Below are 144,179 nucleotides of genomic sequence, written 5' to 3'. Positions count from 1 at the left end.
CGCAAAGAGCAGGCCGAGTTCAGCAAACAAGATCAGATTCGGAACCTGGTGGCTGATATCCGTAATGGGCCACTCCATGTGTTCGGCGACCACGCAAAATGTGCGGGTTACTTTTGCAGTGGTCCAAAAGAAGGGGAAGTCAATCACGTCCCAGAGCTCAGGAAATGCGGACTTTTCAATGAAATCCTTGTAGCGATGAGTCGTTTGGCAAACAATGGTAGCAGCTTGATCCTTGACGTTAACAATAATGCTGCAGAACATTTCAATTCTCTCGTTGCAAAGTTTTCTGGCGGTAAAAGAATAAACTTTTCCCAGAGGGGATCATTCGGAATGCGGGCTTCAGGAGCTGTCGTGTCTTTCAACTCTAAGCAGTACCATCGTGCTCTACATAAGGCAGTGTACAACACCAGCCCTGGGAAGTATGCAAAAATTATGCTGAAGCGTAAAGCAGCTGTTCGTGCTGCTTGCATAAGGCATCGGAGTTCTGGGGCTGCTCGCTGTAAGCGTTCACTTGAAGGTGCGCCTTGCAAGCGTGCTTCCAGCGACAACCACTATGGTTCCATAGTGGATGCTCCAGACATGAACCACGATGACTATGTTGAAGCTGCTGCGGCGTACAAGGATTCCCTTGTGCTCTCCCAACCAGATGCAGAGCAGCTCGAGGCTGATACTCGAGGTCAAGAAGGGAGAACTTTGTGGATGCAGGAGAGGCGAAAGCGACTCACCGCTTCTAATTTTGGCAAGGTATGCAAGATGCGAGATGCAACGAGCAGTGCAAGTACTGTTCGTTCCTTGCTCTATGGTCATTTTGACACTGAGGCTCTCCGATATGGTCGCGACACTGAGCCCATTGCAATTGCTAAGCTGCAGGATGAGTTAGGGGTGACTGTTTCACCATGCGGCCTTGTTGTTGATCAGGAGTTTGCATACCTTGCTGCAACACCTGATGGGCTTGTCGGTGATGACACTGTCGTGGAAGTGAAGTGCCCTTATTCGGCTCGGCCCCTTACCCCTGTGGAGGGAGTGCGGGCAAAAAAAATCACCTTTTGCACTATTGATAACTCTGGTAATATTTCGTTGAAGGAAAACCATGACTACCACTATCAGGTGCAGGGACAGCTCCACATCACTCGACGTCAGTTTTGTCTTTTTGTGGTATATTCTGGCGAGGAAATTTTTGTCCAGAAGATCGAGAGAAATGATGGCTTCTGGAGCAAAATGATTGGCCACCTTAAACTGTTCTACTCGCATAGCCTTCTACCGGAGTTGGTTGACCCTCGTCAGTCCCGTGGGCTGCAGCTCAGAGATAACAAGAAGAGTGACCATCAGGTTGCCTCGCTCTGTGATGCCGCCAAAACAACTTCCAATCAGGGCGATTCATCCAGGAAGAGACGGAAGACTGGTAAAGATAACTCACCTGCCGCTGTTCTGTAATTATGGCTAGACTGTGGATTTACGTGTCATTTAGTTTGTGCGGCTCCACCTTTGCCAAGTGTTTTAATGCATATTCATCCATTTTGCTTCATAATTTACTGAATGTTTTTCCATATACATGTCTTCGACTTTGGCTCAGGCTGCATATCTTCACGTTTGTGTTTCATATTTAAGTTACCTTTTTCCATTTTTACTGTGCATATCTGTGCATATTTTTCAATTTTCCTAAATATTTATATTAATATATTTCTATGTATAAATCCACAGACTAGTCGTGCGATGCTTGTCATATTTTAAACATGGCGTAAGAGTGTGAAATCTGAATCCAGCCATCAGCACGTGAGGATCTAAGTATGAGAATGGTGCACAATCTCCCAACCGTAGAACCGTCTTCCCCGGCATTGTTGAAACACGTCCACACGTTGATGCTATATGTGTGAGGCCATCATGGTATTCTACCTTGGCTTGAGTGTATGAAGATATAGCAAAGCTGTCCCCAAACCGTCGTTCTTCCCAGGCATGGTTGAAACACGTCCACACGTTGATGCTACATGTGTGAGGCCATCATGGTATTCTGCCTTGGCTTGAGTTTATGAAGATATAGCAAAGCTGTCCCCAAACCGTCGTTCTTCCCAGGCATGGTTGAAACACGTCCACACGTTGATGCTATATGTGTGAGGCCATCACGGTATTCTACCTTTGCTTGAGTGTATGAAAATTGTGGAAAGAAACATGAATGGTATTCCTAGCACTTTTGAAGCTCCACCAGCCTGTTCAGATGTCGACATCCTGAGTATGAATCCATTTTGATATTTTGACAAGGTCGGTAAGTATCATTGTGCATTTGCCACAAGATTTCGCGGCACGCTACCCAAACCCGGATTTATTTGTCATGAGCATTCTGCATGTATTCCTAAGAATCCTTCGCTGTAGTGGGACGATCATATGTTTAAACACTAAAAACAACAAATTATTTATCGAGCGGTCAAAAGCTTCCTTTTATGAACTGTATATGCACCGCGGAAAGGATGGAAATTCGCCTGCGATCTCTGACGGTGAAAATGAAATCATAGTTCGATTGCCGCGGAAATAAACACTTTCTTTTATTTTTGAATCGGATAGTCCGCAATTGATGCAAACTACACTATGATAAACAGTCGCGTCCGAAATATCGAATATTCAGACAAACAATTCAACACGTCAGCCTGAACAGACTGGAAGACAGGTTGCTTTATCTTGGAATTATGAAATTTTTATCGTGGTTGAGGAAGGCCCGGCTAGCATTAAACCCCATAAAAAAGTAACAACAATACAGTGAAGGAAGTAACAAATCGATACCTGCCGTCTGCACGCACACTGTATCACGAAATTGGCCAAATCCGGCGGCCATTTACTCAAAATCGCCGCCAAAATTTTGGCACGATTTTCGGGTATGTTATGGAGCTATCCTTCCCGAGAACACAGAAAGAAAATTGGAATGGACAAATGGGACTGGCCATCGGGCCCGCTGCGAGCCTGGGGAACACTTAGAGCAGAGGTGGGTTTGGATAGGGCCTCAGTATAGAAATATTGGTGTATGGGCAGGGCACGGGCCTAAAAATCCGGCCCATGCAGTGCTCTACCCCTTCTCAAGAGGCAACTACAGTGCCAAAATGCGCATGACCTGTGCATACGTGCACTGTTTGGTTTGTTTGATAGCTGAAGAAACTCGGGACGGGGGACAAGACAGCCGTTTCTATAGAAAAGCGCTATCACGCATTTTGTTTTCCCAAATGTTCGCGTAAGCCAGACGGACACTTGGTAGTTCGACGAAATGGGCACTTGGACCGTATGACGTGCAACCCATTATTTGAGGGTGAAATCCATACCCGACCCCTAAATCCTCTGACAAGACCCGCCACCCGCGCTCTACCAGAAAATGAAATCCACACCCAACCGGACCCGACCAGCAGGGGCTGCGGCGCCTTTGTTTACTTATTATTTGGTATGATCTTTTCTCTTCGTTGTTGTTGCTGTAGCCGTTGCTTGTTCGTGGCCGACCCGCCAGCAGTGCTTGTGCCAAAAACGCTGCCCGCAACAGTCTCGCTACCCGCGCGGGTGTCAATAATATCACCCGCAACCGACCCGCTACCCGCGGGAAACTCCAAACCGGGATCCGCACCGCAGGATAGAGCGTGTCGTGCAGAACCCTGCCTGCACTACGCCTGAAAACTCCGCACTTCGGCTTTCCTCTTGATCAGCGTCTCACTCTGCTTCACGGAGAGAGCGGTGTCGTGTGTACGCGGTTGCTCCTCTCTGGCTTTGTTGAAGGACGCTCCTTCTGCTGTTCAAACGCGCCCACCACGCCTGTGGGCCCCAACGTGTGTGAGTGCATGTGTGTGGAATTTTGAGTAGCAAGCCGTAGCCATCTGGCTGACATCTCCTAACCCCTATGTAGAAGAAGAACCGAGACCCGACACAAACATTCAGCTGTCGAGTCTCATGAAGTCTGTTGACGTACATGCCGCACCATGTGTTGTCGAATCCGAACCTGGCACGGGCACGTGCGAAAAACGTAAAGCCCGGCCCGACAAGGCCCGCGCAATGCTCTAAAGGGGAGTGCGAAACCCTATCGAAATTTGCTAGCAGTCCTGTGCGAGCGCACCGGCCTTGAGTTCTACTATGAAATAATGGGAGCGCTTTCACGACACCAATCGACAGCAACGAACGTCATGGTTCAACAGCGTAAGTGTCACTGGCAAGAAAAGCAGGGATGTTTTGCAACGGGATGTTGCAGTGTCATATGACCGTCGACAACCCCGCGTCCTTTCTGGATACTGCTGCCTCTGACAAAAATCGCTATTCAGCTCAACTGGAGTCCTCCGATACTCTCAGGGACACGTGATCCTGTGACACCACGAAAACTGAAAACTACGATTACTATATCACGAATAGACACCTCCACGGACAGTCTCTGCGTATCGGGTGAAAAGCTTTAGCCCGCTGCTACCGATCAGAGCAATCTTCATCCACGAGAAAGCGAGGTGGTAGCGGCGGTACGCGACAGTCACACGGCATGTTCGAGAAATGCCAGTAAAACGTAAACAGCAAACGCGAGACAACGAAATCCACCGCGCAAAAGCAAATCGGGGAAAGGAGAAAATCTAAAAATAAAGGAAACACAACCCAGCTCATAGGTCTCCGCCTGTCACGTGGGCTTGTCGTGTCCTCCAATCAGAGACGCGATGGACTTCTTACAAAGTCGGAGGAGTGAGGGCCCTCCTCACTCCTCCGACTTGTGGCGCCATCTATCGCAGAAAAAAGTTCATTTTTGAGTTGAGACGTATGTGATATGTCCTCTTAACAGATGTATCTCGCTTATTTCAAAGAAAGAATAAGTGTTTGTAGTTTTTCTACCTCTCCTCCTTCTCTCTCTTACACACGTTCTCTCTCTGGCTTTCCTTTTCTATTTTTATTTCCTGCGGGCTCACAGCCTTACGTAAACGCATACTGCAGAGGTGTAGATGTATAAGGGCCAACGCTCGAACAGGGATGAGTGTTAATTGCGTTCCTAATAAGCGTATTAGATTAGCAAATGTGTCGTCTGCTTTGGGAAGGAAGGTTCAACGATTTTATATGTTTATGGAGGACGCAAAGTACGAACTCTCCTGCAAGTAACCGAGCTGGAAACCTTGGATAAATTACTTTCGCTACGTGAGCGGTGAGCCCCGTCATGCATAACCCTTTGTGTCCTACTTCACCCTGCCGGCATTCTTAGTCGTAGATTTTAAACTTGTTTCAAGCTCCCTGATCAACGACTACCTGCCATTAGGCTGGAGTCCGGAGCCGTGTTCATCTTGTTGGTCCGAGCTTTTTTTTGTGAAACTGACAAACATTTACTACTAGCGCCGCCGGCATCTTGAAAGTACAAAATGAAAGAAGTTTGTCGGCAGTGCTTTTATTACATTTTCAAAAGAAAACTCTCCTTTTCGAATAAGCTCAATCAATCAATCAATCAATCAATCATCAGCGCTTTCTGTTTTGGCTTTCCTGTAAGTGTCGCTGAAACATACTTCCGATACGGTTACGCAAGCTCGATTCCACCTTTCTACGTAATTCTTTCGACATTATCCCAGGATGAAACGACACGCGCCCTGCCTTCAAGCACCGGGCCGTACATGAACAAAAGAGGAATAAATATTGCACAACGACATGAGAAACATTTTACTAGGCACGGACAAAACGGCAGCGCGTCCGTTACAAGCAGCACCTACAGACACGAACAAGCGCCACGTGCGTTTTACGACTCTTTCCTAGACTTCCGCTTATTTATAGGCTCATCATCCGTGCGCGTTTTCATTGCCAGCGAAACGTGTTCTCCAATTTGTATTCACCCAAAAATGCGCGCGACACTAACATGGCCCACTGTAATGGCCTATTAACAGCGTCCTCCGAACCTCCCCTCACTGGTAGCAGATGCCGGCGTGTCTCCCACTTTTGTTGCACACTGACTCAATTGAAACGTCAACGCCACTGTGATGCTAATTTCCCCAGGAGAGACCGGATATCGGGAGTGACCGAGCATGCAGTGTTGTTCTTGAGATCCTCGCTTCATGCGTTATTTATGAAGTGCCGCGATAGAGGGCAGCATCGTGCGATGATGTGAAAAAGGAAGTAAAGGAACGGCGACAGTGTGGTCGCGCCATCTGAGAACGGGGTTGGAAACTGCGGGTCGACCGTTCGCGTCCTGCAGAACCGTAGTATAAAACGGAATTACTTTACAAAACACGCTCAATATTGTAAAACCAGAATTTCACTGCGCAACGTCCTTCTTTGTCAACCGTTATGCAGAACAATGTTCTTGTTTGCCTGAGTGCAGAGTTGTCATTTCCGATTTGAGGAGAGGCCGCGGCGTACAGAACAGAACAGAGCGGCGTATATAGAACTGCTGTCATAAATGCTAAGTGTTCCAAAGAGACGTGTGCCTCTCATTTTCATTGCATTCTGAACGATAGAAGTTGACGATGAAGAACCAGTCCAGCTGCCAGTCATAATGATATTGTTCTGACTTATTGAAAGTAGAAGGTGTATGCCCTTTCGTGACACTTATGTAGCTATGTTAATTGTTACAAAAGGCGTATGCCCCGCTCTTTCCTGAAATCAGAAGCGACAACTGTATCATTTGGCGCAGTGGACGTAGCAGAGCGTGTTATGCGATGAATCTTGAACTTTTGAAACTTCTGCTTCAGAGTAAGTCATTCGATATGGGCAATCATTTGCAAGCATTCAAAGTGCCATAATTTTAGTGCTTAGAGAGGTTATGACACCGCTGTGTGCGTGGTTCATTACGTCATTCACGCACTTTCACGCCATTCACGCCAGATTATCGAGCAAGAAGCAATTATTGTTCTCTGTGTCATATGGCCCGATATCACCGACGCCGATTATCATTTGAACCGAGATCAACGGCCCCATAAAGGAGCATTAAAGGAGCATGGAAATGATCGGAATAAAATATGACGGGAGAAGTAGAAATTATGATTCTGAGCCCTGTGATACATATTCGCACAAAAAGTTTGAGCGTAGCGCGCAATCCTGGAGCGCGAGGGAGCTTTGAATCTCGCGGCAGAAATGCCCCCTCACTCGGCTGTCAGCCGCTGACGTCATGTGACCGCGCCGTCTTTTTCTTTATTTTTTGCGATTTCTCCGGCGCGCGCTGGCAAGCCGACCGGGAAGCGTTGTTGCTCATCGGACGCCGTGCGAAGGACAAGTGATGAATTGAACACTCTTTAGGCGACACGTCTGCTCTTCTCGACGAAACGTTTTATGGAGTTGGAGGCTAAGTTCCTCGAGCTTCGATTTCGCCACACGAATGTACCGGAGGCTGGTAAGTGGTGCTGCTAAGTGTGAACGAACATTCGGATTGAAATATAGTGCTTCTTCTTGTTTACAAATGCATAGTCATGAAGACGCGGCGCAGTGACCAGTGTTTTCACTTGAAGATGTTGCCGACCATCATGACTTCTCCGTGTTGTGGTCAACACTATGGGCTCTGAACCGCATGGACACTGGCATCTCTGAGGCGAAAGAGCGGACCGATGAACGCATAGCTGTGTAACATTGCGCTTACCATATCTTAGTGATACCAGGAGCGTAACGTCTCCACAAACACTACAACATGAATACCAAAATAAAGTTAGTAAAGTTCATCTGCTAGCGATCTGTGGGAAACCCCAAAATACATGGTCAAATAATCATTTTCTTTTTTGAATGGTCATACGCAGAATACAACACTGGCACATGGAATAAATCTCCAACTGACAGGAACGTGTTTAGTCGTATCACATATATATATGCTGCACACACAGGCACAATACTGTTCACTAATGAACGACACCTCAGCACAATCGGAACAGAAATCACAACCGCGTACGATCCACCTCAACCCGGGCCGTCACTGCAACACAGAGGCCTGGCTACACCTTTTACACTGCCCGCAGTCTTGTTTTATGCAAAACTTACGAGACAAATCATGTAAGAACGCAAGTGAATGTCAAACGCAAATAAATAGCAACAGCGTCTCAGTCGGTAAGTTGCCACGATTCCTGAGCTAGCAGACGATTCTGGCGGGGAGCGGACGCTTCCGGCAGCCAATGAAGTGCTCGGACGCCTGACGTCACCACACGCCAGACTCGGCTTGGGGGAGACTGTCGCCGCGGAGCGCATTCTTCCAAACTAATTTTCTCAGGAAATTCGCGCTTTTCGAAGGAAATATTTTCCGTAACAGTTTATGAAGGTAGTATGTTCATATCAAGCGGTGAAAAAATATATGTTCCAAATGATTTCCATGCTCCTTTAAAGTGATATCTAACATGGCCAAAAACTGCTGTCATCTTGTAAAGCAGTATGTGAAAAGCATTCCCACAAAATATTTATTTTCAAAGTTGTTTCACCACGGTGCAATTCATTTGGAAAATCGCTGCCGCGGTGACAGGCCGGACCGCTCCAACTGCAGACCACACCCACTCTACTGTGACGTTGGTGGTAGAGAGCCCCTCCTTCGTTCGTAGGAAAACCCGTCTGCTACGAATATTGCGAGCTGTTTCTTGTTGACTTCTATTCTTTATATGATTTATATCACGTTTTCTAAAAAACACAAAAAACAAAGGATATATGCAGCCTCAGAAAATAAGATTACGATCACAAGAGTAATATATCCGTGGCGTCTGTGCAATTCTGTGCAATGCGTCGTCTGTGCGTTCACAGTAGCAGAAAGTAAGCGACGGCGGCGGTATTGTGGCGCCACCTGTTAGCCACTGAACCAACTGCGCGGTGAAAACGGTCGGACAGGCTGCACACTGTCGGGAAGCACGGGGTTTTCGCTGTACAAGCGCAGTTAATTTCCGGCTGCACCACTCGTTCTTCCCGTGGTGTCTGCGGTCCCAAAAATCATGGTTGTGTCGTGCACAGCCTTCAAACCCGGAGATCACGTAGCCGTATAGAACGCATGGCGTCTCCGAAGCGGTAGCAGACGCTGCGGACTGCGCGCTGTTGCTCACCTCGATCATGTGATCCCAGGTCAAATGAGGAGCGTCCATACCACTTGCGTCACATAGTGACGCGCGTGGCGGCGCTCATCACGTGCCTATCGTGAAGGCGAAGGGGGTGTTTCGCGCACGGGATGTTCGGAGAGCTATATTGCAGGCGTCCCAATTTCGCTACGGTTGCACTAATTGTGGGAAAACTGTTTTCGGCCGCCTAACCTTCCATACTGACCAAAAACAGAAACAAAGTTGTGGGCCTCTAGACTGCTCCTTTAACTTGTACTTAACGCTAAACTCTGCTTTACTAAAGAGATATATTGTCACTGAAACACTCATTATGTCACGAACTAACGTTTGTAAAAAGAATTGAGTGTTAACTTCAGGTTCTAGCAACCCTCAGCTCGGTTGAAAGTTAACATGCGTTGGTGAAACCGGGTCATAGTCAGCAGGATACAGACCTTGAACACACCTTGGCTGCGACATCCGAGAAGTGAGAACCTTGCCCATTCTATTGGTTCCGGTAAGCACTTGACCTCTCCCGCGGTCGACTACAGTGGCGGAGATATCTTCACTCTAAGAAAAATGAGCCATTTCAGTTATTTTGGGGACTAAATGTACTGCCACGAAAATTAGCCCCTGTCGGGAGTAAATGCATGGGACTAAATGAATGTCAGAGAGTTGGGTCTACATTTCACGCTCTGTCCTAACAGTCCTAGGCACATAATTCGTGTGCATGAATGAAAATACTTCGAAATAAACCGTCAACCGTGACATGCCGAGTGGTATAAAATCTTGCGACATGCATAGCGCACAATATGCAAAGAAAGAACCGAGCTATTTCATACTCGCCGTTCATCATCTCAAAATAAAGTTGTTGGTGTTCTGTGCGAATGGAAAATTGCTAAGTTAGCCAACTTGCATATCCTGATTCCATCAAATTCACGAAGAGCACATTCAGTATATACGTATAGACTGTTGCATTCAGGAGAGTATTTGCCAAGTTCATTGACCATTTGCAGTCCTGGGGGTAATTTTCGGAGTCTGGGGACTAAAATGGGAAGAAATTGCAATCAAGTGGACAAAAAGCTGCAATTACTCCACATTGTACTCCTTTTTTCCTTCTTCTTCTTCTTTGAGTGTGCCGTGATGTCATAGTTGGACTCTTCAAAGGGAACCTCACCAGATAACGCCCCGAAGGCCGACCATTCCACGGAACGGCACTGTTATCGCTCCTCAGCTGTGAAAAGTGAGAGGCGTATATACGCGTTTTTATGACAATTAACATAACCGCATACCTTGTCACAAAACGGTATACACAAATGACCGCGATTAACCACTAAAGAAGTGGGGAATTAGCGATGGCATGTCAGTTAGCCTACCTCAGCTATCAGTTATATTCTGTATGAAGTCATAGTCAGCCAAGGAAAGAGAGGGAGAGAGAGAGAAGAAAAAATGAAGTGAAGAGAAGAGTTGTGCAAAGGATTGATACATAATCTTGCCTCAGGCATTTAGTTCAGACACAATGATTTAGAATTTAGGATTTAGGCATTTCTCCCCCTTGAAATGTTCCGTAGGTAATTGATGAGCGTCATCGCTATACACTCTAAGAAAAAAGGGTGTGATCAGGTAGTAAGCTCTATAGTTACCACCTAGGTCAACATAGCGTCTGATAAAGGGTATAAAATGGTGGTAGACGCAATTATCATATATCTACAAAACTACTTGCTACAAAAAGGGGTACGCCCTCGGTCACCGAATCAGAAGCGGTAACCCTATCATTCGTTGGTACACTCTTAAAAATGAACTTCACCGCATAGCACGCTCCTAGCCTTTTTTTGTGACAATTATGAACAGCATAGGTTTCACAAAAAAAGGCGTACGCCTCCCGTTTTCAACAAACGAGGGGGCTTAATCACTTCCATCGTTCGCGAGCCAACGAGGGGCGGCGCTCTCGTTAACACGAACACGTGACACGTTTCACGTGACGCGTAACGCACTTTTTTCGTTAACGGGACAAAGGCGTAATCTCTTGCTCGCGCAACGACCGACGGTGTCGTCTGCCTAACGAATGTGTTCACGTGCTCACAGGCTCCATCGCCTACATGGCTCATGATCTAACGAGGCGCGAAGCACTCCGGAGCTCGAGCACGTGGTGTATGACGCGCTTCGTTAAAGTGACAGGGGCGTAATCTCTCGGTCCAGTTACGATCAAATTAGGTCGTTTGCCTAACGAGTGGGTCTACCCACTCGTTAGAACGTGAAACACCTTCATTTGGAGATTTATAGAAACGGAATTTCTGCAGCACGAACATGTATTGCTCCACGACTGTGTACAAAATGACATACTGCCCCTTTCATCGTATTTACACCAGTGGTTACAGGAGGGCTGTGAGATATTCTCAAGAAGATGCAGATGAAGACGAAAAAGAAGACGAAAAAGTGACAACGACAAGCCATAGACAAACCATGCGAGCTATCCAAACAAAATTAAACAACCTCATTGGTCGACAAGATTGCAGCCTCGTTGGCAGCTGTAGTTGGTTCAGGGCGGTGACATCACAACACGTAACGGCTCGTTACAAGCACGATAGCCTCAACGAAGACGCTAAACGAGAAGCAGAGATTGTGCCACAGCAGGGCGTCGATAAGTTTCTTCGTTTCGTTATTCGTAGCGACACGCTGACGTTGAAGCTGCCCAAGAAAGATGGCGAAGTGATTCTTCGCTTGGGCGATCACACAAGCAGCTAACTGTGCCCCATGGACGTGATGGCGTCAGGATGCCTTTCAACTGGACGAGACAGATTCTGTAAAGTTCTCCCGTCCGACAAGAAACGCCTTCCGCACCGATTATGAGGACTTGTGACCGTGTACTTCACTCCGTCTTGATAGCTACGGGTGTTGTGGTGAACAACAAAGGCGAAATGGATGCATATAGTAGTGTTCGAATTGTTCTCTTTAATACTACATTGCGGACATAGTGTTGATGTAGCAATGAAAGGAAGAGCAAAGGACTCTGTGGATTTTCTGAGGTCGATTGTCTTGAATAGTTTCATAACATTCTCTTGCTTCGCGCTGCTAACATGGAATTAAAAGAGTTCACTGACGTTCTGTTCAAGCACACTAGAAAACTGTTGCACTGCGAATTTATTTTATTTTAGGCGTCAGGATGCCTTTCAACTGGACCAGATAGATTTTGCAAAGTTGTTCCGTCCGGGAAGAAATGCTGTTCGCACTGTTTATAAAGCCTGACTGTAAGGCTGCGCGTTGTACTTCCATGCCTGAGGAAAAAGTCACATATAGTTAATGAAATAAGTGTACACGTTGAGGAGAACGGGCAGCCTCCTCCTCTTTCTTCTTTTGATACTTCTGATACCACTACGTCTTTCCTTTCTGGTCTCGGAGTCCCACGTGAACTAGAACTCAGCACACATTAGTTCTTGTATCATACTTAAGACCATTTTCACCCGACACCATCGTCAGGGTAGGAAAATGATTTACAATTTTTTGCGTATAGCTCGATGATTATCCTTACAGTGACGTACATGTTTGTTAATTATTTTCACACGACTAGCGAGCCATATATTGAGACGGGAAGAAAAAGAAGATGACGAACGAGCCTGGGAACGAACATTGGAACGCAATGAGCATGTATGACAGCACGAGAATGCGAGCTATCGAAACAAATGAAACAGTCCTATTTGTCAGAGAAGATGCAGCCTCCTGCCAGCCTGCTCTTCGCTCAGGGCGGTGACATCACAACAAGTGAGCGCTCGCAACGTGCAAAATAACCACAAAGAAGAAGCTTCACGAGGAGCCCAGATTGTGACCACGCAAAGCGTCGATAAAGTTCCCCGTCTCGTTAGCTTGAACGACTCGTTCAGCTGTCTCGTGCCGTTAAGTTGAACGTGTGAAACAACTAAGCCCCCAGGGCAGATAACGATATCATTCGAGATGATGGTTGGTTAGGAGCGTGCTATGCGGTGAAGTTCATTTTTAAGAGTGTAGCAGGTGCAACTTTGCAACCTTTTAGGCACAACATATGCGACAACTATCACCTCCTAAAAGGTGTAATTGCTCCACCTTTTTTTCTGAGAGTGTATTGCACCAAATGCTGGGAGCGCACATGCCAGATGACAAGTGACAAAACACGTGATACATAACAAACAGTATTTTAGTCGTTCATTTGTAAAATTTAGCGCGAAATATTGCCGGCATATAAATTTCCACACGATGCTGTCAACGAAAATGGCGTGCTTATTTCGACATCTTTCTTTCTTGCATTTGTTTCGTCGTGTACGTGTTCGCCCAGCATACGTTTGTGCAACTGTCCATTGCCTGTAGTGAGAAATCTAACTCCCCATTCATCATCTCAAAATGAAGTTTTTGCCTGAGAGCCTATTTCTTATAAATACATTCATCCAATTAATCGATCAATTTGCCTGAGGTACCACACATAGTTCCTGAGGGACTAGTATTGCACGATTCCTCTTAAATTAGGCATGGCCTGCAAACACGTTTCTGCCGGCACCGGCGGTCGAGTCACCAGCGTGTAATAAGTAAACAAATTACGAATTTATAGTTTTGAGTTAATAGTTATTTTATTGGCGAGTCAAATGAGAACACTAACGACATGTTGATTACGAGTAGTGGTTTAAAACCGTTTCAGCCAAATTCATTCTATTTTAAGTGAGCCTTATTTACCTTACCTCAATGACGCATCAGTCAACTAGAAAAAGTACAAAATAACGCTGCGCGGTTTGTTTGCTGTCGTTACGGGAGGGAAAGTGTTACAAGCATGAAGGCCATGTTGGGGTGGGACTTATTGCCAGGACGTATGGAAAGAACTTAAGATTAACATTTTATATTCTTTTTATCACGGTATGACTGGCTTGAACCCTTCTCGTTACCTCACTCAACCTAATTATGTGTCACTAAGAGTTGATCATTCTAAAAACGTCGGTGAATATGCTTGATACGGATGTTTTTAAAACTTGATACTTTCCAAGAACGATATCCGATTGGAATGACCTACTGTTCATGCAAACTGTGTTGATACGTTTTACTCATTGTTACTCTCTTGTGGTCATTAACTTGTAGCATCATTGTTGTGACGTGCTTGAGTAACATTAGTTTATATTGTCATGTCCCCCCCCCCCCTACTGCAATGCCTTCCTGGCGAATGTAGGTATCCGAATAAATAAATAATAAGAAAGAAGATTTTCAGGCACACTCTAAATCATGGGTTACAGCGCGTTGAAACTAATGGCTTCACAAAATCCCCTCTTGCAACAATGACCGGAATCAAAGGCACAAAATAATCGTACTCTTTACACGAAAGCTCCGCAACATGGGCGTTATCTGTCTTCGCCGATTTAGTAATACGTATACCACCACCACCATCTGTTGCTTATTGGGTCGCTCCCTAGTCGGGGCAGCAATGAAAGACGAAAACACGAGTGAAAGTAGGGTGAATACGCGATGACCATTGTTCAACGCCGATATCGCAAGGGAGGGACCAGATGTGGCTTAATCACCGCTTGATCTCCAGCCTCCCCCCCCATCAACACGTCCGTGGTCAGGAGCACGGTGCATGTACTTTAAGGAACACGTGCGTTGAACACAGGTTGTCTCGTATGCACTGTCTCGTATGTATTGTTCACACCAGCCACGCGCCGCGTGTCATAATTCATTGCGTGTGCAAGTGACAGTAAATGAGAGGTAATAGAGAAATTTTGTTTGTCGTCTTTAGTGTTTTCACTGTTAATGGTTTGTGCCTGCAGAGTAAAAAAGAAGAAGAAGAAACTTCACCACGTAGCACGGACCCAGCTGTCAAGCACGAGACAAAATTGTGTCGTTCTCTTTCTCTCTCTCTCTCTCTCGATGTGTTCAAAATGTGAGTCGTACGCCTTTTTTGGACAACTTGCAATTGTGACGATTACTCACACCTCGGTCTACCCTCAACTCAGAGGCGTTGGCTTCCTGTTATGTCTCCTATTACCGTGTACGCACACAAACGACATTCTCCACAATGCTGCAGTGGAAGATGCGAATAATGTCCATAGCTTTCTGCTTTCACGTGATCACGGGCGCTCAACGTCGTGTCTTCACGTTTACTGCTAACACTGGGGAACGTCATGCGACACAGCCACAAGATATTCCGTAGCAGACGACAGGAAAAGACGCTGACGTGTCTGCTAAGTGTCGTCTGCTAAATGCGCAATACGCCACTTCCGATATTCTAGCACTGTGCGAATGCTCAACATAACACGGGGCGGAACTTCGGCTCCGTGAGCAGTGTTTTCGCTTTTTCTTCCACTAGAATCTTCCATGAGGATGTCGCTCGTGTGAATACACGGATAAAGAGGTAGTGAAGTGGAAAAATTTCTCCTCGCGGAAAGAAATTACCTTGATAACCACACGAAAGGAACAGGGTTCATCCGTCGTTGCGTGGTTATGACTTATGCGCCAACTAAACCGCCATTTACGCTCTCCCGCTTCCCTCAGGCCACATTTGAGGCTCCCTAACAGTCTAACAGTAGGGCTGCCACATTTACTAATGACGAAAAAGGCGAGCGCGGGGAGGGTTGGGGGGGGGGGAAGGAAGAGGATGTCGCGCACTCCATTTTATTGGAATGTATGTTGTATGTAAATGTTTGTAAATTAGTCAACTCGTTTTTGGATAAATTTAACTTGTTGTCTAAAACTCAATATGGTTTTGTAAAGGGTAAAGGTACGATAACGCTACTAGAGGACATGTCAGATAAGATATACGAGGCGTTAGATAATAATCTTGTAACAACTGCCCTAGCTCTTGATTTGTCTAAAGCTTTTGATGTAATAAGTCATCATAATCTATTAAAAAAGATCGAGGCTATTGGGTTTAGAGGTCCGTTTCACAAGTGGTTTTGTTCCTACTTAGAAAACAGAACGCAAAGGGTTGCAATAAAGGGGACTTTGAGTAAACTTAGTCCCATTCTAGCCGGAGTACCACAGGGTTCGTGCCTTGCGCCGATTTTATTTAATATTTATGTCAATGATCTTTGGACAACCATAAAGGACGTACATGTTTTTCAGTATGCGGACGATACTTTATTACTAACATCTCACGCTTCCTACCCGCATGCTATACAATCTCTACAGTTCAATGCCTGCCTTGCAATGGACTGGTTTCGCAAAAACGCTATATTTGTAAATCCATTAAAATCAAAACTGATCTGCTTCCATAACCCTGTAAAAAGAGTGCCTTGTGACCTCCCAATCTATCTCCATACATCCGACTGCACCAACTGTAGTTGTGAACCTTTAGAGTACGTATCCTCTATGAAGCACTTGGGCATACACTTCGACTCCAATATGAAGTGGCACACCCATTTATCTTTCGTTGTAAAAAAATTACGTAGTGTGGCCTGCCTATTATATCATATCAAGTCTTACATTCCTTACTATGCAAAAAAAATTAATTTTATACTCACTTGGATACTCTCATTTACGATATGGAATCACACTTTTTTCTAATTGTTCCTTGGATTGGAAGAACAGAATAGACCGTATCTTGCGATCAGCTTTGAAGAGCTTGTCATATGGTGTGTTATCTGGAGACAGTCAGGAGTCTGTAAATCTATTTTAACTTCATCATATGCCAACTTTTCACAACTTATTTGTCCGCACTGTGATCTTAAAATATTATTGGACAGATATGTTTAGGGTTTGTCGGACAATGTATTATGCTTCTCGACGTCCTGAAACTTATATAATTCCAAGACTTTTTACAAATTATGGCAAGGGATTACGTTCCTATTATGTTCCCACTATATTTAATTTATTGCCGTCAGATGCTTTGAATTTAATGTCCATTTGTTCCGCTAAAAGTGCTCTTGATTCACTTCTCTGTTAATAGAGAAACCTTTGCTTGTTTAATTTTCTTTAGTTTTGAACTGCATGGAATATGTAATATTTGAATTGTATAATACTAATCTAGGAATATGTTTGGTTGATTGTATCTCATTACGGCCGAAGTCTCATTACGGCCGATGTCTCAGTACGGCCGAAAGTCTCAATACGGCCGATAATCCTTTAATCCCCAAGTGTCTCATTACGGCCAAAGTCTCAATACGGCCGAAGGCAGTCTCATTACGGCCGAAGATGTCTCATAACGGCCAAATGTCAAAATGTGTATTGTAACCTGCATTGATATGCAATGTCGCAGCCAGGTATGGATATATATTCAGCAGGGTATAAGCCATGCACTGTGCCCTTAGGGCCCTTATCATATTTATATACACATATTGCGAGACAAACGGTATGTTATCATACCACAGCACAATGCAACATATTGTGTAATGTGTACTCCCATAAGGTAGTGTAGGCTGTGAAGCAGGCTACTATGTGGAGTTAGCTACTTGTAGAGAGCTAGATGAATATTGGCTTTGTTGTGACGCTTTTGGAGCCATCCTACAGTCATTGGCCATGACAGAGCACCTATCTCAGTCGATGTCAGTTTATTTCCATTCGCCTTACAATGATACAATCCTTGCTTCTGGAATGAGTAAACCTGCAAGAAGCGATGAGCAACCATGAATAGGCTAGAATATTAAAAAACAACAACAAGCATTTGTCTCTACATGGCTCGTTTTAATGTGCACAAGCTGCACACGTGTTGATACGTGTCTGCTATTTCATACAAGGTTAACATAAATATTCATTTAGACAAAAGAATGACAAGCCTGAAGAATGACCATGATATGAATATAGGTTCAGTAGTTCATTCCCTTAATGGAAACATGTGAATATCAAATAGTAATACATTACAATTCATGAAATGATGCATGCATAACTTTCCATTTCTGGTTTCTTTTTTATAAAAGTAGTGCACGAATTAACATTCGTGCACTACTACAAAATTTCTCACTTCACAACAGAACCTTATGATGATCTTAACAGCTCACCTCTTCGCCAGGACTCCCTGGGCAGCAACATCCTATTAGCCATGTTGTTGTTTTTCTTTTTCGGAATCCTTCGTGCAGCCACATACCATGCCTGGAATGGAAAACCAGCTATAAATAACAATGTATTTGAATGACTTCCTCTTGAAGTATTTATTCTAATCAGATATGCTTTGTGCCTACTATGGTGCGCGAAGGCACATAAGTACAACATTTGCAGACGTTCGACGTAAGCAGTTCTTGGAGATCAATTCAAGTACGCCGACTTGCGCTTTTATTTTTGAAGAAATACGACGACAAATTTTAACAAATGAAATATGGCTCACAATGATTCGAGTAAATGCTGCTGTACGGTGATGCATTATCGGTATCTTATCGTCTTCGAATAAATTTGTTGTTCCTAAACGCGCAACCAACTAGAAACGGCGCAAACCTACGAACGGATACCGAGTTACATCTATTACAGGCACTTCAGCTGTTTTGATTAATTTAAATTACTCTTATGAGAATCCAACTATGTGTGGACAGCACACTACTAAGACAGGCAATCTACGAAAGCATTACTCACCAGAATTCCTGCTTGACTTGGTCTTGGTCAACACTGCGCGATATACGTTGGGGCTGTGGCGATTCATTCAACTCGATTTTTACCGGAACAACAGGCGCTGCTCGAAAGACAACGACGGAAAATAGAGAGCCGCTATAAAGTCCGCTAATTTGCACATTACAGCACTACAAAGCGATATATGAACACATCGTAAACAGCAACCACTCGCTCACACACACACAAGAAACGAGGTACCCAACGTTGCTAGACACCATCCGAACTCCGAAGTGAGAGTAGCAAAACAACAAGATATCAAAACACGAAAGGAAGAGTATTGATCTCCCCTCCTTCTATAGCATGCAAAACGTGATTTGCGCGAGATGACCATATATGTTCATGACGCGAGTAATTTTCACTTTTCACTGATCCAAAGGAGGTCACGTGGGATTGCTCGACGCTTGCGAAATCAACAATGAAAATGGCGAAACGAAACTTGTGAATCGTGCATTTGCTCTTCATGTTAGCTGCCAGAAAATCGCATCAAACTTATGGGACACTGGATTACAGGTATGTTGGCATCTTTTTCATTCCTGCATATCATTTCACATTACACTATACGTGAATACATGGTGTCATGTCATGGGTGTTATGTCTCACGATGCTGGGGAAGTAGTTGCATGGGGAAGTGTGCATGGTTCTAGACTTTTAATTTTTGATCGCGTAATCGAAATATCGGCACCTCTCGCATTGTGGCTTGCATGTGACCAACCAAGTGTTGTTCCCTTACTAGCGCTTCCTACAAACGACAAAACGAAACATGTGGGAATGTATATTTTTGATTACTCATATGTAACAAGAAAATGTATCGTTTTCAGGTTGCTGCCACTACTCCATGTGCCCGCAATTGTCTTGCGTGTATGATTACACTAACGGCGTCGCCCACCACGGCGGAAGTGTTTTGCGTACACGCGTTTCAGCATGAAGCCTGCAGGTAACATCTGATGTTTACCCTTCGGATATTCTGAATTTACATATTGTAGCTTAGAGGAATTCCGAATGCCCAGAGTGACACACACTTTTAACATTGTGACATCAGTGCAGTGGCATAAGCTCTAATGTAGTGCCCCACGAAAATGAACAAGGGGTAGTGGTTTATCCAGAATCCCAAGCACGAGAAGGGTGTTGGAAAAAATTGTTGGAATAGTTACGTCATTACAGCTTAACATATCATTACAGACGTATCTGAAGCTGAAATCGCAACGCAAAAAAGTTAGGGGGGGTCTGGATAAAGCACTGACGAGGGGGACTCCTCCACCCCATGTCAAGCCTCATAAAACACCTCCTGAAATAGTTTCCTGGCTATGCAGCTGCATTATTATGACGTAATTGTCATTGTTGTCCATAATTCTTGAATATGTTTCGAATATATGAAAAAAAAAGTCTGCTTCACAGCATATGTCTTATAGTCATCATCAAACAAGAGCATATGTCATTTTGTTCAGTGGCTTATGTACTTTTTTGTAAATTTCAGGTGGACGTAAATTGTAGAAGGCAGCTAGTGGGGGAGAAGATCATGGTCATAGGTCATGTGACTCCTGGAGCTCCCAGTGGGCTCCCTTGTGGAGTACTTTTCAGAACACACACACACACAGTTTGCTCACAGAACCAACGAGTAGGATGTTGCTGGAATACTGAGAGAAAATGGCGTAACACATACAAATATCGTGTGACACATATGACAATAAAAACATTTTTCACGAGGGATGCATGAAACACTGTCGCAATATTGTGTGCATGAACCATTGTGTGTGACACAAGCCGTGAGGGCACACCGCCTCGGACACATTTTGGGAAGCATAAAACACAGTATATACAGAGCTACTATGGTGGATGCTTCTTTTTTCTTTTTGGCCGTTATGAGACATCTTGGGCCGTAATGAGACTACCTTCGGCCGTATTGAGACTTTGGCCGTAACGAGACACTTGGGGATTAAAGGATTTTCGGCCGTAATGAGACTTTCGGCCGTAATGAGACTTCGGCCGTAATGAGACTCGGGCCGTAATGAGATGTTACCGTTTGGTTATACTGAACTTACTGTGCCTGTCACTTATCTGCCGGGTTCTGCCCACAAGCCCTTGAGGCTTAGGCAAACCTCTGTGTATCTTATGTTAAATAACGTTAAATAAATTCCTATTCCTATTCCTATGAATGAGTGTAATAGTATGCACTCGTGAGGATCGCTCATTATTAGGAATTAGGGAATGTGTTCGTTTTGCAACTTTGGACTTGATACAGTGTAATAGCACACGCAACGCAGCGGGCTTTGTCTATATGTGGCCCTTTGAATCAAAACATGTATGAAATGTCTTTTTAAACCAAAAAATGCTTGCTTGAGAATTTTTGGATCACAAACAAACTGGGCAGTAGGCGGAAAACCAGTAGTCGATGGGAGCCATCCCAAAGGCGAGACGAGCAGGAAGGCCCCTGATTGGCCGGCCAGATGCATAACGTCGCATTTTTATTGGTCCAGTCAATTTAATTTGCATTGTGCCCAGTGCTGTGTGAACCATCTAAAACTGTGGGTTCTACCGGGCGCTCTTGCTATTGGGTCCTGCCATGCCTCCCTCCATTTTTTGCTCCGTCTTGGATTGGATGAAGTGGATTGTTAGGGACCGTATCAAATTTTTGAGACTTGAATGCAGAGCACTGGGTACGGTGTGTTCTAATAATATATGAAAGCTTGTCTACAGTGTCTTAATGTAGATCTATACAGTGTGTTTCAGTTAAATCCCCGGGCTAAATAATTCGCGAATCAGTGCACCAATCGAAGAACTTTCTTTTTTTACAAGTGTCTGTCAATTACCACCTACAAGCTGCGCACCGCGTGAATGAGTGGTAGGCGCTCATTATTTCAATAAAAATTTTAATTAGTTTCGTGAAAGCACGTAACTGCTAAAGTAGCATGCCCAGCAATTCGGGACAAAACGTAAAGCAGGCTTCACCTAATACTGCTCCCATAGAAGCCATGTATTAGGAATAGAAAAGCGCGTGTAGCACGTTCCTTTGTTACCGCTTTGCATTCGTTCTCTAGTGGGACGTTCTCTGTGTCATAGCGAAACATATGGTGCAAGTTTCGTTAACGAATATTGGGGTCTTCGAGGTTCCATTTTGGTTCCAAATTTCTGACCTGTAAAGTAGGCTTCACCAGACGCACTGAAGCGCTGGTTGAAGCCCTCTACCTGGTCAGTTAGCGCAAATACTCCATGTACTTTGCAAGAAACGCGTGAGCAATTGAATGCTCTGTACGGCATCTCAAACACTCTGCAAGACAGATAAGTTCGCATAATTTGTTGCGCATGCAAACAAGAAAAAAAAAATCTCTTCCTCTCACGAGGCTCTTGCTTCGATGCACGGAGCTTGTGAGGAGGTCTTAGGCCAGTGGCGCGCGCAGGCAAAGAATATCGTGGTATGAGCGGTGGTAAACAAGCACAGAGGCTGATATTAGAGCAACTTTTGCGGTGCGCTCGCACATTCTGTGGTGCGATCGTACCGTTTCTTTTGTTGTGGGGTAGCAGAATTCGCTTGCGCGAATTCAACCTACCCTTGTTATTTAACCAACCAACAACAACAAGTTGATTCCTTTCGCATGGTAATAAGCAGGCATCATCTACCTACCGCCGCGGGATGCGCGTATTGAAAATCAAAGAGCGCGTGTAGTGTTGTTTTTGTTATGGTGATACTTGTAAATGCATATTTGTGGGTGAATATGGTCAGGTTCTTTTGGGGTCTGTCCTGCGTCGACTCCTTCTCAATGTGGCTTTCACCCCACAATTCAAGTGCATGATCAAGTGCTGGCACACAAGCCTCTGCTTAACGTGCGGTGTCGTTGTGAACTCTCAGCACATTCTTATGGAATGTGCACTCTACTGCCCGCAAAGAACATACTGTGTGATGAGGTAGCCCCTATCAACAAGAGACCACTCAATTTAGCTGCATTCATTGTCCCCATGAAGATCCTGTGCTCCATCCATCTCGGGTTCTTCACCTGGTCATGGACTTCCCGTCTTCCATTGAATGGACGCTCTCATTCTTTCTCATATTTTCATCCTTCCTTCATCAGCTTCATATAATGTTCCACGTGCAATGGGTTAGGGTACTAAACCACCGCGGTGAAACACCCCATCTCATCGTCATCATCTATTGTTGGTGTTGTCCTTTGAGGTTCCAAACTGTTCCGCTCGGTTTGTTGAGGGAGCTTCACTTGGGAGCCCCAAAGTGTGTGTGTGTGTTGGGGGGGGGGATTTTCTCTGCATACTTCCACATATACTTCGCGTGCTCAACATTCCGCTTGCATGGATTCCAAATAAGGAACAGATCCAATGCTCCTACAACCCGAAGTCCTGAATAGGCTGTGAAAAGAACAATGAAAATCAGGTGAGAAGATGGTGATTTTCAGAGGGCGATGGTAACATCCCCTTTCTTTTTTTTCTGCCAATAAATCCCCCCCCCCCCCCGCAACGAATATCTGTTTTCAAAGTCCCGAACGTACACACTCATCCTGGCCTCCTTTAATGTTTTCTATGATTAGTCCTTCAAGGAGCCATATTTGCGTATGAATGTCTTTATGTTTGCGCTACTTGGCTATGCGCGTTTCGGATCATTTTTCCTCGGTTTGGTTGGTAACATGTGTCATGGTAACTTCTATTTCTGTCATTTGTCAGCCATTGTACATTCTCCCGTCTAATTTTGTACAAGCCAGACATTCTGCTGCTGCACGAAAAAGAAAAGAAACGGAAGAAGCAAAGCTTTTCGACATAGTATGCGGAAGCAGAATTGGCACAAGCGGAAGACCAGCTGTCCAGCACCGGATCAGAATCCGTAAAAGTGAAGCACAATTCACTTTGTTGAGTATGAGGTCATCGTAGTGCAGCGCACAGTTCAAGCAATTCCAAACAGTTCTAGCAATTCGTCGAAACATTTATCTACATAGAGGTGACATCACGGGCTTTTACAGCACCCTGCTGTGTGTGATCAAGAAACTCCAAGAGCGTATACAACGTGTTGCGATAGAACCGTGTCACCTTTGGTTCACCAGTAAAATATCAATGAGAAAACATACAACGCCCTCGTACATTTATCGCTTATCGGTGCTTCAGAGAGATGTAAGAGGGAAGCAACGCTGCCTCTGAGACACCCAAAGCGCATAATATCTTCTCTTTTTATCTTCAGATTGATCGAACCACAGTTAAAGCACACGGGTATCAAGCAATGGAAGCTATGTGAGCACTTGCTGTACAACGCCTGCGGTCTGTTTATCAGCATCGTGATCATACCATGTAAAGGTTTATTTTAAGCTCTGTACAAAGAGCGGCTGGAACTTCCGAGCATATTGCATGATAAGCCAATCGCCCTGTTTCTTTGAAGCGGGTGGCATCACACTGCTAAGCTTGGATATGAGAATTTATTTATCGTATCGTTTTCGTAGAGTTCTTCCGATGTACAAAAACTCGCTATTAGCGAGGTTTAGCGAGAATTCTTCCGGTGTACTAAAACACACGATAACACGCGTTTTAGTGCATCGTACGCTATCGCCTTTGCATACGTAAGGGATAGTGTGGTGGTCCTGCGCAGCTCTCTAATGCGCGAAGCTCTGTTTTCCTCATGCGCAGAACCAACAACGCTATCCTTTACGTGCGCAAAGGAGATACCGTACGATGCACTAAAGCTCACTATCAGATAGTTTTAGTGCATCGTACGCTATCGCCTTTGCGTATGTAACTGATAGCGTTGTTGGTTCTGTGCACGCGTAAAACATAAAGCGATCTACAGAAGATACGCAGCCAGAGCCAAGAGACGACAAACCCGCAACAACTGCATGCTTACTAACAACTGACATAATTTCATGCAACAGAAAACAAGGAAAACACAAGCGGAAGTGATAGGAAAAACTGGCTTGTTAGTCACTATCTTCCTCTTCGGTGGTCTAACAGCGCCTGTCGTACAGGTAGCTAATCTCTTGTGGCGATAAGTCAATTGACCAACGAACAGGAAGGTAATGACTAAGAAGACAACTTTTCTTGTCACTTCTCTTTGGGTTTTACTCGTTTTCTGTTGTATTAAATTTGGTTAGTAAGCAGTTCTTGCGTGAAGTCTGTCGTCCCTTGTCTCTAGCTGCGTATCTTCTACAGCGATATGTTCCAGCAAAAGAGAGCTTCGCGCAGTGCGCATAACCACCACGCTATCCCTTTGCACTAAAACTAGCTGTTGGGGACTCCGGTAAATAAGGTACTTTTTACATTGACGTTTGAATGAATGATAACGAAAAGTAAAGTCAGCAAAAGGAAAAAAGAGCATATAGTGCTGTTTTTGACACCCGGAGAAGTTGGCTAATTCGATTACAAACAGCTGAAGATATATGTCTTCCACATAACACGAACAGCAATTTACCTGCCGAAGCGTGATGTAGAGTACGATCATGGCTTTTCGCTTTTATTTCTTTTTTTACGTGCGAGTGATCTGAAGCAGTCAGCACCGCATTATTGAGACTCCTCAGTTTGCACTTTGGTTTGATTAGGTAGGAAAACACAGAAATTTCAGTATGCAGAAGGCCACTAAGACAGAAAAGTACAAAAAGTTTCAACAAGAAATGCAGCGGCGGCTCAAGGGCTGTTGCTCAACACACATCGTAATATTTGCCTGAGCTTCCTTATGTCCTTCGAGGTGTCACTATGACACCTCGCCTGATTTGCGTCGAGCTCCGCGCGCAGTTCAGCGTACGTCATTAAACCTACGGATATGTGGTTCCATCAACCTGAAGATAAGAAGAAAAAAAACGAAATAAGAAAAACGATATTGTGCGATTTGGGGGCGTCAGAGGCAGCGTTGCTTCCCTCTTAGATGTCTCTGAAGTAGCGATAAGCGATAATTCTACCAGGGCGTTGTATGTTTTCTGATTGATATTTTACTGGTGAAGTAAAGATAACGTGGTTCGATCACAACACGTTGCATACACTCGTGGAGCTTCTTCATCGCATACAGCAGGATGCTGTAAAAGCGTCATGATGTTACCTTTATGTGCGGAAATGTTTAAACGAAAATTGCTGGAACTGTGCGCTGCAGTGCGATACTCAGCAAAGGGAATTAACGTTCATTTTTACGAGTTATGCTCCGCTGCTGGACAGTTAGTTGGTTTTCCGCTTGATGTGCAGCTTAGGACACCAGTTCACGGCACACCGGGGTGTTGCATTTCTCCAATGGAGCGACAGTCCAGCAACAAACCAGAGCGGACGCACACACACACTCAGAGAATAGCTGGTCACCCGTTTCTTATTCGATCTCCTCCTGATAGTTAGCAGAGCGCCGCTCCGATGAAGAAATACGTCAGCGCCGTGTTCCGTAAACGTTTATCCCAAGCTGTGCCAATAGACCCCCCCGCAGCGGCACGTCATACTAGGATATCATGAAACTGGGAAAGAGTGGATCTTTGGCAAAGCAAGCACACGTGGTTGTCGCCGTCGTTTAACGTCGTGGTTTTCGCGTTTTGGTGAGGTGAGGTCAGGGTAGTTCTGCCTCGCACATGAAGTTTTCCTTGGTATCTCCTTCTTGCAATGGCATCCATTATCGGAAACAACTCATGTGGTCGGCAGCTGCCAACCCACGTCGCTTTATTTTGCCAACGACGGTCGCGACATTTGGCAGTGTGACGTAGACTGTTCGCAAACAGCGGGTAGTCTATTGCGCACATTCTATGTACGAAATGCTCTGCTTCTTTCTTTTCTTTTGCGGGTAGCAGGAGAATTCCCACCTTGTACAAAGAGAGACGCGATGATAAACACTGGACGACAAAGGACACAAACAATTGCTCTTTTTTAAGTTCAGTGTTAGCGCCATGAAGCAAATGTAGCTATGAGCGGCGTACAGACGTGGACAGATGCAGAGAGGACAGCAGGAAGGATAGGGGGTTAGTATGCGTCTTCGGCAGATTTCAGCGAGAACTGTGCAGACATTCGTCTGGAAAGTCTGCCCGAAAAGCCAGAGAGAACCTCAGACTAGAGCCCTGCACCATCCGCGGATGGAAGCGGATATCCGCAAGATGCTTGCGGATTCGGATGAAAATTCAGAACTTTCTGCGGTGTGCAGATCGGATGCGGATGGCGCGAGGTCTGATGCGGATCGGATGCGGATACGAAGGCAGCGGTTCGGTAGCGGATCGGATGCGGATATACCGCGTGCTATAATTTTTCCACCAGCAATTTATTTGTATTGCGCTGCGACAGCGAGCGAATTCTCGGGTTCACCTTTGACCATGCACGGCCAAGACGGGAGAGAGGGCATTCTGGCGTCTCCAACCGCGCTAGCACCGACGAGGTAGCGTTCCACGCGTTACAGAAGGCTCTCCGTAACGCGTTTGTTGAAATGTTTACCTTTGCTTGACGTCGTGAGTCGTTCCGTGACAGCATGGAGGCATCCGAAATTATACCAACATATGCTTCCGGCGGTCTTTACGCGTCCTTCGAAACGTGGGAATTTTGCGGATCGGATGCGGATGGTGCGTTTTGGTCAGCGGATCGGATGCGGATGTAAACAGTTGTGTGTGCTGCGGATGCGGATCGGATGCGGTAACGGTTGCGCGGATGCGGGTCGGATGCGGATGCCAAAAAACTCATCCGCGCAAGGCTCTACCTCAGACAACACAGCCGGTGCCAGGACTCGAACCCGCGTCACCTCCCAGTCTCTGCGTGGAAATGAGTAATTCTAACCACTATGCCACGGTAGCTAGCACAGAAATATATATTGGGTAATGGGGCAAAATGAGACAGAAATTTGCAATTTAACGTGAAATTTTTATTTTTCGTGTTTTTCAAGAAAACTAGCCATAGACACATTCTCCGGGTTCTACAACTTCTGACCTGTAAATGGAGAACGAATGTAGCCGGTCTAATATAATTACAGAACAAGAAATTTAAAAAGCGCAGATTGTCTCATCTTGCCCCAACCCTCTGGGCAAGACGAGGCATCGCGTGGGGCAAGATGAGACACGCCGTGGTAATGAACTACACAAATTAGTTTTTGCAACTCATGCAGACAAAGTGAAGCCCGTAGACCCCTACACAACCCCCTGAGCCCACCATAACCACATATAATGTCCAATAAAACCGCACCCAACCCGGCGCTATTTTGCTTCACCGTCCTTTACAAACAGGGCACGGCCCGTCTGACGTGTCGCTGGTGACTCGCTTTTGTGTGCGCTTCTGCTTTGCTGGAAATATCCTAGGAAACAGGAAAATTTGCTGGAAAATACTACACAATATGCACAAAAGAAATCCCTGAGGAACAGGCATAAAGCCACCTAATAGTTGACTTATCAGTTTTTAAATCACATGAAATTGAAATTGCATTCAATTAAAATTACATTAAATTGTCGCGTCTTGCCCCGTGCATGTCATCGGACGCATTATTTTTTCTGTTCAACAGTGAATAACCAACAGTGCACATATTTTGTATATATCTAGAAGAATGAATTAAAAAAAACGGGATGGTGAACTTCCATTGACAGAAAAGGCTGCGAAACGCTGCCGCACTGATTACAACAAACGGACTACAGAAAATCGCGCCTTTTTGTCGGGTCTTTACATTCCAGTCAGAAGTAACCGATATTTTTCTCCTAAACGCATACACCAGTACGTACAATTCTCACGTGTAATAAACCGGACATGTAGAGCCGCACATGAGTAAAGTTTCAAGAGCATGCAGCAACGCGTCTCTGAGACAGGCGGCGTCGAGTAAAGAATGTCGCGTCTTGGCCCGTGTCTCATCTTGCCCCACCTTACCCTATATGTTACCAATCAAAGTGAGAAAAAACGATCCGCAACACGCGTAGTCAAGTAGCGCGAACAAAAAATCATCTATACGCAAATATCGCTGCATAAATCAGCTGTTTCAAGGACGAATCATAAAGAAGAAAGATGGCAGATTGTGTACTTTCGAAACGTTCGAATCCGATGTTCGTAACTGGGATGTTACCATTATCGTTTGAATATATTGCATTACTTGCGCATTAAGATTATTAGCGGTATTTGGAGCACACGAAGTTCATGCGGAATTGTGCAGAGGAACCAGCCAGATTGGGGCTCCCAAGTGAAGCTCCCTCAACAAGCCGAACTGGAAAGTTTGGAACCTCAAGGGACAACAACAACAACAATAAATGATGACGATGAGATGGGGTGTTTCACCGCGGCGGTGCGGTACCCTACCACATTGCACGTGAAACATTATATGAGGAGGATGAATGAAAATACGAGAAAGAATTAGAGCGACTGGAGCAATCCAGTGGACGACAGGAAGTCCATGAACAGGTGAAGAACCCGACGATGGAGCACAGGACCTTCACGGGGACAATGAGTGCTGCTAAATTAAGTGGTGTCTTGCTGATAGGGGCAAGCTCATCACACAGAATCCGCCTTTGCGGGCAGTAGAGTGCACGTTCCATAAGAATGTGCTCGGAGTTCACAACGACACCGCAGGTTGAGTAGAGGCTTGTGTTCCAGCATCTGATCATGCACTGGAATTGTGGGGTGAAAGCCACATTGAGGAGGAGTCGACGCAGGAGAGACCCCAAAGGAACCTGACAATATTCACCCGCAAATATGCATTTAGAAGCATCACTATAAGAAAAACAACGCACTCCACGCGCTCTTTGATTTTCAATACGCGCATCCCGTGGCGGTAGGTAGATGATGCATGCTTTACCAGGCGAAAGGAATCAACTTAGTGCTCTAATGTTGGCATCTGTTCTTGTTTACCACCGCTCATACCGCGATATTCCTTGCCTGCGCGCCACTGGCCTCAGACCTCCTCACAAGCTCCGTGCATCGAAGCAAGAGTCTCGTGACAGCAAGAGATTTTTTTTCTTGTTTGCATGCGCAACAAATTATGCGAACTGTCTTGCAGAGTGTTTGAGATGCCGTACAGAGCATTCAATTGCTCACGCGTTTCTTGCAAAGTACATGGAGTATTTGCGCTAACTGACCAGGTAGAGGGCTTCAACCAGCGCTTCAGTGCGTCTGGTGAAGCCTACTTTACAGGTCAGAAATTTGGAACCAAAATGGAACCTCGAAGACCCCAATATTCGTTAACGAAACTTGCACCATATGTTTCGCTATGACACAGACAACGTCCCACTAGAGAACGAATGCAAAGCGGTAAGAACGGAACGTGCTGCACGCGCTTTTCTATTCCTAATACATGGCTTCTATGGGAGCAGTATCAGGTGAAGCCTGCTTTACGTTTTTTCCCGAATTGCTGGGCATGGGGCGCCGTCGGAATTAAAATGGGTACTACCCCTTTTGAGACCTTTAGTGAACACCTTTTAGAGAAAATCTGCAACCGAAGCGGGTCCTTTGTTGCAGTAATTAATTGGTTTCGGCTTACATATTTTTGTCGCGGCTGGTCGCGGTGAAGCGCAAAACAACGCTCTTCCACTTCCTTATCCATCAATGAATTACGTCCTTATACCAGTGAATTACACCAATGAATAACGTCCTTTTGTGCTTCGCTGCGACCAGAAGCGACAAAAATATGTAAACCGAAACCAATTAATTACTGCAACAAATGACCGGCTTCGGTGGCAGATTTTTCTCTAAAAGGTGTCCAATGAAGGTCCCAGAAGGGGTAGTACCATTTTAATGCCGACGGCGCCCTGCTTTAGAAGTTACGTTTTTTCACGAAACTCATTTGAAGTTTTATTTAAATAATTAGCGCCTCCCATTTATTCACACGGTGCGCAGCTTGTAGGTGGTATCGGACAGATACTTGTTAAAAAGAAAGTTCTTGGAATGGTGCACCCGTTCACGAATTACGTAGCTCTGGGATTTAACTGATGAAACACCCGGTATATGGATTGCCCGTTTTTCTCCATTTTTGCCGACGATGACGCAAACGAAAAACTCAAGTCGTAACGTTTTTACTCCGACTTCGCCAATTTCCGGACATTTCATGTCCGTATTTCATCCGGACACCGAACGCAAGCCTTGAATTTCCGAACTGTTCGGATGAAGTCCGGACAGGTGGCAACCCAAGGTAAGAGTACTTGAAATGCCAGTATTCTTTGTTGCATGGAAAGCATTCAAGGCGGTCATTTCGATTTTGAGCGAGACATTTACGTTATCCTAGCTCAGGAAATATTTACACAGTCCATAGTTCAGCCCATTTGAGAAGTAAGTAGTGCACTTTATAAAGCGGAAACATGTGGTACAGAATGAAAGCCAAGTACGATTGCGGCAACGCTATGAAATACGCTGTGATACTCAGTGTTACCTATACACGCACTGGTATGAAGTGGGATTTTCCTCAGATTGGTAAATTGTTCCCGATAATGACCCTCGTGTGGAGCAGCTATGTGCTGTCCGAAGACGCGCTGAGCGTAAAGCTCGACGGACAGGAAATCTTTCTGGTGTACAGGAAGCAAGATGCTCGAGTAGGCTTGTACAGAAAGCACTCCGAGACCTTGACCGTCAACGGTGGCGGCACTTCTGTTGCTCCTTATCACCGTTTGAGAGCCCTGCTCGGATATGGAGAGTCGCAAGAAGTCGAGAACCCTCCAGTTAGGAACCCACTTGGAGCTCTTGCGCTCTTAACATCTACGTCTGAGAAAGAGGTGGCCAGAGAATTCTGCCGTGTCATTACGAAGGGAGCCAATGTGGCCAGCACCGACGAGTACCTGACCCATACAGCCCATGTGACATCTGTTCTCGAACATGCTAACCCATCAGCAGTCCCGGCCTTGGATATGGACTTCTCCATGGCATAACTTTCGTCGGCCATTTCAGCTTCATGCAAGAAGTTGTCTCCAGGCCCGGACGCCATTACATACAGGGTGATTCGAAAACTTAGCCCTACTTCCGTTTAGGCCCTGCTGAACATCTGCAATCACTCGTGGAGGCACGGACAGGTTCCTAGGCAGTGGAAAGTCGGCCAAGTGGTACCGTTGCTAAAACCAGGAAAACACCCATCCCAATTGGCATCATTCCGCCCGGTAACTTTGACCAGCTGCTTGGGGAAAGTTATGGAGAGAATGGTCTTGCGTAGAGTTGAGCGGTGGCTCGAAAGCCGTGCCTTCTTCCCTCAAGAGCAAGCTGGGTTTCGACGGCACCGCAGTTCGATAGGCTCGACGAGGAGGGAAGATCTCGGCCGCAGTATTTCTTGACGTTAAGAGAGCTTACGACACCGTCAGTCATCCATCAATCTTACATGCGTTATACAGCGCTGCGCTCTCACGTACAACGCTGCTTTCGATGGCTGATTTCCTCAGTCAATGATGTATTTTCGTCCGGACAAGACAAGGCGACACAGAGCAATTCCCCATCTCTCAGGGGGTAACACAAGGAAGCGTCCTAAGTCCGCTCCTCTTTAACGCCGTTATGGCGGGTATTGGAACCTGCATTCAGCGGAAAGTCAACTTTACCCTGTATGCCGATGACATCTGTATTTGGATTACAGCCACTTCCCATCAAGCACTCCGTCAGCGTCTTCAGCGCACGTTAGATGCCATTCGCCTCTATTTACTCCAGGAAGAAATGGAGATATCCGTAGAGAAAAGCGCACTTCTAGCCTTCAAGCGCAAAGACATGCATAGATGTAGCCTATATATTGGCGGAAGCTCACTGGAGCAGGTGACACATCACAAGTTTCTCGGCGTAACTCTATCATGGAATTTGTCGTGGAAGCGCCACATACACGTTCTTGAAAAGAAAGTCCAACGCTGGGTCAAAGTCATTCGTCTCTTCGCAGGTATGAGATGGGGGCGAGACGAGAAGGATCTCCTCATGCTGCACAATGGCCTGGTTCGTGGCACAGTAATGTACAGTCTTCCCGTCCTGCACGGACTTCCTCGCGCGAAGCCTTCTGGTATGTCTCGGGGTCCTGCGAGGCGCTGAAACCCGCCTAGTAGTGGCTGAGGCCAGGGACATCCCCATTGAGGTTCTCCGTACTCGGGAAACTGCACGCCACTATCAGCGTCTACGTGCCCATCATAAACGTCCCTCTCTGATTCGCAAGCTTCAGGCTAGACAGAACGCGACGGTCCATGCATGCTGTAACATCATTCAGACCTAATATCCCCAAATTCACAGTCGACCCGATAGCACCCAAAGTGCCTCCATGGACGTTGCCATCGCCGCTTGTCACTGTCTCCATACCCGGCCTCAAGAACAACAAAAAGAGTTATCCTGATGTTATCCTTAGACGGCGCAACCCTCTACGTTCTCGCACGGTACCTTACTCGGCACCCTCTTCACTACCTTCGCCACGTCGACGAAGAGTGCCCGGCCTCTGACTTCGGTCGTGCTCTCTTCGCCTCAAAGCGTCCGCCCCTGCAAAGTTCTCCCTACCCTTGCACGCCCCTGCGATGTGGACGCTTGCAAGACCCTATATCTGTGCAAATATCCCCGGCCTCCAGAGGAAGAACGATGTGCCTGTGACAGTAGCCCGCCAGCTCGCGCTCGAGCATCTCAGTTCGGCCTATCCGCTGAGGCGCGCCATCTATACTGATGGATCGGTAGCGAATGAGTCATCAGCAGCAGCCTACTACGTCTCGCAGGAAAACCGTGACCTCGCCCTCCGACTTCCCTACGCAGTGTGTAGCAGCATCGGTATCGCTACCTGCTCGTCACCCGCCTCACCCGCGCGGGTGATAATAAACGTTCATTCCAACTCCGTCCCTCTTGGCTGCCGGTTGTCTCCTTTTGCCTTCCTCAAGGCGTCCACAAACTTGGTGACCGGACAATGCTACCCATCGCCCATACTTCGCAGCCCCCCGATGCTGCGGCCTCCTCCATTGGCCGTGTCGGGCTCAAGCTGCCCGCCTTCTATCCGGCACATACCGACATCTGGTTCCAGATGGCCGACAGCCAGTTCGCCCTTGCTGGAATCACACACCAGTTAACGAAATTTCATCATGTCGTCGGTCTTCCACCTGAAGTCGCAGTTGAGGTACTCGACATCATTTCCACTCCTCCTGACAGCAACCTCTATGATGCCCTTCGCAAGGCCGTTTCCGACAGAATTATGGCTTCAGAGCGCGAGCGTCTCCGGCAGCTCTTGGCAGCTGAGGAGCTTGGTGACCGCCGGCCTTCTCAATTACTTCGGCATATGTACAGCCTACTTGGAACCCGTCGCGCAAACTTCGATCAGCCATTCCTCAAGGAGCTCTTCTTGAGTCGGTTGGCGACTTAAACTCGTATGGTACTCGCTGCTCTGCCGGACACGACTCTTGACGCACTTGCCGAAGTCGCCGATAAGGTGATCGAGGTCTCCCGCCCCACAATTGCCAGCGCATCTGCTTCACACCCCTTGGCTGCACCTTCGCCTTCCCCTTTTCTTACCACCGGAGCGCCCCCGACAATTTTCCAGCCAACGAAGAGACATCCGAACCCGACCCAGTCTCCCTTCTTCGCGAAGAAGTTCGGCAGCTTAGCGGTCTTATCCAGGGCCAGCTCACCTGCAGTGTTTCAGGTTCTCCCGGTCGCTTTCACCAGCCAAGGCGCTCCCCCCGACCACGCTATAGACGCTCTCCTTCCCGGGCTTTGCGCGCACCTTCCCCTTCCGGTATACGGCCACCCGATGCCCAAGACATACCCCTCCCTTACTGTTGGTATGACTTCAATTTCGGCACCTCCTCCCGCAAGTGTACCCCGCTCTGCGAATGGCCGGGAAACGCCACAGGGCGTCGTTAGCGGCGACTCGCGACTCCCGAGGCTGCTTCCCAAGTCGCCTTTTCTACATCATCGACAGGAAGTCCAAGACCAGACTGCAGGTCGACACCGGCGCCGCGGTGAGCGTCCTCCCAGCAACGGCGACGCAACGTCGTCAGAACCCAATTTGGCACCTCACTGCGGTTAACCACGACCTACTACTATACTAGAGACCTGGCCATCCGCAAAGCTCCCAGCACCGGGGTAGTAGTTCTGACAATCGCTGCTTGGCTATGGGATTTGGCGCTATCTCGCACCACGTGAGTTGCCGAAACCGCGGCAATACATAGTTGGCTGTGTTGACGACGACGAAGCAATAAGCGTTGCGCGTGCTCAGCAACAGCCTGTGTAGCACGAAAGACGGTGGCAAGAGTGACAGTGTCATTCCCTCACCCCAATAATGCTATGTGGCGCTTGCAGTGGCCACTACCGTAACTATCCCATGGCCCGGCTCTCTCATAGGCGATCGCCAGTTGTCCAGGTCTCTAGTATAGAGTAGGTCGTGCGGTTAACAACACCGGTATTCGAGTCTTTGGCCAGAAGTCGCTTACATTGGACCTCGGGCTCCATCGCCAATTCACATAGCTTTTCACCATCGCATCGGTGAATCAAGCAATTCTTGGGGCTGACTTTCTTGAGCATTTCACTCTCATGGTGGATGTTGCTCGCCGCCAGCTTGTGGGAGCCAAAAGAACGCAAGCTACCACAACGAATGCCGGAAGGAAACTGATTTATTTCGTGGCATGAGCCACCGATGGAAAGCGGGGGCGTGGCGCGAGCCTAGTCATCGTCGTCCACTACAGGGCCCCCCCCGCCAGACTCCGTGAGGAGCGATCGGCCCAGGAGACTCGCTTCTTCGGGGCGGTGGACGAGTCGGGGGCATGATGGGCCGGCAAAGGGGACGGTGCAAGGGCAGAGAGGGGAAATGAGGACAGCGGTGGTTCGGTGAAGGCGGGCTTCAGCCTGTCCACGCTTACAGAGTCCGGCTTCCCGTTGACGCTGATCTTGAAAAACTTGTCGGCTCGCTGTAAGACGGGGTGAGGGCCAGAATATGGCTGCTGAAGGGGCCTTCGAACGGCGTCCCGCCGGAGGAAGACGTGGGACGCCGTTGAAAGGAACTGCGGTACAAACGGCTGTCGGGATGGACTCGCACGGGTGGGAGTGGGCCGAACGTCGTGAAAAATACGCTGGAGGTTTTCTAGGTAGGAGCTGTGGCTGATGGTAGAGGGTTCGGAGTGGCAGAAGAAATCGGTTGGGAGCCGTAGCGCAGTACCGTAGACAAGCTCGGCAGAGCTACAACCGATGTCAGTCTTCAGGGTGGTACGAATGCCGAGCAGGACGACGGGAAGCAGTGATGCCCAGCGGGTCGGATTTTCGTGCGCCATGAGGGCGGCTTTCAGCTGTCGATGGAACCTTTCTACCAGGCCGTTTGATGAGGGATGGTATGATGTTGTGCGAATGCGTGTCGTTCCCAAAAGGTCCAGAAAGGCGGCGAAAAGTCTGGCCTCAAATTGAGGACCCCGGTCAGTGGTGACACGTGAGGGCACTCCAAACCGTACGACCCAGGTGGAGAAGAAGGCGTCTGCCACGGTGGGTGCTGTGGAATCAGGGATGGGTACGGCTTCCGGCCAGCGGGTAAAACGGTCGACGGCTGTCAAAATGTACCGGTGGCCGGAAGATGGCGGTAATGGGCCTACAAGGTCAAGGTGGACGTGATCGAAACGTGCGTCAGGGAGAGCAAAGCGGCCAAGCGGGGCGGACGTATGGCGGGAGATCTTGAAACGCTGGCAGGAGGAACAGGAACCAACCCAGGCGCGAATATCAGCGTTCATCTTGGGCCATATGAAGCGGGACCCAATAAGGCGTTGTGTGCCTCGTACTCCTGGGTGCGAGAGTCCGTGATGAAGGTCAAAAACTGACCGACGGTAAGGCTGAGGGACATAGGGCCTGGAAGGAACTGTGGTTGTGTCACAGCAAAGGCGGAGGTCTGAACCGGGAACGGGAAGGTCTTCAAGATGAAGGGAAGTGGACGATCGGCGTAAGGCTTCAAGGTCAGGATCGCTAAGCTGAGCACGCGCTAGAGCTTCAGGAGAGAGGGGTTCGACTGCAGCAATGCGGCTAAGGGCGTCGGCAGGGCAGTTCGCCAATGCGGAGACATGCTCAACGCGGGTAGTGAATTCTGCCAGGAAAGCTAAATGCCGAATCTCACGAGGGGAGTACTTGCTGCTGGCCGAGCGAAAAGCGTATGTCAAGGGCTTGTGATCGGTGAGTATGGTGAATTCTCTGCCGTCCAAAAAGTAGCGGAAATGCTTGACGGAGAGGTACGCAGCAAGGAGTTCTCGGCCAAAGGTGCTATAGCGGGCTTCCGTTGGCTTGAGTGCCTTGGAAAAGAACGCCAGAGGATGCCAAGTGTCACTGGACTTCTGCTGCAGCACTGCTCCGACTGCGGTAGAGGAGGCATCGACCATCAGAACGGTTGGTGCATTTGGGCTCGGGTGGTGCAACAGAGTGGCGGAAGAAAGGAGCGACTTGATAGCACTGAAGGCGTCGGAAGCGGCATCCGACCAAACCAGGGAATATGCGCGACTGGCAGGACCGGAGCCGGTGACATGTTGGTTGCTGCCTCGACGTGATGTTTCAGATTGGTGCAGGAGCTCTTCGAGCGGACGTAGAGTGTGGGCACAGTGGGGTAGAAACCGTCGGTAAAAATTAACGAGGCCTAAAAAACGGCGCAACTGGCGAACAGACTGGGGCTGTGGGAAGTTCACGATGGCAGCGACTTTTTGCGGGAGCGGTGCGATGCCCTCCGAGGACACGTGATGGCCAAGAAATTCCAGCGACTGCGCTCCGAATTCGCATTTCGCAATATTGATGACGATTCCATGGTCGGCAAGGCGAGAGAAGAGGAGCTGAAGATGTTCGAGGTGCTGTTGAAGGCTCTCGCTTGCGACAAGGATGTCATCAATATATGCAAAGACGAAGGGCAAGCCCCGAGTGACGGTGTCGATGAAACGCTGGAAAGTCTGTGCCGCATTCCGGAGCCCAAAAGGCATGCGAATGAATTCAAAGAGCCCAAATGGGGTGGTGATTGCAGTCTTCGGGATGTCACATGGCGCTACAGGGATTTGATGATAGGCTTTAGTTAGGTCGATTTTCGAGAACATCTTCATGCCGTGCAGGTTAGCGGTAAAATCTTGGAGCCTAGGTAATGGGTAGCGGTCGGGCTTGGTGACTAGGTTGAGGGCGCGGTAGTCTCCGCACGGCCTCCAGTCTCCCGTCTTTTTAGGCACCATGTGGAGTGCTGAAGACCAACTGGCGGAGGATGGACGGGCGATACCGATGTCCAACATGTGCTGGAACTCCGCTTTGGCTATCTTCAGTTTCTCGGGTGATAGCTGGCGAGAACGGGAGAAAACCGGTGGGCCCGTGGTTTCGATGAAGTGAACAACATCGTGCTTGACCGATTTCGTCCAGTCAGGAGGTTGTGTGAGTGTGGGGAACTGGTGCAGGAGCTCCGAGATTGGCAACGAAGTTGGTGGAAGGGAAGTTCCACTGACGCCAGCAGCAAGGTGGGGAGCGGCAGGGATTGCGTGGGCCGATAGCCTGGTCTGGGTATCGACCAGAAGGCGTCGTGAGACATCTACGGAGAGTGCGAAATGGTGCAAAAAGTCTGCTCCGAGTATAGCGTGAGAGACGGCGGCAACGCGAAACACCCAAGGAAACACTTTTCGCAGGCCAATATTAAGGTTGAGCAGCTTCTCATGGTAGACTGGTATGGCGCTGTTGTTCACAGCCATAAGGTGATAGATTGCGTTTCCGCGCCGGTCGCTCGATGAGGCAGGTAGAACGCTGACGGCAGCTCCAGTGTCCACGAGGAAACGAGTCTTGCTGGAGCGGTCCACAACAAAGAAAAGGCGACTTGTGGCGGGAGAAGGGAAAGCGGTGGTCGCCGTCATCGGTTCCCGGGGGCGTTTCCCGACCAACCACATGGATGCGTGCATCGCATGGCGGCCTGACCGAAGCGTTCGTGGTACCAGCAGGGTGGTGGGTTCTGGTTATCAGCTGGAGAAACGCTGCGGTGGGAGTAACGCCGTGGGGAACGACGGAATCTTCGGAATCTGCCAGAACGACTTGGGGAGCGGCTGCGGTTGCCACGGAACTGGAGTGCGGCGACTGTGTCGGAGAGGCGGTTAATGTCCGCGCGCATAGACGAAAGCTCCTCGGCGAATGTAGACGGGGCCGCTGAAACCGGTGGCTGGCAGCGGGGGTTGGGAAGGCGACAGGACTCGGAAACGGCTGCAATTGGAGTGCTCGGGCTTGCTACTTCCGTCACCTTGTCAGCCAGTTGTGCGAGCTGGGCCAGAGGTAAGGCAGTGGCCGTAGCGAGGACCATTTGCACTGAGGATGGGAGCCTCGACAGAAACAGTTCGCGAAGCAGATCGTCGTCAAGACAAGCAGCTCTGTCGGCCAATAGGACTTGCATGGCGCGGAGTAGCTGGGAGGGTCTTCGGTCCCCCAGTTCTTCGGAGTGCAAAAGCTGTTGGAGGCGCGTTCGCTCAGAAATGGCGGTGCGCTGGAGGATTGAGCTCTTCAGATGGTCGTAGGGATTCTGCGCCGGAGGGTTGGCAATGATGTCGGCGACAACCATGGCGATCACGGGGGGAAGGGAGGCGAGGAGATGACGGTACCTGGTTATCTGGGATGTTATACCAGCAAGCAGAAATTGTGCCTCGACTTGCTGGAACCAGATGAACGGGCTGCGAGACCAAAACGGTGGTAAGCGTATGCCGACATGAGCCACGCCCGGTTGAAGAGGGGTTGTAGCCGGGGTCTGTGGGGAAGGCTCGTCTCCAGAGTGCATTGTTGAAGGGCGAAGCTACGTTCGGGTCACCAGAATTGTGGGAGCCAAAAGAACGCAAGCTACCACAACGAATGCCGGAAGGAAACTGATTTATTTCGTGGCATGAGCCACCGATGGAAAGCGGGGGCGTGGCGCGAGCCTAGTCATCGTCGTCCACTACAAGCTCATCGATTCTTCCACCTCACTCGCGATCAATGAAATCAGCGCCAGCTCACACGTCGGGTTCGGGACCAAGCCGCTATCAGCCCTTCAGTCCCCGTACGCGGACATCCTAAAGGAATTTCCTTCCCTCACCCAGCCTTGCGATTGGTCCCGGCCCGTCAACCACGACGTTGTCACAAATGGTCAACCCGTCTCTACTCGGTACCGCCGCCTTGCACCAGAGAAGCTGACGATCGCCAAGGAAGAATTTCAGCCCATGATCGATATGGGAGTAGTTCGTCCATCATCCAGCAATTGGTCGTCCCCATTACATATGGTTCCCAAGAAAACCGGGGACTGGCGACCATGCGGGGACTATCGTGCACTAAACTTGATCACCGTCCCCGATCGATACCCGCTACCGAACATCCAAGACTTCGCCGTCAACTTGGAAGGAGGCACGTTTTCAAAAATTGATCTTACCAAAGCGTATCACCAGATCCCCATGCATCCGGATGACATTCACAAAACGGCGGTAACAACGCCTTTCGGCTTGTTTGAGTTTCTCCAGATGCCTTTCGGGCTTAAGAACGCTGCCCAGACCCTCCAGCGATTTATTGACACCGTCATTCGTGGCCTTCCTTTTGTATTTGCATACATGAACGATCTGCTCGTCGCCAGCGCATCTCCCGAGCAGCATCACATCCATCTCCGCCAGCTCTTTTCACGCCTCGAAGATCACGGCATTGTCATCAACACTCACAGAAATGCGAATTTGGCGTGGACTGTCTCGAATTCCTGGTCCATCATCTTGATCGACACGGCATCAGGCCGTTGCCCTCGAAAGTCAGGATCGTGCGAGATTTTCCCCAGCCTCAGACGTTCCGTCAGCTACGCCGATATCTTGGGCTGATAAACTTTTATCGGCGATTTATCCCCCATTGTGCAACAGTTTTGGCTCCGCTAGAGGCCCTCCTTTGCACCTCCCGTCACCCCAACAGCTCCTCTACTTTTCAATGGACAGAAGACACATAGCGATCTTTCAACGAATCCAAGGACGCTCTCGCCAATGCGGTGTTGCTGATTCATCCGCACCACGATGCACCCACTTCTCTCGCTGTCGACGCGTCAAGTACAGCGGTTGGTGCCGTTCTTCAGCAGTTCATCGACCGGGAATGGCAGCCATTCTTTTCCACCAATCTTACCGCAACTCAACAACGTTATAGTGTCTTCGGCCGAGAGCTGCAGGCCGCCTTCTCGGCCGTTAAGCACTTTCGCTACTTCCTGGAAGGACGACCTTTTACCCTGTATACTGACCACATGCCGCTCGTTTATGCCTTTCGTGCCGCCGGTCAGCAGCACTCGCTTCGTGAGATCCGCCATCTGGCGTTTCTCGCCGAGTTCCCGGTGACGTTGGAGCACTTCAGCGGCCAGCATAACATCCCTGCGGACGTCTTCAGCCGTGTGTCCGCCTTCCCGCCTCCCATGTTCTCCATGGACAGTCTTGCGGAAGCCCAGCAATCCGACGATGAGCTGAAGCTTTTCCGCCAGTCCAACACGTCATCACTACGTCTCAAGGACATCACCCTTCCTGGCAGTTCGTTGACCATTACCTGTGACGAGTCCACCGGCACTCTGCGACCCTACATTCCCAAGGCCCTTCGCCATCTCGCCTTCCGAGCCCTTCATGAGGTTGCCCACCCTGGAATCCATGCCACAAGGAAGTTAATTTCCGCCCTCTACGTGTGGCCCGGTATGTCCAAAGACATTCAGTTATGGGCTTCTCGGTGTATTCCGTGCCAGCGTGCCAAGATCACCCGTCACACACGTTCTCCACCGGCCTGTTTCCGGCTCCCCGATCGTCGCTTCCAGGTCATTCAAGTGGACCTGGTCGGCCCGCTTCCGCCATCGGCTGGTTTCAAATACCTTCTAACTGTCACCGACCGGTTCACCAGATGGCCTGAAGCAACGCCCATACCCGACATCCGCGCTGAGACCGTGGCTGCTGCCCTCCTGTCCACATGGTTCTCCCGTTACGGTGTTCCAGACGACATAGTCACTGACGGCGGGGCTCAGTTCGAGTCATCACTTTTCCTCGAGCTCTGTCGTCTGCTCGGCGCCAAGCGCTCCAGAACCACATCCTACCACCACTGTGCGAATGGGCTCGTGGAAAGGTTCCACCGCCAGCTGAAAACCTGATTTCGCGCCCTGCCGAATCCCAATAAATGGTCCCAGGCGCTCCCGCTCATCCTCTTGCACTTGAGAGCGTCCCTCAAGCCCGATCTTGGGTGCTCTTCGGCAGAGCTCGTTCTCGGCACCACGCTTCGTTTACCGGCAGACCTGATCGTCCAGCAATCCCCCACTCCTGCACCTTCGCACTACGCTTCCTTGCTCAGCGACGTTTTCAAGTCCCTCGCCGCAACGCCGCCTCGTTACCCTCACTCCCGCCCCACCCACGTGCCCTCTGCCTTGGCCACGTCCACCCACGTTTTTCTCCAGCTTCTTGCTCCTCGACGCTGCCTTCAGTCTCCGTACGCAGGTCCGTATCGTGTGATCACCCGCTCCGCTAAGACCTTCGTTATTGAAGTCGCGGGACAGCACCAGACCGTTTCCATTGACCGCTTGAAGCCGGCTATCGTGGACCCGCAGCCTGCCGCACCTCAAGCCCTCCTCGTCGACCCTGCCCTCTCTCCGGCGCCCGCGTCGGCCTTCCCGTCCCCAGCCAGGCACGTCACTTGGAGCCCTTCCCTCTCGTCTGCGCCGCTCCTGAAGAGGGGGGGGGGGCGCGTGTAGCAGCATCGGTATCGCTGCCTGCTCGTCACCCGCCGCACCCGCGCGGGTGATAATAAACGTTCATTCCAACTCCGTCCCTCTTGGCTGCCGGTTGTCTCCTTTTGCCTTCCTCAAGGTATCCACACAGTGTCCTCCACGGATGCGGAGCTGCTCGGACTGCTTGCCGCTCTGCGGCACATCGCTGAATCTGTTCCTGATGCGTGGGTCGTCCTCACAGACAGTAAGGCGTCTTTGGCGCTCCTGTCAACATACCACCCGAGCGTCGTGAGTGATCTGCGTACCATGGAGTCGCCACCAGACTGCGTACTTCAGGAGTACGCCCAACCCCCCTGGTCGGCCACCGTATCTGCCTTCAGTGGGTACCCGTGCATACAGGACTACACGGAAACACCTGCGCTGACGCGGCTGCGAGACGCGCCGCGCTTGATGCGGCCACGCCGGTGCCCCTACTGCCTATCCCGGTGTCTGCGTGTCGCCTGCTTATACGGCGTCTCTGCGGCGACGGCACCCGCCAGTTTGTTGTAGACGCTATCCGACCTAATGCGTTCCTGCAGTCCATCAACCCCTCACTGGAGTTTGTCATCGGCTGCCGCTGTACCCGCGAGGAGGAGTCCCTTCTACATCGTCTTCGGCTGAACGTTGCCCTCACCCGTTCACTCCTGTTCAAAATGGGCCACGTCTCATCTCCCACTTGACCCTGCTGCGCCGTAGAAGACGATATCTCTCATCAGCTCCTCCACTGTCAGCGTCACCACCATCATCGGGCCGTGCTCTGGCAACACCTCTCAGAGCTTGGGTGTACGGACGGACGGACAGACGTTTCTCTCGCAACACTCCTTGGTCCTGTGCAGCGAGCTAACCAGTGGAGAGTCACAGAAGCGGTGCTCCGCTTTCTGCGTGACACGGGCCTCCTGGGCTCCCTGTGAGCCGAGTGCATTTTTCAGTTTTTCTTGTTTTTATTTATTTATTTATTTTTTTGTTATTTCCTTTTCTCTTGTTTATATTTTCCTTTTTTTAAGGGAATAGCAAGCCGGCGTGCTGCATGGCTGACCTTTCCCCTTTCCTTTTTTCTTATTTTTTTCTGCCAATAAAATCCCCCCCCCCCCCCCTATCCATCAAGCGAAAGGACAAGTTCAGTGTTAACATAGCAAAGCTGTGTTCACGGCACTTCAAAGGGTCTGATTTTGTCCCAAACGTGTCAAGTGGAAGAAGGATCCTCAGTGAATTTGCGGTGCCATCAGTCTTCACATTCAAGAGGACCACCTAAGGAACACGTAGTGCTTCAAGAACATCAATATATTTCTGTCCAAGCTGTTGTCAACCCTATTTTAATTGTTATTCAGACACAGACAGCATGGAAGTTGTGATAGATGAACACAGCACACCAGCAAATTCTCAGGACTGCCAGTGTGATGATCTGCAAGAAGTGAAAGGAAGAATTATAAAGAAAGAAAAAGCAGTAAAAGGCTGGCTGTCCTGGAAGAAGTAGTTCAAAGTCTGAAGAATGGAGTCTACAGAGCAAGAGGAGAGACTGCACTCTGCAAGGACAGTTTCACAAAATTTGCGTTGTCATCAAGTGCCAGTATGTGCTCCACTGTCAGCTGCTCTGCGAAACAACGGAAACCATGCTGGGGCAGACGGAAACCACCCGCCATTCCCTGCCCCGATCTCGCGAGTTCACGTAATAAAAAAGCGACGTACAAACACACAAGCAAGTGATGTAGTGTAAAATATATATTTGGTATTTATTTAACATGTACGTGTGAGATGCGCACATAGCCCGCGAAATTAAGAAAGAAAAAAAAATTAGGAAAATGAACAAGTCAAATTTAGCGGAATGAAGTGGTCCACGGAAGGCAACGCTTTCCATGCTGTTGAATATTTCCACGCTCCGCGTTGACGAAGACGACGACGCCCAGTCCCCTCGCACGCGGTCTCATATTCTCTGTTCATTCCCTTTTTCTCTCTCCATCAGTAAATAGCTCATCACCTCTCATTGTCCTGTGTTGTCTTCAACAAATGGTGCCGTGACCAGGATTCATCGAATGGACCGGATCGAAAGGAAGACTGCAGTACATTGAGCGACAGACGACCGAAGCTGTTCACTGACATGGAGAAACCAAGACTGCTAATCAAGAGAAAGGTTCTGCGCGCACAAGTATCATCCGTGTTAAACGACATCGAACGGTGCATGAACGGCGATGAACAGGACCCGAACGAATTTGAAGAGCGACTCGAACGTCTTACAAGTCTTAACGCAATGCTAACCGAAGTTGACAGGCAGATCGAGCTTCTACTTACCGAAGATGAACTTGAAGACGAATATGAGCAGCAGCTGGAATACCAACATCGAGTTGAAACTATCACGTTCCAAACAAAGATATTCGGGAGGTCAGAAGCAACGGCTACAAGAACGCATAGAGCTTATTCCGCAGCTATGACCGTGCGACGGCAGCATATTTCCACACCGACTGCCGTGGTCGAACATCAAGAGGCACAAGTTACTCAGAGGCAAAAAACCAACGAATGATCCGGCTGTCACATCGATCGACACTAGTACAATACGACGTCCCTACTCCACCGGGAACAGCATCCACAGAGCCTACTGCAACCTGATCGAAGCACTGCATGTAAGTCAAACATCACAAGAAAATGTAAACGACTCGATGGATAATGGTGAGAATGTCAACACTGACATCACTAGTGAAAAGACAGTAGACCGCGAACAGTACCCCTCACCGGATGACGTCAAAGGATCGCAGAACCTCGAACCCAATAGTCCACCAAGGTATAAGGAATTACCGAACCAAACGAACACCGATGTTCTCGCCATAGCTACGACACGCCTGAGCATTCCACGGAACAAAAACACCGACATTCTAACATCGAAAGACACTGGCGAAGAGAACCCGCATGACGTGGCTAGACAACGTCCGGTCTTCCGATCGACTGCACGCTGGACGGCATCCACTAGCCACAGACTGTTTGGACTTCAACAGAACGTTGGAAAAGGATATCTGCATCAAGTATCAACTGGCATGACTTATTCGGCAAACGTATTTGCTGCATGTACACCGCCAAGAGAACTGCTGCGGGACCTCGACCGCCAAGGTATGGGACCTCGACCGCCTTCGAACGTCTGCTCAGTAGCGTCTGGCCCCGTTACGGACGAGAAAATATTGCAAAACCAAACTGCGCTGCACACGTCCAGACAGCCATCAACACTGGACGAAGACAGTTTTTACAGCACACACTTCCATCGTCAAGTAATGGTGTGCCTCATGCACTCCGTCGAGAACGCACGCCGAACGTCGAGGCATGCAGATAGATTTTCGGTAAACGACGAGCAAGTGACTTCTTGGACCAGGCATGCACGAAGTACTGATCACAGAGAAGAGATCACCTGATGTTGGGCACAGTCAGTCTACCCGTGAAGCGCCTATCTTACAGGACACTCCTTTCTCTGGAACACATCTTGTTAGACACTGTGAACGCAACACACAGCAACGCATCATGGTACATCTGGGTCATGCTTCTTCGCGGGCGGCAGCCTGTTGAATATTTCCACGCTCCGCGTTGACGAAGACGACGACGCCCAGTCCCCTCGCACGCGGTCTCATATTCTCTGTTCATGCCCTTCTTTTCTCTCCATCAGTAAATAGCTTATCACCTCTCATAACACCTGTCCTGTGTTGTCTTCAACAAAGGATGGCCGGTTTGTTGTGGTAACGCTCCCTCATTCAAGTCCGACACCGCTGCTACGTTTTGACCAACCGCTCGCCAGTTGCTCTGTACCTGTAAAAAAAAAAAAAGCCAGAAAATGACCAGGTGAATTCGCCATAAGTATCTCTACGTTCAATAAGCGACTTTTTCATTATATTTTATTTTTACTTATTTATTTATTAATTTACTGTTTCCACAATGTGGTGGAGCCGGAACAAAAAGCTACCAATGTATGTAGCTCTGCGGGGGCCCCGGACCCCTACAGTGCAGCGACAATCCTTATCATTCTCCATATCATTCTGTAAAATAATAATCTGAAATGTCCCTGATGATGTAACACTCAATTAATGTAATGTCAGTTTTTAATTTTATAGTGGGCTGAGATGAGTGAATGGCCTTTTGCATAAATGCTAAGAGCATTGAGTTCTGAAATAAATTTTCTTTTACTGCCGTTTTTACCTCCACAGAAAGCCTAAGGTACTGTGGGCTGGCCTAAACAAGAAAATGATTGCCAGAAGGAAGACAGATGTCTCAAGAGCAGTTAACCAGATGTGAAACCTTCATTATTTGGTGTACCAAGTTTGTTAAACTTTGTAATGTTTCAAGTTTTGTTGCAAGGAGCATTCTTGTTTCCTTGGGTAAGCTAAGCCATAAGTTCCTCCTCTGGTGGCGACGAATAAAAGTGTGCCCTGTGTTGGTATGCAATACCCAGTACTCAGGACAAGTGAAAATTTTGTCCAAAGCTCGTTGACTCTAAACTTACACTTCAAAATTTACTACAATTGAAGTGACTTAAAGGGAGACTTTGCAAGGATTTGAAAAAAAATTAGGTGAGCATCATACCGAGCACGAACCACGCCTCGATACCGAATACAACGTTCGCATTCATTTTGCGCGAGTAATTAATTTGTGAATGATGACAACTGCAAACCAAAACAGAAATGTGAAGACCAGAAAACAGAGCTCCATACTAGGGCGATTCGTCCGGAGGAGAATACCGTGACGTCACCCAGCATTGTTGTCTGCTTCAAAACCTGCATTCTCCCTTGCCGGATGATGTCAGCAGTGTGTTGCTTTCAGTGCCCTCTCGCTTAACAGAGGCAAAGTGCTCGCTTCGAAATAAATTCGTTTGAATAAAATCTGCGCAGTTCTGGAACCAGATATTTCGTACACACATTCCCGACATCCCAAACGTTACGGATATACCATAACCTTTGTGGTGATTTTGTTGCGGAATCCCACTTTAAGAATACATGTCTATGCAACAAATATGCATGTGCACACAGCAATTGATGCAATTTTATAGGTTGCCGCCATGTACTCTTTGCTTGAAAGATTTGTGGTGGCATGTCATGTTAGAGGGTTATGGCATTTTGATAGACATTTTTCATGGCTTCATGCACAAACTGTATTGCGCACTATACTCATATTCAACTTAAGAAGGGAAAGGAAATCTACTCCGTCAGCTCTCCAAATATGAGTGCGCCACGGATAGAAAGGCTGGACACAGTGAGGTCACGCTCCCTGCTTGCGCCAGATAATATAATCCATCATACTCACTCCGTTTCCGTATTGACTATTAAGACTGGCAACATGGCACTACGCTGCGGCAGGAAGTGCACACCCCCTACTGATGGCTCATGAAGACGCTGCAGTATTTCTCCTGGCACACTGTTGCTTTTCATTATCTCCAACAGCGTATGTAGTTGACAGACTAGATTCCTTTTCCTTCTTATGTTGAACACTACTGTATAGTGTTGAGAGAAAAAAATTTTTTCTACTTTTCTACGTGTCATTCTTGGTGAGATTAAGCCCTTAAATACATGTACCCGTCGGGCTCTGACATCAGAGGTCCGGTCACTGCTGTTGGTAGTCTGTAAGCATGTGACTTCTCTCACGCTTCCTCATTGGCAGAAACGTTTACCGTGATTCATTTGCGACTGGGACCTGTCCGAATAGCGAACATCTGTCAGGTACATGGTACCATGGTAGCTCTGCTCGTTGGCTTTTGTGTGAACTACCACCTTTTAAATTAGATTGTAGCAGTGAATATCAAAACTTCACAAGCTTCAGTATTCTTGATGCCATTTTTGTGTGTGTATTACTCCCTTTGCTGTAAAACTTGGAATACTGGATGACATCAGTGCAAATAAGTGCACTTGGAATTTTTCCGTGACAGCTTGAAATGAATTGTTACAGCTCATTTATAGTATATGTTTCTGTCTTTGTAGTTCAGTGCTGTTCTACATTGCTTCAAAACCAGCTTAGAGTGTAAAAATGAGAAATAAAAGTGCTATGCTGTTAAATAGGCGTCTGTGGCTGACTATAAGTGGGCTACCGAAGTGGAACCACCTGCAAGTGGTTCCACCAAGTGGGAAAGGTTTCATAAACCACTTGCAAGTGGTTTCTCCAAGTGGAACCACTTTCAAGTGGTTTTCCCTGAAGTGGATATTCCCAAAGTGGTTCTCCAAAGGGAGAAAGGTTTCATAAATCACTTGCAAGTGGTTCCACTTGCAGAAAATTTCCGCCTGCGAATCACACACAAAATCAACAGGTAACTTGGTACAAAGCATCATCGTTTAGCGTACCAGCTCGTACGGCGAGGAACACGGCATTCTCACAATTCCCTCACGAGGTGACACCTTAGACGAAGTTCGGTGTACTGGCAAGCCGCAGGAAAGTGATGGTGATCAAATTTAGAGAGAGAACGGTGTTTACGGTGTTTACAAAGAGAGCGGTGCTCGTGGTGCTTGTATGTACGGGCGACTCTCGATTTGGCTTTCAACGATTGCTCGCGATTGCGAAACCGGGAGGAAGTCAACAACCCAAGAAGAAGAAGGGCCAAAGCGAAAGGAAAGCTGGTTGTGTCGTTACTGGTTTGAGCGGACGATCAGACAGCAAACCAAAAAATCGATTTCTCTATAAATACAAGGTATTTGGCCAAACTATTTTGGAGGTACATTCAGAAGGCACCAACCTTTCTGCCTGTTTGCTTTTGTTGTGATCTGTGATTTTTCCCGGAGCTGCAGTGAGTGTTCACAGGATGGGCTCATACTGCATCGTTGTAGTGAGAAGTTGCGACGGAAATATAGTGGGCCTAGACGGGACGTGGGACCCAACGTGCCAGAAAAATGCTTACTCGCGCTCAAAGGATTTAGCCATCAAATCACTAGGTTGAACCGCTGTCCCTCGCCGTTGGTCATGAGTATAGAGGACCCCTTTCGACACGAATGCGCGACACACTCCGAATTTTGTGGAATCGAATTCAACCAGCACACGTGGAAGGTGTTGCATCACGACCACACCCGCTTAGTAGAGCCTGCTTCCTCAAATTTTGTCGCGACGCTGTGATACTCGTAACCTTACGTGTCGAAACACCAAGTAACTTGTCGTGTGCGTGCACAACTTGCAATACGATTTGCGCTCCCTTCTCCGCCACATGCACGTTCTAAACCTGGGTGACTTGTGGATCTTAGCTTCGAGTTCGGAAAAGATGGGTTCAATATTGGAGATCTCCATTTCCGCGATACCGCGCAGTTTTTCAACCTCTCCTTGTCTAACCTGGTGGTAACGCTCCTCGCCAGCAGCGGCGAGAGCGCGTTTTATTGTGCCCGTCAAATGTTTGGTGACCGTTTCCGTCGCCTCCTGAAGAAGGGCATTTATCCGTAAGTCTTCGTCGACAGTTTCGAAGCGTACATTTTGCCCGCGCTACCGTCAAAGGAATCTTTCAAAAGTTACCTGAACGACCAAGAGATCACGGACGAGGACTATCAGTACGCCCTTCACATTTTCGAGTTGTTTGAATGTAAGAACCTCGTCAGTTACACGCGTCTCTACGTCATGCTCGACGCCTGTCAGCTTTGCGGTGACGTGCTGTATTTCAGGAAGACTGCACTAGAGACGAATGGGATAGATATCCTACGTACCGTATCCCTCGCCAGTTACGCGTGGAGCAGCGCTCTGAAGCTCACAAAGGTGCAGCTCAAGCTCATGAGCGATCACGAGATGTACGAAACGATCGAGGAGGGAATCAGCTAAGGGGCATTTGTAACAGCTTCCATAGATACTGTCAGGCTAATCACGAGGGGTGCGACGATTGCTATCCCCAGCAAGAAAAAACTTTCATCCAGCGCCTCGATGTGAGCAGTTTGTACCCGTACGCGATGACTTTCCATCTCCTGACAGGTGGTCTTGAGTGGGTTGATCCTTCGAGGTGGAGCGAGATCAATTTTCTCAACATTCCTCACTTTCGGAAGTGGGTTACGTCTGCGTGGTAGACTTGTCGTATCCCAAAGAACTGCACGTGCTCACTAGGGATTTTCCCCTGGCACACAGGTGCGTGGATGAGAACAAGCTTTCACCCTACCAAAGACACTTGAAACACGAGTTTACGCTGAATGCCCTTCCCACGAAGAAACTCTTGTTGACGTGCTACGACAAAGAACGCTACGTCGTTCATTATGCATTGCTCGCTCTGTACGTGAGGTTGGGTATGAAAATAAAACGTGTTCACAGCATCCTCTCATTCCACCAAGACAATTTTTTGCGAACCTGCGTGCAGAGAAACGTCGCGTTGAGGAATGCCGCGACCACGAAATTCGAGCGACTTCTGTACGAAACCATGTCGAACAGTAAGTCCGGTAAATTGATACAAAATGTGAGATACATGAAAACGTATGCTATAGCCTATGACAGAGAGCGCGCTCCGAAAACCTAGCTCCGCCGACTGTCAGCATTTTCACATTCTGAGTGACAAATGAATCTCGTACGAGGTGAAACAGCGTCGCATCAAATGCACGCACCTCCTTTACGTGGGCTGTGCCATTGTAGAGATATCCAAAGTCCGAATGTACAGCTTCATCTACGAGTCGCTCTTTTCTCGCTTGACATGTCCAGTGCAGCTAATCCACAGGGCGTTTCGTTTTATCTGCAACAAATTTTCATAAAAAGGGGAGTTGCCTTAGGGCGGTTTTACTTTTGTCCTTGGATTACTTGATGGGGCTGCTACTAGGAAACCAATTTTTTGCTCTGTTAGCGAACTAATTAACAGAGATATTTTAATCAACTTTTTAATTGTTGACTTCAGGGAGCACATTGACCTAAGTATTTCAACTCGGCTGTCCGCTGGAAACGGAAAGTGATCGTCAAAAGAGCGACAGTGACGCCGATATCTCCGCCCTCACTTAACGTCACAGAAGAACGTCATACGCGATGTTGCCAGACGTTTATCGCGGTGTGTTTCACGATCTTTTTTTGTTTTCTTTTTTCTTTCCTTTCGTTCCTTCATGTGTTCGCAGTCGCTTGTGGTATCAGTCATTTCATCCTGCCGAACATGGCTCTTGCTCTTCCTCGCTACGATAGGTGCTGATATGTAGTGGTGATGCACAAAGCTCTTTGCAAGCAAAAAAGAAAAACAAAACAACGGTGGCGAAACGTTACGTTTTTCTGTGACTCTAACTGACGGCAGAGATATCGACGTCACCATCGCCGATCACTTTCTGTTTCCAGCTGACGGCCGATTACTTTACTACTTAATCAGTGGTTCAAGCCTCATGTGGTCATCAGGCTTTAATATTGCAATGTGCTCCCTAAAGTCAATAATTAAAAAGTTTATTGAAATATCTCTGTTAATTAGTCCAATAATTGAGCAAAATATTAGTTTCCTAGTAGCAGCCCAGTCGAATAAACCAATCAGACAAGTAGAACCGCCCTAAGGCAACTCCCCTTTTTACGATAATTTGTTCCAGATAAAAGGAAACACCCTGTATAGTGATATAGACAGTGTAATTTTTGCTCTCACGTGTGAAAGCCTAGAAGAGCTGATGAAAATTGAGGATGAGTTATATCTGTCCTATCCACCGGACCAATCGCTTTTCAATGACGAGCACGCGATCCAGATGGGATGCTTCAAAGATGAGACAGGAGGTTGTGTTATTCAAGAAGTCGTAGCCATTCAAGCCAAAATGTACAGCATTCCGTTGACTGGGACCCACAAACAGATCACAAGAGCGAAAGGAGTTAAGAAAGAAGTGGTGAGGAAACATATATTGCATGAAGTGCACCAAGGTTCTCTGTTCAATGAAAAGACAGTCTCTCAGAAGCAGGGCACCGTCCAGGATATAAGGCAAACGATGTACACCATTTCAAGACTCAAGAAGAGCTTGGTCCCCTACGACGACAAGGGCTCTCTCGTGGATGCCTTACGCTCCTTCCCTTACAGAAGCTGTGAATACGGAAAGCTTTGCAGGTGTTTTGACGCGTATCGCATTGTGGTGGTACTCTGCCTTTGTGCAGCATCGGAAAACCCGGAAGTGAGCCCGAGAACGTCGCCGGGGATCGAGTGGCCGAGGAACAAAGAGCGAATCCTTCGTGCACGCGCATATAATCGAGAATGCAAATGAAAAGTTCTGGTCCAGATATGCTCTCTCTCTCTCCCACAGACAGGAGAAGCACGAGTCATCGTGGCAGTGTGACAGCGGAATGGGTGTATAAAAAGACTGACTATTCCGTCATAGTGCTGGAGCCGCGGCCCGCACAATGATGACACTGTGGATTCCCGGTACCTTTTCTAGCACGCCTGATGTTCTCGTAATCTTCTGTTCGTGAGATCAGACACGTCAGGGAGGGTGCAGGCGTCTATAGACTAACTCAAGAAACGTCTTTGTATGTTTAGATTCAATAAAGATGTTTCCATGAGACAGAAAAACACAGAGTCTTGTCAAGTTATTCAGGCTGTTAAATGTATTGCATTTCGATAACCAAACGGTGTTTCAATAAATCAGTGACAAAGTTCACGATGTAGACTGCTTGCAAATGATGCTGCTTCCACAGTGCATGCTTAATATGAGCATTGGCAAGAGCACGAAGGTCCACGATGTCTGCAGAGATGTAGTTGAATTCGGTCTTGGTAGAGCTCACATATTCGCTCATCGGTCCCAAGGGTCCATCCAGCCGTTATACAGACGTTCTTGTGACGGGCGTAGATCCAACACACCATCTCCTGAAACGGTCCCGGAGAGACCTCTCCTATATTGCCAAAGCCTACCATGTCTATGACGTGGCGAAAAGCAGTGATGATGCACTCATTCCAGGGACACTCCTTGTTGAAACATTCATTCTCCACTTCTTCCCAAGAAGCGTGGATACGGGGACAAGTTTGTGAAGCGTGATAGCTGAGCATTTTCACGTATTGGTCAAAATGAGTACTCGAGGTCAGTGTGCGCTCATTTTCAAATAAACATGCGTAAAGAAATGAGGACTTAACTGAAACAGAGGAGCAATCCGTTGCCGCTAGGAGCACACACAGAGAAAGGAGAGGGCGAAACCAAAACTTGGCGCTGCAGGGAGCGTGGCGTGCCCACGAGGGGATGATCGCTGGCTACCGGCCGGCAGCGGCGGCACAGAGGGCGCTAGGAGCGCAAGCGTATCACTTGTAGAGCGACGCTCGCGTCAGTCAAGCGTTGGCTCTCGTGGAGAGATGTGCGGTTGTTCACTCCGCCGTCGCTGCGCCGTGTCAGTTGAGGCCTGGCTGTCAACGGAAGCGGACACTCCGTCGCCGCGGGGGAAAGGTGAGTTATTTGCCTTAGCGGTTTTTCCTGACGTTTGCGCATTTTTACCGCGCTGGTGTTAAGCCTTTTCCCCCTGCACGACTGGCCTTCTATAGCAGCGACTACCACACCGTTGAGTTTCATAGCATTGTACGTCTTAAGCCTTTTCTGCAGGCTGTCGCATGTTTAGCAGTGTTCATCGTTTACCCTGCTCTTACCATATTATGGTTGTCATCTTGTGTTAGCTGTTGTGCGGTGACGCTGCGGTTAGGCCTAATCGCTAGTCTTCTCCTTTTCTCCCAATGTGTTTTCTCCATGCTGTCGCATGTCTGGAATTGTTTAGCAGTGCCTTCCTAGTATTTTGTTACTGTTTTCATCTTGTGTTAGCCCTCGAGTTTTGTAGAGATATGCGGTGAGGCTGCGATTAGGGCTAAGTGCTCATCTTAAGCCTTTTCTCCGCGCTGTTGAATGTTTAGCATTTGCCGTAGCGGTTAGACCTTTTTCCAAATATTTCGTAAGCGCTCTCGCATGTTTAGACTAGTTTAGCAGTGTCTTTCTTGTTGCAATTTTTACCTACTGCTAGTATTTTGTTGTTCTCTGTCTTTCATGCATAGAGCCATGACGGTGGCGCCATCTGGTGTGATGCCTCGCAACTAGGTAGCCACTTGTCGTCAATCTCTGCAACTACCAGCCGTCAACAAGTGACATGGCAGTCGCTGGTCACTCGGCCGTTCCAGAGCGATTTCTTCGCCCCGGCATCATTGATTTTCAAATAAATTGTTTCTCTCCATTTTTTCTATCTATTTCTTCCTTTTTTATGACCACTAGTTGCCCACAACACACAGAGTGGTCTGGACACGAGTTAGATGCTCCCTAATTAGTTTGGTCACTCACTGGAGGGTGCTGATTACTGTGGCGTGTCCTAATTAGCTCTAGTTGCTAATTTAGTGCTGTCCGGACCACTGTGTGTTGTGGGCAGGTAGTGGTCAGTGCTTACTACCCTTGTCAGGCTCTGGAGTCGACGACTTGAGCAACGCCAAGCCAGCGGTCACCTGATGTGGCTCAAACAGTTCTTCAATTCTTTGAGGACAATGGTGATGAGTAGCAGCCTCTACGTGTTGCCGACGGTTTGCTAAGCGTAAATCGATTTGCAACCAAGTATATCTCCAAGCAGGCACTAAGTCGGGAACTTTTTCAATAAACACTTATCTTGGTTTTCTTATTTCCTTGGTATTCTATAATATGGACGATTAGCCTTATGGACGATTTTGGGGACGAAATCGGGTCGGGGACGAAATTGTCCATATTAACGAGGTACGACTACATGTTTACAGACATCTCTAAAGAACCCTGCAGAGTGGCCCCTTCACACCGGGATTCTTTCATTGTCCACATGTATTTTCAGAGGAGTGCAAGAGTAGTCATACAGACTGGTTCCCTCTAACGTTTCACACGGACTAGATTAGGACTACGTAGATACCAACTATAGGGCAGATCACTGCAGGTCAAAGATTAATATCCATGCTGGACGTCACCAATAAACGATCGAAGATTCGCAGAATGTTGCGTACGTGACAACGGCAAATCTACATGGCCACCTAATAACAGTGAAGTACCTCTGTCATCTTCAAAGAGGACCGAAGACATCTACCACTGCCTTGCGAAGTGCACAGGCCCCAACCAGGGGAATGAACGTGTAGTATATTTCTATTGTTGCGAAAAACTAACGTGACCTCTGACGTCGGGCCAATCGTTGGGCCTCGGTAGAGTAGCTTTTTGCTTTGTTTTATTTTGTCTCCCTGGGTGACGTAAAGCGACGCTGCCAAGGCGTTCTTTTTCCCTTTCCCCTCTGTTCTCTCCCCGCTTTGGCGGTTCTGGATTTTCGTTCGCATCCAGTGAAATAAATAAAACGCAGAAGCGTTGGCTCTTTCTGTTGCATAAGGTGCTTTATTTTTTGGGATTGGTATTTCCAAATCACACATATGCAGTCTTCTGTATCTGCGCCAAACATGAACTTGACATGAACATTGTTTTTGAAGTTCGAGTAATATGCCGAAGCAACTTCACATTCACTGTTAGCTCATGTGTCACGTGGAAGATTTCACAGTAGATCAGTAAATTCACTGCACAGGCACACACATTCACAAATCCAGCATGACAGGAAACATGTCCATGTCCCTTTGCTGCTAGTGTAGTGTCACATGTCAAGGCTGACCCGTCACAAAGGAACCTGTGCAGCTGCTAAGCAAAAAGATATGATGTTCCAACCTCTCAGAGTGGCATATCCATTCTATTGCGTCCATGCCGATGCTTTTCTGAAGCAGATATGAGTTGAACAGTACCTAGTTGATACCTGAGCAAGAAAGACCAGAACAGGGATCAGAAAACGTGAAAACTAAAAATTCTACCGGCCGAAATGTTGCGTATATGCCACAGGTGCGGTGCTATGCTATGCTACGCTAAGCGGCAGAATGGAATAGGAATTGACTTACCTGCTTATTTGGAATTACCTTACTTACTTACCTGCTTATTTGGAATTACCTTACTTACTTACCTGCTTACTTATTACCTTACCTTACTTACCTTAGTTACCTTACCTTATTACCTTACCTTAATTACCTTACCTTAATTACCTTACCTTATTACCTTACTTACCTGCTTATAAGGAATTGACTTATCGAGTGGAAAAACACAGTATTGATCCTTCTTGAATCGTTGTCGCGCCAAGCAAGCGAAGTAGACCTGCGCCTTCCACTTATCTATCACTGAATTTACTTGCAGAAGTATCCAAGAGGATTCGAGTTTTGCAGAGTCGGTATCGACGGGCACTAAAAGCCATCCAAAGCGGTACCGGCAAAGATGCTTTGCTGGCGTCCCTGCTGCACCATATTTCGAAACTTTACGGCGAGCTGCTCCGGCACCCCAGACAGGGCGGTGCCCGCTTTCCCGTGCCACGAAAAGGTTATAATTTCAAACTGACCAATGAGCGCTCGGATACCAGGGGAGCGGCTGCAGGAGCCAATGGGATGCTCTCGATAGAGAACTCGCGCTTCGACGTAAAAATTTTGACGTTTCATGTCGTTTGATGACGCGAAAGGCTCGCAGCGCCTCACTTTAGTCCGCAAAGGAACTCGCGAGTTTCATCCCCTTGCCCCAACACTGCTTCCTTTTTCTCTGCGAAGGGCTCGGCGAACCCCTGCTCGTACAACATTTAGCACTCCGGCTACACTGTGGATGCGACCATGCTGTACTGGAGTGCAGCGAGCGATCCACATCTGGTAATTGATCTCGACTACCAGAATAAGGAACTGTTTCCTATCGCCATGCGGGACGGGAGGCTGGAAGAGCAATTGAATGGCACTCCAGCGAATCCTGGGGACGCCGAATGGTACCTCAACTGTGTGCCACGACGTATTGGGCACAAGGCAGTGAGGAAACGCATGCTCTGCAGTCTTATTACAAGAAGATACGAATGCGAAAAAATAGGCGATGTCAAGTTGCCGGTGGTGAGTAAATCAAAGAGTGATATTAAACGGTAGGAGCAACTTATTTATTTACACGCGGTTTAATCGTATTGCCAACTGTAGGATGGGACAAGCGAAAGCTACCGTTTAATATCACTCTTACGACAAGCGCAGAACGTACACTGCGCCCACACAACTGGTGCAACGTTCCACGAAAAACGCTTCTCACGTTTGCTGCCTTACGTGAGACATGTCTTACAAACTCTGGGGTGAGGTCGTAGAAACGCCTTTCATGGCGTGTGCTGGGTTTCGGTCCAGCAGGTGCCTCCCTTGCTTATAGTCAGAATGCCCATCATGGATGTAGCTGTCTGTAAAGCCTTTAAAGGACACAATCGTAAGAAATTTAAAGAGTCCATCAGAGAGCACACTTTATTTATTTATTCCATTTACAGTAATTAACACAGGGTGTGTGAAAAAAGCAACGCATGGTGGCTTTGAAGGGCCCCATCCCAGGGTGTCTCAGTTAAATCTCCGGGCTAAATAATTCACGAACGGGTGCACCAATCGAAAAACTTTCTTTTTACAAGTGTGATTGGCATTCTTCCCAGCACCATTGTCATTAATAAAATATTTTCAAATCTGTAACAAACAGTATTATGGAAAGTAATAGTTCTGAGGCTGGGATGTACAAATGGACAAGCACAAGCCTCAGGGTGCCTGGGAACATGAACAGATGAAATTCGTACTTCGACGAATTGAAACAGTACTTCGACGACCGCCAATTTCAAAAAACAATATTGGTTGAGCATAAAGAAGGTTGAGCATACTCCGACCTTAGTGCACAGAATGGTGGTCACATTAGTATAAAATTTTAAAGTCGTTCTATTTGTTAACAATCTCTCCTTTCTTTAAAAACTGTGTCCAACGCATGCGGATATAGGATGAAACGCTTTGCAAGCATGTGCATAGAGGCGGCGTTTCTTTAAGTTGCTTCTTCGCCCATGTGGCTGCGGATGGCGTAAGGGGGATACGTGCGCCACTGAGCACTGTTTTAATCGAACGCTGCAGTTGGTTTTGTGTGAATTCAAGTATTGTTCCCTTTGGTTCTGTCTTTCTGATTTCAGGTGAGTGTTGTGAAATTAGTGCTTTCCTACTTTGATTCTGATTTTGATTAATAGTTATGGTGTGTTATAACTTATAAATTATAACACCCCATATAATTATATCGATCGGTATGATTCTGTCACCCTCACATTTCGATTGAAAATTTGTAGTGGGTGTAAGAAATGTCCAAGATAGAAATAATTATTGCTGTCTTTCGTTACAGATCCTGAGACATTAACATAGTACAAAATTAGCGTGTGTAAGACACGTTTATGATACGCCAGGAAGAATAATTATGGTTCGCTTTGATTTTGTTCTTCTGATATCAGTTGATATAATCATATTGATAGCAAAAAGAAACGTTTATGATATGCTATGATTTTGCTCGCTATGATTGTATGTAATTAATGCTCGCTATCACTTGTAGCAACATGTTGCTATACCTATCTGTGTGAATTGGGAAAAGATACTTGCATGTGTGAATTCAGTTCCATTACTATAATAAAAAATATCGAACGTACAACTGTGTATGTCTATTTTTTGTATGATGGTGCGCGTGGGAGGGGGTACGGAGGGAGAATCGGCCCGTATACGTGGGCGTCGCGGGAGTGATCTATATTGTGCAAGCGGCCACTGCTGAGGACCCGTTGCCGTGGGCGAAATCGCAATAAATCTATTACTGCGCTAACGCATACTACTCTTGCTGTCACATCACTGCCATCTATTCCGGGTCGCTCAGGGAACCGACGAAAAGGACCACATCTCCTGCCATAATCAAAAACATGAAAGGATGGTCCACCTTAAAGACCTTCGGTTCATCTCCGGCAATCGGCAAGCTGTCGGTCATCACCATGGACGTAGCCGCTGCTGCTTCAGTGCCTTCTTCGTTGACATCAACAAATGCCTTGTGCACGACGTCAGAGAACCTGACTCCACTCCGCTCCGTGATCCCTGTCAGGTCTGCCGAGCATTCGAACAGGTCTTTGACACCCAAGTCCATAAGTACCTTCTTGAGCTCCATTGTCTGCTCCACTTTGAACTTGGGTAAATACAAGTCCACATCTTCTTTCATTTTCATCACGCGTAGCGTGAACGATAGATTTTGGGGCGTTACGCGTTCTTGGAGGAATTTCAAGCCATCGATGTTGTCCGGCAGCAGAACGATCATGAAAGCCGCGTTTCCGCTGTACGGTAGTTGCAAAGCATTGGCCTTCAGTTCCTTGTTATATGCCATCTTGAAGCATCCATTCCGGAACATCATTTTCACCACCTTTGTAGTGGAAGACGTTGTGTGAAAATCCATTGATGTGGTATCGCATTCTTCGAAGCTTTTTCGCCAGGCACCTTTGAAGTACACGGCGTTCACGAGGATAAGCACGGTAGAGCAACTCACTGCACCTGGAAGCAGGAGGTCTTTAATCTTGCCGTTGGTGACCTGTTCAACCCAGGCATTGATCTCACGACGAACAGCGTCGTCACCAAAGTCCACAGACTCTATAGAAGTGGAGTAACAGTCCTTGAGGAAAGCGCAAAAATCATCCAACGGCTTTAAGCTCTCAAGAGCGTAGATGCGAGTGGCAATCTTTAGTGTGATATCGCGCGCATATCTCTGCAAGGATTTCAGAAGCTGCGAGAAAGCCTTGTGAGTGTCTTCTTGTATGTGCAGTGTAGCGGCGATCTGCTTGGCTGTGTCGCCTCGTGTTCCCGGTAGAATCATAGACAGTGCAGCTACGATACTGAAGGGTGAAAAAAAAACGTTGCGGCTTGGTTGCCGTTTGTAGATCTCCACAGCGACGTTCAGCATTGGTTGGGTGAGGTCCCCTTTCATCTCCATGCTGTGCAATCCGGGTGTCCAAGATGTCCTGCGAAAACAGTTTTACTATGTTTCCTTTCCAACAGCGAAACAATGTTTAACACGCTCATTGCATATGGATCTATAAACTATGTCCAAAGATATGACAAGACGGACGTCAGTCGTTTTATTCTCCTCATCGCGATGAAAAGTTTCATCGACCCTCTGGCAGCGCATTAAGGGATTTATGCCTTATTATGCCTTAAAATTACTAAATTTAAATTAATATACTAAATGAATAGTTGCAACATTGGGTCTGCATATCTTATACCTACGCTTCAGGAGTCGATTTTTGCAATTTGCAGGCTGTGCTTCTGAGTCAATTGTGTTGCAAGAATTCAGAGTTTTCCGTCGTTTAATCCTTGCAAGTGCATTAAGATATGAAATTCGAGGAAAATGCGGCGGCTCTGCAACGGTGTACAAAAAGATAAGAAGCTGCCTTGCAAAAACTCTCACTGTTGTGTACGTCGACGAATTTACCGATGCCTTTTCACTTTGGGGCGAACGCCAAGCAGACATAGGACGGCGAATTCATTCACGACCTTCATGGCCTTCAGCGACCTTAACCATAACATCATGGAGAATGATGTGAAGTTCAATGACGGGATGTGAGGTCACTTGATATGGAAGTTGAATGAAGGGCTGTGATCTGGATGTGATGTGAAGTTGAATGAAAGGCTACGCATTCCCAAGAATTAGGGACAGAACCTAAAGCGTGCTTCACCTACGGCACCCGTGTGTTGGGAGAAGCCTATCCCTACACAGCCGGTAGGCGCCGTGCATTTTGAACGCTTTTTCCTCAATAACTTACTTCCATAAATTGCAATGTTCTCTGGGGTTTCTGAATATGTTGTAAAATAAATATATTTACGCACTATAAACCGTCTACGAATAATTTCCTTCGTTAAACGGACGTAGACGTGAAATGCAAGTGCTCTATGGGAAAATGGGTGAAAACACACGAGCGCAGGGAACCGACAGTTATCTACCTAGAAGAAGATACTTCGGTAGAATGATGCAACTATGCATCCAGTATTTATATCCCGGTGAGCATTTTAATAAGCGGAAGCATTTACGAGTTAAGAGGCATGAAAGTTAATGACCTTGCATAATGACCTTGCGTAAAAACCCCGAGACTAGGGAACACGAAGGGACAGACACAAGACGAAGTCTCAAAAATGAGACTTCGTGTTGTGTCTATCCTTTCGTGTTCCCTAGTCTTCATCAGCTCGCTTGCTTCCTAGCCATTTTCTCATTTTTTAATGACCTTGCAAAGGCAAGTAAGAATTTGGGAATACGCGCCAGCTCAAGGAACCAACAGTTTTCTATCTAGAAACGAATACTTTGGTATAAAGATGCAATATACCTCTAGTATTTATATCCCGGAGAGCATTTTAATAAGTGGAAGTTAAGAGGAATGAAAATTGCTGGCCATGCGCACGACAAGTAAAAATTTGGGCAAACGCGCCAGCGCAAGACACGGACAGTTTTCTATCTACAAACGAATACATTGGTAAAATGATGCAACTATACCCCTAGTATTTATATCCCGGAGAGCATTTTGATAAGTGGAAGTTAAGAGGCATGAAAATTGCTGGCCGTGCGCACAAGTAAAAATTTAGGCAAACGCGCCAGCGCAAGGCACAGACAGTTTTCTATCTACAAACGAATATATTGGTAGAGTGATGCAACTATACCCCTAGTATTTATATCCCGGAGAGCATTTTGATAAGTGGAAGTTAAGAGGCATGAAAATTGCTGGCCTTGCGCACGACAAGTAAAAATTTGGGCAAACGCGCCAGCGCAAGACACCGACAGTTTTCTATCTACAAACGAATACATTGGTAGAATGATGCAACTATACCCCTAGTATTTATATCCCGGAGAGCATTTTGATAAGTGGAAGTTAAGAGGCATCAAAATTGCTGGCCGTGCGCACGACAAGTAAAAATTTAGGCAAACGCGCCAGCGCAAGGCACAGACAGTTTTCTATCTACAAACGAATACATTGGTAGAATGATGCAACTATACCCCTAGTATTTATATCCCGGAGAGCATTTTGATAAGTGGAAGTTAAGAGGCATGAAAATTGCTGGCCTTGCGCACGACAAGTAAAAATTTGGGCAAACGCGCCAGCGCAAGACACGGACAGTTTTCTATCTACAAACGAATACATTGGTAAAATGATGCAACTATACCCCTAGTATTTATATCCCGGAGAGCATTTTGATAAGTGGAAGTTAAGAGGCATCAAAATTGCTGGCCGTGCGCACGACAAGTAAAAATTTAGGCAAACGCGCCAGCGCAAGGCACAGACAGTTTTCTATCTACAAACGAATACATTGGTAGAATGATGCAACTATACCCCTAGTATTTATATCCCGGAGAGCATTTTGATAAGTGGAAGTTAAGAGGCATGAAAATTGCTGGCCTTGCGCACGACAAGTAAAAATTTGGGCAAACGCGCCAGCGCAAGACACCGACAGTTTTCTATCTACAAACGAATACATTGGTAGAATGATGCAACTATACCCCTAGTATTTATATCCCGGAGGGCATTTTGATAAGCGGAAGTTAAGAGGCATGAAAATTGTTGGCCTTGCGCACGACAAGTAAAAATTTGGGCAAACGCGCCAGCGCAAGACACGGACAGTTTTCTATCTACAAACGAATACATTGGTAAAATGATGCAACTACACCCCTAGTATTTATATCCCGGAGAGCATTTTGATAAGTGGAAGTCAAGAAGCATGAAAATTGCTGGCCTTGCGCACGACAAGTAAAAATTTGGGCAAACGCTCCAGCGCAAGACACCGACAGTTTTCTATCTACAAACGAATACATTGGTAGAATGATGCAAATATACCCCTAGTATTTATATAACGGAGAGCATTTTGATAAGTGAAAGTTAAGAGGCATGAAAATTGCTGGCCTTGCGCACGACAAGTAAAAATTTGGGCAAACGCGCCAGCACAAGACACCGACAGTTTTCTATCTACAAACGAATACATTGGTAGAATGATGCAACTATACCCCTAGTATTTATATCCCGGAGAGCATTTTAAGTGGATAAGTGGAAGTTAAGAAGCATCAAAATTGCTGGCCTTGCGCACGACAAGTAAAAATTTGGGCAAACGCTCCAGCGCAAGACACCGACAGTTTTCTATCTACAAACGAATACATTGGTAGAATGATGCAACTATACCCCTAGTATTTATATCCCGGAGAGCATTTTGATAAGTGGAAGTCAAGAAGCATGAAAATTGCTGGCCTTGCGCACGACAAGTAAAAATTTGGGCAAACGCTCCAGCGCAAGACACCGACAGTTTTCTATCTACAAACGATACTTTGGTAGAATGATGCAACTATACCCCTAGTATTTATATCCCGGAGAGCATTTTGATAAGTGGAAGTTAAGAGGCATGAAAATTGCTGGCCTTGCGCACGACAAGTAAAAATTTCGGAAAACGCGCCAGCGCAAGACACCGACAGTTTTCTATCTACAAACGAATACATTGGTAGAATGATGCAACTATACCCCTAGTATTTATATCCCGGAGAGCATTTTGATAAGTGGAAGTTAAGAGGCATGAAAATTGCTGGCCTTGCGCACGACAAGTAAAAATTTGGGCAAACGCGCCAGCGCAAGACACGGACAGTTTTCTATCTACAAACGAATACATTGGTAGAATGATGCAACTATGCCCCTAGTATTTATATAACGGAGAGCATTTTGAAAAGTGGAAGTTAAGAGGCATGAAAATTGCTGGCCTTGCGCACGACAAGTAAAAATTTGGGCAAACGCGCCAGCACAAGACACCGACAGTTTTCTATCTACAAACGAATACATTGGTAGAATGATGCAAATATGCCCCTAGTATTTATATAACGGAGAGCATTTTGATAAGTGGAAGTTAAGAGGCATGAAAATTGCTGGCCTTGCGCACGACAAGTAAAAATTTGGGCAAACGCGCCAGCACAAGACACCGACAGTTTTCTATCTACAAACGAATACATTGGTAGAATGATGCAACTATACCCCTAGTATTTATATCCCGGAGAGCATTTTGATAAGTGGAAGTTAAGAAGCATCAAAATTGCTGGCCTTGCGCACGACAAGTAAAAATTTGGGCAAACGCTCCAGCGCAAGACACCGACAGTTTTCTATCTACAAACGAATACATTGGTAGAATGATGCAACTGTACCCCTAGTATTTATATCCCGGAGAGCATTTTGATAAGTGGAAGTCAAGAAGCATGAAAATTGCTGGCCTTGCGCACGACAAGTAAAAATTTGGGCAAACGCTCCAGCGCAAGACACCGACAGTTTTCTATCTACAAACGATACTTTGGTAGAATGATGCAACTATACCCCTAGTATTTATATCCCGGAGAGCATTTTGATAAGTGGAAGTTAAGAGGCATGAAAATTGCTGGCCTTGCGCACGACAAGTAAAAATTTCGGAAAACGCGCCAGCGCAAGACACCGACAGTTTTCTATCTACAAACGAATACATTGGTAGAATGATGCAACTATACCCCTAGTATTTATATCCCGGAGAGCATTTTGATAAGTGGAAGTTAAGAGGCATGAAAATTGCTGGCCTTGCGCACGACAAGTAAAAATTTGGGCAAACGCGCCAGCGCAAGACACGGACAGTTTTCTATCTACAAACGAATACATTGGTAGAATGATGCAACTATGCCCCTAGTATTTATATAACGGAGAGCATTTTGAAAAGTGGAAGTTAAGAGGCATGAAAATTGCTGGCCTTGCGCACGACAAGTAAAAATTTGGGCAAACGCGCCAGCACAAGACACCGACAGTTTTCTATCTACAAACGAATACATTGGTAGAATGATGCAAATATGCCCCTAGTATTTATATAACGGAGAGCATTTTGATAAGTGGAAGTTAAGAGGCATGAAAATTGCTGGCCTTGCGCACGACAAGTAAAAATTTGGGCAAACGCGCCAGCACAAGACACCGACAGTTTTCTATCTACAAACGAATACATTGGTAGAATGATGCAACTATACCCCTAGTATTTATATCCCGGAGAGCATTTTGATAAGTGGAAGTTAAGAAGCATCAAAATTGCTGGCCTTGCGCACGACAAGTAAAAATTTGGGCAAACGCTCCAGCGCAAGACACCGACAGTTTTCTATCTACAAACGATACTTTGGTAGAATGATGCAACTATACCCCTAGTATTTATATCCCGGAGAGCATTTTGATAAGTGGAAGTTAAGAGGCATGAAAATTGCTGGCCTTGCGCACGACAAGTAAAAATTTCGGAAAACGCGCCAGCGCAAGACACCGACAGTTTTCTATCTACAAACGAATACATTGGTAGAATGATGCAACTATACCCCTAGTATTTATATCCCGGAGAGCATTTTGATAAGTGGAAGTTAAGAGGCATCAAAATTGCTGGCCGTGCGCACGACAAGTAAAAATTTAGGCAAACGCGCCAGCGCAAGGCACAGACAGTTTTCTATCTACAAACGAATACATTGGTAGAATGATGCAACTATACCCCTAGTATTTATATCCCGGAGAGCATTTTGATAAGTGGAAGTTAAGAGGCATGAAAATTGCTGGCCTTGCGCACGACAAGTAAAAATTTGGGCAAACGCGCCAGCGCAAGACACCGACAGTTTTCTATCTACAAACGAATACATTGGTAGAATGATGCAACTATACCCCTAGTATTTATATCCCGGAGGGCATTTTGATAAGCGGAAGTTAAGAGGCATGAAAATTGTTGGCCTTGCGCACGACAAGTAAAAATTTGGGCAAACGCGCCAGCGCAAGACACGGACAGTTTTCTATCTACAAACGAATACATTGGTAAAATGATGCAACTACACCCCTAGTATTTATATCCCGGAGAGCATTTTGATAAGTGGAAGTCAAGAAGCATGAAAATTGCTGGCCTTGCGCACGACAAGTAAAAATTTGGGCAAACGCTCCAGCGCAAGACACCGACAGTTTTCTATCTACAAACGAATACATTGGTAGAATGATGCAAATATACCCCTAGTATTTATATAACGGAGAGCATTTTGATAAGTGAAAGTTAAGAGGCATGAAAATTGCTGGCCTTGCGCACGACAAGTAAAAATTTGGGCAAACGCGCCAGCACAAGACACCGACAGTTTTCTATCTACAAACGAATACATTGGTAGAATGATGCAACTATACCCCTAGTATTTATATCCCGGAGAGCATTTTAAGTGGATAAGTGGAAGTTAAGAAGCATCAAAATTGCTGGCCTTGCGCACGACAAGTAAAAATTTGGGCAAACGCTCCAGCGCAAGACACCGACAGTTTTCTATCTACAAACGAATACATTGGTAGAATGATGCAACTATACCCCTAGTATTTATATCCCGGAGAGCATTTTGATAAGTGGAAGTCAAGAAGCATGAAAATTGCTGGCCTTGCGCACGACAAGTAAAAATTTGGGCAAACGCTCCAGCGCAAGACACCGACAGTTTTCTATCTACAAACGATACTTTGGTAGAATGATGCAACTATACCCCTAGTATTTATATCCCGGAGAGCATTTTGATAAGTGGAAGTTAAGAGGCATGAAAATTGCTGGCCTTGCGCACGACAAGTAAAAATTTCGGAAAACGCGCCAGCGCAAGACACCGACAGTTTTCTATCTACAAACGAATACATTGGTAGAATGATGCAACTATACCCCTAGTATTTATATCCCGGAGAGCATTTTGATAAGTGGAAGTTAAGAGGCATGAAAATTGCTGGCCTTGCGCACGACAAGTAAAAATTTGGGCAAACGCGCCAGCGCAAGACACGGACAGTTTTCTATCTACAAACGAATACATTGGTAGAATGATGCAACTATGCCCCTAGTATTTATATAACGGAGAGCATTTTGAAAAGTGGAAGTTAAGAGGCATGAAAATTGCTGGCCTTGCGCACGACAAGTAAAAATTTGGGCAAACGCGCCAGCACAAGACACCGACAGTTTTCTATCTACAAACGAATACATTGGTAGAATGATGCAAATATGCCCCTAGTATTTATATAACGGAGAGCATTTTGATAAGTGGAAGTTAAGAGGCATGAAAATTGCTGGCCTTGCGCACGACAAGTAAAAATTTGGGCAAACGCGCCAGCACAAGACACCGACAGTTTTCTATCTACAAACGAATACATTGGTAGAATGATGCAACTATACCCCTAGTATTTATATCCCGGAGAGCATTTTGATAAGTGGAAGTTAAGAAGCATCAAAATTGCTGGCCTTGCGCACGACAAGTAAAAATTTGGGCAAACGCTCCAGCGCAAGACACCGACAGTTTTCTATCTACAAACGAATACATTGGTAGAATGATGCAACTGTACCCCTAGTATTTATATCCCGGAGAGCATTTTGATAAGTGGAAGTCAAGAAGCATGAAAATTGCTGGCCTTGCGCACGACAAGTAAAAATTTGGGCAAACGCTCCAGCGCAAGACACCGACAGTTTTCTATCTACAAACGATACTTTGGTAGAATGATGCAACTATACCCCTAGTATTTATATCCCGGAGAGCATTTTGATAAGTGGAAGTTAAGAGGCATGAAAATTGCTGGCCTTGCGCACGACAAGTAAAAATTTCGGAAAACGCGCCAGCGCAAGACACCGACAGTTTTCTATCTACAAACGAATACATTGGTAGAATGATGCAACTATACCCCTAGTATTTATATCCCGGAGAGCATTTTGATAAGTGGAAGTTAAGAGGCATGAAAATTGCTGGCCTTGCGCACGACAAGTAAAAATTTGGGCAAACGCGCCAGCGCAAGACACGGACAGTTTTCTATCTACAAACGAATACATTGGTAGAATGATGCAACTATGCCCCTAGTATTTATATAACGGAGAGCATTTTGAAAAGTGGAAGTTAAGAGGCATGAAAATTGCTGGCCTTGCGCACGACAAGTAAAAATTTGGGCAAACGCGCCAGCACAAGACACCGACAGTTTTCTATCTACAAACGAATACATTGGTAGAATGATGCAAATATGCCCCTAGTATTTATATAACGGAGAGCATTTTGATAAGTGGAAGTTAAGAGGCATGAAAATTGCTGGCCTTGCGCACGACAAGTAAAAATTTGGGCAAACGCGCCAGCACAAGACACCGACAGTTTTCTATCTACAAACGAATACATTGGTAGAATGATGCAACTATACCCCTAGTATTTATATCCCGGAGAGCATTTTGATAAGTGGAAGTTAAGAAGCATCAAAATTGCTGGCCTTGCGCACGACAAGTAAAAATTTGGGCAAACGCTCCAGCGCAAGACACCGACAGTTTTCTATCTACAAACGATACTTTGGTAGAATGATGCAACTATACCCCTAGTATTTATATCCCGGAGAGCATTTTGATAAGTGGAAGTTAAGAGGCATGAAAATTGCTGGCCTTGCGCACGACAAGTAAAAATTTCGGAAAACGCGCCAGCGCAAGACACCGACAGTTTTCTATCTACAAACGAATACATTGGTAGAATGATGCAACTATACCCCTAGTATTTATATCCCGGAGAGCATTTTGATAAGTGGAAGTTAAGAGGCATGAAAATTGCTGGCCTTGCGCACGACAAGTAAAAATTTGGGCAAACGCGCCAGCGCAAGACACGGACAGTTTTCTATCTACAAACGAATACATTGGTAGAATGATGCAACTATGCCCCTAGTATTTATATAACGGAGAGCATTTTGAAAAGTGGAAGTTAAGAGGCATGAAAATTGCTGGCCTTGCGCACGACAAGTAAAAATTTGGGCAAACGCGCCAGCACAAGACACCGACAGTTTTCTATCTACAAACGAATACATTGGTAGAATGATGCAAATATGCCCCTAGTATTTATATAACGGAGAGCATTTTGATAAGTGGAAGTTAAGAGGCATGAAAATTGCTGGCCTTGCGCACGACAAGTAAAAATTTGGGCAAACGCGCCAGCACAAGACACCGACAGTTTTCTATCTACAAACGAATACATTGGTAGAATGATGCAACTATACCCCTAGTATTTATATCCCGGAGAGCATTTTGATAAGTGGAAGTTAAGAGGCATGAAAATTGCTGGCCTTGCGCACGACAAGTAAAAATTTAGGCAAACGCGCGAGCGCAAGGCACAGACAGTTTTCTATCTACAAACGAATACATTGGTAGAGTGACGCAACTGTACCCCTAGTATTTATATCCCGGAGAGCATTTTGATAAGTGGAAGTTAAGAGGCATGAAAATTGCTGGCCTTGCGCACGACAAGTAAAAATTTCAGAAAACGCGCCAGCGCAAGACACCGACAGTTTTCTATCTACAAACGAATACATTGGTAGAATGATGCAACTATACCCCTAGTATTTATATCCCGGAGAGCATTTTGATAAGCGGAAGTTAACAGGCATGAAAATTGCTGGCTTTGCGCACGACAAGTAAAAATTTGGGCAAACGCGCCAGCGCAAGACACAGACAGTTTTCTATCTACAAACGAATACATTGGTAGAGTGATGCAACTATACCCCTAGTATTTATATCCCGGAGAGCATTTTGATAAGCGGAAGTTAAGAGGCATGAAAATTGTTGGCCTTGCGCACGACAAGTAAAAAGTTGAGCATAGGCGCCAGCGCAAGGCACCGACAGTTTTCTATCTACAGACGAATACATTGGGCACTCTATCTACTTCCAGTGGGTTCCTGCCCACTGCGGCATCCGCGGCAATGAAGAGGCTGACGAGGCTGCAGCAGCTGCGTATCATTCCCGATCAAGCGTGCGGATTACCCTCCCCAAAGGCGACAGGCGAACCTTCCTAAATGATGTGGTGAGGCCTCTCGCACATGCGCAATGGTTTCGAGACGTTCCATCAAGAGTTCTGATGCGTGAAGTGGACCCTGACTTTGGCTTCACCATGCCTTCCCGTGTGCCTCGCCATTTTGCGTCGCTGATACACAGGCTTCGTCTTGGGGTTGCATTCACCCCCCATTTCAAGCATCTGATCGGCCGCTCTGACTCGATGCTCTGCTCTCGTTGTGCTGTTTTGGCGGACACCAAGCATGTGCTCCTCGACTGCCATCTATACACCTCCCAAAGAGCAGCTCTACAGTGTCGCCTGCAGTCGATCACGGCCGCACCACTCACATTGGCAACCATTCTCGGCCCTGGGTCTAACCAGACTGACCATCGTCAAGTTCTTGAGTATTTCAAGATTTTTCTGCGGGACACTGGTCTCCTGTCTACCCTATGATCTGCCTGCGTACCTGTGTGCTGTGTGTGTAGTATTTTTGTGTGCTGTGGTTTTGCCTACCGTTCTGATGTCATACTGACTCCAGTGACTATCCCTATTTAGCATCGTTCATCACCTCATCATCAGGACACATCACATCCTGCCCCATTGTGCCTTGGGGTAGTGGGCCGCACCTCAAGTGGCGAATTTCCCCATTCATTGTCATTAACTTATTTGTTGTTGTTGTTGGTAGAATGATGGTAGCGGCCGGTGGACAAAGACAAAGATGGCCACGCGCCTGGAGCACCTGCCTCAGTTCCACCGGCGCGGCCATGGAGATAGGCCACCGTCATCGCCTCTCCGTGGCATACCATCATTGCCGGTCGGGACTCATGTAGAGGAACAACACCTCCTCTACATTTGGTGACCCGAACAACGACCACCATGTTCGGCGTAATTCGGCTTCATACCATCCCAAATTTCACAACGACGGCTATTATGGCAGCAACGGGCAGCAATGACGGGCAGCAACATCCGCTCACCTGCTCAAGACAGCAGACGATGGCGCTAGGGCCCACCTATCGTGAGTCACCGAGCACGTCTCTCCGCCGGGGCTCGTAATCGGAGGCTACGCTCGCTTCTTCTGACCCGGCACTCTTCGGCTTCAACGCCCCGTACCGGTCGCGGTACGCCGTGGTCCCGCACTCTTCTTCAGGCCTCCACGTACTTCGCGATGGCACACCCCGGCATCACCAGCGACTGTTCAATGAGCAACACGCTCCACTACCGGTATCGGTACGTCGCTGTTCTTACGCCCTGACGCCGCACATGCGTCAGCTCGGCAACGCTTTCCGGAGGTCGCTCGCGGAAATGTCTCACGCTGCCCCCATCGCCCTGTTTCCACTTGACACGACGCAAGCTGATCACTGGCGCAGCAGCACGACGGCTCAGCGCACTAAATCGACCGTCCGCAACAACGTTCTACAACGAATGTCCACGATCGCTATCCTGCCGCGCCTGCTGCCGCGAACTCAAGCCGTACTTTCTCACTTCTCAAGCCTCACTTTCCCACGTCCATCAGTGCCGTCATCATGTTCAACCTTGCATGCTAACCACGGTCGCCCTCGCTGCCCTCCTCCAGTGAAGTCGCGGACATCATCTGCTTTATCACCGCTCCGCGTCTGAGGGGGGGAGTGATGTAGCGGCCGGTGGACAAAGACAAAGATGGCCACGCGCCTGGAGCACCTGCCTCAGTTCCACCGGCGCGGCCATGGAGATAGGCCACCGTCATCGCCTCTCCGTGGCATACCATCATTGCCGGTCGGGACTCATGTAGAGGAACAACACCTCCTCTACACAACTATACCCCTAGTATTTATATCCGGGAGAGCATTTTGATAAGCGGAAGTTAACAGGCATGGAAATTGCTGGCCTTGTGCACGACAAGTAAAAATTTCGGCAAACGCGCCAGCGCAAGACACAGACAGTTTTCTATCTACAAACGAATACATTGGTAGAGTGATGCAACTATACCCCGAGTATTTATATCCCGGTGAGCATTTTGATAAGCGGAAGTTAAGAGGCATGAAAATTGCTGGCCTTGCGCACGACAAGTAAAAATTTAGGCAAACGCGCGAGCGCAAGGCACAGACAGTTTTCTATCTACAAACGAATACATTGATAGAGTGACGCAACTATACCCCTAGTATTTACATCCCGGAGAGCATTTTGATAAGTGGAAGTTAAGAGGCATGAAAATTGCTGGCCTTGCGCACGACAAGTAAAAATTTGGGCAAACGCGCCAGCGCAAGACACGGACAGTTTTCTATCTACAAACGAATACATTGGTAGAATGATGCAACTATGCCCCTAGTATTTATATAACGGAGAGCATTTTGAAAAGTGGAAGTTAAGAGGCATGAAAATTGCTGGCCTTGCGCACGACAAGTAAAAATTTGGGCAAACGCGCCAGCACAAGACACCGACAGTTTTCTATCTACAAACGAATACATTGGTAGAATGATGCAAATATGCCCCTAGTATTTATATAACGGAGAGCATTTTGATAAGTGGAAGTTAAGAGGCATGAAAATTGCTGGCCTTGCGCACGACAAGTAAAAATTTGGGCAAACGCTCCAGCGCAAGACACCGACAGTTTTCTATCTACAAACGAATACATTGGTAGAATGATGCAACTATACCCCTAGTATTTATATCCCGGAGAGCATTTTGATAAGTGGAAGTCAAGAAGCATGAAAATTGCTGGCCTTGCGCACGACAAGTAAAAATTTGGGCAAACGCTCCAGCGCAAGACACCGACAGTTTTCTATCTACAAACGATACTTTGGTAGAATGATGCAACTATACCCCTAGTATTTATATCCCGGAGAGCATTTTGATAAGTGGAAGTTAAGAGGCATGAAAATTGCTGGCCTTGCGCACGACAAGTAAAAATTTCAGAAAACGCGCCAGCGCAAGACACCGACAGTTTTCTATCTACAAACGAATATATTGGTAGAATGATGCAACTATACCCCTAGTATTTATATCCCGGAGAGCATTTTGATAAGCGGAAGTTAACAGGCATGAAAATTGCTGGCTTTGCGCACGACAAGTAAAAATTTGGGCAAACGCGCCAGCGCAAGACACAGACAGTTTTCTATCTACAAACGAATACATTGGTAGAGTGATGCAACTATACCCCTAGTATTTATGTCCCGGAGAGCATTTTGATAAGCGGAAGTTAAGAGGCATGAAAATTGTTGGCCTTGCGCACGACAAGTAAAAAGTTGAGCATAGGCGCCAGCGCAAGGCACCGACAGTTTTCTATCTACAGACGAATACATTGGTAGAATGATGCAACTGTAGCGGCCGGTGGACAAAGACAAAGATGGCCACGCGCCTGGAGCACCTGCCTCAGTTCCACCGGCGCGGCCATGGAGATAGGCCACCGTCATCGCCTCTCCGTGGCATACCATCATTGCCGGTCGGGACTCATGTAGAGGAACAACACCTCCTCTACATTTGGTGACCCGAACAACGACCACCATGTTCGGCGTAATTCGGCTTCATACCATCCCAAATTTCACAACGACGGCTATTATGGCAGCAACGGGCAGCAATGACGGGCAGCAACATCCGCTCACCTGCTCAAGACAGCAGACGATGGCGCTAGGGCCCACCTATCGTGAGTCACCGAGCACGTCTCTCCGCCGGGGCTCGTAATCGGAGGCTACGCTCGCTTCTTCTGACCCGGCACTCTTCGGCTTCAACGCCCCGTACCGGTCGCGGTACGCCGTGGTCCCGCACTCTTCTTCAGGCCTCCACGTACTTCGCGATGGCACACCCCGGCATCACCAGCGACTGTTCAATGAGCAACACGCTCCACTACCGGTATCGGTACGTCGCTGTTCTTACGCCCTGACGCCGCACATGCGTCAGCTCGGCAACGCTTTCCGGAGGTCGCTCGCGGAAATGTCTCACGCTGCCCCCATCGCCCTGTTTCCACTTGACACGACGCAAGCTGATCACTGGCGCAGCAGCACGACGGCTCAGCGCACTAAATCGACCGTCCGCAACAACGTTCTACAACGAATGTCCACGATCGCTATCCTGCCGCGCCTGCTGCCGCGAACTCAAGCCGTACTTTCTCACTTCTCAAGCCTCACTTTCCCACGTCCATCAGTGCCGTCATCATGTTCAACCTTGCATGCTAACCACGGTCGCCCTCGCTGCCCTCCTCCAGTGAAGTCGCGGACATCATCTGCTTTATCACCGCTCCGCGTCTGAGGGGGGGAGTGATGTAGCGGCCGGTGGACAAAGACAAAGATGGCCACGCGCCTGGAGCACCTGCCTCAGTTCCACCGGCGCGGCCATGGAGATAGGCCACCGTCATCGCCTCTCCGTGGCATACCATCATTGCCGGTCGGGACTCATGTAGAGGAACAACACCTCCTCTACACAACTATACCCCTAGTATTTATATCCGGGAGAGCATTTTGATAAGCGGAAGTTAACAGGCATGGAAATTGCTGGCCTTGTGCACGACAAGTAAAAATTTCGGCAAACGCGCCAGCGCAAGACACAGACAGTTTTCTATCTACAAACGAATACATTGGTAGAGTGATGCAACTATACCCCGAGTATTTATATCCCGGTGAGCATTTTGATAAGCGGAAGTTAAGAGGCATGAAAATTGCTGGCCTTGCGCACGACAAGTAAAAATTTAGGCAAACGCGCGAGCGCAAGGCACAGACAGTTTTCTATCTACAAACGAATACATTGATAGAGTGACGCAACTATACCCCTAGTATTTATATCCCGGAGAGCATTTTGATAAGTGGAAGTTAAGAGGCATGAAAATTGCTGGCCTTGCGCACGACAAGTAAAAATTTGGGCAAACGCGCCAGCGCAAGACACGGACAGTTTTCTATCTACAAACGAATACATTGGTAGAATGATGCAACTATGCCCCTAGTATTTATATAACGGAGAGCATTTTGATAAGTGGAAGTTAAGAGGCATGAAAATTGCTGGCCTTGCGCACGACAAGTAAAAATTTGGGCAAACGCTCCAGCGCAAGACACCGACAGTTTTCTATCTACAAACGAATACATTGGTAGAATGATGCAACTATACCCCTAGTATTTATATCCCGGAGAGCATTTTGATAAGTGGAAGTCAAGAAGCATGAAAATTGCTGGCCTTGCGCACGACAAGTAAAAATTTGGGCAAACGCTCCAGCGCAAGACACCGACAGTTTTCTATCTACAAACGATACTTTGGTAGAATGATGCAACTATACCCCTAGTATTTATATCCCGGAGAGCATTTTGATAAGTGGAAGTTAAGAGGCATGAAAATTGCTGGCCTTGCGCACGACAAGTAAAAATTTCAGAAAACGCGCCAGCGCAAGACACCGACAGTTTTCTATCTACAAACGAATATATTGGTAGAATGATGCAACTATACCCCTAGTATTTATATCCCGGAGAGCATTTTGATAAGCGGAAGTTAACAGGCATGAAAATTGCTGGCTTTGCGCACGACAAGTAAAAATTTGGGCAAACGCGCCAGCGCAAGACACAGACAGTTTTCTATCTACAAACGAATACATTGGTAGAGTGATGCAACTATACCCCTAGTATTTATGTCCCGGAGAGCATTTTGATAAGCGGAAGTTAAGAGGCATGAAAATTGTTGGCCTTGCGCACGACAAGTAAAAAGTTGAGCATAGGCGCCAGCGCAAGGCACCGACAGTTTTCTATCTACAGACGAATACATTGGTAGAATGATGCAACTGTAGCGGCCGGTGGACAAAGACAAAGATGGCCACGCGCCTGGAGCACCTGCCTCAGTTCCACCGGCGCGGCCATGGAGATAGGCCACCGTCATCGCCTCTCCGTGGCATACCATCATTGCCGGTCGGGACTCATGTAGAGGAACAACACCTCCTCTACATTTGGTGACCCGAACAACGACCACCATGTTCGGCGTAATTCGGCTTCATACCATCCCAAATTTCACAACGACGGCTATTCTGGCAGCAACGGGCAGCAATGACGGGCAGCAACATCCGCTCACCTGCTCAAGACAGCAGACGATGGCGCTAGGGCCCACCTATCGTGAGTCACCGAGCACGTCTCTCCGCCGGGGCTAGTAATCGGAGGCTACGCTCGCTTCTTCTGACCCGGCACTCTTCGGCTTCAACGCCCCGTACCGGTCGCGGTACGCCGTGGTCCCGCACTCTTCTTCAGGCCTCCACGTACTTCGCGATGGCACACCCCGGCATCACCAGCGACTGTTCAATGAGCAACACGCTCCACTACCGGTATCGGTACGTCGCTGTTCTTACGCCCTGACGCCGCACATGCGTCAGCTCGGCAACGCTTTCCGGAGGTCGCTCGCGGAAATGTCTCACGCTGCCCCCATCGCCCTGCTTCCACTTGACACGACGCAAGCTAATCACTGGCGCAGCAGCACGACGGCACAGCGCACTAAATCGACCGTCCGCAACAACGTTCTACAACGAATGTCCACGATCGCTATCCTGCCGCGCCTGCTGCCGCGAACTCAAGCCGTACTTTCTCACTTCTCAAGCCTCTCTTTCCCACGTCCATCAGTGCCGTCATCATGTTCAACCTTGCATGCTAACCACGGTCGCCCTCGCTGCCCTCCTCCAGTGAAGTCGCGGACATCATCTGCTTTATCACCGCTCCGCGTCTGAGGGGGGGAGTGATGTAGCGGCCGGTGGACAAAGACAAAGATGGCCACGCGCCTGGAGCACCTGCCTCAGTTCCACCGGCGCGGCCATGGAGATAGGCCACCGTCATCGCCTCTCCGTGGCATACCATCATTGCCGGTCGGGACTCATGTAGAGGAACAACACCTCCTCTACACAACTATACCCCTAGTATTTATATCCGGGAGAGCATTTTGATAAGCGGAAGTTAACAGGCATGGAAATTGCTGGCCTTGTGCACGACAAGTAAAAATTTCGGCAAACGCGCCAGCGCAAGACACAGACAGTTTTCTATCTACAAACGAATACATTGGTAGAGTGATGCAACTATACCCCTAGTATTTATATCCCGGAGAGCATTTTGACAAGCGGAAGTTAAGAGGCATGAAAATTGTTGACCTTGCGCACGACAAGTAAAAATTTGGGCATGGGCGCCAGCGCAAGGCACCGACAGTTTTCTATCTACAGACGAATACATTGGTAGAATGATGCAACTATACCCCTAGTATTTATATCCCGGAGAGCATTTTGATAAGCGGAAGTTAAGAGGCATGAAAATTGCTGGCCTTGCGCACGACAAGTAAAAATTTAGGCAAACGCGCCAGCGCAAGGCACAGACAGTTTTCTATCTACAAACGAATACATTGGTAGAATGATGCAACTATACCCCGAGTATTTATATCCCGGTGAGCATTTTGATAAGCGGAAGTTAAGGGGCATGAAAATTGCTGGCCTTGCGCACGACAAGTAAAAATTTAGGCAAACGCGCGAGCGCAAGGCACAGACAGTTTTCTATCTACAAACGAATACATTGATAGAGTGACGCAACTATACCCCTAGTATTTATATCCCGGAGAGCATTTTGATAAGCGGAAGTTAAGAGGCATGAAAATTGCTGGCCTTACGCACGACAAGTAAAAATTTGGGCATAGGCGCCAGCGCAAGGCACCGACAGTTTTCTATCTACAAACGAATATATTGGTAGAGTGATGCAACTATACCCCTAGTATTTATATCCCGGAGGGCATTTTGATAAGCGGAAGTTAAGAGGCATGAAAATTGCTGGCTTTGCGCACGACAAGTAAAAATTTAGGCAAACGCGCGAGCGCAAGGCACAGACAGTTTCCTATCTACAAACGAATACATTGGTAGAGTGACGCAACTATACCCCAAGTATTTATATCCCGGAGAGCATTTTGATAAGGGGAAGTTGAGGCATGAAAATTGCTGGCCTTGCGCACGACAAGTAAAAATTTAGGCAAACGCGCCAGCGCAAGGCACAGACAGTTTTCTATCTACAAACGAATACATTGGTAGAAAGATGCAACTATACCCTGAGTATTTATATCCCGGTGAGCATTTTGATAAGCGGAAGTTAAGAGGCATGAAAATTGCTGGCTTTGCGCACGACAAGTAAAAATTTAGGCAAACGCGCGAGCGCAAGGCACAGACAGTTTCCTATCTACAAACGAATACATTGGTAGAGTGACGCAACTATACCCCAATTATTTATATCCCGGAGAGCATTTTGATAAGGGGAAGTTGAGGCATGAAAATTGCTGGCCTTGCGCACGACAAGTAAAAATTTGGGCATAGGCGCCAGCGCAAGGCACCGACAGTTTTCTATCTACAAACGAATATATTGGTAAAGTGATGCAACTATACCCCTAGTATTTATATCCCGGAGGGCATTTTGATAAGCGGAAGTTAAGAGGCATGAAAATTGTTGGCCTTGCGCACGACAAGTAAAAATTTGGGCATAGGCGCCAGCGCAAGGCACCGACAGTTTTCTATCTACAGACGAATACATTGGTAGAATGATGCAACTATACCCCTAGTATTTATATCCCGGAGAGCATTTTGATAAGCGGAAGTCAAGAGGCATGAAAATTGCTGGCCTTGCGCACGACAAGTAAAAATTTACGCAAACGCGCCAGCGCAAAGCACAGACAGTTTTCTATCTACAAACGAATATATTGGTAGAGTGATGCAACTATACCCCGAGTATTTATATCCCGGAGGGCATTTTGATAAGCGGAAGTTAAGAGGCATGAAAATTGCTGGCCTTGCGCACGACAAGTAAAAATTTGGGCATAGGCGCCAGCGCAAGGCACCGACAGTTTTCTATCTACAGACGAATACATTGGTAGAATGATGCAACTATACCCCTAGTATTTATATCCCGGAGAGCATTTTGATAAGCGGAAGTTAAGAGGCATGAAAATTGCTGGCCTTGCGCACGACAAGTAAAAATTTAGGCAAACGCGCCAGCGCAAGGCACAGACAGTTTTCTATCTACAAACGAATATATTGGTAGAGTGATGCAACTATACCCCGAGTATTTATATCCCAGAGGGCATTTTGATAAGCGGAAGTTAAGAGGCATGAAAATTGTTGGCCTTGCGCACGACAAGTAAAAATTTGGGCATAGGCGCCAGCGCAAGGCACCGACAGTTTTCTATCTACAGACGAATACATTGGTAGAATGATGCAACTATACCCCTAGTATTTATATCCCTGAGAGCATTTTGATAAGCGGAAGTTAAGAGGCATGAAAATTGCTGGCCTTGCGCACGACAAGTAAAAATTTAGGCAAACGCGCGAGCGCAAGGCACAGACAGTTTTCTATCTACAAACGAATACATTGGTAGAGTGACGCAACTATACCCCTAGTATTTATATCCCGGAGAGCATTTTGATAAGCGGAAGTTAAGAGGCATGAAAATTGCTGGCCTTGCGCACGACAAGTAAAAATTTGGGCAAACGCGCCAGCGCAAGGCACAGACAGTTTTCTATCTACAAACGAATATATTGGTAGAGTGATGCAACTATACCCCTAGTATTTATATCCCGGAGGGCATTTTGATCAGCGGAAGTTAAGAGGCATGAAAATTGCTGGCCTTGCGCACGACAAGTAAAAATTTGGGCAAACGCGGCAGCGCAAGACACCGACAGTTTTCTATCTACAAACGAATACATTGGTAGAATGATGCAACTATACCCCTAGTATTTATATCCCGGAGAGTATTTTGATAGGTGGAAGTTAAGAGGCATGAAAATTGCTGGCCTTGCGCACGACAAGTAAAAATTTGGGCAAACGCGCCAGCGCAAGACATCGACAGTTTTCTATCTACAAACGAATACATTGGTAGAATGATGCAACTATGCCCCTAGTATTTATATAACGGAGAGCATTTTGATAAGTGGAAGTTAAGAGGCATGAAAATTGCTGGCCTTGCGCACGACAAGTAAAAATTTGGGCAAACGCGCCAGCAAGAGACACCGAAAGTTTTCTATCTAGAAACGAATACATTGGTAGAATGATGCAACTATACCCCTAGTATTTATATCCCGGAGAGCATTTTGATAAGCGGAAGTTGAGAGGCATGAAAATTGCAGGCCTTGCGCACGACAAGTATAAATTTCGGAAAACGCGCCAGCGCAAGACACCGACAGTTTTCTATCTACAAACGAATACATTGGTAGAGTGATGCAACTATACCCCTAGTATTTATATCACGGAGAGCATTTTGATAAGCGGAAGTTAAGAGGCATGAAAATTGCTGGCCTTGCGCACGACAAGTAAAAATTTAGGCAAACGCGCCAGCGCAAGGCACAGACAGTTTTCTATCTACAAACGAATACATTGGTAGAGTGATGCAACTATACAACTAGTATTTATATCCCGGAGAGCATTTTGATAAGCGGAAATTAAGAGGCATGAAAATTCCTGGCCTTGCGCACGACAAGTAAAAATTTGGGCAAACGCGCCAGCGCAAGGCACCGACAGTTTTCTATCTACAAACGAATATATTGGTAAAGTGATGCAACTATACCCCTAGTATTTATATCCCGGAGGGCATTTTGATAAGCGGAAGTTAAGAGGCATGAAAATTGTTGGCCTTGCGCACGACAAGTAAAAATTTGGGCATAGGCGCCAGCGCAAGGCACCGACAGTTTTCTATCTACAGACGAATACATTGGTAGAATGATGCAACTATACCCCTAGTATTTATATCCCGGAGAGCATTTTGATAAGCGGAAGTTAAAAGGCATGAAAATTGCTGGCCTTGCGCACGACAAGTAAAAATTTACGCAAACGCGCCAGCGCAAGGCACAGACAGTTTTCTATCTACAAACGAATATATTGGTAGAGTGATGCAACTATACCCCGAGTATTTATATCCCGGAGGGCATTTTGATAAGCGGAAGTTAAGAGGCATGAAAATTGTTGGCCTTGCGCACGACAAGTAAAAATTTGGGCATAGGCGCCAGCGCAAGGCACCGACAGTTTTCTATCTACAGACGAATACATTGGTAGAATGATGCAACTATACCCCTAGTATTTATATCCCGGAGAGCATTTTGATAAGCGGAAGTTAAGAGGCATGAAAATTGCTGGCCTTGCGCACGACAAGTAAAAATTTAGGCAAACGCGCCAGCGCAAGGCACAGACAGTTTTCTATCTACAAACGAATATATTGGTAGAGTGATGCAACTATACCCCGAGTATTTATATCCCAGAGGGCATTTTGATAAGCGGAAGTTAAGAGGCATGAAAATTGTTGGCCTTGCGCACGACAAGTAAAAATTTGGGCATAGGCGCCAGCGCAAGGCACCGACAGTTTTCTATCTACAGACGAATACATTGGTAGAATGATGCAACTATACCCCTAGTATTTATATCCCTGAGAGCATTTTGATAAGCGGAAGTTAAGAGGCATGAAAATTGCTGGCCTTGCGCACGACAAGTAAAAATTTAGGCAAACGCGCGAGCGCAAGGCACAGACAGTTTTCTATCTACAAACGAATACATTGGTAGAGTGACGCAACTATACCCCTAGTATTTATATCCCGGAGAGCATTTTGATAAGCGGAAGTTAAGAGGCATGAAAATTGCTGGCCTTGCGCACGACAAGTAAAAATTTGGGCAAACGCGCCAGCGCAAGGCACAGACAGTTTTCTATCTACAAACGAATATATTGGTAGAGTGATGCAACTATACCCCTAGTATTTATATCTCGGAGAGTATTTTGATAGGTGGAAGTTAAGAGGCATGAAAATTGCTGGCCTTGCGCACGACAAGTAAAAATTTGGGCAAACGCGCCAACGCAAGACATCGACAGTTTTCTATCTACAAACGAATACATTGGTAGAATGATGCAACTATGCCCCTAGTATTTATATAACGGAGAGCATTTTGATAAGTGGAAGTTAAGAGGCATGAAAATTGCTGGCCTTGCGCACGACAAGTAAAAATTTGGGCAAACGCGCCAGCAAGAGACACCGAAAGTTTTCTATCTAGAAACGAATACATTGGTAGAATGATGCAACTATACCCCTAGTATTTATATCCCGGAGAGCATTTTGATAAGCGGAAGTTAAGAGGCATGAAAATTGCTGGCCTTGCGCACGACAAGTAAAAATTTCGGAAAACGCGCCAGCGCAAGACACCGACAGTTTTCTATCTACAAACGAATACATTGGTAGAGTGATGCAACTATACCCCTAGTATTTATATCCCGGAGAGCATTTTGATAAGCGGAAGTTAAGAGGCATGAAAATTGCTGGCCTTGCGCACGACAAGTAAAAATTTAGGCAAACGCGCCAGCGCAAGGCACAGACAGTTTTCTATCTACAAACGAATACATTGGTAGAGTGATGCAACTATACAACTAGTATTTATATCCCGGAGAGCATTTTGATAAGCGGAAATTAAGAGGCATGAAAATTGCTGGCCTTGCGCACGACAAGTAAAAATTTGGGCAAACGCGCCAGCGCAAGGCACAGACAGTTTTCTATCTACAAACGAATACATTGGTAGAGTGATGCAACTATAGCCCTAGTACTTATATCCCGGAGAGCATTTTGATAAGCGGAAGTTAAGAGGCATGAAAATTGTTGGCCTTGCGCACGACAAGTGAAAATTTGGGCATAGGCGCCAGCGCAAGGCACCGACAGTTTTCTATCTACAGACGAATACATTGGTAGAATGATGCAACTATACCCCTAGTATTTATATCCCGGAGAGCATTTTGATAAGCGGAAGTTAAGAGGCATGAAAATTGTTGGCCTTGCGCACGACAAGTGAAAATTTGGGCATAGGCGCCAGCGCAAGGCACCGACAGTTTTCTATCTACAGACGAATACATTGGTAGAATGATGCAACTATACCCCTAGTATTTATATCCCGGAGAGCATTTTGATAAGCGGAAGTTAAGAGGCATGAAAATTGCTGGCCTTGCGCACGACAAGTAAAAATTTAGGCAAACGCGCCAGCGCAAGGCACAGACAGTTTTCTATCTACAAACGAATACATTGGTAGAATGATGCAACTATACCCCTAGTATTTATATCCCGGAGAGCATTTTGATAAGCGGAAGTTAAGAGGCATGAAAATTGCTGGCCTTGCGCACGACAAGTAAAAATTTAGGCAAACGCGCCAGCGCAAGGCACAGACAGTTTTCTATCTACAAACGAATACATTGGTAGAATGATGCAAGTATACCCCGAGTATTTATATCCCGGTGAGCATTTTGATGAGCGGAAGTTAAGAGGCATGAAAATTGCTGGCCTTGCGCACGACAAGTAAAAATTTAGGCAAACGCGCGAGCGCAAGGCACAGACAGTTTTCTATCTACAAACGAATACATTGGTAGAGTGACGCAACTATACCCCTAGTATTTATATCCCGGAGAGCATTTTGATAAGCGGAAGTTAAGAGGCATGAAAATTGCTGGCCTTGCGCACGACAAGTAAAAATTTGGGCAAACGCCCTAGCGCAAGGGACCGACAGTTTGCTACCTACACACGAATACTTTGGTAGAATGATGCAACTATAGCCCTAATATTTATATCCCGGAGGGCATTTTGATAAGCGGAAGTTAAAAGGCATGAAAATTGCTGGCCTTGCGCACGACATGTAAAGATTTGAGCGAACTCGCCAGCGCAAGGGACCTACAGTTTTCTACCTACAACGATAACTTTGGTAGAATGATGCAATATACCTCTCGTATTTAAATCCTGGAAAGGATTTTGATAAGTGGAAGCGTTCATGAGTTAAAGGTACTATAAAGCAGTCGAGGTCGGACCGATGCAATCAGCATGACGTGGGAGTGCTAGATTCAAAGGTTCAGCACAACAAGTAATATGCGCACGAGTTTACTCTAAGTATTTTTAATTGGTAAATAAAAACGCAGTCAAGAATGTCGGGGCGACGCCTGGTGGGAAGAAGTCCTCAATTTGTCAAGCAACCCTGTAAACAAGGAGACCGATAAACAGATGGCTTTCCTGTTGGGATTTGCAAATACTAGCTTTTGAGAAAATGTAATTTGTGTGAAAGAACATAAACACAAGCCCAATCTTGCACTCTGTAGCTAAACGTCTATACCTGGGCCTTGTTTCAGCATCGTACGTCGCTCTGTTCGGCCCATAGTCGTGTACTTGAGACATTTTCGCCGCCGTACTTGCCGGAGTTGGCGTTTCGTCGGTCTGCTTCGCCACAGTGTTGCCAGTAGATTTAAATTTGCATTTTTTCGGGAGCTATAATGTCTATGCGAGAAATTTTTGCGGCATTTTACTCCGGAGGACGTACACAATCCAGGGCACACGAAACATGAGGTTCCACCTCGACTGCTTTATAGTACCTTTAAGAGATATGGAAGTTTCTGTCCTCACCCACAGCGCAAGTACGGGGAACCGACAGTTTTCTACCCAGTAAAGAATACTTTGGTAGAATGATGCAACTGTGTGCTAGTATTTACGGGATCACTCTGGTTTACACTTCGCAAAATAAACTTCGAGAATAAACTCCTCGAAACAAATCACGAAAAAATCCACGGTGTAAAGATAAAGCCGTAAATTTGACTGGTGGGGCATTAAACAGGGAGTTCGTTTACATAAGTACAGATAATTAAGAAATATGATAAGGGGGAGGAGAAAAATTTCATAGCAACTGACATACAAGCGTGGTGGTCTTGTGGGTGGAGTGAACGGGAGAGGGTGTTACAAAATACTGTAGGGTCGATAATAGTTGTAAGAGGTGATGGGAGGTTGTTCCATTCGATGGCAGTTGAACAAAAGAATGATCTGGATAATGCATTGGTATTACAATGAAAGCGTGTGACTTCATTAGTGTGGTCGATGCGAGGAAAAATGACACTCGAGCGGGTGATGGGTGATTGGTGCGGTGGCAAGGTGAAAAAGAACCTATATAAGAGGGCTAACCTGGCAAGACGGCGACGATGTTCGAGTGAGTCGAGATTAAGATGCGGATGCGAGATTTTAATGCGGTTACAGAGGTATTGAATTAGTAGTCACTGGAAATGAAACGGGCAGCCCGATTCTGGATGGCTTCTATGGCGTCGCAGAGATACTTTTGGGGAGGGTACCAACTAGGCGATGCATATTCCACCTTGCTTCGTACAAGAGCCGTGAAGGTTAGGAGCTTAAGATGGAGGGCGCCAACCTGAGGGCGCGTCTAACAAAGCGAGCGAGCGAGAAGCGTTAGTTATTATGTAGTTGATGTGCTCATTCCAAGTTAGGTTGGAGGAAAGGTGGATTTCAAGGTATTTGTAAGAATCTGCTAGGGTTAATGTGATATAACCAGGGAGTCCAACCGAAATGTTTAGTGGTCCGGTTCGGGTTTAGGTTCGGCGATAAAGGTTCGGTTCCGGTTCAGCTCCAGAAGGCAATTACAATGGTTCAAACCGGTTCTTTCCAAACGGTTCGGTTCCCGGACCGGTTCAGGGGCGACGGGTACGAATGAAGCACAACAGGCAGGTTAAAACAAGCTTCCGTGTGTACGTTGCGGCGCTTGAAGTGGGCAGGAAGGTGTCAGTGGTCGTTCAGGATTTTGAAAGAGTTTGTGCGACATGAAAGATTAAGATTAGTAGCGGTTACAAGAGAGGCATAGCCATGAATTACTGGTTTAGGTTGACTTTCCCTGCACGTAGCTCAGGTCGCGTGGGTTAACTCACACACCAGGTTGTTCGCAGAATCTCACCAGGAATAACAGTCAACCAACCATGCGACCTAAATCATTTATGTAATTGAAATTATTCGTTACCAGTCAGTCAGTCAATCAGTCCACTGGCGATTTTTAGATACTGTGTCAGTATGGTCGTTTTTGCTTCTTTTATTTTAAATCCACAAAGATCGCCAGCTTGGCATGTTCTTTTCATTGTGACCAGCATGAGTGTGACCGGTGCTTTGCTTTCTAGTACCCTAGGCACGCGGCAAACTTGATGAATTAAACGGAATGACAGTAACTTCACCACCTGACCAACCATCGTCCCGAATAACACCGTTTTTTCAACACTCCCCTGTTTTCAACAAGCCAGGAGAGAACGACGCCACGCAAGATAATGGTTGATGAGGAGGTGAACTTACCGGTATTCCGTTTCATTAACTTTGCAGTGTGGCTAGCGTATAAGGGGCTTATGTAGGGTTGCCACCTTTCGTAGCGAAAAATACCGGCTGAGGGAGAGGAGGTGGAATAGAGGGAAAGGAGGAAATGTTCGCGGGAATGGGAAAGTGGGTGAGGGGCGGAGAGTATACAGAGAGAGATAAAGAGGGAACCAGTGAACTCGCTCAAGACAACAATGATAATAATAATGAATAACTAAGAAAACGATTGTTGACTACGGAGTTGGGTCTGCGCTCCAGATTTATGCAAGCTGTAGTGGAATGTTCAAAGGAAAACCCTGTAAAAGCCCCTATGAAAGGTGTTGAGCCACAAATACCGGCAAAAGGCTGCCGGTATCATCTAACTACCGGCAACCGGCAGAGCGAGCAAATAACCAGCCGTGGCGGTATAATACCAGCCTGGTGGCAACCCTAGGCTTATGTAAGTTCACACACGCACACGTTGGGAATTATGCTGCAGTGTTGTACACAAGAATATGTGCTAGAGCTGAGCTCAGGTAGTTTGCTTTCGCAATTCATTACGTACAAAAGAACAGAAGAAGAACCACGAAGGAAAGAATATTTGAAAGACCAAAGGTCACACAGTCGACGACATACGTCGGTTAGTCCACGTAATCGGATTTATATACAGGATGCCTGCGAGGAGATACGGTAGAGATGATCTCGAACGGTAGAAATGATCTCGAAGACATAGCGCCGTCGAAGAATAACTGACAGGTTTCTGTTACAAACGGACTGGTCCTGAAATGCAGCAACTGCTTCTGACACAAACGTCATAGGAGAGTGTCAGTTTCCCATTGACCGTGCTGTGTACCAGCGATCATTTCTGCGGCTAGGGTGGACAACCTGTGCATAGCTGACTTTGATTAGCCGCTTCTTTGAAGATGCGCAATAAACCAAATAAAGAAAAAAATGGCGTTCCTTCACGAATTTTTTGCGGACGGTCTACCGAACGGATTTTTGTTCTGAAAACGGTTTTGGTATCTGGTGACCGAAGAGATCAGATGTTCTCATTGGAGCAACTTCGTAGCTTTTATAATTAAAAAGTTAATTATTGAAAGCTAATTAAGACATTGCCTTAGGAGTCTGTTAATGCATCCCTAGGGAGTGCCCTTCAGCATATGCTATATTGCAATTGATTTCATCTCGGAAAAAGTGATTGATATATTTTTAAAAAATCTGTTCACACTTAGCGTGGACACCCTGTATATATACAGTCGACCCCCGTTTATCCGGACTTCATTTATCCGGATCCCGCGGTATCCGGACAAAAGGCACGGGAACGGATTTTCCTCCATGTATTTTGTTCTCGTTTATCCGGACTTCAGCTTCCGGACTCGGACAAGAATTCCAGGGAACGAAAGTCGAAAATTCTTGTAATCCAGCTTCAGTTATCCGGACTACCGTGAGTAAGAGGAGACGCTGACCCCGCTTCGTCACCCTTTTCGCTGTTTTGGGGTTATTCCCGTCACACGTCAGGGACCTACATTCCTCCGTAGGGGAGACAACCGTGCACGATGGCCCCCTTTTCTGTTTGTGTGCGTTGGGTCACGTTGACCAGTCGAGTCATTTGGAAATATCTCGAGCAACTGTCCGGTTCTAGAGGGGAGAACTCCAACCCGAGGGCCTGCTGCTTACGGCCCGTTGGCCGACGAAGACATTCCCCTAGCTGAGCTGCGATCCCTGATGCAGAGGCTCACTGCGACTGCCGTAGATGATGCTGCGGTTTCTGACTACGTTGACGTTGATAAGGATGATGACGCGTGTGCAGCTATGACTGATGACGATGTGATCGCTGCTGTTGCCTCCGATGATGTGCAGCAAGACGGTGCCGATGACGCCAGTGAGAAACAAGGCCCCGACATTGACACTTTGCGACCGCACTGACATTCTTCGAGCAGCGCAAGAGCGTGGCTCAACTCTATGCACTTAGCAAAAGTTTGCAGGAATCGAGTCCCTACACTACTATGTAACAGCTGTCATTATCGAGATTTCTGTGTTTTAAACCTTGCTCTGTAGGACGTTTCTATTCGGTCGTTTCATTTATCCGGATGCTCCGGTATCCGGACGATTTCGCCGGGAACGGCACCGTCCGGATAAACGGGGGTCGACTGTATATATATATATACAGGGTGTTTCAAAAAACGTGTCATTCGGAGTTTATAAAAAAACGGGGTGACGGAAAAATACGGGGTAAAGGGCACTTGTGTGGCAACTGAATTTGCCATCTTGCAAAAATATTTTAATTTGATTTTAATTAACATAAATTGAATTTCTTTAATTGAACTCCAAAATTTCCCAAGTCAACCTAACGTTTTTTTTACAGAATTAGAGAGCCTGTAGCGAACTTCGTCAGATCCACCAGGAAATCCGCTCGATATTGCAAAGGGTACTGCCCAAAAAAAGTCCCGAAATTGAGGCTTCAGAGTTTCGGGTATTCAACAGCGCACCAAATCAGTCGGAAAAAAGCACGGAGGGCAGGACATGCTCCTGCCCCATGAAGCTAGAACAGTTTATCGCCGGACCGGCGTGCAGCACAAGACGCGCAGATAACAAGGCAGGTGACATTCCACCATACGTTGATAAGCGGCAAACAAAAATGATTCCGCCCCTTTTTTCCCACCCTGTGTTTTTTCGACCTTCTATCTTTCATGGGGGCAGGAGCATGTCCTCCTCTCCACGAATATTTGCGTCTCTGATTTGGTGCGCCGTTGAATACCCGAAACTTGGAAGCCTCAATTTCCGGACTTTTTTTGCCAGTTCCATTTGCAATATCGAGCGGATGTCTTGGTGGATCTGACTAAGTTCGCTACGGGCTCTCTAATTCTGTAAAAAAAAAACGTTAGGTTGACTTGGGAAATTTCGGAGTTCAATTTAAAAAAATCAATTTCCTTTAATTAAAATCAAATGAAAATATTTTTGCAAGGTGGTAAATTCAGTTGCCACACAAATGCAGTTTACCCCGTATTTTTCCGTCGTCCCATTTTTTTTATAAAGCCCAAATTACACGTTTTTTGAAACACCCTGTATATAATGAGGGGAAAAAAGCCATTAAGGAAACAAGTCATTTACTTGTTTCTTTAATTGCTTTTTTCCCCTCATTATAATTCACTGGCTTGCACTGTGGCATTGAGGAGTGCTCAGTCACCCTCCCAGGTGTATATCGCTCGCTGAGTGACCCCTGGTTTGCCAATTCCGAACGATGCGCAGCTACCCAGAGCCGACGAACCGCAAACACGGCGAAACACGTGTCCTCTGGTGCTGTCGCATCGTTCCATGAGTATATACAGGGTGTTTCAAAAAACGTGTCATTCGGACTTTATAAAAAAACGGGGCGACGGAAAAATACGTGGTAAACGGCATTTGTGTGGCAACTGAATTTGCCACCTTGAAAAAATATTTTCCTTTAAATTTTTGAAATTTGCCAAGTAAAGTTCACTTTTTTACCCCACCAATATGAAGAGCGTGCCGAATTCACTCAAATTCATGATAATTCACAGTGATATTCATGAGCTATCCCATCGGAAAAAATCGCCGAATATCATGCTTTTCGGAGCACCGGAGCGCGCGATGACTTTTTGAGCGTAATCGCTCTCAGTGCGACGAAAGGAGGTTCCGAAGCCAGCCCAGCGAGTGATAGTAGAAAAAATAACAGTTCCTAAAATTGGGAGAGGGAAGCATCCCAAGAAGCAAAATGTACTGAAAGTCGAGTGCAATAGGGGTGGACAGGTAGGTGGATGGCCTTGAACAGACTCGTGAAACTAAAGTACTCTGATAAGACGAATACAGACCACCCCTATTGCACTCGACTTTCAGTACATTGTGCTGCTTGGGATTATGCCAGCGAAAGTCGGACGTGATAAGCCGTGCCTGTTCTATCTCTTTCTGCGATGTCGGGGAGGGCTGGGTTTCCAACCTCCTTTCATCGGACTGACAAAGATTGCGCTGAAAAATTCATCGTGCGCTATTCTGTGAGACCTCCGTAGAGCATGATGTTCGGTTATTTTTTCCGATGGGATAGCTCCTGAATATTCCTGTCAATTATCATTAATTTGACTAAATTAGACACGCTCTTCACATTGGTGGGGTAAAAAAGTGACCTTTACTAGGCAAATTTCCGACTTAAGCTCGCAAAAATTTACATAATGAAACTTACGTTACACGACATGCACATGAGGAGGTGGCAAAAACCCAGTAAGAGCAAATGCCATTGGTCGCATGACTCTAGGTGGTGTAGTTTTGTTGTTATAATTCAATGACACGTTTTCTGGGACACCCTGTATATGTATATATTGGAACTTCAAGGATATATCGGAATTGGCAAACCAGGGATCGCTCAGCGAGCGATAGACACCTGGGAAAGTGACTGAGCACTCCTCAATGCCACAGTGCAAGCCAATGAATTGTAATGCAGGAAAAAAAGCCATTAAGAAAACAAATAAATGATACTAGACGTGTTTGAAATTCAAACTTACAGATTAATATGGCTTCTATGGCTGCACGCAGAGAAACAGATACTAATGGAACGATGCGGCAGCACCAGAGGACACGTGTTTCGCCGTGTTTGCGGCTCGGCGGCCCTGGGTAGCTGCGCATCGTTCCGAATTGCATTGAGGAGTGCTCAGTCACCCTCCCAGGTGTATATCGCTCGCTGACTGACCCCTGGTTTGCCAATTCGGAACGATGCGCAGCTACCCAGGGCCGACGAGCCGCAAACACGGCGAAACACGTGTCCTCTGGTGCTGCCGCATCGTTCCATTAGTATCTGTTTCTCTGCGTGCAGCCATAGAAGCAATATTAATCTGTAAGTTTGAATTTCAAACACGTTTAGTATCATTTATTTGTTTCTTTAATGGCTTTTTTTTTCCTGCATTATGTATATATATATATATATATATACTACTACTACCCAGCTACCCAGGGCCGACGAGCGGCAAACACGGCGAAACACGTGTCCTCTGGTGCTGCCGCATCGTTCCATGAGTATCTGTTTCTCTGCGTGCAGCCATAGAAGCCATATTAATCTGTAAGTTTGAATTCCAAACACGTCTAGTATCATTTATTTGTTTCTTTAATGGCTTTTTTTCCTGCATTACAATTCACTGGCTTGCACTGTGGCATTGAGGAGTGCTCAGTTACCCTCCCAGGTGTATATCGCTCGCTGAGTGACCCCTGGTTTGCCAATTCGGAACGATGCGCAGCTACCCAGGGCCGACGAGCCGCAAACACGGCGAAACACGTGTCCTCTGGTGCTGCCGCATCGTTCCATGAGTATCTATACATATATATATTATATATATAATTACGTAGCCGTCCGATCCAACTCCAACTTTTCAAGATATATATATATATATATATATATATATATCTTGAAAAGTTGGAGTTGGATCGGACGGCTACGTAATTATAGTTGAAATAAATGGGAGACAGAAGACGAAAGTAGGGGAAGTAACAAAAAAGGGGTTTATTAAAACTTAAAAATCATAAAAGTTAGGGAGGATGTCTACGTTACGGCGAAAGCTCCGCCTTCTTCGGGACGACAGAGCTAAATGTGGCCACGAGGCTGATAAGGGGCTTGAGAATGACGTGGTCGGTTGGGGGAAATTCCCGCCACCTGGCGGTTGTCAATTGGGGAAATTCCAGAGCGTTTTTGTGTCAGGTCCAGGAGTGGGGTCATCGTCCTTGTGGGTCAGTGGGGATTTTGATCTGGCTGAAACAAGAAAAGGCGACAGGGTCTTATCTAGGTTGTTAGACTTCTTATTGTTGACAGCATGCCAGGGTCCTCTTTAATGGCCGATCGGAATTTGTAAATTAGGTAAGATTCCCGTTGTTCCCGGGAGCGGTCGGAGGTAAAGTTCGACTGGAGAATAAAAACTGAGGCTTCGTTGATTGAATGTTCTGGTTGTTTGAAATGGCGTGAGACTGGAAGATTAGGTTTCTTGGTAACATCCGATCGGTGATTGTTGAATCTAATTCGGAAAGAAGTTTTTGTCTGACCCACGTATTGGGTCCGGCATGTGTTGCATTGGATTACATAGATAACGTTGCATGAGTTACAGTCTACGTCTGCGTTGATCTTGACGGTAAAGTTGGAATTCGTACTTCTGACCGTTTGTGCGGATCTGGCATCTCCTGCCATTACATGGATGACAGCCCGCCGGAGGGCTAGTGGGTTCGCCTACTTTAGAGCGGACCAAGCTATCTTGTAAGTTACGTGTACGTCTGTAAGCGACACGTGGTGGATTAGGAAATATGTTTTTCGAGCGTTCTGACTGGAGAAGGATACTGTGGTGGCGGCTAAGTATGTTGTTAATGTTTGGGATATTTCCGGCGAATGTTACAGTTAAGTTCACGGCATTACTTTCTGATTTGTTTTGTCTTTTCTCCAGTAAGCTTAGACGGTTTGCCTTGCGAGCTCTGTTGAGAGCATCTTGAACTAGATCGGGTGGATACTGACGACCGACAAAGGTTTGTTGCAGCTGTTCTAAATTTCTGTCCAGATCGTCGTCATTCGAGCAGATTCTCCTATACCGAAGGGCTTGACTATAGGGAATGGCCAGTTTCGTGTGGCGAGGATGACAACTATGGAATGACAAGTACTGCTGAGAGTCTGTGGGTTTACGGAACAGATCAGACGTTAAAACTCCATTGGTTAGCTTAATTTGAACATCAAGAAAGCTAACAATGACGGCAGAATAGGTGTGAGTGAAGTTAATAGAAGTATGGAACTCGCTGAAATCGCGTATAAGTTCCAATAGGCTGTCTTCCGAATGTGGCCAGATCATAAATATGTCATCAAGGTAGCGCTTGTATAAAGTGGGTTTGTCCTCACGCGTGCTCAAGAATGCTTCTTCTAGTGAACCCATGAATAGATTTGGATAGTTTGGTGCCATTTTAGTGCCCATAGCGGTGCCGTTGACTTGTAAACAGTGGCCATCGTTAAATTCAAAGTTGTTGTTCTTTAGGATCAGTTCTAGTAGAGTAGATACGACAGATGGATCACAAGAGGAATCAGAGTACTTTGAAAAAGCCGCCTCGGCTGCAGCTATGCCATCATCGTGGGGAATATTGGTATACAGGGAAGAAACATCTAACGTAACTAGGAGACTAGATGGGGGTGGCTGACATTGATTTAGTATTTGCAGGAAGTGATTGGTGTCCTTGATGTACGATGGTAGTCGCGGGGGTATGTCCTTAAGAAGATGATCTACGAAACTAGAGAGTTTTTCAGTGGCTGTCCCATTGCAGGAGACGATTGGACATCCGGGGTTCCCCGGTTTATGAATCTTTGGGAGCATGTAGAATCTACCTGGCTTTGAGTTACGGGGAAGAAGGTATTCATATACCGCCGAATCGATCTTCTTTGCGGCCTTTAATGCCTTTAGATGTTTTGTGATATCTGAAACAATCTGTTCCGTGGGATCAGTGTCTAAAGTTTTGTAAAACGTGGCACAAGCCAATTGTCGGAGTCCCTCATCGATATAGTCCTGCATATTCATTACGCCAATTGCACCACCTTTATCTGCCCTTTTGATTATTAGGTTTTTCGATTTTTTAAGATGCGACAGACTACTTTGCTCGGCTTGACTCAAATTTGGTTTGGTTTTGCGGGAAGAGGGATTATATGAAGTAATTATATCTTTTTGAACTGCTTTTATATATATATCAACAGCTTTTTCGCGATTGGGCTCTGGCGTAAATTCACACGGTGGCTTGAAAGGTTTGGGTGTTGTATCAGGCTTATCATGAAAATACTCTTTCAGACGCATACGTCGGGCAAAATTATCTAAATCGAGATGGAGTTGGTATTCGTCTACCTTGTTATTATTTGGGCAGAATGAAAGCCCACGGCTAAGAAGTGATAGTTCAGAATCGCTGAGGGGGTGGAACGACAAATTAACAACATTTTGAGGTGACGTATTGGTTGTGTTGTCATGAGCGTTAGGATTTTGATTGTCACAGTGTTCGGTTTCACCTTGGGAATCTAACGAGGGAGTAATTATGTTACTACTACCTGCGAGATTCGCGTTATATTTAGACATAAGGTCAGGATCTATCTGGTCCCTTGTCATTTTTTTACGTTTGGTGTTATTCACAGTTTCTTCCAAGATCCTAGTGAACTGTACCAATTCTGACTCATGCGCGTCCGTAAGGGTCACAGTATCGCGGATAGTTTTAGCTTGCTGAGATATTTCTGCAGTTGGCTATTAGAACTTCCAGTAATGCAGTAGAGGCGTTGCTAAGGGTTTCATTCCATTTCTTTTGAAGGGTGTGGTTCAGAGGGAAGGTTGGCTGGAGCTAAATCGCGAGTCCTTTAGGAATTTTGTTATGATCGCTATAGACTTGCAGTGCGGTACGGTGGGAATTGTAGCGTATATATTTGTCGTTTAATTGTCGGATTTTGAAAAATGCTTTTGTACTCGGGCATGGCTCAGTTGGATTAGAAAAGGTACGCTCACCGGCGGTTAGTCAGTCCTGTTTACGTGGGATCCACGACAATTGCTCACCGGACAATTGCTCACCGGACAGTTGCTCACCGGACAATTGCTTACTGGACAATTGCTCACCACAGAACCGCTGAAGCCGGACAATTGCTCACCGCCTCTTTCACCGCACCTATATGTAATTTTATTTCGCGGTTTTATGTGATGTGGTTTTATTTATCGTTTATGGTGCTCATAGACTTGACTTTTTATTTGTTAGCTGAACTTGGATGTACCTCGAAATAAAGTGATAGAAATCCCCATTTCAAAACAAACTACTGTAAATAAATGTTATCTGGCACAGTTGCGCGCGGGAAACTGCCAACAGCGAACTTAGACTAACCTGGACATAACGGTGCAAACACTGAACTTGGACAAACCTAATAATAAACTAACCACCGTACTGTTCAGTCGTCTCCGCCCTACTAAACCTAACGGGCGCTAAAATGTGGCTTTCGTTCGCTAAACCGACTTGGACAGATATAGAAAATTCGTTAATTTTAGTGGTTAAATAATGATGTGATTTTAAATCTTCCCCGTCTCGTGTCTTGGAAGATCCTGGTGACGCAGGCATGAGCGTACCGAGAGGGGGATAAGGTCACTTTCTAAAATTGCGCACTCTTTATTCGTAGGTCATGATTATTTTCTCAGAGTCATCATAATATGAACCTGTGAACACCCGCACAGTCCGCAGCGTCCGTCTCCAGGGAAGGAGGTGACGTGGTTGCACGCTTTGCCCCCTGGAAGCACCTTGCTGCCCCCCCCCCCTCCCTTGGGAAATAATCATCTAGGAACGCCCCATGCACGCAGGTCTTAACAACGATGCTTCAGGTGTGCCTTCAAGTGGACGACCTCTCGCCTCACCCTCTTCACTGGTGGATTCCTAGATCTATTTGAAGTAACTTACACAGATAAAAAAGAAGTTCAGCTAACATAAAAAAGTCAAGCGCCAGAAACGCGAAATAAAATCACAATATGAGTGTGGTGAAAGAGGCGGTGAGCAATTGTCCGGCCTCAGCAGTTTTTGGTGAGCAATTGTCCGGTGAGCAGTTGTCCGGTGAGCAGTTGTCCGGTGAGCAATTGTCCGGTGAGCAATTGTCCGCGCCCCGTTTACGTGCCCTCGATGTCCATTCGGAGTGTCTTCGTCGCAGCATGGCTGCCTCTTGTGGGGTGGGCCACACTGGATCCGGGATGACCGGGGCGTCAGCTCTGCGTGGTGGAAGTTGTCGAAGCAGGTGTGGGATCAGGTCCTGGAGGTGGCGGCTCATGGTGGCGGCTCATACAACACCCAAACCTTTCAAGCCACCGTGTGAATTTACGCCAGAGCCCAATCGCGAAAAAGCTGTTGATATATATATAAAAGCAGTTCAAAGATATAATTACTTCATATGATCCCTCTTCCCGCAAAACCAAACCAAATTTTAGTCAAGCCGTGCAAAGTAGTCTGTCGCATCTTAAAAAATCGAAAAACCTAATAATCAAAAGGGCAGATAAAGGTGGTGCAATTGTCGTAATGAATATGCAGGATTATATCGATGAGGGACTGCGACAATTGGCTTGTGCCACGTTTTACAAAACTTTAGACACTGATCCCACGGAACAGATTGTTTCAGATATCACAAAACATCTAAAGGCATTAAAGGCCGCAAAGAAGATCGATTCGGCGGTATATGAATACCTTCTTCCCCGTAACTCAAAGCCAGGTAGATTCTACATGCTCCCAAAGATTCATAAACCGGGGAACCCCGGACGTCCAATCGTCTCCTGCAATGGGACAGCCACTGAAAAACTCTCTAGTTTCGTAGATCATCTTCTTAAGGACATACCCCCGCGACTACCATCGTACATCAAGGACACCAATCACTTCCTGCAAATACTAAATCAATGTCAGCCACCCCCATCTAGTCTCCTAGTTACGTTAGATGTTTCTTCCCTGTATACCAATATTCCCCACGATGATGGCATAGCTGCAGCCGAGGCGGCTTTTTCAAAGTACTCTGATTCCTCTTGTGATCCATCTGTCGTATCTACTCTACTAGAACTGATCCTAAAGAACAACAACTTTGAATTTAACGATGGCCACTATTTACAAGTCAACGGCACCGCTATGGGCACTAAAATGGCACCAAACTATCCAAATCTATTCATGGGTTCACTAGAAGAAGCATTCTTGAGCACGCGTGAGAACAAACCCACTTTATACAAGCGCTACCTTGATGACATATTTATGATCTGGCCACATTCGGAAGACAGCCTATTGGAACTTATACGCGATTTCAGCGAGTTCCATACTTCTATTAACTTCACTCACACCTATTCTGCCGTCATTGTTAGCTTTCTTGATGTTCAAATTAAGCTAACCAATGGAGTTTTAACGTCTGATCTGTTCCGTAAACCCACAGACTCTCAGCAGTACTTGTCATTCCATAGTTGCCATCCTCGCCACACGAAACTGGCCATTCCCTATAGTCAAGCCCTTCGGTATAGGAGAATCTGCTCGAATGACGACGATCTGGACAGAAATTTAGAACAGCTGCAACAAACCTTTGTCGGTCGTCAGTATCCACCCGATCTAGTTCAAGATGCTCTCAACAGAGCTCGCAAGGCAAACCGTCTAAGCTTACTGGAGAAAAGACAAAACAAATCAGAAAGTAATGCCGTGAACTTAACTGTATATTCGCCGGAAATATCCCAAACATTAACAACATACTTAGCCGCCACCAAAGTATCCTTCTCCAGTCAGAACGCACGAAAAACATATTTCCTAATCCACCACGTGTCGCTTACAGACGTACACGTAACTTACAAGATAGCTTGGTCCGCTCTAAAGTAGGCGAACCCACTAGCCCTCCGGCGGGCTGTCATCCATGTAATGGCAGGAGATGCCAGATTTGCAAGTTAATGCAGACCGCACAAACGGTCAGAAGTACGAATTCCAACTTTACCGTCAAGATCAACGCAGACGTAGACTGTAACTCATGCAACGTTACCTATGTAATCCAATGCAACACATGCCGGGCCCAATACGTGGGTCAGACAAAAACTTCTTTCCGAATTAGATTCAACAGTCACCGATCGGATGTTACCAAGAAACCTAATCTTCCAGTCTCACGCCATTTCAAACAACCAGAACGTTCAGTCAACGAAGCCTCAGTTTTTATTCTCCAGTCGAACTTTACCTCCGACCGCTCCCGGGAACAACGGGAATCTTACCTAATTTACAAATTCCGATCGGCCATTAACGAGGACCCTGGCATGCTGTCAACAATAAGAAGTCTAACAACCTAGATAAGACCCTGTCGCCTTTTCTCGTTTCAGCCAGATCAAAATCCCCACTGACCAGAGTTGTACGCAACGCGTTACTAGTAATTGCGTTACTAGTAATCAACTACTTTTTTTCAGTAATTTTAACGTAATCAATTAATTTTGTGAGCAAGTAATTTTCCAAGTAATCTGATTACAATTTCCGGTAATCAATTAATGAGTAATCGATTACTTTTTTAACCTTCTGTCAACAATGGCAACCCTTTTCGGCAAGCCAATCTGTTCTTCTGTTCCACCACGAGTTTGACTTTACCAATGACGCAGAGGTCACTGTGACGCCCGTCTTTAGTCCACACGTGTTCCATGCACGCCACAGTAATATGATAATCCCTTATACCTAGGGTTGCCACCTTTCGTAGTGAAAAATACCGGCTGAGGGAGAGGAGGTGGAATAGAGGGAAAGGCTCGCGGAAAGGGAAGTGGGTGAGGGGTGGAAGAGCACGCACAGAAAACAGAGAGATAGCTCAAGATAATACGAGGAAACATATGTTCCTGTGTGTAATAATAATAATAATAATGAATAACTAAGGAAAGAACTGATGACTGCGGAGTTGGGGCTATGCTCCAGATTTATTCAAGCTGTAGTGGAATGTTGAAGGGAAAACCCCGCAAAAGCCTATATGAAAGGTCTTGAGTCACAAACACCGGCAAAAGGCTGCCGGTATCACCTTCCTACCAGCAACCGGCAGAGCGAGCAAATAACCGGCCGTGCCGGTATAATACCGGCCTGGTGGCAACCCTACTTATACCGCGACCTACTGTAGCAACAGTAAAATAGGTGACTGTATTGATTAATTGTGCCGGCTGAACAAAGTAGTAACAAAACGAAGCGGATGTTTCGACGCGGATGTTTCGATGTTGTTTTAAATGTGTACATAAATCTGTAATAAACCCGTGTATGCGTTTTGTATGTTGCTTTCAAATGTATTTGTGAATTTCACTTATCAGGTATGTTGGTGTCTCATATTAGAATTTGCAACAAGATCTGCATGGTTACATTCAATGCAGGCTTGTTGGCTTTGCTATGGTCCACAATTTAAAAGTAATGGGAAAAGTAACGCGTTACATTTTTTGTCGGTAACGTATTACATTTTCGATGAAGTAATTTGTAACGGTAAAGAATTACTTTTCGCGCAGTAGTAACTGTAACTGTAATCAATTACTTTTTTCGAGTAACGTATACAACTCTGCCACTGACCCACAAGGACGATGACCCCACTCCCGGACCTGACACAAAAACGCTCTGGAATTTCCCCAATTGACAACCACCAGGTGGCGGGAATTTCCCCCAACCGACCACGTCATTCTCAAGCCCCTTATCAGCCTCGTGGCCACATTTAGCTCTTTTGTACCAAAGAAGGCGGAGCTTCCGCCGTAACGTAGACATCCTCCCTAACTTTTGTGATTTTTAATAAACCCCTTTTTTGTTACTTCCCCGACTTTCGTCTTCTGTCTCCCATTTATTTCAACTATATATACAGGGTGTCCCAGAAAACGTGTCATTGAATTATAATAAAAAACTACACCACCTAGAGTCATGCGGTCAACGGTATTTGTTCTTACTGGGTTTTTGCCACCACCTCATGTGAATGTCGTGTAACGTATGTTTAATTATGTAATTTTTTGCGAGCTTAAGTCGGATATTTGCCTAGTAAAGGTCACTTTTTTACCCCACCAATGTGAAGAGCGTGTCTAATTTACTCAAATTAATGATAATTGACAGGGATATTCAGGAGCTATCCCATCGGAAAAAATAGCCGAACATCATGCTCTACGGAGGTCGCACAGAATAGCGCACGATGAATTTTTCAGCGCAATCTGTGTCAGTCCGACGAAAGGAGGTTGGAAACCCAGCCCACCACGGCATCGCCGAAAGAGGTAACGCAGGCATGGCTTATCACGTCCGACTTTCGCTGGGATAATGCTTTCCCTCTCCCAATTTTAGGAGCTGTTACTTTTTCTACTATCACTCTGTGGGCTGGCTTCGGAACCTTCTTTCGTCGGACTGCGAGCGATTGCGCTCAGAAAGACATCGCGCGTTATGGTCCGGTGCTCCGAAAAGCATGATATTCGGCTATTTTTTCCGATGGGATAGCTCGTGAATATCACTGTCAATTATCATGAATTGGAGTGAATTCGGCACGCTCTTCATATTGGTGGGGTAAAAAAGTGACCTTCCCTTGGCAAATTCCTGAGTTTACTTCGCAAATATTTGCATAATTAAACTTGGGGTACATGACATTAACTTTACAAGGTGGCAAAAACCTAATAAGAACAAATGCCGTTGACCGCATGATTCTAGGTGGCGCAGTTTTTTTATAATAATTCAATGACACGTTTTCTGGGACACCCTGTATATATATATATATATATATATATATATACAGGGTGTCCACGCTAAGTGTGAACAGATTTTTTAAAAATATATCAATCACTTTTTCCGAGATGAAATCAATTGCAATGTAGCATATGCTGAAGGGCACTCCCTAGGGGGGCATTAACAGACTCCTAAGGCAATGTCTTAATTAACTTTCAATAATTAACTTTTTAATTATTTACTTTATTATACACTTTACACTTATCATTACTTATACTTATTATTATTACTTAACTATACACTTTACACTTGCTGCGAAAGAAAAAGCAACGCCTTTTTCGTCAGGCTCGCATTCTGGGTAATCCCGTCCTGTGGAACAGCTACAGGTTGGTCGCTCAGAAATACAGACGTTTCTTACGTAATGCAAGGGAAAAGTTCTACAATATTGAACTCCCCAAGATTATGTCAAATAACCCTAGAAAGTTCTGGAAAATCATAAACCCACGTTCTAATTCACAACTCCAATTGGTTGACTCTGAGGGACACCCAGTGCCAGAAGGCGACTCTGCGGATGTATTTAACAACTTCTTCTCTTCCGTCTTCACGCGTGACTGCACTAGAACTGCGCCCACAGAACTCTCTACGCCCCCATATCCCACCATGGAGAGTATATCCGTCAGCCCGCATGGTATCGCTAAACTCATAGACTCTCTTAAGAATACCTCATCATGCGGTCTTGATAGTATAAATATCAAAGTCTTGAAACAGGCCAGCGACATATCCTCACTCTTCCTGTCATTTATCTTTCAGCAATCGTTAGAGACAGGTGACATTCCTCGTGACTGGAAGACAGGCAAAATCATTCCCATCTTTAAGACAGGCGACCCACACACTCCATCGAATTACAGACCAGTTTCACTAACAAGCGTCCCGTCGAAACTCATAGAGCATGTCGTCTACAAACACGCGATCCAGTTCTTGGAAAACAACCAGTTCTTCTTCCACAATCAGCACGGATTCCGAAAGGGTTTTTCCTGCGAAACCCAACTTGCATCGTTCACGCATCACATCAGCCTCGCTTTAGATAACAACACTGAATGCGATGCTATCTTTCTCGACCTATCAAAAGCCTTTGATAGGATATCACACTCATTGCTGTTTAAAAAATTATCAGCGCTCCACTTCCACCCACTTATACTTCAATGGATTAAGAACTTCTTAACAGTTCGCTCACAGACGGTATACGCTAACAACCACTACTCTTCATGTACGCATGTCACCTCTGGTGCAGGGTACGGTATTAGCACCTTTGTTGTTTCTAATATATATTAATGATCTCCCACAGTCAGTTTCATCGCACATTCGCCTATTTGCAGATGACTGCGTCGTCTATCGCACAGTCCATTCCACAGCTGACCATATAGCCTTACAGAGAGACTTGGATAAAATAGGCGAATGGTGCGAAACCTGGCAGATGTCGCTTAACCCCACAAAATGTAAACATGTGATGTTTTCACGAAAACAACGATCATGTCCCACTACATATATCATAAGTGGATCACCTGTAGAAACCGTTACTAACTACAAATACCTTGGAGTGCATTTCTCATCTGATCTAACATGGAACACACACATCTCGAACATTCTTTCTAATGCAAGTCGTAGTCTTGGGTATCTCCGGCGACACATTACTCACGCACCTCCACACCTCAAACGGCTGGCATATCTCACGTTTGTCCGCCCGAAGATCGAATATGCCAGTGCCATATGGGATCCCCATCAAACGTATCTTTCGAATAATATCGAAGCCTTGCAGAATCGGGCTGCCCGGTTCCTTTTCAAACAATATTCACCTTACACCAGCGTAACCTCACTCAAGGTCAGAGCTGAGCTCACCGACCTTAAAACACGTCGCATGATTCAACGGCTGTCATCATTTCACAAGTTCTATCACTCTCCCGCGCTCCGCAGTAGTTACATCCGCTCCCCTCCTTACCTTTCCTGCCGCGTTGACCATCAACATAAGGTACTACTAATACTAACTCGGTCACGTACAACATCATTCGAGGCATCCTTCTTTCAACGAACATCATCAGATTGGAATAGACTCCCACGGCATATTGCAGAACTCACTGATCATATCCAATTTACCAACGCATTAATCGCCGAGTTCACTTGACCATTGTCGCTCCACGTACACGCACATCATTGCTCTCTAACGTAGATATATTCTTTGCTTTTCACCTTGTTATGATCTTTTTCTGTCTGCTGTCTTTTTTTTGTGTGTGTTCTTTTTTCTTGTTTTTTAGTCTATGTTCATTGTTTGATGCACAGTGCCAGTGTGTTGCTCACTCCCTCATGTAATGGCCTAAAGGCCCCTTGATGAACCAATAAATAATAATAATAAATAATAATTATAAAAGCTACAAAGTTGCTCCAATGAGAACATCTCATCTCTTCGGTCACCAGATACCAAAGCAGTTTTCAGAACAAAAATCCGTTCGATAGATCTCCGCAAAAAATTCGTGAAGGAACGCCATTTTTTTATTTATTTTATTCATTGCGCATCTCTAGAGACGCGTCTTTCCTTCGCCCCCAATACGAGAGGATGAAAGAGCATACTATCGCCTCTTACGTCCTGGAAAAAGATTAAAAGAAAACAGAAAATGCAGCCCAAGATAAGGGCAGTCGCGATAGAGTCACCCGATAGATTTGTGTTTTTGTTTTGTTTCCGCAAGTTAAAGCTAATCTTCGACGCATAAGGCGGCACTGTGCTCTTTCACTCTCTCACACTGGGGGTAAAGGAAACTTAGGAAAGCATCTCTGAAGATGCGCAATAAACCATGAAAGAACTGATGTTCTGAGGCTGGAACAACATAGAAGGGACAAATACATACAAGGCCTCAATTGAGGCCTTGTATGTATTTGTCATCAATTGCCGCCTGCGTCGTTCCCGTCGTATGGATGTGTGTATGAGTGGGCAAAAATGTGAGAGTGAAAGGCGGTTCAGTGAGAGAGAGTGGCTGGTTTGTCCCTTCAGATGACGCACCCTGGAAGTCGCTGAGAAGGCGTGTTAGCTTAGCTCAATTGGTAGAGCCCTGGACCGGCAATCCAGAAGATGTGGGTTCGAGTCCTTCAGCTGGCTAACCTTTTCAGTGACTTTCATCTCTCAGCAATAAACCAAATAAAGAAAAAAAATGGCGTTCCTTCACGATTTTTTTGCGGACGATCTACCGAATGGATTTTTGTTCTGAAAACGGTTTTGGTATCTGGTGACCGAAGAGATCAGATGTTCTCATTGGAGCAACTTCGTAGCTTTTACAATTAAAAAGTTAATTATTGAAAGTTAATTAAGACATTGCCTTAGGAGTCTGTTAATGCCCCCCTAGGGAGTGCCCTTCAGCATATGCTATATTGCAATTGATTTCATCTCGGAAAAAGTGATTGATATATTTTTAAAAAATCTGTTCACACTTAGCGTGGACACCCTGTATATGTAAGCAAAAGGGAAGGGGACACAGCGAGCGAGAAATTAACGATGAAAGATGGAAGTCACTGAAAAGGTTAGCCAGCTGTATAGGACTCGAACCCACATCTTCTGGATTTGCAATCCAGAAGATGTGGGTTCGAGTCCTACAGCTGGCTAATCTTTTCAGTGACTTCCATCTTTCATCGTTAATTTCTTAGGCAATTTGAGGCTTTGTATGTATTTGTCCTTCTGTGTTGTTCCAGCCTCAGAACATCAGTTCTCTCATATTCAACATTTGCCCCTTGCGTCGATCCCGTAGTATGATTGTGTGTATAAGTGAGAAAAATGTAAGAGTGAAAGGGGAGGGATGAGTGAGAGAGTGGTTGGTTTGTCCCTTCCGTTGACGCACCCTTGGAAGTCACTGGGGAGGTGTGTTAGCTTAGCTCAAATGGTAGAGCCCTGGACCGGCAATCCAGAAGACGTGGGTTCGAGTCCTACAGCTGGCTAACCTTTTCAGTGACTTCCATCTTTCATCATACATTTCCTCATTCTCCGCATTCCTCATTCAAATAACGTTGAAGTAACCATGCGAAGAAACAATACAACAGTGAAGCTGGCTTCAGTATACTACAATATGTCACATGTAACAATATATAGTATACCTCAGTGTTTCCCAAACCGTGTGTCATGACCCCCATTGATGCCGCGTTAGCCCAAGCAGAGCCCAAGAGAAAGCAGATGAAGTGTGTGCAATATGCGACAAAACCAACGAAACTATCTAACAAGCTAACTTCCAATTATTAACACACATGCACAGACGGAGACAGGCATCAGCTGTTACACACACAGCCATCCCGAAAGCTATGCCCATCTTCGTTGATGCATCCACGAATCCACAGGAAGACTGCCGAAGCTCTCCCACTCGTATTAAGTACCTGTACATTGAACTGCAAACAATTTGGTGCACACTCCACAAAACGAGAAGAGGTGATTGCTGATTTCATGGGCGCGGCCATGCGAGCCGAGAAGGACAGTTCAACGTACAACAGAGAGACAATTTTAGCTGAGTTCGAAGGTGGCGCTAGTTCGGTGCAACAATTTCCAGAGTGAACCGACCTCGATCAGCTCAGACAGCGCTACACTTTTTCATTCTTTTTCTTTTTAGTATGATTTAATTTCCAATTTTAATTCCAATTCCAGCTCAACCGCTCAGCGCGCTGACACTAGTGCAACTTAGAGTCAATAAATAGCTGGAATAAAAACAGCGGTTCAATTTCACAGCGTGTAGCAAAGGAACGGAGAACTCTCGCTTCCCTAAGGAGAAGAGTACTTGAAGTATGTTCGTGTTTTATGATTCCTTTTTCCTCTCTCTACGTTCCAGAAACATACGGTTTCTGAGCCCAGACAATATAGTTGCGAGAGCAGTTGGCATACAGAAGTATATACAGATCCCGTACCGTGAAGACCACCACCCCAAAGGTGGTTGCCACGGTTTCGGTTTTGGCCCATTTGCATGTCAAAATTCAGGGATGGATATTTTAATACACTGCGTGTTTCAAAATTTTTAAACGTGTATGCTCCCATATCGGTATCTGGCTTTTGTTCAAGAGGTCCTAATTAAAGAGTTAATTAATGAATTTAATTAATTAGTCTTCCTTATTAGTCATTAGTCTTTCTTCTTAAAGATATGCGTCTGATCGTAGAACTCAACTGTGAAAATGACGTGCTCTCGTGGCTTTTTTTATAAAAAATTTGTCCCCCCAAGCTGAAACACACACACACAAAATAAACAGGAACGTGCCACAAAGGCATACTTCGTGGTCGTAGCCCTTTGTAATACAGAATTTTTTAAATAAAACAACTAGGACTACCTGTACATTAGTTTCATATTTGCGCGTATGATAGTGGATGAAAACCTTATCTGCAAGGTATTTTGACATTCTAATTTCCATAATTCACAAAGATGTAATTTTTTTTTATTAAGCCGTTTTTCTTTCTTTCGAGAAACAGAAGGAGCAGAATTGCTGGCAATCTTCTTCATGTTCATTATGAGATGAATCCTTCATATCTGCATGCTTCCAATTGTTATCCACAGAGGTAACATTGTTTGTAGTGCACCGTTTCAGGTTTTCCATTACGGAGATACCTCGCTCGCACTATTCTACTTCCCTTGTTATCCGTAGAGGCGTCGGAAGTCCTTCACGGCAAGGGGAGCGAGCCCTAACCTAACCTAACCCAACCCAACCTAACCTAATCTAACCTAACCTGGAGGAGAGCACTGCAGGACATGGGGTTAGAGATTGAGAAGTGCGGCATATACAAAAATAGGATCCACTAGCAATGACTCATCCAAGTGATCTGATGACGGTGGACATTGTAATGCAGATGGGGAAGGCCATCCCGCGTTCTTGGTTACCTTGAGGCGAAAAAACTCATACAAGAGCAGCAGAAACTGAAATGCTTGTTGATGGTTTCACTAATGGCGGTAAGACAAATTTATAGAAGTGAGCGAGCGATGGCGTGTTTCCTCATTTTTAAAAAAATTCATATTATCGTCAAAAGTACATTGATTTATTCGGCAAATGGTGTTTAGTGCTGCACTATACTCTCTGTCGATTATTCTAGCTATGGTTGTGGCGAAAACAGCCAGATAAGCTTCACGAGTCATCAAACGTACCAGCGAACTCCTCGCTGCAGGATAAGAGCTTCAACTGAAAGCTTCCCTGCATTCACCAAAAACAAGGCAGTGCGCTTTGCTGGACACCAAATCTGCATCTTTCTTGTACAATATAAGCAAGGCAGCTCCATGGCATGTCACTGCTCTCCGCGTAATAGGTATGCACATACAGTATCACGTAGATATAGTACCCATTCGGGTGAATTTCGTTTTTTACTCGTCTTCTACGTACTACTTTTTAAACCGGTGTTCATTTTCATTCTGCGGTAAAAGAGCTTAAATGAAATCTGTCTCGGATGAGACTTGCGGACGAAAGATGGGGTAGCGGAGCCCTCAGAGCGAGGGGGGTAGAGCCACCGTGAAAACTCCAGGAGAGGTGGACTGTCGCCCCTGCCCCCAAATTCCGTAGCCCCTGATTACCCCAATTTTCGACGATATTGAAACTAAACGGGAGCAGCTTTCCAAGCCAGGGTTCCGGAACGAACCGACAACAGTAAAAAACGATAAAGAAAAAAAAGAGAAGAAGTGAGATAGGAAGCAGCAAAAAAGGTATATTCGCTGGAACCGCAACGAGACGAAATGCCGGCCATCGGCATTTAGCAGCCTTTCTGAACCCTGATGTGGATTACAGGCCCAAACAATGACAAATGAGCAAGCAAGCATCCTCGCTGCTCACTTTTTGGCGTTTTACGTCGTTTGAAGTGCAAATTGTTACGCCCAACACTAGCGCCACATTCGCGTTCAAATTGCTCCTCTGCTGAAATGTCCTTCTCGGCTCGCATGGCCGCGCCCATGTAATCAGCAATCAGCTGTTCTCTTCTTCTGGAGTGCACACCAAACTGTTTACAGTTCAAGGTACAGGTACTTAATGCGAGTGAGAAACTCTCGGCAGTCTTCCTGTGGATTCGTGGGTGCATCAACGAAGATGGGCATAGCTTTCGGGATGGCTGTGTGTGCGACAGCTGATATCTTTCTTCGTCTGTGCATGTGTGCGTGTGTGTGCACTGACACATATACAATAATATAAATGGCCATAAATTCCTTCATGAATTGCACGCGTGTTAGCACACCAAGCGTCTGAAAAATAGCTGACGAAATCGGTAGAAGAAACATATGCTTTATTAGAGCTTGCAGTGATTATCCTTTTTATGCAGCACATCCGCAACACCATACGAACCATACGGCTCCGTCGTTACTCCATTTTCTCAGATAGCCTCGTTCCCAATAGTAGCCGAACGGCCGAACCGCTGAAGCGTTTTCCTTGTATTCATACGCGTAGTTATTTACGCCTATAACTTGATTAAATTAATGAATAATTGAGAGATGCATGCTTACAGAGGCAGAGACTTTTCATTTTCCCAGGGGGGGGGGGGGGGCAAGGGCGCACCGCGAAATAAGTACTGTGGCGGTGGGGGGTATGTTAATTAAGAAAAAAAAAAGAAAGGTAAGCCAGATGGATGTCGGTGTGTTATTCCAAAAAAAAGAGTGAAATGTGGTAGACAAAAAAGGCAAAGAAAAAAGAAAGCAAAAGAAAACAAAATGAGGCATTACGCCTTTGAAAACTGACTGCAAAAGGAACAAAATGCATTGAATCCTCGGTGTTTGACCCGAAATGCGCGGAATATTATGAATATGGTCAATGAAATGGAGCAGCGGGAGTTGAACCCGCTCCCAACGAATATGCGTTCCGAAGATTCTACTGTTACACCTCACTGGCAGCTGCAGATACCTTTTCGACTGCTTCGTTTCATTGATCTGATTGCTTTGGGCGAAATTCAGGCTGTGTGTTGTGTCTTTCTTTCTTGTCTTACTTTCTACTGTGATAATGAGTATGGTGGGTGGATACATATTTTACAAATTGCAAGATGCATTTTTGGGGTTGGTGCCTCTTCGCTCTTTTGACCCGGGCGCGCCGAGACCCAAAGGTTGGTGTCAGTCTCTTAGCGGGACTTCCCGGGGGAGGCGGCGCCCCCCCCCCCTAGTTCATGTTCCGGGGGGGCAAGCCCCCCCCCCCCCGCAGTCGGCGCCTATGCATGCTTAATACGACACAGAATTGCATAAAGACTCGTTATTCTGGAGTGTGACCCTTTTAAACACCGATTTTCTCACGTGAAACCATGCTTGACACTGCACTGCATAGACCTAATGTGATTTATTTTGACAGCGTGAATTTCAGAGGGATGGATTTTGAAGGGTGGATTTCCTAGAGTGGATTTCAAAAGTTTTATTATTAAGAGTGGGTAACAGGGTACACCCCCCATATTGTTACCCATTCGCGAGGAGAACCTATCATGCCGCCACCACGCGGCGTTTAGCGGAAACCGTCAACAGTATGGATCGGCGCGGGCAATTCGCATTGCATGCTTTACGTTCGGTGCGTTTCCTCTGCTTTGTGGCCTTTACCACCAACATAAGAATAGAAAATGAACACTCTGTGACATGTACGACACGATCAGTGTACATACGGGCTGCAATATTGTCGGCAGCAGGAAAAACGCGTGCTTCTGGCGTTACGAAATTGTAACATACATCTAGTAGCGTTTGTTTGTTATGGTTTGCTAGGAACTTTGCGTGCGTGAATGATGGTGACCATGGCTATTCCTCCTCTCAATGCATTCCTCGAAGCCTTTATAGTGCAGTAATTCTGTACATGAAATCTGAACGAATAATCAAAAGAACGCTCCGAGCCCAGTGAACGTTTCACGCTGTCGGAATTTCAACGCTTGTTGTCACTTTGTTGTTTACTTTCAGTGCTCCTTTCATTGCTCACTGTAATGGAGCACGTTCGGAACAGCAGGCGCTTCTGGCGACAGATCATGCTATCGATTGTAGTGCTCTGCGTATGTTATCCAGACGTCCGGGTTCCTCAGTGCCCCTCATTTAGTTAGCCGCCACTTGACTAGTGCTGGTGAAATATGCTGTGCACCTGTCCTGAATTATTCTTATCCCAAACAGGGCAGACTGATTACGATGTGTAACTGAACGCGAGGTGACATCACACGGCATTGTACACTTATATTTCCAAGACAAGCGGAGACAGGAATGTTTTGTTTTTTTATCCTTGTTGTTCCCAAAAGACAAAGACAAAAACAAAATCTCGCTTGGAACGAAATGAGGCGGTGTCTCCCTTCAAACGCAAACAGATGATTTTCTTTTCACAACTTCGCGATTTTAGTGTTTCGCTGTGCAGCACTTTTGGTCAACCTTCACACCTTATCAGCGTTCTAAGTAGCGCATTTCATCACATCTGCAATATGTGAGGCACTGACAGCGGTCTGTCATCCAAAAACACTGCGATACCCTCGTAAAAAAGCCTGCGGCTGCTTCGCCGGTTCGCGCCATATGCCGCATCCCCACTAATGGGATGGATGAATGGATACCGTGGCTTTTCCCTTTGAAGCGGGCGGTAGCTTGCGCCACCTAGCCTAGAATTGACACATTACTGAGATGAAATTGCTTCGGATGATCAGAATTAGTTCACACTGCCGGTGTTTGCATTGGAGACAACTACATTATTCCTATGCCACAAATCATTTAGTCGGTCCTCTGTACTTGAGGTTAACTTCGCCCCTATCGTTTCGGAAACCTAGTGCTTCCCATAAGGTCACATCGCCTGCGTCGGCTGAATACCTTTATAAATTGGAATGCCAGTATGACATGCTCTGCAGTCTCCTCTTCTTGCTCCGCCACCTACAGTTCGATCTCGAGGCGAATGGGCATTTCTTCTCGCGAATAGCCAGCGCGGTGCGAGCGCCTACATTACACGTTAAGAGCACGTGACTCGAGACAGAAGAGCACCTCGAAGCCCCACAAAAATCCTCCCGCGAGGGGCGCAGCGAACGACAGTGCATCCGCGCCATCCATGTAAAGACTCCAAAGAATCAGTCCGCTAGGCACACCAGTGATTCTAGTTCACCATGCAAATGGCTTCCGGTACAATGCAAAATTCTGTGCATCGGTGGCGTTTTTTTCTCCTCCTTGGATCATGGTCTTCTCTAGGAGACATATCAGCGACAAAGCATATCATTTTCGCGAAAATAATGATCGCGGAGCCAATGTTGAAGCTGTTTTGCAGACAGCCCCAATATTTTGTATATTCACAGAATAAAATTAAAGCAGTTTATGGAATTTGTATTGTCACGAAATCCTCGCTTCGCCGTTCCAAGCTGCACCTCGCACCTGGTAAACAGCAACATGAAAAGTCCTCATGTTTGATTGACCGGTTAAACCTCTTGTTTAGGCTCCTCCCCATAGCTAGACTCCATTTTAGTATACGGCTCTGCTCTGACCTTAATTGTTTGTAAACAGACCGAGGTCGTCTGGTTGCCAGGGGAAAGTTTGAGGTGTTGAGAGGTTCAGCCCCCTCCCCGCAATCGTACCTTTGGTAGTTCTTCTGATAGAAGGAAACGAAGGGGGTAATCCTCCTCCCCATACGAAATCCCCAAAGAACCCCGCCCGAAATAGTTTTCTGGCTACGTCATTGTGTACAGGGCAACCTGAATAATTTTTATTTTCAGCCACTTGGACTACAACAACTGGTGTGAGGGGCTTCGTTCGTTTCAGCGTCAACAGTACTGTGATCACTGTTCGCAGTTTGATTTTGTAGCAGTGTCATTTTAAGTATCAAATGTAAGTGATGACGACGATGCCAACACGCAAGCAGTCTCCTCTATCGGAGCCCCTTTACGTTACTTAGCCGTGACATCACATCTTTCGCAGGAGACAGCCAGAATGCCCCAAATAATCGAGGGATGCTCTTCACACTTAAACACATAATGCGACTGAATTACTTACTCAATGAGCCACAATGCGGAATATCAGCTTGTGGGAGGAGCAGAACCATGACGTACTAGATTATTAACGACCACGTCGTGCGTGCCTCTTCCCAGCGCCGCATTTTTCGAAGCTATCGGTGGCGCTTGCCATCGTCCCAGTTATTGCTTCCTCAACTTCTACAATACTTTGTACTTCAGCTTATCTTAGTATTTCTGTACAAGCGGTAGACGTTCCACAGATGTTTCATTCTGAGGTTGATTATCATCATCATTCTACGCGTTTTCATAGGAGCTATCGCTGTCGTCTGCTACGGTAGTCGTACCAGTGTTGCCACACCAGTCGGAGGAAAAGTATGGAGATCACTTGTTAAAAAGTATGGAGATTTCCGTAAAAATCTGTAGATTGCAGTAAAACATACAATTTGCTTAATTAACACCGTTTTTAGGCCACGATTTAGTGCGTTTCGTCGTCTGACATTTTGTATTTCGCTCTTCGAATCGAAACAAGGGAAATATGTGATTGCAAAAGTTATTGGGGAGCTGCGCAGGATGGATTGACTCTCCCGGGTTCAAATCCTGGTGCCGGCTGTACTGTTTGGGAAGAACCCAGCAACAAGCCGTCAGGCAAGTCACTCGGAATTAGCACACCACCACCACCTGATTGTCGGTGCTATGTTCGCTGCCAATGCGTCGGCGACTGCGTGAGATCTATTTGCTTCCAGTGGAGGCATCAAGAATAAGAAATGATCAAGTATCATCATCAGACAAATCAATACATAAGCGATCTAACCATGATGATTAGTAACTACATCGTGTTATTAAGTGCAAACAGCCTCAGAGCCACGAGTGATACAAAATAGCAAAGATTATACACTGACAGTCATATACCGACACACCACGAAGCAATGAAATTAAAAATTCATTGTTTTTTGTTTTTTCACCCCAGAGTGGAACATGGTGAATCGGGCTTCTCGTCACAACTTTTTTAACGATTGTCCTAAGATATGACAACATAGCATAAACGCAGGCTGGCTGGTGCATGAAATCCATGAAACGAGCCTGGGCATGGCAACGATATCTTCGTGTATGTTCGTGTATTTCATTCCAGATTTGTTTTCATCAAGGAGTCAAAAATCTGTAGATTTCAAAAATAATCTGCAGATCTGTAGATGTTTCCGGAAATCTGTAGATTTCCATACAAATCTGTAGATGTGGCAACACTGAGTCGTACATACGCTTCTGCGCGTTCAGAATTCAAATTTCCATCGTCCAATCGTGGCGTGCCGATGAGTAGCGCCCCTGGCGGATCGTGCGGACAGGCTCCTCATAGGGGTTGCCGATTGTTACATGGTCGTTATAATCTAGTAGGTCGTGAGCAGAACATACGGTGGGTGCGTTCATTTATTCTACCCGGGTAACCCCCGGGTTACGCACCACGTGACCTGTGGGTAGACTGTGGGTAGACGCTTCGTCAGTTTTACATTGCGTTGTTTGCGTTTTATTCCGAACAGCTGAAACAGACATTCCAGAGGCGAAAAAGCACTTGATGGGAGCCAGTTGGTTACAAGCATTCCAGAGCATTTTGCTCACAAGCCTAACGAAACTTTCCCTTTTTGCTGGCTAGGGCAACAAACCTTGGCAACAACACCAGAACAGATAAAAATAAATCCTGTCAGCAACACTGGTACGCACAGGGTAATTCGTAATATATGCAGAGAGATCACAGGTGTTCATAACTCAAGCAGGACGAGTATCCTGATGACCACACAGTAATTATGAAGGGTCAATTAAGGTCCATTTCTCACCAAATGTGCACGTTGTTATTAGCCGTTCGCATCTTTACAATGAGTGGCCATAATTGGTCCGCTGCGAGAAAATGACATTTTTAGTACACAGCTGATTCCTGTTGCTACTCACGCCGACATCATGGCCGGTCTCGCCGTGGTGAAAGCTTTTTCGCAGGACCCGCAACAGGGGATATCCTCGCTTCCTTGAGTTCCTGTTTAACCAAGACGGTCTAACTGCGTGTTACGATAAACGCATGAAGACGCACACTGCTGTCGCACATGCGCAGAGGAGCAGGAACGGAAGGAAGAACCAGTGTTGCCGAAGCAGCTAGCAGAAAACTCGCTAGAGAGGCCTCAAAAACTCGCCAGACGTCAGTAGGAGAACATGAGAAAAACCGGTCAGACTTTGGGACTCAGGTTCAGTGGCGACAAATCAGGAATCATGAGGTACAACACGAGAGAAGAGACACCGCTGTTTGTGCAGGACACGGAGGTACAAACTGTTTCGAAATACAAATACCTGAGGGTGTGGCTATCGGACGAAAAGAATTACCTAAAAGACCACGAAGAAGAGCTACACAAGAAAATAAGGAGGAACTCGTCGATCACGAAAAGCAAAGCCTTGTGGGTGCACAATAAATACGAAGTAACCAGAGGGGTGTGGAAGTCTGTAATGGTACCAGGTATCACGTTTGCAAACGCGGTACTGAGCATAAATGCCGGCATCATACAGTTGGAGTGTGTGGAGGCGGGGTAGTTGGTGTACATTCATCGTGATTAAGCAGCACAAAGACGCGGACGAAGAAGGAAGAGCAGTCGTCCTGTCTTCCTTCTTCGTCCGCGTCTTTGTGCTGCTTAATCACGATGAATCATACAGTTTATGGAATCTAGGCAGCGAGGGGTGGGGAGATTGGCACTTGGGGCGCACGGGATGACACCCAATGAGGGGGTGTTGGGAGACATGGGATGGGCGACTTTCGAGGGACGGGAAGCAAAAAGCAAACTTCGGTACGAGAACAGGGTTCGGAAACTGGGAGATAAAAGATGGGCCAGGAGGGTTTCGTCTTACATATATATACTTAAAGAACGTGGACACGCGGTGGAGGAAGTGCACAAGGAAGCTCGCGTCTGAATACCTTACGAAATCCAGGGACGAAAAGAAAATCATTAAAAATCAAGTTAAGGAATCTGAGACAGAAGTCTGGCGTTCACATATGGAGGGGAAGAGGGCGCTGGGATTGTACAGAGAGTGAAAGAAAGACATCGCCAAGGAGAGCTTTTTTTGATAATTCACAGGGGAGCGCGCTGCTGTTCGAGGCCAGAACCGGTATGATGAGGACTAAAACGCATCATGCAAAATTTCAACCCGACATCAGCACGCGATGCGACTTCTGTCAAGGAGAAGAGACCTCCGCGCACGTCATCCTAGAATGCAAGGGACTTCATCCGGGACCGAGGGAGGACACAGAGATGTGGAGAGCACTGGGCTTTGGGAATGAGGAGGGTGAGGTGGATTCCGAGGCAGTCGGAATAACGAAGGACAGGTTGAACTACTGGTGGAAGAGGAAGCTTATCAACGGTAGTCAGTGCTAAAATTGGGGTCACAAACGATTAGGCTTAGTCTTTTTTACACTTTCGTTTAACACTTATTTAGTAGTAGTAGGAGTAGTAGTATATATCCTATCCCTTTCGTGTCAGGGTGGGCTTTGGCACTTCGCCTTCACAGGAGTCGTGTCGTTGCCTCTGGGACAAAAAAAAATAAACGGAAAAACTCGAAAGATATGATTTTGTCCTCGTTCTTTTCTCTTCTTGTTTTCACATTTTCACTGCTTGCGCGCCTTGCGCCTTCTCCATTCCAGTAGGCGGGGCTTCGTGGATTCCACTTCCGCCATTTCCGCCCTGCTTCTGGCTCTGCGTCGTGCGTCATGGCGTGGTCCTGATGGGTGCTTTCCCGAGTATTGTTGGTATTGTGCTGGAGTTCGCTGTCAGTGTTGCTCTTGGGGTCGCCTTTGGCCTCTGTCGTGAGGTAGAGGGCATCGGCGATGTTGCAGTTCCTTTTGCCTCCGGGCAAGCTCTCACATAGTAGGACGACGTGGGTGATGTCCTCAGCAGGCGACCCGCATATTTTGCACGTTGTGTCCGTTTCCCCGAACAGGTCAAATTTCCTCCTTTGAGTCATCTGCGAGCCTATGCGGGCCTGGAAGAGTAAAGCACTCGCTTGGTCTCCTCTGTAGCAGTTTGCTATGCGGGGCTTCTTTTTAAATGTCCTGTACGTCTCGAGACTTGGTCGCTTTTCCATGTTTTTTCTCCATTTCTCCAAAGTTGTTTTGTCCACCTCTGTCTTGACTGTTTTTTCCCATTCTTTTACTGTTTTCGAGTGGTGTCTGTCTGTTCATTTGCTGTATGTTAAGTCTAGGATTGACATCTTTCGGATCCAACTTGTTTTGAACTTCTTGTATCTGAGGTACCTGTGTAGCCTTCCAGCATAGTTTTGTTGGGGCAAGAACCTGGGTCTCCCCAGATACTGCAACTTGGATCTGGCCTCTCTCTGGGTGAGGGTTGACCAGCCCATTTCTCCAGTTATAGCTGCGTTGGCCGAAATGCCATTGCCTCCGTTCACCACGTCCCCAGTTCGAGTTGGTGCTTTTCCACTGTTTTCCAGAATGTTTGGGTTAGTGCCAGTACATCACTTCCATAAGTGATGGCTGGCACAGCCATAGTTTTCCAGAGTAGTCGGCCTATGGTGTATCTATTAAAGCTCTGTCTTGCTGTGTTGCATATTAAGCCTTTTAGTTTACTTGATTTTCGTAGTAACTGCTCTTCGTGTTAGGTCAGGATGCTTTTTTCTTCCGAGATGTTTATGCCCAAGTATTTATAGTGGCTGGTTCTTGAAATTTCTTTCCCCTGGATGTGGTAAAGGGGATTGGGATTTTTGGCTGCACCGAACCCCATCCACGCCGATTTGTCCATGCTAAAAGACAGTGAGTCTTCTTCGGCTACTATTGTGCAGATTGTTAGGAAGTCCTGTAGGTGCACTTCAGATTCCGCTATATAGAGCACTATATCGTCGGCAAATGCAAGACCGGAGATTTTCGTGTACTATTCTCTTTCTCCTGTAGCTGTAATGGCTGGTGAATCGAAGCCCAGGTCCTTCTTTGTGTAGTCTCTCGAGCAAGTCATTCACGTATATGTTGAATAATGTTGGTGACAGCGGACAGCCCTGCTTCAAGCCTGCTGTCATCTTGACTGGTCTCGAAACAAGTTCTCCCAGCTCAAAAACTGCTTGATAGTCTTTGTAGAGGCTCTTTATCAGTGTTACTGTTTCTTCATTGAAGTAGCATTGCATTTTTCTCCAAAGCCTTTCTTGTGGGATGGAATCATAGGCTTTCTCCAGATCCAGGAACATGATATATAGTTCAGTTTTCTAGCTGTTTATATTCAATAGCCTGTGCCAGAATGAATATGTTATCGCTGGTTCTCCTGTTTGGTCGGAATCCATTCTGTGATTCGTGCAGCAGGTTCTCTTTTTCTATGCATGCTTGTATCCTTCTGTTTATAATTTGGACAAAGAGCTTGTAGGTGCTGCTGAGTAATGCTATTGGCCGATACGAATTCAAGAACTGGGGATCCTTTTCCTTTCCTTTGTATAGTAATTTAATCTTTGCCTTCTTCCAGCTATCCGGGATTGTCGTGGAATGTATGATTTTGTTGAAGCAGTCATTAAGAGTTTCCAATGATGTTTCCTTCAGAGATTTCAGAAATTCATTTGGGATTGCATCTGGACCTAGTGATTTCCCATTCTTGAGGTTCTTGATTGTTCTTCTCATTTCTGTCATTGTAATGGGTTCTGTGATGGCCAGATCTAAGAGTTTGTTGCTTTGTGGTTGAGGTTGTGGTAATTGTGGGGTGAGCCGGGTGTGTTGATCTTCGTAATACTGTGTCATATAACCTTTAATTTCCTGATTTGTCTTGATGCTCTTGGTGCCACCTTTTAATGTCGGTTTCCACTGGCTAGGTTCTGTTGTCATATGCTTGCAGTATTGTCAGAGCTATTCTTTGGGTAGGTGGCGCAACGTCACCGCCCGCTACAAAGGGAACAGCCACTATCCATCCATCCATCCAGAACTGATGTTCTGAACAGAGCCCTGAACCGGTAATCCAGAAGATGCGGGTTCGAGTCCTAAAGCTGGCTAACCTTTTCAGTGACTTTCATCTTTTGTCGCTAGGTGAATTTGTGGTGCATAACGTAAAACCCCGAGACTAGGGAACACGAAAGGACAGACACAACACGAAGTCTCAGTGACTTCGTGTTGTGTCTGTCCTTTCGTGTTCCCTAAGTCTCGGGGGTTTTACATTATGTATCATCATCACCAGCTCGGTTGCTTCCTAGCCATTTTTTCATGGTCAATTTGTGGTGTCGCTAGAAAAGGTCGCCAGACATAAAATTGCTGTGAACGTATTTTTAACAGCAAGCTTTTCTCTTACAATCCGTCAACATCGGTTTCTTGACATTATTTTCGAAGTTTCTGCTTGGAAGAATAGCATATACGCAGGCGAGCTGGTGGCAGATATTCATCGTAAGAAAGCTTGAGTAGGAGCGGAAAAAAACGGAACGGAATTCAAAATTTGAGTCCTGTGTGTCGTCCCTGTTTCTTCCGCTCAAGCTCAAGCTTTCTTACTACGATGGATTTCACTTGGCCTTCGGGAGAGGAAAATCAGTTGCGCTGCGCATGCGCCAGCAGTGATGTCACGTGTCGTTTTTTGATGCCGCTGCCCGCTGCCTTGCCGTCTGCTCGCTTCGCGTGCGCATGCGCTAGCAGACAGCGGTTTGCTCGAGGATGCGTTTTGTGGTGGTGGTGAAGCAAATTTGCTGAATATTCCGTTCAAGTTCCTCCCTAGACGCCCGTCGATGTTCACCAGGTTTCAGTAACGCCTGCAAGTTGCATGGTCGGTTGAATAGATGAGGGCGTCTGTACAAAATTGTTTCATGGGCCGCTATCTGTTACTACAGATATGCAACAAGTGCAAGTCATGTACACAACTTCCGAGTGAATTAAGAAGCACGAATGCAATTCTGAAGCTGGTAAGTACGTCTCATGCTCTGTTACACTATACACACATGCCATTCGCGCTCAATGCACTTATTTTGGAGGTGTTGCAGCAAATCATGCTGCTGCACAAAACGGGAGTCTGGTGCGTAATGTACGCCCATACTGTCGAGTTCAACGAATTCTGAAAGAAGGAAGTTCCAGCCTCAGAACATCAGTTATCTTCGACTGATTCGGGTGGCGTGTTCGGACTATCTAATTGTATCACTTGTTCTACGTCAACACAGAAGTCGTTAAATATGTAACAAATATCGTAGTTCCGACAGCTATCAGTAATATTTCGTTCTGCTTGCTTATTCCTATTATTTCGTACTTGTGTTTTTACTCAGAATTCCCATGCTGTATTCTTAACTGGGGACAACAAAGTAAAACACATGAGAATTGTGCTAATACTGAGATTTTATTATTACTGATTTCAGATCTTCATGCATGGAGAGAAGAAATGCAGAAGGCAGCCAAGAGCCATTTTACAAAAGGCACAGGAGCAAAAATATTGAAAGGTGGATGTTTAAAGCAGAGTTCGAGGTAACTCATTACTGTAACTAAGTTCCTTTTTTTGGTAACTTGTAACTTAACTCGGTACTTTTGCGCCGTGTTAACTTTCAGAGGAACCCGTTCCTTTTTCAAGTAACTTTGCGAAAGTAACTTAAGTTAGGTTCCAAGTTACTTTTCATTAGCTTTTCACTCAGTCCACATATTTTCTTGCTTTCTCTCCGATTCCTTCATGGCATTTTTTTCCATAAAACGTGATATTCAATCAATGACAGTATTTTATTCAGGAAGTAAGAACTGCTGCCATTGAAATGAAGCTGAACCATTGTGCGCCCACAGGGAGTAAGAGGCAGACCTCTACCAGAGAAACGTCATCATGACGTTGGTCGACAGACTGAAACCGAAACGAATCGGAAGGAGAGGGCTGGGTTCCACGAACGGGCACTTGTTCGCTGCCTCCCATTGAAAGTAGGACCGAAGGTCGCGTCCCTTTCAGGAACCATTGTAATCCCCTCAAGACCGGGGCTTTCGGGTGTGATTTTGTTCACCTCTAGCTTCGAGCGTATAGTTCAACTCTACGAAATTTGTGCCGCTGTGGAACACTATGAAGTCATTTGTTTACAAACTGGGAGAGGTCTATTGTTGGATATAACGAAAACAACCTAAGCGTGTTGCACTCCTCCGCAGGCAATTCAAGGTCTAACTCAACTGCTCACGCACGCTGCACCTGCGTAATGCTATTTTGTGTCCGAAGTAACTTGGAAGTAACTAGCTTTTTTTAGTAACTCTGTTACTGCGAGTTGCATTCCAGGCTGAAGAACTTCGTTATTAACTTAGTTACATTTTTCACACAGTAACCTAAATCGTAACGTGTTCTTTTTGATGGGTAACTTCTCAATCTATGGTTTAAACTGCTATTATATTTGTAACTGATCAGATGCTCTTACAGAGAAGAACCTCGAAGGAGAAAGGTCCATGAAATCACAAGGTTCCGTCATGCGTGGGGCAACCTGCATTGATGATTCGTCTGCAACGTCCCAGACTGGCAAGGTTGTAGGACATAACGGGACGTATGCTCCGGGGCCCCCCACCATCGCTCATAATCAGAGCAGAAAATTAAGGCATAACATTTATAACGTTTCAAAACTACCAAAGGTTCGCTAAGAAGTGGCATGCGGTTCAGAATTTGTATGACTACCACTGAACCGTGTGTACAGCCTGAGACAAAAGTTCATGGCACTGATGCTTTTCTTCATCGGAGCAGTCCCCTGCCAACTACCAGCAAGACATCGAATAAGAAACGTATGACTATCTCTCAGTATGTGTGTCCGCTCTTGTTTGATGCTAGGATGTCACTCCAATGGAGAAATGTGACACCATGGTGTTCCGTAAACTTTTGCCGCAAGCTGTACATTGTACAACCCCAACAGCTAACATACACTGCTCGGTAAGGTCAGAGTTCCAATTTGAGATTTTGCAGCCTCTCTCTTCCCAAAAACCTGCTTTGCAAAAGGGCTTAAGAAAGTCATTCGGGTGACCTCCGGGATACAAAGATAAGTGCAGGGCATGAAAAAACGTATAGTTCAACTTTGAACGCAGTAGTCAACATGAATAAGTTTTACCTCTGATCAATGATTGCCCATTCACGGCAATAACAAACTCATAAATTCACCACATGATCTAAACTTCCTTGGCCTGTTACAGCTGGTTTCTGTGCAGATCATCTTCAAGGTGCATATCCTGTGCCCTGCAAACAGAGGAGTGGTACATGAACTATCATTCAGTAAGCATTTGTGAGGAGATTGTTGAAAGAATCAGTCAGACAGGTGTGTTTCAGATGCTTCTTTTTTTTTTTTTCAGCTTTGAAATTTTAATTGTTCTTCCATGACAGTATACACTGATTACTGATAAGAGGACAGAGAGGGCAAGCCCTGTTGAACGGTCCAAGACACAGTCAATGCAAATGTCTACACAGTTTGAGGGGAACAGAAATACAAAGAACACATGTCAAGTATAAGAAACAAATAGCAAAGATATTGCACTAAGCAGAGACATGCAAATAATCAAAAAGTAATTGCATGTCACCCTACGTATCAGCAGAAAAGTCCTGTTCATTCACATTTTTGAAGGATGCAAGATTATTGTTGGAACGAACGCGTAGAGCTGTGTTTCTCAAACTGTGGGTCATGACCCCCCAAATGAGCCTTGACTGGTCATGAGCCTTTTCCTGGGGGTCATGGAGGGTCCAAGCAGACATGCGACGTGCCTTGCTTGCATAGCTTGATATGCCTTCAGTCACACAGACCAATGTATTGATTTGCTTGTATCAAGAGAACAAATACATCGTTCTCATTAAGATACATGATTAAATGAATCCTTGTTAGCAAACACCAATAAGTATTTTTGGTAGCTCTCTCTGTGGTTGATGTCTTTTAAATACATTACAATATAAATGTATCTGCGTCATTGGAAAAAAGTAAATTTTCGGAAGGTGGGATGAAGCTAAATGTGGGGGGTAACAGTAGGTTTGGCGCTACTCGAAGGGGTCACGTACTGGATAAGATTGAAAAACACAGGCATAGAGGGATGTCGTTCCAAATTTGACTACCCAAGGACGAAAGGAAGAATGGGCCAAAATTAGTGTGGTAAGTAGGAAACCAGAATTAATTGTGCTCATGCCTGAGAGAAGGGTGTGGTATAATTGTGCATGGCTAAGTGAAGTTGACTAGAAGGTGTGTAAAATAGCTGGTACATAACCTGAGCTACTCTGTACTTCACAAGTTGGTGTACATTGAGGATGAGGAAAAGGGGAAAAGCAAACGACACAGATTCATCAGGATCTAAGAAAAGAATAATCTGCAGTGCCCACTTCTGGGTCAGGAGAAGGGGTTGAAGGTATATGTGAGGCCATAAGGTGATACGTGAGTGGATAAGGGCGTAGCACACACAGTGATTTATCCAGACCCCCTCTACAACCCCCCACAAATGTTCAGCGACACCCCCTAACTTATTCACCAGTGCACCACCCTACAGGCGGTGCCCTTGCGATTTCAGCGTGTCACATGTCGGTAATGATATGTTAAACTGTAATGACGTAACTACAATAATTGCCCCCCCGCCCCCATTTTTTCCAACACCCGTCCGTGCTTGTGGATAAACAACACAGACCGTTAACAGCATCTGAGCTTAGCAAATGTGAAGGCACCAGACGTTCTCCTTTTAACAAAATGAATACGATGTTGCCACCAGATATTTTCATGGAGCACAATGCCCAGAAACCATACAGATGATACCCGAGTGAGTTCATGTGGCCCCAGCCTAAGAATATTGTTAGCGAGGTTAAGGGTTTTTTGGGATATCGTGAAAAGGGGTTATTGTTAAAACCGATTCATGGATACAAGCCTGGTAATACTCTCCTATCAGTTGAAGATGGCACAAGACATGAGTCATATTGATAAACTGTTTCTGATGTCTTGCAATTTGGAAAATGGTATGCTCGCTGAAAGATTCATTGTTTCAAGCCCAACCAGAGGCATAAAGCTCAATGCATGTTCAAAGCATTAATGGACTGTCATGTGTTGTCACATGACAATGCTGCATTCATGAGTAAATGATGTAGGTATGAAAGTCTTTAAACATGAATTCAACAGAAATACTCTGGCTGGGTGTACTTCCTGCTGCTGGGCACGCTCTTGGAATCTGGTTGCAAAGCTGCCTCTGAAAACTGCCCTGCTGCTATTGCTTTCTTCACACTGTTTGTGCATCAATATTTGTACAGCTTGGGACAAAAGTTTACGGAACACCAGGGTGTTCCATTTCTTCATTGGAACGACACCCTTGCAGCAAACACAAGGGGGCACACACACACTGATAGGTGCATAGAACAGCCAGTCACCCGTTTCTTGTTCAATATCTTCCTGCTAGCCAACAGAGGGCCGCTCCGATGAAGTGCAAGCCAATAGGCTCATTGATATGATGTCCAACTGGAATTTATGTTGTGTTGTGGAACAATGTATTGTTAACGATGAAAAAGACCAGTAAAAGTATTCAAAACTGGACCGGAACTGTGTTTTTGGCTCACTAAGGTTACTGAAGAGCTATGTTTCCTTGAGATGTGAAACAAAGCTTTATAAAATGAATCAACCAAGTTGTGTCATCTAACTGGTGTGTGCTGAGTAGATCTACAATATAGATTTGCAGTATCTTCAGGACTTTGGCCTGTCACAAATGCTAAATAAGTGCAATCAAGCATACACTGGAACTCAATTGCTGACACAAGGCACACGAACATCCAAACATTTGGGATTGTGCCAGCTATTTTCATGACCAGTATGATCTTCTGAATTCCCAGTAGCTGTTCGAACATCAGGTTCCAGAAATGTTGCTCTTATTTGCATTTCTGCGGTGGTTGGCTCTGACATGGCTGCACCCGTCGTAACTCCCTGCATCTTTGTTGAGACAAAGCAGAGTTGTTTGGCATTTTTTTCAGTGGTGTCATAGCAGGTTTAGCGCAGCATAGCCAACAGAGATGTAGCCACGGAGGTTAGGGGGTTTAACCCCCCCCCCCCCCCCGCAATCGTACATTTGGTGGTGCATTTGGGAGGGAAACGAGGGCAGAATCCTCCTTCTGCATGTAAAGTCCCCATAGAACCCCCCACACTTATAGCCAACACTAGCACAAGACAAGATAAAACCAACTGGAATAGACAGGGTGTACTGATGTGCATGAAAATTTTAAAAATAAACAAAAGAAGACAATTGAGCTGGTGTGATGGCAATATATTTTTCCTTTAATTAAATACTTATGCATTATGTATAGCCATAAAGAGTTTGCTAATGCTTGTTGGAAGGGTGTACATTTCCTTAGGTAAATCACTCACAAGAATACACAGAACGGCTTTGAGCTCACCAAGGCAATGCCAACTGATGTTAGTACTTTCATGGTAGAATGGCTGAGTGGCTCAGCCATTCTAATCAGATTATACTTTATTCAGTGTGTTTATGTCTCTCCAGTACTGAGTACTCTCCTTCAATGTAAAGAGACAACTGTCCCTGTGATTGCACCCCTGACTGATGGTACTGTTTTCTTAAGCTGCAACAGATGCTTTTTACCAAAACGTACTTAGTGCCAGTACACAGCTATCTCATGGAATGACCCACCTGTGGTGTCATGTGTAGAATCCATGCAAACTTCTGTTTTTGCATGCCTGTCATGAGAACTAGCAAGAAATCCTCAACAAGTCCTCCTCTTTGCAACAAGTCGGTATTTCCCCACTGAAAGCGAGTAGCATCATCTTTCTTGCCTTTTTGTGTGTGAGGGAAAACATTAAACTGCTTGTTTGGGCTCTGATAGAACTGACCAACAGCAAAACAGTGCTTTGATTGTCGTTGTCTTTCCTCTCACTGTAATGTATATTATAGTCCCTCATGGTGGTGTACAAGTACTGCCTTGTAGTGAGGTGAATTGAATCCTTTGCAATGTGCCATCCAGCACACCTTGAATACTGAGCTGCATAGAAAGCTGAGTGCTACAGAGTCACGTAGTTTCCCTAACATAAACAAATAGTTTCTTGAAGGTATATATATATATATACAAACAAAAAAATTACATTCCAGTACAACATCTTCCCAAAGTCACGTGCATAATAAGAAGTTTGGAAGACAAATGAGACCTTGCCAGATTGAAACGTTGTAGACACATCAGCAAGGCAGGTGTCCCCACGCCTGACGGAACCTTGCAATTTTATGGAACATTTTCTTTTGTGTGTCCTCTCTGTAAAAGCACATGATCAGTCACAAACATAATAACACTTTAAACCTCCACCTTTCAATCTTTGTGCCCCTGTGCCTTTAGTAAAATGACTCTTGGCTGCCTTCTGCATTTCTTCTCTCCATGCCTGAAAATATTAAATCAGCAAAAATAAACAATGTCCTCAGCTTTAATACAGTTGGCATGTGTTTTGTAATTTCATTGCTCCAGTTAAAAATGCAGCATGAGATTTCTGAGTAAAAACACAAGTACGAAATAATAGGAATAATTAAGCACAACTAAAGATTACTGATAATTGTCGGAACCACGATATTCCTTGCACATTTACCGGCTTCAGTGTTGAGATCAGTGTTCGAGGTAACTCGTTACTGTAACTAAGTTCCTTTTTTTAAGTAACTTGTAACTTAACTCGATACTTTTGCGCCGTGGTAACTTTCAGAGGAAGTCGTTCCTTTTTCAGGTAACTTTGCCAAAGTAACTTAAGTTAAGTTCCAAGTTACTTTTAACTCGCTTTTCACTCACGTCCACATATTTTCTCGCTTTCTCTCGGTTCCTTCATGGCTTTTTTTTTTCCATAAAACGTGATATTCAATCAATGGCAGTATTTTATTCAGGAAGTAAGAACCGCTGCCATTGAAATGAAGCTGAACCATTGTGCGCCCACAGGGAGTAAGATGCAAAGCGTTCGAATAGACCTCTACCAGAGAAACGTCATCGTGACATTGGTAGGCAGACTGAAACCGAAACAAACCGGAAGAAGAGGGCTGGGTTCCACGAACGGGCACTTGTTAGCTGCCTCCCATTGAAAGAAAAGCAGGACCGAGGGTCGCGTCCCTTTAAGGGACCATATCGCAATCCCCTCCATACCGTTACCTTCGGGCGCGACCTTCACCTCTAGCTTCGAGCGTAATTCAATTCAACCCTGTGGCGCTGTCGAACACTATGACGTCATTCGTTTTCAAACAGGGAGAGGTCTGTTGTTGGACATAAATGAAAACGATCTAAGCGTGTTGCACTCCTCCGCAGCCAACTCAAAGTCTAACTCAACTGCTCGCGCGTGCTGCACCTGCGTAATGCTATTTTGTGTCCTAGGTAACCTGGAAGTAACTCGTTTTTTTTTTCTAAGTAACTGCGAGTTACATTTCAGGCTGAAGAACTTCGTTATTAACTTAGTTACATTTTGCACACGGTAACTTAACTTGTAAGGAGTTCTTTTTGACGGGTAACTTCTCAATCTATGGTTGAGATATAGAACAGGTGATCCAATTAGATAATCCGAACACGCCACACAAACTCGGCAGAATGGATGTACATTGCACGCCAGACTGCCGGTTTATGCCCTGCATAATTTGTTGCAACACCTGCAAAATAAGTGCGTTGAACGCGAATGGTATGTGTGTATTAGTGAAACAGAGCATGAGACATATATACTTACCTGCACTCGCACGTCTTAATTCGCTTGGAAGTTGTGTACATTTACCTGGTGCTGCTGTTGCCTGGGCTAAGAGAGTGCAGCTGAAAAAAACTTGCATTTGTTGCGATCTGCACACAACGGCCCATGGAGCAATTTTGTTCAGACGCGCTCACCTTTTGAACCGAACATGCTACTCGCAGGTGTTACTGAAACGTTCCCTCACATGGTGAAGATCGACGGACGTCCAGCGAGGAGCTTGAACGGAATATTCACCAAAGCTGCTTCGCCTGGCTTCTCCACTACCACAAATCATGCCACAAATCCATTACTCAAGCAAACCCCTGTCTGCTGCGCATGCGAAGCGAGCAGACGCCAAGGCGGCGGCAAAGAGCGACACGTGGCGTCTCTGCTTTTCCTCTCCCGAAGGCCAAGTAATTTCCCCAGATTTCCCTAGACTCCATCGTTGCGGAGAGCCGCTCGTTCGTCGGCGATTTTGCCTCGGGCTGTGTCAACAAACACACCACTGACACGTTGTGCTAAAGAAACAAGGGAAAGGGTGCAGGCTAGCTGGTATAGATGGTATGATCCGTGTCTCTCGGTCTTCTTCATGGACGTTGTGCTAATGCATTCATATTTGCACACATGTATATTTTTGAGTTTGTGATGCATTTCGCTATGCCTATGTTATGCACCATTCCGCCCAATCTGCATGTCAGGAACAGCCGACTCTCATTTCTGATAAAAGGTGCCACAAAACTTAAATCGATATTAATTTCAGAAAATGCAGAAGTTACGATATACATTTAATTCGCACTGAAGATGACTCGGTGAAAAGGACACAGTTAGTATAATCACTGTGGAAAGCGGTGAATTCATGCATGGTAGGCGTACCCTTTTCAGAGAAAAGCACCTACAAAGCCGGTTATAAATCAAGGGCATATGAGGACGATGACATTTTGATCAAAGCCAAAAGATCGAGACAAATCATATGTATGATGTTTTTGACAAACCATATGTGGTACAGGTCACAAAGCCGTGTGTACGTTTTGAATGTTTCATTGAGGTGATTATACTGCAGAATAGTAAATTGACCTCACTCCAGGTATTTGGTCCTGTGCAAGGTTCTTGCTCGCAAACCTTCTGCACAATGTAACCATGTAACCTTTTTGCATTGCTGGAGAGGCCTCCCCGTGTGTGTAGGACTGTGCCGCTTTCTGTAACTACAATCTGGTCGCTAGGGGATAAAGCGGGCATGGCCATGCAACAACAATAAACCAATAAACCTCTACTCGACAAACGTCATCATGACGTTGGTAGACAGACCGAAACCAAAACAGATCGGAAGGGGAGAGCTGGGTTCCACGAATGGGCAGTTGTTCGCTGAAAGAAAAGTAGGACCGAAGGTCGCGTCCCTTTCAGAGACCATCGTAATCCCCTCAGGACCGTGGCTTTCGGACGCGACCTTGTTCGCCACTAGCTTTGAACGTAGTTGAACCAGGCGTCCACAGCTCCCCATAGAGCACATAGTTTGAGATAATTCAGGCAACACTGGACATACGACCAATGAAAATGCGTTGTGATGCCTAGCAGCCAACCAATCAGCAACCTCTCAGTTTGGCTCGGCTTTCGGCCGGCCCTGGCTGCCATTGACTTCTACTGGTTTTCATACCTGGCGCCCGTTATTCCAAGATAACTAAGACATTTTTGATAGGCGAAATACATATTTATTGATGCAACGTATAAACTCAAATGTTTGACTCATATATTGTTGTTGTATTGTTGACTGATTAGATGAGTCACAAAATTAGTGAGGCCATCTTCCTTATCTTTTAGCCTACCACTCCCTATATCCTTAATTTACTGATTTGCTCTATTTTCCCCAACCAAGTCAACAACTGAGGCCAGTTCTAAAACTCTGCCCCATTGCTTCTGCACTTGAGTGTAACGCTGTATCGTTTGCTCATATATTCACCGTGCGTACAGGACGTTTCGTTCCTTGAATAGACAGCAACCAAACCAAGTTCGAACTTGCAAAGCACACATACAGTCTACTTCTGGAGGTGAGCGAAGTCCACGAGTGCGTGCGTTTCACAGATGAGCATCTTCTTCTCATTCTGGCGATGCACCGTAGGTCACACAGTCAAGGGAAATACTTTTGTCGTTACGAACACTCTCTTCTTAGTCACTGTATTTGAAAATGCGACAGCGCTCGAAAGTGTTCCTCAGGCGTCAGCTCACCAAGCATTCCAGTTCCGACCCGGCAAGGATGTCCGCAGGTTGACACTTTATCGCTGATCAGTACATGGCCAGAGTAACTATAGCTCACGAACAAACCCGCGCGTACACTTCCTCTTTGGTCGTTGTGGTCAACCGACATCGGCGAGCCGCGGAGACGCAGCGACCTTGCTTGGAGCTGCCCGCCTGGCCGACTGCCCAGACTGCCCGCGAAAAGTGAGCTGTCAGATATTTCGAAACTTTATCAACCAATCCCGGAGCGCGCATCCTCCTTTGGCCAATGGGCATCCGTCATGATGCCTGACGATGTAATACCACGTGACTTTGATGTGATTTTATTTTTCTACTGCTACAAATGCGGGGAGCTGTGGAGGCCTGGTTGAACGTTGAACCATGGAGGAAGGAAACACAGGAGCGGCCCTTCGAACTTTTTGCCATTGGGACGGGCGTGCCAGCTTCGCACTGCATTCTGGGATGCTCCTGTCTACCATGTGACCGCTCACGTGACCCCAAGAGCATGCGCACGCAGGCCAGCTGCCAAAGCAGACGACAGGAGTCGTGATTGCCTTGCAGTTCAGATATCTGCATTGTGATGAACGCCGCGCGTCCAGCTTTATTTGTGTGTGTTCGGAGGTTTACTCTTGGTTTACCCTTCTACTACAAGACCGGTCAGGGTCTGCAGGACAACCACGCAGGACTAGAAACATCATTCGCGGCAGCGATGTTTGTGTGACGACGTGGCCGCGTTTTGTGTGTTTGTTACTGAAGTGGTAAAGCATGTCAGTAATCAAATTTGTACACCGATGGAGGAAATCAATTGAATCTGCAGCTGTAGCACGGCGTCAGCTTGGAAAGGAACGATTCAAGATGACTCTTTCACAGACAGGGGTACGAAACAACTGGTCAAGTACGTGCTTACGAAGGAGACGTTATTCCCGTGACAGAGCTGCTTTCTGTTGAACGACAGCCGCAACCGCGGTAAGAACACGTTAACAAAACGTTGTTTCCGCAGCGGTGCTCACATTTTAAGAGTAAGTGACTTTGGAAAAGCACGAAAAGCAGCGCTAGCAACAAAGCGTTGCCAAACCGAAACTTTAGAGAGGATCACGTGGTGGACAGGAAGTAATGGCGGTTTTGAAGGGAGCGACCGCCCGAGGGGTCCCACGGAAATCTGCTCGAAACGGCCGCTCCTATGTTTCCTTCCTCCATGGGTTGAACTCACTGATCTCGATTGTAAAAGGCTGGATCGCGGATAGGGAGCGCGAGCGTGAAGAAACCGGCCGCCATCTTACGGTGCCCACAACAGCCGCCGCAGCGATCATGGCAACTTCTTGCAATTACGGTCGTACCAACCGTACTGGCAAGGTTACAGGGCCTAAACTTATACAGGTGAGTCACTCTTCATCAAGGAATAAACAGGCGTCCATTCTGTACATTTATTTGACCATTATGAAGTGTTTCTTTGCCCAAAACGAGCACTGGATGCAGGTTGCTTGATCGCTCTTCCGACGTTCAATCGAGCACACTTGCACTTTACCCGGCAGCAAATACAGTTTGAGTGCATAATATGCTTGAAAGAACATGTTACACTACACAGGTAGTGTTGTCATCAATATATGTGCGAACACTCGAGCGCTTTTTTGCATGCATTGCTAGCATGGTACACGGTGTTCTCTGCGGAAGCAAGTGCCACATTCATTTCTTTGAATTACCTTCGCGCACAAGTTCGGTATTACGTCATAATAAGACAACGATTGTCACATTTTTACCATGTATTGGTATTGTTTTGTGGCTTGGTTTGATTTGTGACAAAGAATCCTACGTAACGGTGGTGTGGCGCGACTTGAATAACGCCTTTGTGTCTGAGCTGTATCGTCAGCTTGTTATGATAGTAATAATTTGTAGCGTGTCGTGCTATTTGTAGCAGTTTTAAGGCAAAAGTGGTCTCTCAATACAGGTTTCGTCATGAGGGCTGCCCAGTGAATAATCTGTGCAGTGTGATACGGCTGGGTGTACAGGTAAGTGTCACGTTCCTCATCCACTGGTTTCTACTTTACAGGAAGGAACAACCTCAGTGCACGCACTGTGGTTAGCCTCTCTCAGTTTTGCATATTTTCTTACATGTTCACATCAGAAATACACCTTACACTTTAGGCTCCTTCACCCAGCAATATAATAATTAGAGATAATATTCTTTTTAGAAGAGTTCCCCATATTCTTTTTAGAATAGTTTTTCATCTTTTTAATTTTTAGAAGATACACGGATTGTAAACCATGTTTTAAACTGATGTTTTAACATTTGTCCAATGCATTTATTAAACAACATATTCATTTTTAACTGGTTGCACCCAAATCAATGTTCTGATGTATTATTTCCTTTGTTGCCGATGCACCATAAAAATTGGAATAATCATCATCAATGCAGGTTACCTCACAGCTGCCTCGACATACTCAAGAAATGGGTGCAGAACCTGCGTAATGCCCACAAACTTTGATTACCACAGCACCTCCAGAAAGTATGTGTCACATGGGATTTTTAAATGTATTCACAGTATATAATACCTTGTATTAACTGTTGTAGATCTAAGCCGTCTCTACAGTACACTCTCAGAAATTAAAACCGTGAGAACCGTGATAATTGTTTCAGTTAATAGGCATGCACATATATGCTATAAGAAGAAAATTATTTCTTGAGAATGCACTTCTGTGGCTACTGGTGTTGTTTACATCTACTGTTGTTCACATTCATTTATCACATATTATATCCTTATATATAAACACATATTTGATCACATTAAATTCAAAATTCATCATATATAAGAAAATACCAGGAGGGAAGTTGCTATTCATTGCTCATTCTAACCTAAAATTGAGTGCTACAAATTTAGAGAGAGTACCTGTCCATTGTCATTCCTAAAATATATATTGTCATTGTAGCAAGGTCATAAAACAATAAATGTAGTCTTTTGTGACCTCCCTGCACGTTCATTGTATCCTGAAACACATAAGTGCAAGAAATAACTTGAATAAACTTGATGTTGTATAAACTTGATATAAAATGTTGGATAATATAATGTATGATATAAAATGTTGAATAAACTTGAACTTGTATATTCTCTTTACTCACCATCAGTGACCTTCTTTACAAAAGCATATCGTGTTAGATTTTTTTTGTTTACGTTTCACAGACGGGGTACACGAGGGCCAAAATGACAAAATCACAACTGTTTCAAGCTCCAAATCGTCCTGCTGCAATTATCCTGTTGCAGACCATACGTGTGTAGTGCAAGAAGGCCCTTGCACATCAAAATGTAAGATGGGAGTCACAGTTAATGCAAAGTGGTTCCTATGAGAGACGTCGATGCTGAACAAAATTGTGCAAACTGCGGAAGGTGCCATAGAAGATATTCAGAAAGCGTGTCTGGTCTCACAACGGTGCTACGACGCTCTCTTTTAGATGACGATGATACTCATTGGAGTTTCAGATGTGCAGCTGCATTTTTTCGAACGTCCTCCACATAACAAGCATGACAAAGTCAGCACTGGATAGCAGGCCCCCGTTCCTAAGCAGCTTTGCTCACGCTGCAGTTGTATTCAGCAAAAGCATGTGAGTACTCGAGAAGGACATTCAGTTTGGCACAACCGCGCCTGCAAATAATCGGAACAAATGAAGGAAGAAACAAACAAACAGAAGGGCTGTACTTCAAAAAGAGGTAAATCTTGTGTCTCAAGGAGGTGTTACCACTTTTAAGTAACTTAATTGATTAAGCTTACATCACTACCTGATTAACTGTCCTAACGACCGTGTTCTAATTGCGTTAAGCAATTAAATCACGCTCACAACGTAATTGGGGTGCTTCGGTGTGTTCATATTTGCGAGGCAAAGCACCGCAGTCGTTCACTAAAAGACACTTTCTGCGGCGGTGCTTGATATAAATCATACGAAACCGATACACGGCTAAAACAACGGCTGTGATTCTACAGAACGATCTCTTTCTGCCATGCGAGTATATCCTTTCCCGGACCGTTCTTTATGGAACAATTTTTGTCCAGAACGCAGCACGGGATATTACATACATGGTGGTTGTTAACCTCACATCGTTCCTTGTTGAAATATTGGCTGGGAAACGTACTGTAGTACAATCCCCAGCGCTGCACTGCTGTGACGGTCTAGTTTCGGAATGCAAAACATAACATAATTAAGAATCGAACGGCAGGACACCTGTGAAACACTGTTAGGATACATCTGTATACTGGCACCTTACAAAATTGTGTGATGACAAGCAACGATCAACGCCTGCAGCGCTATAAATACTCACAATCTCCGTTGCCTCCCATTGTTTTCTATGGGCGCACACTGCGCTTTAGGGCCTCCCAACATGGCGGCCCGAATGCACGCCTCTCCCCCGCGAGCCCCTCTCCCATGCGCCATCCAGCCTTTATAGATAGTGGTTGAACTGGTTGAACTCTACCAAACTCGTGGCGCTGTCGAACATTATGACGTCATTTGTTTACAAACAGGTAGAGGTCTATTAAGTGTTTCGTTTTTTAATCAAACCCAAAACATTACAAATGCTTAAGGCGGGGTCCCATAGCCTCGATTTGAGCAGCAGCAGCAGAGCAACAGCAGCGGAGCAGCAGAGCTGCAGCGACACGAGCGGTCCCATAGCACATGGCGAGGGCAGCAAAGCTGCCGAGCAGCAGGAATTCCCTGCTGCTCTCGTATCCGAATTTTTGGTTGCTGTGCTGCCCTGTTGCTCTGCAGCCTGAGCAGCCGGTCTCGAAAGCCAATCAGGAGGCTGGTTGGTATTGTTTTCGTTCGACGGTGTTTAGGGTTAGCCGGGCGGTGAGTGACGGCAGAAGGTTTGTTTCCTTTTGTTCCGTGATTTGATTCTGAAGATCTGGATACGCTTGTGATTGCCAGTAGTTTGGAGCGAGTGTTCAATCATCGAGACTGCGTGAAGTGCGCATTCAGGACATAATTCAGTTCATAAGTTCAATAAAGTGTTCGACCGAACCTACGTGATACATATGTTGTGTACCAGTTGTAGCTACATGTTCGCTTGTTTTCTGGAAAGTACTTGAAAACCCGTGACCTGATAACGTACAAGCGAATTACTTTCACGTCCATGCCGTGTGAAAACCAAACCGAACAAATTTCATGTGGTCGGTATTCCAAGACCTTGCTAGGTGGTTGTAAATGAAACTGACCCTTGAAAAGGGTTAGATGGAGATAGACAACGTTCAGACAACAAAAAAAGGTTCGACAGAGATAGATAATGAACCCATTCCTTGTGAAAACAGGCAGAAAGCAGTGAATACTAGCAGAAGGGGCCTTTGTTTTCGTTAGACAATTTTATTTCACTAATAGCAACGTACGCATTTGACAGTCACCGTAAGTCAAAATATCGAATACTACAGTAACGAAGCAATATTTATACGACAAAATCCCGTAGAAGAATCTCCACACAACACAGCAAGGACTGTTCTGCACAGCAGTAGGACGAACCTACGTTGAATGTCATGAAACTGACTACACATCAACGAAGGGTCAATCAGGTAATACGAGGCTCAGACCACCACCACACTCATCTCAAAGTTCACTTATGAGCTCCAAATCCACAATATATCTCTCACACAAACGCCTTTCACCTAGGATTGCGTTCCTAGGTGTGTGCACTAAAAGGCTTAGCCGCTGCGTACGCCTTCGGAATGTGCGAAATGTAAACAATGCCACAGTTGCCAACACGCTTTGTGTTTCCTAAGCCGCTGCTGCCGCTAGTTCAAAACGAAGCTATGGGACGCCTCCAGCAGCAGAGCAGAGGCAGCAGAAAGCTGCTCTGCTGCCATGTTGCCGTGTTGCTGCTGCCGCACCGCTGCTGCTTTGCTGCTGCTGCTCGCATAAAGCTATGGGATTCGCTGTATAGGTGCTATAGAATGAAATTCCCTAGTGCCTGGTGGAGCCACTTTTCGTCCAGCGACGATGAGGGACGCCATGACAGTTAGAGGCAATTTGTAACTCGCCCTCTTCATTGATATCGGTGCTCGTGAAATCAGCAAACTGCGTGGACGACAATCTAAATGCCCGTTTTAAGACAATTTAACTGGACGACGTCGCCTGGAGCGGTCCGTTCACGACGTGGCGTCGGGTAGAGCCCTGCGCGGATGAGATTTTTGGCATCCGCATCCGACCCGCATCCGCGTACATGTTATCCGCGTCCGATCCGCATCCGCAGCATACACAACAGTTTACATCCGCATCCGATCCGCTGAGCAAAACCCACCATCCGCATCCGATCCGCAAAATCCGCACGTTTCGAAGGACGCGTTAAGACCGCTGGAAACATGTTGGTATAATGTCGAATGCCTCCATGCTGTCACAGAAGGACTCACGACGACAAGCGAAGGTAAACCTTTCAACAAACGCGATAAGGCGAGACTTCTGGAACGCGTGGAACGCTACCTCGCCGGTGCTCGCGTGGTTCGAGATGCCAGAATGCCTCCTCTCCCGTCTTGGCCGTGCATGGTCAAAGGTGAACCCGAGCATGCGCTCGCTGTCGGCGCGCAATGCAAATAAATTGCTGGTCGAAAAATTACAGCACGCGGTATATCCGCATCCGATCCACTACCGATCCGCTGCTTTCACATCCGCATACGATCCGCATCCGACCTCGAGCCATCCGCATCCGATCCGCACACCGCAGGAAGTGCTAAATTTTCATCCGAATCCGCAAGTATCTTGCGGATATCCGCTTCCATCCGCGGATGGTACAGGGCTCTAGCGTCGGGCGTCGCCAAGTGAGAACTGGCCCTTATGGTTTTTTCGGGGGGGGGCGATCGTCTAACCCCCCCCCCCCCCCCAGGATCCGTCACTGGACGTCGCTGCGACGCCCCTTCTCTTCAACTGTTCTATAGCACGTGCAAATTTATAAGTACGGTCGCCCGTGACCTGCAGAAACACGGAACATGCAAACTTTCCGTGTCAAGCACAAAACAAGAGGTACCGCCTGGAAGACGTGATCTTTCCTTATCCAGATTCTAGAAAATTCTGTTTTCCGCGTCTATAAGACGGGTCCCCGTCCAAACTGTGACAAAAGAACGAAACTCATATCGGTGGGGACTTTGAGGAACGACAATTATTTTATTTCATCCTAGTACATGCTCAATGCCAGTGACCGGTAGGAGGACCCAGTGTGTAATGTGGCTGCGGTGGTGCGAGGTGGTGCCTGCAACAAACAATGGATCACATTAATGAATTAATAAATTCTGTTCAGGTTCAGCTCGTGTCCTGGCTAACTGTTTGCCGTCCTTCTTTTTATGACCGCCTATACACAGCCCTGGGGCGATGTGCGAGTATGCCACCTGTACGAATTTGGCCCAGACTGTTCGGAAATTCTAGTTTTGTGTTGGGTGTCCTGGTGAGAGTGCGATCCGGACGCCAAATGTTCGGAAAGAGCGAAGACAAAAGCAGACGTGATGTCAGTGCAGTGAGTTTTAGTGCACCGTACGCCATCGCCTTTGCGTACGTAAGGGATCGCGTGGTGGTCCTGCGCATTTCGCGAAGATCTCTTTGTATTTTGCGCGTGCGCAGAACCACCAACACTGTCCCCTATGTACGTGAAAGCAATAGCGTACGATCTACTAGAATTCACTAATAGCGCTAGCTGACAACTCGAGAAATAGGTAAAATGAGCGCAAGAAACCACATGAAAACACAAATTTAACTCCATGACCTGCCAGGCGTTTTATGACTTCGCGAAACCAGTTTGTCGCCTCTGGGTGGCAGCAACGCAAAATGTAGGGGGAAATCAGGGTATATATCTAGCCCTAACATGGTATATATCTAAGGGCCAGCTTTCACTATGGCTACGTCCGACGCGACGTCGTGAGCGACCGGCAGAAGTAAAGGCGCATTTCCGCCGCGCTGTCAGAGCGCCCGATTTTCATGTTCCCACCGCAGTGACATTTCGTCGTCAAAAGCAGACGAAAACTCAGGAGGCGTGGTCTTTCTGTGTCATCTGATTGGTCGCCAGTATATCGTTCTAGGCAGCTGTCGCCGACGTCGTGAAAGAAGTTCGGCTTTTTTCGTTCGAATTTCGAAGAAGTTCGAATTTTTTTGGCTCGACGTATCTCCTTTCTCAACGCCGGAAATGCGCGTCCATTTCCGCCGTCCGCTCACGACGTCGCATCGGGCGTCGCCAAGTGAGAGCTGGCCCTTATATTTTGCTTTCTGTTCCACCAAGCCGGGCGCAGTTAAAGTACATACAATGGCCAAACTTAGAGTCACTATATAGGGGTACAGAGAATCGTATTCGTTTTCCGAGCCGTAGCCGCTGTTCGGTGGCCGCGATTGGGTCGACCGTGTCACGTGGTTTCTCCTTCCAATAACGCGCCGTCCATGTTCAGTCCCCTCCATCCAGAACTTGTTTCCTGGGTTGCGAGCTGGCTTGACAGTGCGTTGTTCTCCGGCGCAGAAGGGGGGAGATTGCCGTCCCATTGCTAGGCGACGCAGCCACGCCGTACCCAATATGGCGGGCTCGCTCACCGGCGTGGCTCAATGTCGCTACTCTGCTCCCTATATTTAGTGACTCTAGTCAAACTTACGTACCTCGCGTTTTATAGGGACCAGCACCACATGTTGTAACATCAAATGTACTTCGCACACGTATTGACGCATCCAAATAATAACAACTTCACACGCTCGGACAAATTGCTAGTAAATAATGCGCGTGATAAGTGGTATAGGGTGTTTTCACGTGACGTCAAACGAAGGCGTTTGGCCGTCATGGTGGTGGTCATTTTTTCGGCGCAGCTGCCGGAAGCTCGAAAACCTTGAATGGTGTTTTGAAATCGGGTTGCGTCCCTAACCCTTCTTTTATCCTGAAGACGCGTCGTCATTGTCGTTCTCGCATTTTCTTTTATGAAAACTATATATGGTTGTCGCATCGAAAAATAGCACAGTTTGTCATCTTTCAATCCATTTCGCACGAAAAGTGGCCACCAATAGGAGGATGTTACGAGCATGCCAGGTCACAGTGTGACCTACTTCAAAACTTCCTATAACCTGACATGCCATTGGAGCCCAGGGAGAAATCGGGTCTATCCCGAATTGGTTCAAAACTAATTCGGGAGGGAATAATGGGGGTGGGGATCGGGTTTAACCCGAGAAAGTCAGACCCTAAATATAAGCTACATTAAAGACTGTAAGCGCACCTGTATTGGATCTGGTGAGCAGACTGTCTTTGCTCTTAAATTTTTTCTCCCCTAATGCTGCGACATAACATGACGGGCTACATACAGTTCATAGATTAGAAAAATAAATAGATAGCTAGATCTAGCTATGCTTCCTTGAACAAGGGAAACGTAAGGGTTCACCACGAACATCTCCCACGAGCAGCGTGGGGTACGACTCCGCACCCCCGGAGTTCGGTATAGACGAAACTTTTCCTAAAACCATGGTATCCGTCATCGTGCCCTCGCTGCCACCCGCTGCTTTTTACGGAGAACACTATGCGTTACGGACAGTTTTGAACGCGTACTACACTCTGCACTCCAAGTAGTCGAAAACTGAAGAGTTTAAACCCACGACCCCTGCAAAACACGGCAGCAAGTACGGTTCGTAGTATCCCAGAACAAAACAAAACCCACCTGTTTCCAAGGCTACGGAAACACGGTTGAAGGGGGTCTATACCTGCCACAGAAGAAGCAACCTATACTCTCGATGGCTGTATACAGCCCTCGTGTCCACTACGAGGTTTCGAGCGTCTGTCATTGAGGGCCTCCATTTGCTTCTTGGAACGCCCATGTTTGTGTCTGCCCAGTTGTACTTTTATGCTAGTCATCGGAGACCGCAGCATGCGCTATTGTATAACAACCTTAGGCAAAATCCCCTCACCATGCTCAAATACATACTAAACGTATTTTTATTCGCGACGTATTAATTTTCGCGAATTTCGCGACCGCTAAAAATTCGCGCAATTGTACTCGCGAACACAGCTTGACGTTTATCCCGCGAAATTAAATACTCGCGAGCAATTTCGCAATGCGCGATTCGCGAACATTAATACATCGCGAATAAAAATACGTTTACGGTATATGGGACAGCATGAAGGGGACGTCACTTACGAAACATCAACTGGAATGAAGTGCGGCACCAGCTCCGGATGGAAGACCTCGTGCTCGATAGGAACCCCTAGGGCTACCAGACGAGGCTTCAGTAGCAGGTAACCTATGGCCAGCTTTCCAAGCTTGCTCCCAGACACAGTGCAACAAAGCAAGAGCACCGCGACCAGCCAGACTCGCCAAATCATCTCCGCCTGCGGATACCGTCACACACGTCGTTATGCCCATCTTAGGAATCTCAAGGACGAAGCCTTTTTTCCTTCAAGTTGTCAAATTTGAATTGTCCAAATTTGCACTGAACTTGAATTTGAAATTTGAATTGTCAAAAATTTTGCGAGTGCAGATAAACCCTTTCGTTACACTTACTTTCGCTGCGGCTTCCTTCCCAGGTTAAGTGCAGGAGGAATCCACCATCGAACCGTGTTGCAAATAACTTGCCGGACTAAGGGGCAGCCCACTTTTATATGCGCCATCGTCCACTCGTACCACCTTCCGTACTTTCGCTGTCCGTGAGAATGACAACTGAGCCGTGACAACCCCTTCCTTATTAAACACCCGTAAGGAGGAAGACGACTAAAAATGGCTTCATTAGGCCTTGTTTATTAGTTTATTCTACTATCGTTTGTATCTCATTGATAGCCATCCATTGAGTGATCTGTTTTTCGTCTAGTATATAGTCGTCTACTCTCCAGTGGTCGTTTCGTGGTCCTGGTCGAAGAATTCGAGTTCCGTTTTTTACCTTAGCTCGTAAAGTTGTTCACCGTACGAGGGTGAATTTTGAGATGGAGCTAAAAAGAACGAGAAAAAAATCTGATCGTTCATTTCATGGGCCGAAGTGTAGCCTCAGCTCCCACAGGCATGATGATGCACACGCTTGTGTTCAGTGGTGGAGCTGCAGACATCATACGCACAAAAGTGAAAGGTCAGTGACCACAAGGTGCCTTCCGAGACCCGAAAAATCTGGGAGTGGGGAAGAGTTGTGCAAGAATGCTGACCAACCGTTATTTAAGTGAAGCACTTTAAGCTACAGGAAAAGTTACTACTATTTGTCAGTAAGTTACTTTGGAGTTACTTCAGGCTGTGCGCGTTTAAATTGGTCACACATTACAAACTCACACACACGAACAAAAATTAAAAGTAGTTTTTCATAGCGGACGTTAACAATCGACATAACGGGCTATACGTGATATTTTTTAATTCCGTGTTAGCACCGCGAATCAACTGTGGCTATGGGCAACGTACGGACGTGGACAGATGGAGAGAGAACAGCAGGAAGGAGTAGGGGACAGGAGGGTACGTGATATATAAATGTCTACGGGGACAACGCGGCCCATAAGTAGAAAGCAGAATATCTCCACGGAGCGCAGAACAAAAAGTACATCTTACACTGGTGTTAAATTAGTAATTCTGTGGCACTTAACATGTTACTCAACGTTAAAGAGTTACACACGGCCCATGAAAAATGCAGTTGATGAAAACAGGATTTAAAGGTTTCCATCGTTGACTCGGTGAGACAAATATCGACATCAGCAGTTCACGCCTTATTTGAGTATATTACGTTTTAAGCAAATATTAGAATATGTGCTAAGCAGGCAGCTGCGAGCAAAATGGAGACATGAACACAACAGAAAAGCGTTACTTCTTGTAAAGAGAAAAGACTACAGACAGGAATTTACAGCTCACTCGGTAGATCGAAACACAGCAGAAAGTAACTATATACGTCTCCAGTGGCCCCGCGAAGGTGACTGGCAAAATGTAATTAAATGATAGTTACAGACACTCGACTCGGAGAGTTTCTTCGTTACAGTAATTAATTACCAGAAAAGTGGTTAATCGCTTGTAATTAATTACTTCACAGATCTGCACTCTACAGAGGTGGTGGAACTTCTTGACGTATAGTAGACCACGCTCAAGGCGACGTCACGACTATCGCACAAGTTTATCACTTCTGATTCGAAGGGAATTGGGGCTACGCCTTTTTGTGTCAATTTGGATATGTGACTGACAATTGACACAAAATTGCGTACGCCCCCCCCCCCCCCCCCCCCCACCACCACCACTTCTCTCTTGGAGTCAGAAGCGATAAACCTATCATTCGTGGTGGCAATAGTTGGTACAGAGCGTGCTGTCCGGTGAAGTCCTGTTTTTAAGACAAAATATGTCAGTATGACGTCCCTTGCAGATGCCCATATCACTTTCGAGATTTCTAGAGGGTGAGTTCACCACCTTCCCTGTAGCCTACCGTATATCAATCACAATCAATATCTCAATTTTATTTTTATTTATTTTTTGTTTCGCCAACACCAACATTAGAAACACACCCGAACACAGTGATTTATCCAGACCCCCTACACCCCCCCCCCCCAAAAAAAAAATCTGCAGGAGACCACCTTAAAATTGTGTGAGATTGTGCAATATTTCGTCAAAAGAATGTAAAGACACCCCCTTGCGGAGCCCAACACCCCCCAAGGACGAAATTCTGGGTAACCCACTGCCCGGATACCAACGCTGTGAGGAAAAAGAAATGTCCGGCTTGGTTCCAGAAACCTTGCCATTAAAAAAATATATTTTCAAATCAGACAGCTTGACGACATTTTCTTGAGAGTGAGAAATGTAGAGACGACGTTTTCAAAACATGAAGCATTTTCTTCTGACAATGAAAACATTTCTCGTGTGACCCGTGGCTGTGTTTGGTAGTTATTGCTGGGAAACGAGCTGTACAACACAATGTACAAACATATAATAATTAACATGCTAAAATTAAGAGAACTCCGTAAGTTGCGCAACCGCGAATTGATTCGAAAGATGTTTCTGGCAGACAGGGCCGTGGCGACGGGGGTGCGAGAGGGGCAGCCGCCCCGGGCGCCCTTGCCATCGAGGGCGCCGAACGGTAGGTCTTGGCAGGTTGGTTGGACAGTATAAAGCGGGAATAAAGAGAATTTATGGTCTCGGCAATGCAAATAAGCGTTTTCTTTTCTTTGCTTACAGGGTCTCTGACGGCAACGGGAGAGGGGAGGGCGCTTCAAATTTGCCCTGCCCTGGGCACAAACCCGCCCCAAAAGAAGAAGGAGAAGAAGAATTCGCTTGCGCGAAATCAACCTCCCCTTGTTATTTAACCAACCAACAACAACAACAGCAACAGATGATTCCACCATTAATATCCCTTAGAGACTGCTCAAGTTGTTTTGGCAAGATCCCTGTGAAAACAAAGCAACAACAGTGTAGGTAAAAGCTAGTAGATGAACAACTTTATTATTTAAGATCCATCGGTCCGGTGAACGTAGATTACAATCGTACATAATGGGTTCGAACGACACGGCATTTTTGATGCTTGTATTCGATCAGCCATCGCTGCTCAATCACTAGGGTCCATTGCTTGCGTCGGAATTGTTTGACCCTGTATCCACCCGTACCCTAGGGTACACTGTATGCTATAGGGTACAGGACGCACATCCGACACGCCACCCCGCGTTCCATTGCAAAATGAGACCCGTATCCGTCGGCAACCCGCAACCATCACCTCGTAGATCACGTAAGGTACGAGTAGTCCCTATGGCAGTAATATACAACGAAACAAGGACCCAATTTGGGCGATTCGTCCGATATTTTCTAGTCTTTCGGGAAATGTCTTACGCGAGTCCAACCCGCTAACAGTGGTGGTGTCAAAAGTGGCTTCCACACCCTATCCTATACCTGCGCAATATCGCGTCCCGTACTCGCAGGAAGTGGTTGTCCGAGGGCACCCGCGGGTCACGCCGGGCTCTATCAATAGCACTCTTGCTGCGTCCGCGCTTTCATCATTCAAATAAAGTTGTTCGTTGTTTTCCTTTTGTCGCAGGACCGCTTTACCATGGGCGACTTCGAGAACTGAATCTCTGCAGCAAAGAAGAGGTTACGGTGAAGTGCTGTGCCGGTCACTCAAGCAAGGCATGTCGCCTTTCCCACGGAATCTGGGTCGCTCGATGTACATTGTAGGATGAGCCGTCATCGGTCCGTGAAAATAAATAAGTCATTCGTTTTCCAACGGTGGTGCACAGTCATGTTTCCACGAAAAGATTTGGAGTCGCAAGGAGTACATTCATTGGAGTATTAATTAATCGCGCTTGCTTTCGTTCAGCCAGAAAATGGGCAAATATATTCGGTGAAGCGAATATATTCTTTGGCGTTAGCCCGCTATCTGTCCTTATGACCGTAGGTTTTCCGCACTGGTAAGGTAGGCACTGGTACCAAACATCGAGCACACGATGAAGCGAAGGTGACGTACTACATTGCCCCACGCAACGCCGTTGCAGGAATACTTTTTTCACTTCGTAATTAGAGTCTGTGAGTGTTTCTCTGCTGCTGAGAATGGCTTCCACGTGCAACTACAACAACAACAACAACCTTATTTTGAGATGATTAATGGGGAGTTTCATCGTCAAGAGCGATACGCTACCCCCTGGTGATGTGGGGAATGAAATAATGAGCCCCTTGACAATAAGGATCGATGTCCGATGGTGTCCAAAAATGTCAAAATAGTTTTGAGGACAGAGCGTTGGTGGGCAGGATTTGGCCTGCAACCGAGCAATTTTGATAGAGGGAGGGAGCGAGAGTCCAGCTGATTAAGAGACCCGGAGAGAGCGGTTAATGAAGAAGAATGTGCTCTAGGTCTTCTATATAGAGCACCGCAGTGACAGCATCTGAGAGAGTCGACTTGACTAAAGCGGTAACGCCACTGAGCTGTAAAAGTCACATCGAGCAGGGCCGGTACGTGCTAGGGGTGTGCGGGGCCTGAGGCAAAGGCACATCGCGGGGCCTGTTTCACACCAGCAGTAATGAAAAGAAAAGATTTTTTTTTAGCACTGGGAGATGTATACACCTCAGATGGTTACCCTTGGTCACCTCCAGATGGTTACCACCAACGAGATGACGCCTTAGCCCACTCGGCCATGCCGCTGATGATATCGGCACTGTACTAAAGCTACTAATAGCACTAATCGATCGTAAACAGCATTCATCTTCAGTCTCGCGTGGTACATGTCATATCGACGGACATATTCGCGAAAGCGTGCGAAAATAATAATAAAAGAAACATAGGCACCTCTACACCATTTGATCCAATCTCGCAGATCTGAAGACTTCTTTTGGTTTCGTATCTGGTTAATGCTACTTCATGGCTGTACTCTCCAATGGGGGTGTTATGTATTGGGTTAATGTGTTTGTCATGTGTCGCGCTCAGTGGCTTATCCAAGATCGTGAACACGGAGGAATGGCTGGAGGGTGTTATTGTTGCAGTTACGCTGTACAGCTTTCTGCATCATTGGCGAGATATATCTAAAGCTGGCGTAACACTGCGACCCCAAAAGGGGGTCCACAGGGAAAAAAATAGGAGGTGCCGCTAGACATTTGGGGGTGTTAGGGGGTCCGGATAAATCCCTGGTGGCGCGGTCATTTTCTGTCGTGTGTTTTGTAAAATTTGTTGGGATCAACACACAGTTGCAATGTCAATAAACTTGCTTGCAACGACATCATGAGGCTCACTGGTAAGTATTTCTCAAAACACATGGGTGTTCTTGGGTTTTTTTTTCAGGGGAGGATAAAGAGCTTCAGGGGGGTGGGGGCAATAGACACATGAAAATGCATGAATGACAATCGAAGCGGTTGAAACATCCGATTTGCATTCAGATGACAATGACGACATTTGGGTTTTAATCATGACGACCAGGGAGGCCAGCGGGTAAGAGCGCGAACTCTAGGGACGCCCACGTATGGCCTATATGTCAGCGCCTCCCATGTCTAAAAGCGTGATTCGCATTAGAGCCCTGCACGGGCCGGCTTTTCCCGGCCCGGGCGCATCGAAAAATGGAAAGGCCCGACCCGGGCTCGGACCTTCATATTTTTATGCGGTCCGACCCGGCCCGGTGACCCAGTGACTAGAGCTCGGCCCGATCCGGAATCTAAGCAAATAGAGCCCGGCCCGGCCCGGTGACCCGGCGAGTAGATCCCAGCATAGTATTTCCAGCCGCGACGTACGCGTTTCTGGCGATTATCAAACAAACTTATCAGTAAATTTATAAGGAGAGAAGACAAACATACAAGTGATGGCGGTTTAACACCATAACCGCACCAGACCAAATTAAATCCAGAACGTACGCGGGCATGGGCGTTATCGTTACACTGTCAAGATTTTGCGGAGGTAGAGGATGCTGTCGACAAACTCCTTCTCCCAGTCCATACCCCTCTACCAAGCTTTGCCAAGTGATTGTGAAATACGTGAGGAGTGAGGAGCAATGTAAAGTGGCTTTCAGAATGTTCTAGAGCGTCGAATCATATGCCTAATGCAGTATCCCTTGCTTGTCTTTGCAAAATATGCACAGGAATGACGCAAGCGCATGATGATATGAACTAATGCATCTCCATTCTGTGGAATTAGCTGCGTGGCCCGGCCGGGCATGACTCTCGGAAACATATTTCTCGGGTCGGGCTGGGCCCACGGTGGTGGCGTATTTTAACGGCCCGGCCCGCGGAGCTAGCGTATTTTGTCGGCCCGGGCTCTGCCCGGCCCGGAGCACACAGCCAATAACAAGCCCGGCTCGGCCCGCGGGCCGGATCGGGGGCCCGGGCCCGT

General features: G+C 46.2%; 1 protein-coding gene and 2 long non-coding RNA genes across 7 annotated transcripts; 2 read left to right on the top strand and 1 right to left on the bottom strand.

Moving 5' to 3' along the window:
• The first annotated feature begins 7,191 nt into the window (after window positions 1-7,191).
• Window positions 7,192-7,997, top strand: LOC135395406 (uncharacterized). The gene is made up of 2 exons (XR_010423063.1): window positions 7,192-7,300; window positions 7,375-7,997. It is a non-coding gene; the product is annotated as an uncharacterized LOC135395406 (long non-coding RNA).
• Window positions 7,998-57,140: 49,143 nt separating this feature from the next.
• Window positions 57,141-112,708, bottom strand: LOC135394237 (serpin B3-like). 5 transcript variants are annotated; one of them, XM_064624876.1, is made up of 3 exons: window positions 112,562-112,708; window positions 112,450-112,510; window positions 57,141-59,691 (listed from the first exon to the last, which is right to left on the bottom strand). In XM_064624876.1, the coding sequence occupies exons 2-3, from the start codon at window positions 112,479-112,481 to the stop codon at window positions 58,551-58,553; spliced, it is 1,173 nt and encodes a 390-aa protein (XP_064480946.1). In that variant the 5' UTR covers window positions 112,482-112,510; window positions 112,562-112,708; the 3' UTR covers window positions 57,141-58,550. The 5 variants fall into 5 exon arrangements, with proteins under 5 accessions (XP_064480946.1, XP_064480945.1, XP_064480947.1 ...); XM_064624875.1 differs by having other exon boundaries at window positions 112,568-112,708; XM_064624877.1 differs by lacking the exon at window positions 112,450-112,510.
• A 4,011-nt stretch (window positions 112,709-116,719) lies between these two features.
• LOC135394236 (uncharacterized) lies at window positions 116,720-126,213 on the top strand. The gene is made up of 4 exons (XR_010422801.1): window positions 116,720-117,378; window positions 117,443-117,514; window positions 117,959-118,064; window positions 125,416-126,213. It is a non-coding gene; the product is annotated as an uncharacterized LOC135394236 (long non-coding RNA).
• The last annotated feature ends 17,966 nt before the right edge of the window (window positions 126,214-144,179 follow it).

Source organism: Ornithodoros turicata, chromosome 5 (assembly GCF_037126465.1).
Source record: "Ornithodoros turicata isolate Travis chromosome 5, ASM3712646v1, whole genome shotgun sequence".
NCBI classification, from domain to species: Eukaryota; Metazoa; Arthropoda; class Arachnida; order Ixodida; family Argasidae; genus Ornithodoros; species Ornithodoros turicata.
The sequence above is the reverse complement of the archived record's forward strand: the minus strand, read 5'-3'. Positions and strand labels throughout refer to the sequence as shown.

Coding starts and splice junctions, on each gene's coding strand:
- LOC135394237 (XM_064624874.1), bottom strand. CDS start 110,301: ATGGGGAGGAGGATTACCCCCTTCGTTTCCTTCTATCAGAAGAACTAC. Junction 59,692..110,248: donor TATCAGAAGAACTACCAAAG/GTACGATTGCGG, acceptor CTGTTTTCGCAG/GACATCTTGGACACCCGGAT.